General features: G+C 40.8%; 3 protein-coding genes and 1 non-coding gene across 9 annotated transcripts; all 4 read left to right on the top strand.

Moving 5' to 3' along the window:
• Positions 1–12,094: 12,094 nt before the first annotated feature.
• SRGN (serglycin) lies at positions 12,095–25,595 on the top strand. The gene is made up of 3 exons (XM_037029218.1): positions 12,095–12,237; positions 22,111–22,258; positions 25,001–25,595. The coding sequence occupies exons 1-3, from the start codon at positions 12,162–12,164 to the stop codon at positions 25,218–25,220; spliced, it is 444 nt and encodes a 147-aa protein (XP_036885113.1). The 5' UTR covers positions 12,095–12,161; the 3' UTR covers positions 25,221–25,595.
• Positions 25,596–46,881: 21,286 nt separating this feature from the next.
• VPS26A (VPS26 retromer complex component A) lies at positions 46,882–79,992 on the top strand. Of its 3 annotated transcripts, none has more exons than XM_037029170.1 (9): positions 46,882–47,017; positions 52,175–52,324; positions 63,522–63,597; positions 64,571–64,727; positions 65,339–65,503; positions 68,430–68,536; positions 72,974–73,042; positions 74,643–74,785; positions 78,282–79,992. In XM_037029170.1, exons 1-9 carry the CDS (start codon positions 47,015–47,017, stop codon positions 78,393–78,395), a joined length of 984 nt encoding a protein of 327 aa, XP_036885065.1. In that variant the 5' UTR covers positions 46,882–47,014; the 3' UTR covers positions 78,396–79,992. The 3 variants fall into 3 exon arrangements, with proteins under 3 accessions (XP_036885065.1, XP_036885064.1, XP_036885066.1); XM_037029169.1 differs by lacking the exon at positions 46,882–47,017 and adding an exon at positions 47,219–47,361; XM_037029171.1 differs by lacking the exons at positions 46,882–47,017; positions 63,522–63,597 and having other exon boundaries at positions 52,235–52,324.
• LOC118975452 (U6 spliceosomal RNA) lies at positions 72,424–72,530 on the top strand. The gene has a single exon (XR_005064056.1). It is a non-coding gene; the product is annotated as a U6 spliceosomal RNA (small nuclear RNA).
• Positions 79,993–85,684: 5,692 nt separating the features above from the next.
• Positions 85,685–121,152, top strand: SUPV3L1 (Suv3 like RNA helicase). 4 transcript variants are annotated; one of them, XM_037029204.1, is made up of 15 exons: positions 85,685–86,027; positions 96,229–96,306; positions 96,664–96,771; positions 97,736–97,850; positions 99,018–99,186; positions 101,098–101,209; positions 107,316–107,393; positions 108,681–108,772; positions 109,953–110,133; positions 110,683–110,776; positions 111,911–112,130; positions 113,311–113,391; positions 117,140–117,316; positions 119,616–119,764; positions 120,599–121,152. In XM_037029204.1, exons 1-15 carry the CDS (start codon positions 85,754–85,756, stop codon positions 121,029–121,031), a joined length of 2,361 nt encoding a protein of 786 aa, XP_036885099.1. In that variant the 5' UTR covers positions 85,685–85,753; the 3' UTR covers positions 121,032–121,152. The 4 variants fall into 4 exon arrangements, with proteins under 4 accessions (XP_036885099.1, XP_036885100.1, XP_036885101.1 ...); XM_037029205.1 differs by having other exon boundaries at positions 85,942–86,027; positions 96,681–96,771; XM_037029206.1 differs by lacking the exon at positions 85,685–86,027 and adding an exon at positions 90,902–90,912 and having other exon boundaries at positions 96,681–96,771.
• The last annotated feature ends 11,504 nt before the right edge of the window (positions 121,153–132,656 follow it).

The raw sequence follows: 132,656 nt of genomic DNA, 5'->3' as shown, positions 1-132,656 counted from the left end.
CACAGAGAAATGTTGGTTTCCTACCCTTCGCTTCCCAAGATGTGCACTCAGTCCTCTCCACACAATGTTCTCTTTCAGCCTTCTTGATTACCCTGTGAGGCAGATATATCCTTACTTTACACGAACAAAAACCATGGCTCAGAGATGTGATTGGCCTAATATCATACAGCTAAATATAACAATGGTAATTAATACTGCTTACTACTAGGAGTGCTTTCTTAATACTCGTATCATCCGTGCGAAGGATGGTATTACCCCATTTTCACAAGTGCAGAAACTGGAGTGCTGGGAGGTTAAAGGCTCCCCAAATCATCAGCTAGCAGATGTCCGAGCAGAGATGAGAAGACAGAAAGCTACTGTCAATTGTGTTCTCACCCCCCCCACCATGCTGTATACGGTAAGTGTTGGGTCTGCAAAAAATGTGCTACAGCCTGCTGTGCGCCAGGCACACGCAGCCTGCCTGGAGATCCCACGATGGTGCCGTGGCACCAGGATGGTCTGGAGACAAGCCAGAGAGAAGAAAGTATTTGTCCAGGAGTAGGACATCCAGAGGACAATGGGCCCGGACAGGGAGCGGCCTTGTTTCCTGTCTCTGCTTGCATGCAAAGGGCAGTCAGGAGTGAGCCCAACCTCACCCTTTGTGGCTACCCTGAGGTAATGATTATCCTCCTTGGGTGACTAAAGCAACAGTCAGGCATCTCTAAAGCCTGTTATCTCCAGGACTTGGACCTCTGTGGGGTCTTGCCTCACACACCCATTGTGTGTTTCCCCCTATCTGTGCGTCACATGCACGCACTACAGATTAGGGGATGCTGCGGATGGATCTTATCAGAGATGGTCCTCTGAAGATTTTGAGGCCAGGAGTGGGGGTGTTAAATAGAAATTTCAGCAAGGGAGAAATTGTGTTGGGCTTCAGGGCTCAGCCTTTGCAGAGCCTGTGATGTGATCTGATTTGCGTTGTAACAAGCAGACTCTGGCAGCTGTCCGGTGGCGATGGGTTTGGCAGGGCATGAGTCTGGACTCTTTCCCTGATAGAAGCCCACCTCGGGCTGGGCAGGTCCCCTTGGTCCTGCACTCTGGGAGCTCAGCCTCAGCTGATTAAACTGCATCCTTAGCTCCCTTAGCAGTACATCCTCAGAGCGCGGTGAGGGATTAAATGTGTTAGTGCGTGGGAAGTGCCTAGAGTCCTGCCTGCTCCTATTTTACATGTGAACAGTCATTGTTATAACCTGGCCTTGTTAACAGAGATGAACCTGTGGATCGGCGTTGGTCAGACCCACCTGGTGGAGTTGTGTGAGGGTCGCATCTCCCACCCACACCCGGCCTGGAACATAGTAGGCCTCTCCTCCCCCAAGATCAAAGAAAACGGGTTTAAGCTTGCTCAGGAAGGTTTTGCTCCTGCTTATTTTCCTTCCTCACTTCCCAGTTGTCCACCCCTTGCAGCCACCTTCCCCCAAGCCACCCATCCTCCAGTCTCCAGATCTTTGCTGTGTCTCCTTGCAGTTTCTGCCTCAACTAGGACTACCCTTTGGTCCCTACTGTGGCAGTCTGCCTCCGGGAAATGACACATACCTTTAAGGACTGCTAACTTGACCACCCCTGAATGGTAAGGGTGCTTACTTCCTGGGTACCTGGCTTTGTTTTTTGTCCTTTGTTCTTTATTGCCACCTGCCAGGTCTTCACACAGATGTGTTTGTTTGATCCCAGGTGTTCCTAGGAGGTCAGTGTGATTATCACCCATTTAAAAGATAGAAAAACTGAGGCACAAGTGGTTAGATAATTTGCCTGACACCACAACTAGGAAGTGGCAGGTTTGAGCCCGGGCAGTCTCTGTCGAGGCCTCAGCTCCCAGCCACTTTATTTGTTTACCGCCCTATGACCCTACGTTTAGAATCCGTAAGAACTGGGAAAAGGAGTGTCGTCTTTGTCCTATTGAGTGTCAGAGCTTTATGTGACACTCAATGGGCTGTTGGAGAAACAGGACTAACAAATGCTTGCTTTTTTTATAGCAAAATGTATTTTACTCCAAAGCTGGACGTCTCTAATTTCCCCTGGTTATATTCATCTCCTTCTAAGGAGGAAGACATTCTTTCTAAATCTCACTAAACTCTGTTATACTCAGAAATAGGCATATTTTTGCTTGTTCTGTCACCTGTAGAGACGGAACACTGCCGATCAGCACATTCTTTCACATGCTGGAAAACAGTCTTATGATTTCTCAAAGTCTCTCTGAGCCTGTTCTTTTCTGAAGCAAGAGGGGCCTGGCTCGTTTCCTGTCTCTGGCCCAGAGTTTTCCAGGCTCTCTCCCCGTATTGACTATGCTCTGGACAATGTCACACAGAGTCCAAAGCAAGCCACACCGGGGTCCTCTGTCCCACACCAAATTTTATTTTACAATTGCTTAATTTATTTTCCTATTCCAGAACATTTACAAATGAAATAAAAGCATAAAGAAGTAGGGAAAACAAGTTATCACTAAGACCTCCTCCCCTGACATTTTATGCAGATTAGAGTGGACTTTGAACCTGAGGGCCTGCCAAAGTGCTGGACACTGCATCACAGACCTATGGCAGGGACACCATCCTTGCCCTGAGGTTCTCACAATCTGAGCTGGTGAGCATTGAGAACAGCATCGAACATCATCCACTGTGTTCCATTTCCACCGTCTGCTGTGACCAGGCATTCATCAGGAAACTAGCTTACATTCCAGTGCTAAAGGCAGACACTGGGTTGATAAGTGCTACAGCGAAAAGAAAAGGAAGGGTGCAGTGTGCCAGGGTAGACCGCAGTACTAACTGCAGTAATAAAAGGCCCCTTCGAGAAGGTCAGATTTGAGTCGAGACTTGAAACAGGTGAGGATTTAGCCTTGTGGGACTCAGGAAATAGTGAGTTGCAGGCAGCAGGAATAGTTAAAGCCTCAGAGGAACGAGATCCAACACAAACATCAGGAAGGGGCCACGGAAAGATAAGGAGTCTGAGAAAGGCCGAGGGGAGGGAAGAAGGAGGGCTTGCGTGCCTGTGCTAATGACATTGTGTGGCTGCCCTGTTGTGTGGGGTTATTTGCCCAACCCTGGAGACCCGGCTCTGCCCAAACCTCTGGGCTAACTGAAATCAGCTCCGATCCAGGCTCTTTCACAACTAAGGTTTGGCCTTGAGTAAGCTGCACACTCCCTGGGCCTCAGTGGTTGTATCTGTGAAAGAAGATAACCCACATCTGGCGATGCTCTAAACTCATGCCTGCCAGTCCTGAGTGCACTTTGTAGTAATAATAGTAGCAATAATAGTAATACTAATAACATGACAGATAAGATGGCAATTGCAGCATCTTTCCAAGGTGAATGACTTGTTTTTTCTTATTATTGAGACTTAATACACTCAAAAGTAAAACCATGTAATTTCTGTGGTTTCTGAGGAAGAGAAAGGTGAGAGTGTGGCCTTTGGTCAGGAAGAAGAATTACTGGTAGGTGAAGGAGGCCAAAGGCTTCCTCTCACCAGACTTTAACCGTCTTCCCCTTGTGGGAACTTGCTCCGAGGGCCCCTCTTGGCTCCTTGAGGGTATTTCCTTAGCTGAGCTTCAGAACATCCGCCAGCAGCCAACGGTCAGTTCAGGAACGTTTGGGAGTGTTATTATGCAAAAGATGAAAAACGGTCTTTGACAAACAAAAAAATTAAAACCTGGCAACGTTTCCTAGCCTTTGGGATGTTGGGGCCAGAAATTCAAAATTGCGTCCTCACAGTGTGCTGAGTTGCTGAAAGGAGGGATTGAAAGCACCATATTGTCAGGTGTGGTTTTGCCCCAACTCCAGGATTCAGGGTCCTGTGATTCCAGGGAAGGGCTTTCCCTGCGGACAGAAGTGCCTTGGTTTTTTGATGCCGGGGGAGAGGTAGGATGGGCTGTTGGAGAAACAGGACTAACAAATACCCCACCCCCCGGAAAGTTCATCCAGAAAGGAAAGCTCCTGTGTGGGGTCACAGAACTGGTAAGGGTCAGGGTTGGAAGTCAGGTTACCAAAAATCAAATCCCACTCGCTTGTACACTGCTCTGTGCCTCAGTTCCCGCATCTGTATGACAGGCGTGACTTCATAGGGCAGTTGTGAAGATGAAGTGAATCGATCCACAGGACGTCCTTCGAGTGGTGCCAATGTCCTAGAGAAACAGCCGACAGTGGGTGCTCTTGCCTTTGGTGAATGGGCTTTTCCTAACCAACGTCTGAGTGTTTTTCACCGAGGGCTGCCTATTTAGAGAACGTTTTCAGTGCAAGCGCACCTTCAAGTCACGCACCTTTCTTCCCCCTAACCAAGGGTTTCCTCAGTCGTAAAGGAGCCGTCATTTTCCAAGCCAGCACTGTCCAGCAGAAACATCATGCAGGCCACGAGTATATACTGCCACATGTGACTTCAAATTTTCTAGTAGTTGCATTTATCATTTCAACATAAAAATTGTTAATGACATTTTACGTTCTTTGCTTCCTTACTACAGCTTTGAAGTCCAATGTACGTATTCCACATACAGCGCATTTTAATTCAGACTAACGGCGTTTCGAGTGCAGTAGCCATGTGTGGTTGCCATGCTGGGTGGGGAAATTATAAATGACAGGAGGATGGTTCTTAGCCTGGGTGAGCTAGTCAGGCTGGGCTCTGACTCTCTCCCAATCACTGTTATGATGACCAGAAAGGTCTGTGAGATGGTGAAGGGGGTCCTCTGACCATACAAAACCAGGAGGATCTTGATGTAAGCCCTCCCAAGTCCAAGAGTGTGGTTTTGAACTGAGAGACCTATTGAGTAAATGCTTGCGTGCCTTCAACGGTCTTTTCCTCCCTCCTCACTAACCCCAACCTCCATCTCCACTTGTCTTAAGGATTAAATTCTGAAATCAGTTTATTCATAATTGTCATCCTCTATTAAGATTGCAAATGTTGGGGTAATACCATCCTTAAGTCTCCACTGCGACTAAGGTAGTTGAAACAGAGATTAAGATGGGAAGCAGAACGCCTTTTTGGGTTCTTTTTGAAACCTCTGAGAAGTGACACTGCGGAGCTGATGCTGCAGGGTCCAGACATTTAATGTGCCCTTTGAACACAAGTCACTTAGTTCTACTGGGCACTTCATTAACTAAAGGCAGAAGCTATGAGGGGAGGGGCTGATACCAACATTCTGGGCACCATGGGTACATAGTTTTCTAGGTAAATAAATTTGAACCTGAAAACTACATGAGGAGTTTCTTAAAATAGGAATTTTCAGACTTGTCTGCTAGTCCATTCCCAGCAGCCCAGAAGGAGAGGCTACCCCTTTCCTTTCCTTCCATTTGTTATCCTACTATCTAGAAAACACCACTCCTAACTTTTGGGCAATCAGCAGTAATGGTCCTGGCTGGGTGGCTCGGCTGGTTAGAGCATCGTCCCCATACACCAGGGTTGGGGATTCGATCCCCGGTCAGGGCACAAACAAGAATCATCAATGAATGCATAAATAAGTGCAACAACAAACTGTTGTCTGTCTCTCTCTCAAATCAATAAATTTAAAATTTTTGAGTTTATCATATTTTATACTAATCAAAAATATACCTCTAGAATAATCTCGGTCTGAAGACGTGTGGCAGGCTCTCTCTTTGGAGCACGCCCACACTTTCTTCCCTCTCAGGCACACATCTTTAGTTTTCTCATCTAAACGCTAAGGGTCTCCCAACCAAGGAGCAATGGGCAGTGGCAGCTGTCCTGGGCTTACCCCTGGAGCCTGTTTCCAACACCCCTTCCCTCTGTCTTTTCAGGGAGCTAAAAGTAGCCCCACCTTGGTTCACTTTTTCCTAGAATGTTTCTAGAGAGCCAAAGCAGAGCACCGCCTAGGCTCTCTCCTGTTGCTTATTCTACCCTAAATCAGGGGTCCCCAACCTCTGGGTCATGGACCAGTCCGTGCCTTTAAGGAACTGGGCCGCACATAAGGAGGTGAGTTTGAATGTAATGTACTTGAATCATCCTGAAACCATCCCCTACTCCTGTCCATGGAAAAATTGTCTTCCACGAAACTGGTCTCTGGTGCCAAAAAGGTTGAGGACCGCTGCCCTAAGTCCTTCTGTTCCCAGCTTTAGTGAACATACTCTCAAAAAATAAAAATAAAAAGACTAGTACATGCAACAAAATAGAAGTATTTGAGACAGCATTCTTTCATTCCTTTGGGAAAATACACAGAAACATACTAAACTAATCTAGAAGTTTAGTCCATTTGGGGATATCATCAACTAAAGGTCATTAAATGTAGACCATATTATCTAAGTCAGAAGAGCAACCCATTCCAGCAGTAGATACTATCTTTTTGGATGGAGGATGGGCACTTCCTTTTATTCTTTGGGGTAGGAGGGTTGGGTTAAAAGTTAGGTTTCCCATGAGAAAAATTATTACTATTTCAATGTAGTAACTGTGACCAAATGGTTAGGCTTCTAAATGACATTTCACTAAGGGATTCCATTCATTTTTCATGTTTGTGACCAACACCATAAAAAAAAAAGAGCCTAGAGTCTGACAAAGAATAAGAACCAACTGAAGTGTAGTAACTTAACCGGTCAATGTGGTCAGCCTTGGAGGCTTGAAACCAGTGAGCCACTGCAGACATGGCTGATGCCCTGTGGTTATAAATTAAGGGGCAAGAACTTTTCTCTTCCTTAGTGACCAATCACCTTAAGTATAATTGCGGATGTATGAGTGGAATTTCAGTGCGTGTTTTTGGAAGTAGAAGTGAGGTTGGTCTGTGAAGCTTAGGGAATATTCTCACTGAGTTTGGGAACTTGGATAGTTTGCTTATCTGCAGGGGTGATGAATTGATGGATGGGTTAGAGATTGGCTGGTTAGTTCTGGGGACATTTGTGGGGCCAGGTAGTGCCAGGGGAAAGGTATAGAGTAAAAGCAATAAGAGGAGATAAGAAGGAACCCAGTGTGCTAGCAAGTAGTATGTGCCACGCTGAATCACCACAGGCAGGGTAGGGCGGCAGCCTCTGGATGGAAGGTGGTGAAGGATTTGTCTTTTAAGTCTTCCCTTGCCGCTCTCCCACTGCCCACTTCTCCACAGTAAGCATTATTAATTGTTTAGATTTGAAAATATGTAGAGCATAGGAGATGTAGCCAATAGTATTATAACTATGTATGGTGCCTGTCAGTTACTGGAAATATCAGGGAGAACCCTTCGTAAAGTATATGACTATCTAACCATTATGCTGTGCATCTGAAATGAATACAAAATAACACTGAGTGTAAATTATTATTATTGAAATATTATTGAAACTATAATTGAAAAAAATTTTAATGTAATTTACTAAAGATGCAAAGAATAATAATAAGATGATAGATAGTATGTCTTGGGAAAAAGAGAAGACTTAAGAAGTCAAATACAGACTTCCGTTCGTGGTTTATTTTGAAAGGGTCTGATTCCCCCCAACTACATGTCCACTCCTGTTCTCTCATGTCTCACATGTTCCTTAAGAGACTTGTTTCCAATACTTCTGATCCCTGTTCCCAAGAGAAGCGGCACATCCCCATCTCCAGGTATTTACATCAACAACACTGAGCATGTGGGTCTTCCATGGCAACTTTTGGTTTTTCTAAGGCCTATAATTTTGGAATTGGAATGTCACATTCTACTAGACTGAAGGTAGCCTTTGAGAAGACTTTATATATTTTTTAAAAAATAATTTATTTTTATGACGGTTTTAGGTTTATAAGAAAATTGAGCAGAAGATACAGAGATTTCCTACACATCCTCTGCCCCTAGTTTTTTGTCTTGTAAAATTGTAGACCCAAACTATGGTGGAGGAGCTCTTTTCCACCCCCAGTCCCAATCCGAGATTAAAACAGTGAAATTCCCAAACTTTTATGTTCTTGGCCTCACCTGGGGAGGCTCCTGGACTAGGGCCGTGGACACCTTCAAGATGGAGATCCTGCTCTTGGGGAACTGGACGCGCGGCTGCAGCTACGAGAAGGGCTCAGCTGCGGGTGCTCGGCAGCCTGTCCTCTTCCGAGGCTCCCGCCCTGTGGGCGCGCATCCACTGATAACTCAGTGACGGGGCTAAGGGGGTAGCTGCTTCCTTGAGCCAGAAATGTCAAGATGCGTTTCTGCCTTGGTCGCAGTCTCCCCATCCACCGAAGGGGAGGAGGGAAGAATGAGAATAGAAGTGAAAGAATGGGAGACTCGAAGGCGGTGAGACCCATGAATATAGGAGTCACTTCTTTGGAGAAAGAATTTTTTTTTCTTTGCAAGGTCCTTTTTAGAGTTAGATGTTCTGTTATTTATATGGACTTCAAATAAGATAAAGTTACCCTTTTAAAAGGCTGATTTTAAAAGTGTGTTACTATGGAAACTCTCAAACATATATTAAAGTAGGGAGACTAATATCATGAACCTCCATCTACCCATCGCTCAGCTTCCGCAATTAAACGTCCACTTGTAGACGACTCTTACCCCCCCTCCTCAAAGTGAATTATTCCAGAGCAAATCCTGGCCATTTTATCATTCCAAATAGAAATACTTTGGTATGAATCCCTAAAAAGTCAAAAAGCTAAAAGGAATAACTCTGATGATTTATAAATCTTAGTCTTCTTTTCTCGCCATTCCTCACGTGTCACTGGACTTTGAATTCAGGTACTCGAGTCATCGACCTGGTCCTGCCTCTCACTGGCTGTGTGATCAGTGGCAGATTGTGCACCTTTCTGGACTTGAGTTTGTCCAACCGAGTGGGTGAACTAGATGATTTCTAAGGTCTCTTCCCACTCCAGAAATAAAAAAAATGTGCAAGCATCATTCTTTAAGCCTGAAAAGACATATACCGTATTTTCAGACTATAAGACACCTCCCCATCCCAATTTGGGAGGAATAATGGTTAATGCTGCTGTTGAGTTCTCTTTACATTTACATTGGTGAAATATCATGTTATTTATGTTATTAAATCTTTTACAACATTTTTTGCTTCAAAAATTTTCCCCCTATTTTCCTCTTCTAACACCTAGGTGCATCTTATGGTTTGAAAAGTATATAGATTTGGTACAGGATCTGTTTGCTTTCTTGGTGAAGTGTCCCATTCACAGGCTTCACATCCCAGCGACTGCTGAGTGGCAGAATCTTTGACATGGAGCTTTAAAAAACAAATTAGCCTTGGAGGCATTCCTCAGGGCGGTTTTGGGTGTGTGTCATTATCTCATGGCCTCAACTCATCCTGACAGGTGTTCTGCTGAGGTGTAATGCTGGGAAGGTTCAAGTGTTCCACACAGATCCTTGTTTTAAAAAGACCACCCTGTCTCAGCTGGTATAGCTCAGTGGATTGAGTGCCAGCTTGTGAATTGAAAAATCACCAGTTCAATTCCCAGTCAGGGCACATGCCTGAGTTGTGGGCCAGGTCCCCAGCTGGGGCGTGTGAGAGGCAACTGGCCAGTGTATCTCTTGCACATCATCGATGTTTGCTCCGTCTCTTTCTCCCTCCCTTCCTCTCTCTCTAAAAATAAATAAATAAAATATTTTTAAAAAGACCATTCTAGGCCCTGGCTGGTGTAGTTCAGTGGATTGAGCGCGGGCCTGCAAACCAGAGGATCGTGGTTCGATTCCCAGTCAGGGCACATGCCTGGGTTGCAGGCCGGTTCCCTGCAGGCCAACTCCCAGCAGGGGACGCACAAAAGGCAACCATACATTGATGTTTCTCTCCCTCTCTCCTTCCCCTCTAAAGATAAATAAATAAATAAAATATTTAAAAAAAAGACCATTCTAAAGTCTATAGCTAGTAAAAAGAGATGTTTACATGGTTTGGGGGTGCAGGGGGTAAATTACTCTCTTATATAAGGAACTGATAGGCATCCTGTTACAGGGTAACTATGGAGAAATAAAAATAGCCATTCTACAGGCAAATAAATAGAGTGTAAAGTAGGGTACGCTTAAATTGCCTGGTAAATAAAGGATTAAGTCTGGAATAGAATATATCTTAAAATTATGGAAAACAGCCCTGGCTGGTGTAGTTCAGTGGATTGAGTGCGGGCCTGCGAACCACACGATCGTGGTTCGATTCCCAGTCAGGGCACATGCCTGGGCTGCAGCCCAGTTCCCAGCAGGGGACTCACAAGAGGCAACTGCACATTGATGTTTCTCTCCCTCGCTCTTTACCTTCCCCTCTAAAGATAAATAAATAAATAATCTTTAAAATTCTTTTGAAAAATTATGGAAAACATGCTCATTGTAGGGGCTAAGGTTTAGAGAAAGATGGGAGTTCTCTTTGGCTAACGGAAGAAACTTTGGGTGAGGAGATGGTACCCAGCCCAGAAGAGCACTGCCAATGTGCTCCTCACAGTATGTGTCACGAGCTTTCGTGGGCACCCTCCGTGGGTTCCCACAGCATCCTTAGGGCCAGGACAACAGGATGTGAGTTGCAGGCGGCCCAGCATGTCTCAGCTGGGCAGTGAGGGAGACAAGCTCTGAACCGGGTTTCTGGCCACCGCTGGCATCTGTCCCCTTCCTCCACAGCCTGAAGAGAACCAGAGAAAGGAAACTGGAGGGCTGCTGTTTGAGAAAAAGAAACTTGGTTGTCAGAGTACTTGGTTGCAGAAGAGCAAATGCTTTTAAAAGCTGCAAAAAAATATATATATATATATTTTAAATCACACCCCTAAGAAGGAAAAAAATGAAGTACCCAAATGGAAAAAGCCTCCAAGATCACCATTTCAAACACAAGTTTTAATCAGCTCTGACATTTTGCAGGGAATTAATTGAAGTTATTGACACAGATTATTGTTTTGGTGCCAGGGTTTTAAACCAGGGGATAAGATTAAAAGGGACCAAACTTGAGGGCCGTTCTTTGCAGCTTAAACCAATATTCCATAGTGGGCAGTTCACTGCACCTGGGAGCTGGGGTTGGTCACTGCACACTCAAAGGGGCGCCTGGACACACTTCCAGCTGGAGGAGGGTCGAATGTTCGTTCTCAGTGACCCTGTGGACTTGCACCACAGCCCTTCAGAGACTAGATGCCAAGGCCTGTCCTTGGAAGGAAACGGTAAAGGAATCAGCAGGAAGCCGAAGCCAGGGGAAGGGAAACTCCTCCCTCCTGTCAAAGAACTGGCCGGAGTGCGGAGTGGAGTGCGGATGAGGTGGCCAGCGGGAGCTGTAGGCTTGGGAAGGGAGCTTGAACGGAAGTGAGGAAAATGCATGTGCCCCAAGGGCAAGAACTGGTGAGAGACGGTTGTGTCTGTCTCTCCCTGCTGCTCCTCCGTCCTGCTGAAGTCACACCATCCCAGGGACCAGGAAAATGCTTGTGCCTCATTTACAGGGGCAGTGGATTGTGTTTTCTGAGATCTGGTAGCTCACTGCAGACAGCCTCCTCTTAGTTCTGATTTTCGGCTTATTCAAGGCCAGAGGACCCACACCTCAAGTTGAAAATTTTTACCGGGAGGAAAGAGGAAAGTATAAATGGCATCAAATCATAAGTACTCAGTGTGAAGGAGCAGAGGAATGCAGTTATTTTTGTTTTACCTGGTTCTTTGTAACAGGAAATACTCTATTCTCGAGCTACAGGGAGAGTCTGTGTTTCAATGGGAGAAACTGAGTCCAAGAAGAAGAAACTGATGATCTGGAATCTGACAACACTCCTTGTAGATTAGAACTCAGCTTTGAAGACTCACTTCTTGAGCTCGGCTCAGGGAGTTATGCCACTCTTGAAGAAAAAGAAAATTGAGACTATGTTACGTGGAGAGGATTCAGTGGTGAAGAAGCAGCACCTAGCTCCCTTATCTCATCAACAGGGCACTGGACGCCAATGCTAGCAATTTCCTGTTTAGACTGTTACCTGAAGAAAGAAAAAACAAACGGCACTGAATGCTGATTCTACTGTGTCAGTGGGAAAAAATTTCCTGACAGGCAAATGGCAAACAACAAAGCTTTTGAAAAGCCAGGCCTGGGGAGAGTAATGCAGTTTCATAATGGGTATGAATAGTTATTTTGCTGCTTTACTTTTTTTAATCTTTCTGGCATTTTTTTTTGTTGTTGTGGATCTCTTTCTATTCGTTTAGGAAATTGTGACGTGTGTTCTGGGCAGGGTCTGAGGTTTTAGAACCCTTTCTAAAAGGGGCAGAGAACGCCCTGCTACATTTCCCAATCGTGGGGTTGGCGTGCAGGCGGTGGAGCTAAAGTGAGCTGGTCACGATGCGTGTGCTTCTCCCGTGCAGTCGGCTGGCCCTGGCTCTCGCCCTTATCCTGGTTTTGGACTCCTCAGTTCAAGGTAAGCCCCTGGACTCTGGTTCTCCTATAATTTTCTTTGTAAAGCTGGGGCCACACCAATGATTCTACTCACTGGAAGGTACAGAACGTGTTATACTTGGGAAAGCAGGCAAAGGAGGAGGATTGTGGTGACTGAACTTCTTCGTGAGTTTGGTTAAGTTTGATTCCAGGAAATATTAAACTCTCAGGCAGATGCAGCCGTGTAAAGTCTTACAATGATTGAATTCAACCACTTAATTTCTGGATGAAAATGTGTGGTTTATAAATTTTTAAAAGCTCAGAGAGGAATAACAACCTGTCGCTTGGAGGAGACGCCACCTCTGAGGCTTTGGAGCATCTGCCTACCCCGGGGTGTCTGCATCTATCCCAAGTGCTAAGGCATCACAGTGGTGTCATGATTATTGTAACACCGGGAAGTGCTAGTTTTAATCAGAGTACTTTTTTTTTCAGTTTTTAAATGTAAAAGTGTGTTTGTTTATTCACAATTCTTGAGAAGTTATCATTCCTTCAAAAAATTCTTTATGAGCAAAATGCCCAAAAATTACAATAGTAGCTTATGCCAAATGAAAAATATACATCTGAAGTGTATAAACTTTAAAAAGCATAGTACATCCTTGAACAACAATTAAATAAAAATTTTTAAAAAAGAAAAAGAAAAAGAAATTTAATTCTAATCTTAGCTAGCTGAATATGATATCATAAACTAATCATATGTCAAAGCATACTTTTCAAAATGTTAAGACATAATTCTTTTATAAATACATAGTGATCATTTGTCATATTTTAATTTAATTCCTTAATGATGAAACCCATAATTTGAAAAAAACTGATTAAAATGCATAAATAGTTTTTTAAAAATATATTTTATTTATTTATTTTTAGAGAGAGGGAAAGGGAAAGAGAAAGAGTGGGAGAGAAACATCAAATCGTGGTTGCCTCTCATGTGTCCCCTACTGGGGAACTGGCCTGCAACCCAGGCACGTCCCCTGACTGGGAATTGAACCAGCGACCCTTTGCTTCACAGGCCTGTGCTCAATCCACTGAGCTACACCAGCCAGGGCGAGAAATAGGGTTTTATATAATCAATGACATAAGTATTGCTAATCTTATGTTTGATTTAAAATAAACTGATTTGTTATCTTAAAAAAATAAAAAGCATAGTATAGGTATTGTGAATGTAGATTACCTTTAAAATATTTCCCATGACATAGCTACAACTTAAATTATGTCAAGGCAGACATTAATAATAACATTATCTAAAATGTGTACATATTCAAAGTGTCATATTTGTATTTCTTTGAGCTAAAAAGATGAAACTATAGATGTCATTCCCTAGCACTTCAAATATTGAAAGGACCACAAGATTATTTTTTTAAGTACAACAAGAACTTTAAGTTACTGTTTCTATCCGGACCTTCCTGTGTTACTGAGAATGCATACTATCACTGTTACACGATAAATAAATAAATAAATAAACCTAAGGAAAAAATCAAAAGAGTTTTCTTACTGAAGTCATTCCAATCCTCAGCAAAATCAAGACAAGAAATTAGGGAGTATCTTTCAATTGATCCCTAAACTTTAGAGAAAAGACGCAGACACTATACATCATAAAAACTAGTCACATATATTGATATACTTAGTTGCGCTCGTTAATGCACCTGGCATTAAGAGGCAAAGGAAAGCTTGGTAAAAATCAAAAGATCCTCTCACACCAGAAAGGATTTTACTTGCTTTGAAATACCCATGTTACCTCTTTAGGTTTTCTTTTCTTGTTAAACCGTGCACAGGGGATATAGTGCATGTAAAGTCTTTCTGAGACCAGTCATTAGAAATGTAAAGTTAAAAAAAAGTCATCTAGAAATGTAATGTATCAGTGTACTTAAAGTCAATATTCACTTACAGTACGTGTAAAAGGAAGTGAAAAACCGGAGTCTATTTATTTTCTTCAATGTTATAATCAGAGTAAATTTGACTGTATTTTTTCTTCTTTTTTTAACTTGGTTCTTAGTGAAAATTCAGTTATAGTTAGGCATAGTTTATGAAAATCCTCTCATATTTTAAAGAGAGACCAAAGAATTTTAGTATTTGTGCTGTTGTTGCTCAGAGAAACATCACATTTGAAAATTTCTTGTGAAGTTTCTCTGCCATTTAAAGTTGTTTAGTCAGACAGACACACAACTTTGAATAACTAGAAAAACAAAAATGATCAGTTTCTAAGGAATATACAATGTCTTCTCTTTTGGTAAATAAGAGACCCTGTGTAAGTAAGGCAGGAGGTCACAGCTTGATAAATAGATGGGAGAATTTATATTAGAAAAACATAAAGTTTCCCTAAATCGTAAAGGAAATACTGAGTCACAGTGACACATACGTCCCAGATTTCTTCCTCTGAAGTAACTTCTAGTTGTTTGGCTTTTACTTCCTGCGGAAGTGAAATCGTATAGATGATCTCAGATACATTAATTATGTATTGGCACTTTATAATAAAATCATTTTTTTCTTGTCATGCAATTATTGAAGAACAAACAGCAAGTAATGTGGCTGAAACTTTTCCACTAATCTATTTATTTTTTAAAGTATGAAACATTTTTAACTGTAGGGAACAGGCTTCACTTGGATCTTTTAGGGAATGTCTTCAGCTTGGTGAAGTGACCCCATGTTCTCACAAGGTCGGGAGCAGAGAGGTGTGTGTTGCCGCACAGACTAGAGCAGCCGGTGGTGCTGGGTCTGCCTTCCCAGAGCTGTGTGAATCTTTCCATCGTCCAGGTTTCCCAGAAATGGCACATTTCCCACTGAGATTCAACGGGTAAATCCAGAATTAAAACAACTATTCCTGTGTAGCAGGTGTTCTTCAAAACAAAGTTAAAAGAGAAAGAAACCCTTATGAAATTGTATAATGTACTAGCATTTATGTCCTCACCTGGTAGGTTTAGCTATTGGTTGGAAAAGAAACCGAAAAAGAGAACATGAGCGGAGTAAAAAACTAGGGTGTTTCCAAAGAAGTGCACTTGGTGTTGGAATTAAGTTTGTGTCCACTTCCGAGTAAGAGGGGAACTAGATACCCACCCACACAGTGTGAGTGGGTGACAGCCACTCCAGGCTGCGATGCCAAGGGTCGCAGCACTGTGCCACTGTACCGCCGCAAGGTGCCAGCTACGACTCAATAGCATTCTTTCTCCACCTTGAAAGATTTTTACTTAACCCGTTAGTTTAACTGAACTGATCAAACTGACTAGGCTTTTGGCTTGCTTTTACTGAAGAAATTAAAAACATCTTAGGTTACCATGTTAGTTTGTTAGGGCTGCCATAACAAAGTACCACAGACTAATGACGTATGCAAAAGAAATTTGTTTCCTCCTATTTCTGGAGGCTAAGAGTCCAAGATTAAGTTAATTTCATTCCGAAACCTCTCTCCTTGGCGGATAGCTGGCTATCTTATCTCTCTGTATCTTTACTTGGTCCTTTCTCTGTCTATGTCTGTGTCCGGCCACTCTTCTCATAAGTACACCAACCACGTGGGAGCAGGGCTCATCCATATGACCTCATTTTACTTTAATCACCTCTCTTAAGGCCCTGTCTCCAAATACAGTTCCATTCTGAGATACTGGGAGTTAGGACTTCAACATACCAATCGGGGGACACAACCCAGCCCATAGCTGTTACTGTAAATCAAAGCCAAGTAAAGACATGGTATGAAACTTCCTGCCAAGCCAAAGCCATGGAAGCTTGGCAATGCGCGGGAGACCCTGGAGAGCGCGGGTGGCGGATCCGTTTAAGGTGAGAGCTCCAGGGGACTGATTACCGACAAGGCCTGTGAATCCTAAACTCTTTCGTTGCCTCTTTTCTTAAGATGCCCCAAAAGGGAGAAGCTATAAAATCCACGAGCAGGCGTGGTGCAGGGGGTCAGGGCGGGAGCACGTGTCCACCCCGCACTGTCTCCCAGATCGCAGTAACGATGGCGATCCCGCCCCGGGTGCTGCCGTTTGGTCTGGTCGCAGCGGGCTTTCACATCCATTCCTTGGTAAATGGTCGCCACGTTCTCTGTGAGGAGGAATCCACACGGATGCAGAGAGCAGAAAACTGGATCATACACTCATCGTCTCATTTGCTCTTCACATCGAGCGTTTGCAAATAATTTCTGAAACTTGCCCAAGGCCCATTACAACTAATTAATGGCAGAACTCATCTAATTTCAAGGTCAGTCAACTTTCTACTGCAATTTGGCCATCTTCTTAGTGAATTAGAGGTTCCCTTTATTTGAAACAAAAAACCTTGCTTTGACTAGAAATTGAAAGTAAACGTGATACGTTGTATAGCTTGAAAACCACTGGGGGTGGGGACCCCTCTTCGCGTGGTAGCGCTGACTGGTCAGCGGGAAGCAGCTTCGGCTGAGATGGTGAGTCTGTGTGAGTGCGGACCAACAACCGGCCAATCCGAGGGGTCCCTCCTCCCCCGCTCCCATGGCAGTTGCTGCTTAGGCCGCTCTACCACACCTGCGGCAAGTCCCCATCAGAACAGGAAATCAGTAAATCTTGATGATGTTGGGGGAAAATTGGCACTGCAATATGAAAAGATACAGAAAGCTTAGCAGGGTAAGTTATTTGCTCTGGTAATGTTTATTTATAGAAAATATTTTGGTAAAGCAGGGCTAGTGACAGAGAGGGAGAAGAGGGGCAGTGGGCAATGAGAGAAAAGGATTCCAAGGAAAAACCCCTCTTCGCCCCAGAGTCCACAGCAAAATGAACCAGCAGATCCAGTAAGTGAGGCCTCTTAGGAAGATAATTTTTTGGTTCAGGAGCACGCTCCCTTTTAGTTTTTACAGTATGGCAATCGTAAAATACTTCTCTTAAGCAAGATAGAGTCGAGAAAATCCTGCAGCATCAGAGGCTGGAGCTGTGGATATTTCCCGTCCTGCCAACACCCTTGGAGAGTTAGGTACGAAGCTGTGCGTCTATGACCAAGTTCTTTATTTCAAAGTAGATTTCCAAGCATCGGTCCCAAGTCAGATAAACTTTTAGAGTGTGTGTGGGGGGTCACTTCTACCTTTAATTTATTTATAAATCTTTAAACAGGTTTATTGAGATAGAGTTCCCATACCATACAATCCAGCCATTTAAAGAGAAAGCCTCCATTCAGTGGTTTTCAGTGGATTCACTGGTACATGCGACCATCCCCATAGTTGACTTCAGAACATTTTGTCACCCCCCCAAAAGAACCCCCTTTATAAATTTTAAAAGCTGAGATTCTGAACTCTGGGGAAATTTTGTATTTTAGATTTTTAAAAATTAATTTATCAAAGTTTTATTTGTTATACCAGAGAAAAGATGTGGCCAATCACCTGGTTCTTCCTCATAAACTATGAGATTTCCTTTCCGTTGTACTTTCTGTCTCTGTGAATAGTTCTTTGGCTTGGCACCCAGCGCGTCTGCCACACATGGGGAAGGCTGCCTAGACCTGCTCTGTCCGAAATGACAGTCACCAGCCGCTCGTGATTACTGAGCTCTCCCAATGTGTATAATGTGGCCAGTCCAAACTGAGACATGCTTTCAGTGCAAAATATTACACCAGATCTGGTCTTAGCATGAAAAAAAGAATGTCAAAAACCCACTAATTACTTTTACATCGATTATATTAAATAACAATATTTGAATATGTTGGTTTAAATAAAATGCATTAAAATGAGTTTCACTTGTTTCTTTTTACTTTTTGAAATATGGCTGCTGTAATATTGAAAATTTCACATGTGGTTTCGTCTGCTGTTTCTTTTGGACAGCACTGGTCTAGACCAGTGACTTTCAGCCTTTTTCGTCTCATGGCACACACAAATTTAATTGCTAAAATTCTGTGGCATTTTTTGTCCATCTACAAAAAAATAGGTATAATTTTGATTTATTACACCAGATGGCTGTTGTTGTGTTGTCTGTTGTCACTTTTTTTAAATTAAATAATCTAAGGGAAAAGCGGTCAGTACCCCTGATTAAATAGGTACTGCATGTTTTGAAGTTCTTGCCCCACACGGGTGAAGAACAGCTGGTCTAGACACTATGGGGTGTGAATATAGCGCCCTCTGCTGGAGGCAATGTTGCTGCTCTGTCACCTACAAGATTAGGCTTCTAAGTAGTAAGTAATTAGGTTCCAAATTTAAGCTGCTCCGGGAAAGAATCAAAGGAGAAAGAAAGAGCTAAAATGTAGTAAATACCTACCATATGCAAAAGCTAGTGCTAGATGTTTCACCAATGTTTATCTTGTTTAAGTAAGAACCCTTTGGGATACTATTTTTCACACTTGAAAGATGAAAAATTGAGAGTCAGAGAGAGGCCTGAAATGGTAGAATAATAATTTAAATTCTGGTCTCTCTACAAGCTGTTCTCTATCAGAGATAGGTCTTTGTTCTAACCAGAGAAACTAGCTCTTAAAGAGTTCTGCCCATGGTGCTATCCTAAGACGTGGTATTTGTAGCTCGTCATTAGGTCTATTATTGCCCCCATTTTATGGATGAGGCAACAGAGGTACAGGGAGGTTAAGTAGGTTGGTCAAGGTCACACAGCTGGGAAGGGGCAGACATTGTGATGCCATCTTGCTACCTTACCCCACCTCCAGGTGTAGACGGAGCTGACCCATTCTCAGTGACCGGCTGCTCTGGACCAGACATCATTTTCAGGACCCGTGAGGAAGACTGTGATAGGACAGTGATTTCAAAGGAAGGAAGGAAGGAAGGAAGGAAGGACAGTGAAGAATATTTACCTTTTTTCTACATTAGAGTCTTGCTTCTGTTTATATTTTTAAAGAAATATTGCTTATTATAGCAACTTAGAAAATAAATGAGAAAAAAACCCACTCTACCACTAGTTATTTTTGTGTATTTTCTCCCATTTCCTTTCATATCTGTTTATGTAGTTACATGAACTATTATGCATGCAGAGTGGTATTCTGTTTTTTTCCACTCATTTTAAAATATAGATCTTCCTATGATGTTATATAGTCTTTTTCCATAACCAACTACTTTTTTACCATTTGGTTAACAAGCTCTCATATAAGTGCTCCATAATCTATTTGAGTATTTTCTTTTGATTACTTGGTTATTTCCCTGTTTTGAACAATACTAGGGTGAAGAGTTTCATATATCTTTTATATTTTATCAATGGATACATTTTTCTATAGATACATGTATATCTTAATTATATAATAACTTGTATTTGTGAAATTAGTCAGAAATACTAGCTAGACAAAAATTGAGGGTAGAGATAATAGACAGTCAGGAGGAAAAGGACATAATAAGTAAAGAGGACGTTTTGAAGAAGTTAGGCGGTTCTGCAGTCTCTTAAAAACAAGTCTGTGGCCATTCCATTGAGATGTGATATTAACTTGACCTCAGAAGAGGCTCCACTTTTCAACCTCTGATACCTGCTGTCAGAAGAGAATGTAACACAACTCACGTACACTCTCCTAGAAACACAGACGCTGAGGGGAAAGAAAAGCAAAACTCCTAAATCCATGAACTCTGGAAAGTTGGATAATGAGATTAGTGGTAATTTTCCCTCTCGTTTGCTATATTTTTCAAAGTTTTACCTTAGAGTGTGCTGGATATGTCCATACCCCTGATTATAGTTATGGCTCCATGGGAGTGTGCAAGGAGGAAGTCTGTCCAGGGAAAGTCCACCATTGTTAATAAGGAGAATGGTTTGAGTGACATAAGTGTAACCTGGCAGCTGAGGAGAGCGGACTGGAATTCAAATGTGTGAACAATGACAACTTCACTGTACTAGTCGGTGAGGGCAGTAGACACCAAGTTGAGTGAGCCTGTGTACTGTGTGGCTGTCACATTCAAAAGGAGTGAGAAGAGCAACAAATCTGCATCAGATTTTGTGTTAAGCTTGAACATTGCTCTGTGGAAACTATGCAGATGATTCAGGTCACAGCTATGGGCAGCTGGGGACTGGCAGCTCCATCACAACAATGCGCCCGCTCATGTACCACATCTTATGTAGGGTTTTTTGGTGAAGCATCAAATCACCCAGGTGACTCAGCACCTCTACAGCCCAGATTTGGTGCTCTGCGACTTCTGGTTTTTCCCAAAACTAAAATCACCTTTGAAAGAAAAGAGATTTCAGGTTGTCAGTAAGATTCAGGAAAATACAACGGGACGGCTGATGGTGATAAGAGCTGTGTGAGGTCCCAAGGTACCTACTTTGAAGGGGACTGAGGCATCATTGTCCTATGTACAATGTTTCTTGTGTCTTGTATCTTCTTCAATAAATGTCTCTATTTTTCATATCACATGGCTGGATTATTCTGAACAGACTTTGTATGTCAAAACATTATATTGTACACTTTAAATATATTCAGCTAATTGAATGTCAGTTCCACCTTAATGAAGCTGTTATAAAATTAAAAAAATTTTTTCGACTAGACAATGCATACATAAGGCTCAAAAATTAAAAGGTTCACAAGGAGATGCAGTGAAAAGCCTGTGTCTTTCCAGCCACCAATTCCCTCCACAAAGGCAATCCATTTGCACTGCATCTTTTCAGCAGTGTTCCATGCATGTAAACATTTATGTGAATGTGTTCTTAAAAACACACACATAAGTGGCAATAGAAAATGCATAGTGTTTCTTATTTTTTTTCTTAATAATATACCTTAGAGATCATTGCATAGCAGTACCCAGAGAGCCGCCTCATTCTTTTTATGACTGTGTGGTATTGTCAGCTGCTCCTTAATTTATTTAATTTTTCAAGCTTTTGCTATTGTAAAAAAATGCTTCAGTGATAGTCCACAGCACTGTCTTTTTTTCCCCTTAGTTGTTATCATTTACATTTCAATCTGCACAGGACAACAGTGTGCTGGCCTTTAAAACCACCTTTTCTGCTTTTTAAGAATTTTATGTTGACTATAATTAGAAAAAAATTTGACATGCCCCTTCTCGTTAGGCCATTATTAGCTGCACTTACATGAATAAAGTGTGTGCTTGGGGTGGGGAGGAGATGAACCTTTGAAGGGTGAAGTATTTCTTACCACTATCCTTGTTAAATTGAGGAATGAAGAATTTAATGAATTAATTAGGGATCTCCTATATAATCTCAAAACACCAGTTTGGGGTCTTTTGCACAGAAATGAGACTCACATGAAGCTGTGATGGACGAGGGTCTGTCCGCCCAAGAGGAGCCTTGTTCTTCTGAAATCTCTGACTACATAGGAGGGCAAAAGAAAAAAAGAGGCCAAGTTTTTGTCTACTTTTCATGTCTACACTATGTTGCCCTAAAGAACTGGGTCTCTGTAGTATGTTGGGTACATTCACTGTATTCCTTAGCCTTTTTGAACATGACGGGACTCGTCTCTATGAGAACAGACATGGTTGGGGGTCAGATACAGGTTTGAATCCCAGGCCCTGTACTTAGCACCTGTGCAGCCTCAGTTCTCCTTTGTGTAAATGGAGATAATGGTATGAACATAATAATAGTATTATCAAGTGTTTACTGTGTGCCTGGCACTATGTTAAGGTCTTTACCCGCATTTCTCATTTAATTTTTGTGACCAGCTGATGAAAAAGAGACACTATTGGCCTCTTTGCTTTACGGGGAGGGCTCAGGGAAATGAGAGTTTCCCAGGTCATCAGTGGCAGAGCTGGTGCTGATGGCCAAAGCCTCTTCCAACCTTCAGCTCTGGGCTGCTTTGTAAGGTGTTGTGAGAAGGACACACTCTGTACATAAAAGGTGGGTACACTGGGTGCTCCTGATGTATTAGTGGTCATAACCTGTCCACACCTTACCTTCTACCAAGTTTAGAATCTGTTTCATTAAACATTTCTTAGGGACGGAGGGACTAGAAGCTGTAAGAGATGCTTATTAACCGCACGCGCTGCTTGTTTGGGCAGGTTCACCTTTGCGGAGAGCCAGGTACCAGTGGGTCCGCTGCACTCCTGACAGTACTTCTGCAAACTGCATCGATGAAACGGGCCCAGTGTTCGACTTACCTCTGGGTGAATCCAACAGAATCCCCCCTCCGAGGACTGACCCTTTTTCGTAAGTGGACTGCCTCTCTTTTGCTTTCACAGTCTCTGCTGGGGCCTGGGCATGGAGGTGGGAGGGGTGTCTAGAGGGTGTCTTCAGGCTCTTGCTTGGCGGGTTTGGTTTCCACTGCACAGCACTCGTTGGAACTGAGCTGGCGGGTGAGGCGTGTGGGAATGCACCTTTCGGGTGTTCTTCTGCAAAGTCTCTTTAGCGTGGCAGAGACAGAATTGGGGGAAAGATTCGTGAAAATATTTTTCATCAGTAGGTATTGAAAATGATTGAACACTATCTTATTTGTGTAAATTGAGCACAGTAAATACTAATAAAAGTCCAATCTAATAAAAATCTAATAAAAGTCCATCAATCTAATGGACACACAGAACGCGGTATATCCCTAAGGTGTAATATTATTTAATATCAAGAAGGGATGAAGTACTGGTACCTGCTACTGTACCATCTGGGTGAATCCTGAAAACATTATGCAAAGTGAAAGAAACCAGACACAAAAAGACGCATACGTGATTCCGTTTATAGGAAATGTCCAGAATAGAAAAATCCATAGAGGCAGAAAATAGATTAGTGGTTGCCGGGCGGGGGCGGGGGCGGGGGAGTGGGGATAAAGAGCAATTCAAAAATTGCTAATAGGTATTGAATTCTTGGAGGGGGGTGATAAAAATGTTCTGGAATTAGGCTGAGGTGATTTTTTTTAAAAAGAGGATTAGGGAAAGAAAGAATAAATGGCTATGACCTACAAAAAGGAAACCAAACCTCTCTTCTTGATGAAATAAAACCTGCTTTACATTTGCAAGAAAAGTTCAGTAGGAGCTCATAAGTAACACAAAGTGAATTGCATTAGAATCGTTATTTCAATGAATATCAAAATTACATAACACACAGCAAATATGAATTATTAAAAGGACTATCATAAAAGTTTTAACCCTTAGATTTAAACCTAGAAAATTACTCTCCTCAAAGCCAGGTGAGTCATCTTGCCCAAACCTGGTGAGTCCATCCGGGCCTGGAGAGCCTGGGGGCCCTCCTCATCACTGTGCTCGCTGGAGAAGAGCCTGTCATGGCCACCCCAGAAACGAAGCTCTGCAGTCCCGCCCCTATATTTTCACTCTAGGTCCCTGGTTGGACTCTGACTGTGGCAGTTTCTGAGGCCACTCCTGCTGTGCTGGTCCCCACACATCTGCTCCAGGACCTCAGTTCTGCAATTACCCCTCTGAACCTGGCATCTGCCTTCCATCAGTGTGCAGGCTTCGCTCGTATCTCCTACATTCAGATAAAATCCCTTCCTTGACTCTGCATCCTCTCTCACTCTTGCCCTGTTCTCCGCTCCTCTTCCCAGTAACTCTTTCTGAGAGTAGCCTGTGCTTGCTGTCTCCCCGCCCTCTCCTTAACCCCTCCTGCTTGGACTTCCTACCTTCCACCCAGTGGACTTGTTAAGATCACAGTGATTCCTGACAGTGCCACTGGTTAGGTCTCTGTTTAACTTACTTTACTTCTTAAATGCCTTCAAAAACAAGTGGATCACCTGTCCTTTGAAATGCTTTCTTCTCTGAGCTTGTGTGGCCCCACCTTATCTTGGTTTTCCTTCTATGTCCTTGGCCGTTCTTTTCTCCTCTGCTCAATATTTAATCTGTTGGGGTGGCCCTGGCCCTGTCCTGGGCCTGCTCTCTGTCTGCATGCTTTCTTTGGTGACCTCATCCCGTTCCATGGCTCTTCATGTTGTGTGTGTGTTGTGTGAATAACCGCTGAAGCTGTGTTTCCAGCTCTGACCCCTTTTCCCTGACCCCACGGTCTAAACTAGCCCCCTGCTCACCCTCTATTGCATTACTATACTTCATTTTCCTGCAAAGCATTTAGCACAACCTAATGTTTTTCTGATTTATTCACCTTTAATTGTCTGTCTTCCCCGCTGAGTTATAAACTTCTTGCATAGGGATCTCATCTGTTGGTCTCCATTCTATTCTAGGTACTCAGAACAGAGATCAGATAGTCAGAAAATATTTACTGAATGCATGCATGAATCAAATGCTAATCTGTTGCATGGCCTGTGGTTTACTATTTTCATGGAGAAAAAGGTCCACAGGCTCTGACATTCGACATTTGTCTCTGAACTTTGTTGCCTTCTGTTGCCACTGAGGGGTGGCACCATTACTCCAAACTTCTGATCCGAGTGAATTTCTAACCACCCCACAAAACCCAGCTGAATGAATGCACGTATTTTTTGAGAGGAAATTGAATGTGAATATACTGGCAAATATAATGCTTAACTTGTCCCAATGAATTTCTTACAGTGGGCTTTGTTGAAGCACTGCGAATTATTAGAAGTTTTGTGGAAATTTTAAAATAGAAAAGAATGACATCAATCTAGATTGACTTGTTTGTTCTTTCTTTATTGGGAGAAAATGGAAAAAGGAGTCTTTTTTTTAAGTGGGTCCCTTAAGTAAATTCCAAATATAGGATTGCTATGCTAGTGATAAGAAAATTAGCATTGTGTATATGAATTTGCAGTGGGTAGATGTGTAATTGATCAATGCAATGGGTTGCATAAATATGCATAGGCAACCGTGAGAAGGTCTGACTTATTTTTTTGTCTCAAAGCATTGAGTAACTGGAAAATTTTAAATTTTAATTTGATTAGCTGGATGACTGCACTTATTTTCTTACCTTAAAACATGTATTCAAGTCTCTTTTTTATATCTCCAATTTCATGGTGGTTTTTTTCATTTTTCTGTCTGACTTCAGAATGACAGGCACTTCGAACTTGAATGATGTCTTCCCGCTTTCTGAGGACTATTCTGGCTCTGGCTCTGGCTCAGGATCTGGAAGCGACTTCCTGATGGGAATGGAACATGAATACCAACCAGTGGATAAAAATGATGCTTTTTATTACGACTTTAAGCATGCGTCCTCAGACAACCCGGACTTGGGTCAGAATGGACTAGAAGAGAATTTTATTATGTAAGAGAGAGGGTTCCCGCCTTGACACCAGGCAATGCATTGGGCGTATTTTGTGTACCATTGCAAAATGATTGATTTGGGGACAGAAAGTTTTATTTTAAAACATCTGATTTATTTACTTCTATTGTCTGTCTGTGAAAGCAGTCTAAGTTTTATCCCCTTTTTTTCTCACGGATCATTAAAGCCTCCTTTATCTGTACTATTTTCCTTATACTTGCGTTTCCTTATATTGTATCCAGCCACCATCACTGTGAAATTAACTAGATTCCAAAGGTCTATAAATTTTATATTGCTTTAAAGACTAAATTATACTGTTTTTCTTTTTAGAGAAATCAGTTTGAGAAGCAAATTGACAGGCAGTATTTCATACCTGAGTCTTCAGGAACCTGACTCTGATTTTGAATTATAGCTATACCCTGTTTTTAATTAAAAAAAAAAACACCAGATGAAACACACAATGAATTTACAGAGTGGGTATTTGACATTCTTACAGTGGAAAGTGCGCAGCTCTAACATTACCACTGGGTGTGTTTGCAGAGCGACTGGACATAGTTTGTTCAGCCAGACGCTTGCTGTTATGATGACAAACTTCGGCCCAATTCACAGCACAGTTGTGCTCTCAATACCTCGCACTGCTTTCCTGGATATCTGTGTATTTTCAAATGTTGTCCTATTAAAGCATAAGTATAATCAAAGGATTAAGCTGTCTGGAATTTTTGGTTCTAAATGCAGGAAAATACTTATTTTGTGCAAACATTTTATTAACAAAATGAAAGTCATTAACAAAATATTTAAATTTTGCTATAGTGAGATCAAACTTTGTAAGTAGAATCAAATCCTATTAACTAATAGATGAAAAAACAATCATACTATATAGCAAGAGGCTTATTCTTGCCCAAGCACTTCCTCTTCCTGAGGGCTATTCCCATTTCCATTCCCACTAGTTCAGCGGAGCCTGTTCCTTTGATTGTCATGGACCCTGTTCTGCACTGTCCAGATCTATTCAGAACTGAGGACTCACGTTAATCTTTGCTACAGAGAGCCACCCGTCCAAGGTCACACCTTCTTCTTAGGGCAGCCTGTCTCAATGACTGGTTGCTGTAGGCATATGAATGTGAGGCTCCTCCCCTGAATTTGGGGGCAATTTAGAAGGGCTCTCACAGATTCAGAGCTCCCTGAGGGGTCTGCTGAGGCTTTGTTGGCACTGATTTGCAGCTCAATTTCTTCCTTAGTCTTGCTTCCTTCCATTCCCCTCACAGCTATGCCCCCTTAGAAACTTTCTGCACTCTAGTTTTCATCAAGAATTTACTGCATGGAGAATCCAACCTGTGATGATTGGTGCCAGGACAGGTAGAAAGCAGGTGGTAAGATGGGATTTTGGAGCTAAATCACCTGCTGCCTGGCTGTCAATAAGAACCCCACTCTGGCCATTGATGCAGCACAGGCATAAAACAGCATTGCAATTGTTAAAACTTTCACTAAGGATGAACTGGGATGTGTACCAGTGGAAGGAAGTATACCAGGATGTGATGTATCAGGCATTTGAGAAATATGGGGATGGAGGAAGACAATGGTATTAGATAGCTATTGCTGGAGGCGATTAATGCTTTTAAAAGAGACGATGAGCTCTGGCTGGGGTGGCTCAGTGGATTGAGTACCGACCTGTGAACCAAAGGGTCACTGGCTCAATACCCATAAGGGCACATAACCTGGGTTGTGGGCCAGGTCCCCAGTGCAGGGCACACAAGAGGCAGCCACACATGGGTGTTTCTCTCCCTTTCTTTTTCCCTCCTTGCCCCTCTCTGTAAAAATAAATAATAAAATCTTAAAATATATAAAATAAAAAGACAATGAAAGGCCAAGAATGATTAATTAAAGGCTAAATGGGAAAACCAGTGGGTTTCCTTGACAGCATATTAAGAAACTCTTCTTCAGTAGAAGGGCGGAGAAAGCTGAGGACCAGGTCCAGGATGTAATCCTAAGAATATCAGAATTTAAAAATGTTTAATTGTCAACCTAGTCAAGCTGATTATGCAAGGTCAGGTACCAGATTGGAAAAATAAATAGGGCCTGAAAGAGAAGGACATCTGGATTGATACATTCAGATTTTAAATTCCCAGATTTCCTCAAACCCTCTGACACTATAGAGGACCACTCTTTAAAAACTAGTGCCCCCTGGCTGGTGTAGCTTAGTGGAATGAGCACGGGCTGCTAACCAGAGGGTAGCCGGTTCGATTCCCAATCAGGGCACATGCCTGGGTTGCGGACCAGGTCCCCAGTATGGGGTGTGGGAGAGGCAACTGAGGCAACTGCACATTGGTATTTCTTTCCTTCTCTTCTCCTCTCTCTAAAAATGAATCTTAAAGGAAAAAGAACTAATGATTTCCTCTAGCTTGAAGGTGATTAAGAGACTTCTGCCCTTCAAGACCATGTGCATAATCCCTTAAGGTCTGTCCACACCTCCCTCCTACCCACTAGATCAATAACTAAAGTAAAAAAAAAAAACAACAGGAAAGTGTTGGACCTGCTAAAGAGGAAAGGCACCATACTCGGAAGGTTCTGCAGGACCTGTCATGCACCTCAGAAGCAAGGAGAGTGTCTATGCGACTTAAATCTAAGAGTGCTAGGTCATGGGAAGGAGATAAAACATAAAGTTGGATGAGAGAGTATTTATCAGTGTTACTGAACTAAAGGTGTTTGCCAGCCTGCATCACAGCTCAGTAAGACACACACAAGAGCTTGCAGCAAAGAAAGTGACGGTTTATTAGTTGAGGAGGTGGCCCATATCTGGAGTCACAGGTGAGCTAATGCTCCAAGACCTGGCTTCCTGATGGCTCCTAGGGGATGGTTTATGCAGGAGAGAATCATTAATTATGGTGACCAACGGAGTTAGTGTTTTGGTCAGGGTTGGCGTGTCTACTGATTGGTCAGCGCTGGGGTGTGAGGCACTTGATCATTGCATCTGGTCCTGGTATCAGCCATGACATCGCTTCATCTGGTTTCACTGCTTTTCTGAGTCTGGAGTTGGAATACAACTGGAACCTAAACGTTATCTTTACTTTGATTGAAATGCTGTCTCTGGTCAATAGACCTGAGGCTTTGTTCCTAAGATTATTTGATGCCACCAGGGGCTCGCTGTTCTGAGGGCTTAATGATTAAGAGAGTGGACATGCAAGGAAGAAGGAAGCAGGTGGGTCGGGGTGCTGAGTGAGGCACTCATTCAAAAGGGAAGAAAGGAGAAAAAGTAATACTAGAGAAATAAAGTTTCTGCATGGCTACACCAATGTGGAAGAATTCTTGGCATACAGGTTTTAACACCCTGGCAAGAACCCCAGGAGAAGGTGTTGACATCCTGCTCTTAGAAGCTCGGAGAGAGTAACAGTCCCTCTTAAGTAGAGTAGAAATGCTAGAATTGCCATCAAGGGAAGTGGAAGAAAGGAGTCAAAGGTTTAAGGAAATGAGCATACTGGAATGTACAGACTGTATGAGCCTTGAAAACCCTCAAGGTGACTTTGTTCTGTAGGAAGTTCAAACAATAAAGAATATGCTGGTGAGAGACAGCATCTCTGAGCTATCAGTGGTAAGCCTCCTCTGAAGGGTAGGGTTGGTGGTATAGATGTCCCAGAACTGGATTTACTATTAGCAATGGAAACAATAAGTCCCCAAAATAATAGAGGCCAGTAGTATCCTCAGCTCTCAGAAGCCAGGTGGTACAATGATCATAATGAGCACCAAGGCTAGAATGAAATCCAAGAGAACCTGACGGGCAAAAAGTTATGGAGAGGGCCTCTGGAGGTGAAATAGTTGGTAAGAGTTCTGCATTAAGTTAAAGTGTGTGTTGGAGAACATGGGGCACCTCACCCCCGACCAGCCAGTCTCCAACAACAGCTGGGTGTCTTGTAATTTACCTCAGTTCTGAACTGCCTATCTACAGATAGCATCAGATTCCACAAGTTAAGGGCTCAGTCCCACAGACTGCTTTCCACTTCAGAGGCCAATTACAATGGTCATTTTTCCAGTCCCCACATTATAATTAGGGTGGACATACTCGGCAGTTAGCATAACTTTCACATTGCTGTCTTGACCTGTGAGAGAAGAGCTACTGTGATGAGGAAGACCAAGCAAAAACTTCTGCCACTACTCCCCCCACATCCACCAATAAATAAAAAAACATTTAATCTGGGCAGGAATGTCAGAGATGAGCAATGCCTTTAAAAACCTAACAAATGCAGGGATGCTGGTCCCCATTGTATCTCCATTTAATTCACTAGTCCAGGTCTTGCAAAAACCAGGTGAACCCTGGAGGATGACGGTGGACTATCATAAATCCAACCAAGCAGTACTTCTAATTGCAGCAGCTATGCCAGATGTGGAACGCTGGCTAGGGCAGACTTGCACAGCTTCAGGTATGTGGTAGGCAAGCCCGGAGCTGGCAAATGCTGTCTTTTCCACCCCTGTCAAAAGGAGGATCAGAAACAGTTTATGTTCTCTTGGTAGGACAACAGAATATATTTACAGTCAACTCCCAGTGCCAGGCTAACTCTTCTACCCTCTGTCGTGATATGATACAAAGAGACCTGGACTGGCTGAACATTTCAGAGAATATCACGTAAGTCCACTGTATCACAGGGTCATGAGTGTGTGACCAGGTACTCCACCTGATGTAGCACTGATGCCCTGATAGTTCTCCTTCAGCCTGCATCTGTGACTATACGGTGGAGGGGTATGTGTGTTCCTCACAACCAAATGACAGAGTAGGAATAAGATCAAGCTTGGTTCACAGATGCACTGCCCTGGTGTATGGGTGCAAGTCCAAAGTGGATGGCAGTGCCAATTGGGAGTGGCCTTGGACATAGCTATGTGAGGAAACCCTCCCAATGTAAAGTGCTTCAGAAGGTGTACTTGGTCACTTACTCTGCGTGGAAAGAGAGAACTAGCCCAACATTAGAAAACAGAGTTTTATGGGTAGTGGTGAATGTTTTGGACAGTTGGTCAGGAGCCTGAAATAGAAAGATTGGAAGTTTGGGGACTAAGAAGTCTGGGGTAAAAGCATGTGAATAGACCAATTAGAGAAGATAACAAAGTGGGAAAATCTTTTTTCTTTAAAGATTTTATTTATTTTTAGAGAAGATGGGAAGGGAAAAAGACAGACAGGGAGAGAAATGTCAGTGTGTGGTTGCTTCTCCCATGCCCCCCACTAAGGACCCAGCCTGCAACCCAGGCATGCGCCCTGACTGGGAATTGAATGGGTGACCCTTTAGTTCACAGGCTGGCATTCAATCCACTGAGCCACACCAGCCAGGGCCTAGAAAATCTTTATCAAATAATAATATCCATCAAAGAGCATCCATCACTGAAGAGGCACTAAACAACCAGGTAGACAAAATGATTGGGGCAGATATCAGCCAGCCTCTGTCATGGACCACCCTAATGCTAGCCCGGTGAACTCATGGGGGTTGTAGGGAGCCATAATGGCAGGAGAGAGGCTACAAATGAGCTCCCACTAACCAAGGCTGATCTAGTTACTGCTGTTGCCACGTGTCCCATATGTCAGCAACAAAGTTCATTGCTGAACTACTGATGTGACACCATTCTTCAAGGCCTTGGTGGTAAGTTGCCTACTAGTCTCCTTCATCCTTGGGGGTGCCAGGGGTAGGGGAGCGTGGGTGGGGGATAGACATTTCTTCCAATAGAAACAGACATATATTTTAGGTATGGATTTGCCTTTCCTACCAACTAGGTGCCCTTAGGTGAGTTACTTAACCTCTCTGTGCTTCAGTTTTCTCCTTTTTAGAATGAAGGTAATGATAATGCCTACCTTATAAGTTTGTTGAGAAGATCAAATAAATTGACGTATGTAAAGTTCTTGGAGGAATCATTGAGCAAGTGATCAATAAACATGGGTTATGATCATTACCTATACTATAGTTTAACAATATTTGCCCATAGGGTCATGGTGAAGATTAAATGAAGCAATGTAAGATGTGATTAGCTCAGTGCCTGGTACACAGGACACCTCTATAAATTCTAATTATTATAATGTGTGTCATAAGATTATTTTAAAGATTCCATGTACCAGATACTTTGCCAGGTACATGCAATACAGAGAAGAACAATGACGAGTCTGACAGCCTTTGTCCTTGAGCTCCGAGTCTAACAAGGACTGAGTGAGAGTGAATGTAATATGTTAGTCTTGCTTGATGCAAAGGAAGGTAGATAGATGAATATAAATTTTCAAGCACACAGGGGAAATAATGCATTCAGATGGGTCCTTTCTAATTCTTACTCTTTTACCTCTTGGGTCCTATTTGTTTATTATTTACCATAATTATAGGGTATTAAATTTCTTTTGTTTTAAAAGCCTAATATTTGGCATTTGCAGGACTGAATCAGTTTTAGAGAAATGTAAATTTTCAGGTGATGTTTTGTGGGTCTGTAGCACTTATACTTCTACAAGTGCCAAAGCTTAAAACTGCACCAAGACTTCAGGGGGATACCTTATATCTTCATAAAAATGCCCTCCTTTTCTAAAAATAGTACTTTGCAGGGGCTGTGCTGTATATCTACTTTGATAACCAAAGTTGTTATTCTAGATTTGGTAATGGAAGATTATGAGGAGCAATGTTGATTCACATGTAATAAATTGAAAGGAATTGAACTCTATTAATAATGGTATGCAATGTAAGATGTGATTCATATCACAAGTATGTGATATGAAACACCTTTTCTATCCTACATGTTTTTTAACTTTATTTTTATTATTGACACTATTACAGGTGTCTACATTTTTCCTCCTTTCCCCACCTTCACCCAATCTCCAGCCCCCTTCCCTCTGGCCATCGCCACACTGTTGTCTGTGTCTATGGGTTATGCATATATGTTCTTTGGCTAATCTCATTCTCTCCTTTCATCCAGGCCCCCACTCCCCTCTAACAGCTGTCAGTCTGATTCATGTGTCCATGTCTCTGTTTCTTTTTTGTCAGTTTATTTTGTTCATTAGATTCCACATATAAGTGAGATCATACGGTATTTTTCTTTCTCTGCCTGACCTTATTTCACTTAGCATAATAATCTCCAAGTCCATCCATACTGTCACAAAAGGTAAGAGTTTCCTCCTTTTTTTTTTTTTAAATAGCTGTATAGGCTTCCATTGTGTAAATGTACCACAGCTTTTTTATCCACTCATCTACTGATATGCTCGAGAGCTGTTTCCAGATCTTGGCTATTGTACATAATGCTGCTATAAACAAAGAATGATTCAGACCCCAGCTCGTGGGGTCCACCACATTGTGGATGAGATAGGAGAAATATACATGGACTATTGAGTCCTGTGGAGGGAAAGGGGTGGCATGGCTTCTCTCTCAAGAGGAGAAAAAGCCTCAGCCCTTGCCTTGACAAGCCTATATTGCTTTTCTCAGCACATTACATGATGGTTCTCATTTACTGTGCACAGGTTTGCTTTAGGTGGTTACCTTTTACAGAAAACAAAGGAGCCAATGCCACTAATCACATCACAGAAGGATATTTGCAAATGAAAAGGCAAAAGTGGCTGAACCGGACTTCTGCCAAGATGGAGGCATAGGTGGAAACACTGTGCCTTCTCCCACAACCAAGTTTGAATATAACAAAGGTTTGGAGAAACAAAGACACAACCAAAGGACAGAAAATTGAATTATACGGAAGTCCGACTACATCTAACCGTTCAACGGGGACGGTAAGAGGGGCGGAGCCAGCAGGGAGCAGGGTCAGGCAGGACAGGTCCCCCGACCTAGGTGCGCAGGTAGCTCGGAATCAGTCGGGGTGTGGTGCAGACTGACCTCGGTCGCACATTGGCGCACAGTGAGACGGACCATGCAGGCCCCAGGGGGCAAGGGCTGATGGCGATGGCACACTCGAATACAGTGGGACGAAACGAGTGGGCCCGGTGACGGCAGCAGCTGCGGCACTGGTGGGAGCCTCGGCGGCAGGCGCAGGCGGGACGCCATAGTCCCTCTTTGACCCCGCCCCCACATACAGCATCACAACCCAGCGACTTAGTTGCCCTGCGCTAGTGAACACCTTAGGGCTCCAATCCTGCTATGGAACAGGCACAAATAGCCTGAAAGATGGCGCAAGAAGAACTCAAAGTCCCAGAGCCAATAACTCTCAGTGACCGAGAAATTGCCTGCCTCTCAGAAGCACAATTCAAGACACTATTTATCAGGATGCTCACAGAACTGGTTGATTATAGTCACAAATTAGAGGAACATATGAAGGCTAAACTAATTGAAATGAAGGGAGATGCACAGGAAACCAATAGTGATGGAAAGGAAACTGGGACTCAAATCAATGGAATGGACCAGAAGGAAGAACAAAACATGACATTTCTTCATTCCACCAGAAAGGAATGAAGAAATGAGAATTCAAAAAACTGAGGAGAGGCTTAGGAACCTCCAGGACATCTTTAAACGTTCCAACATCCAGATTATAGGGGTACCAGAAGGGGGAAAGAAACAGCCACAAGTGGAAAACGTATTTGAACAAATAATAAAGGAGAACTTCCCCAGTCTGGCAAAGGAAATAGACTTTCAAGAAATCCAGGAAGCTCAGAGAGTCCCAAAGAAGTTGGACCCAAGAAGGAACACACCAGGGCACATCATAATTACATTAGCCAAGACCAAAATGAAGGAGAGAATCCTAGAAGCATCAAGGGATAAGGGGACAGTCACCTACAAAGGAGTACCCATCAGACTGTCAGCGGATTTCTCAAAAGAGACCTTACAGGCAAGAAGGGGCTGGAAAGAAGTATTCCAAGTCATGAAATCCAAAGACCTACAGCCAAGATTGCTTTATCCAGCAAAACTTTCATTTAGAATGGAAGGACAGATAAAGTGCTTCTCAGATAAGGTCAAGTTCAAGGAGTTCATCATCACCAAGCCCTTATTATATGAAATGCTAAAGGGACTTATATAAGAAAAAGAAGATGAAAAATATGAACAGTGAAAGGACAGCAAACACACAGTTATTAACAACCACACCTAAAACAAAAGCAAACCAAGAGGACAGCTAGATCAGGAGTGGAACCATAGAAATGAAGAACACATGGAGGGTTAGAAACGGGGGTGGGAGGGGGAGAAGGGGGGAGAAGGCACAGAAAATAGCATAGATGGTAGGTAGAAAATAGATAGGGGGGAGGGCGAGAATAGTGGGGGAAATATAGAATCTAAAGAACATGAGACACGTGGTTATAAACTAAGGGGGGGGAGAATGGTCGGGGAGGGAGTGTGTGGGTGGAGGGGAATGAAGGGGGGAATAGAACAACTGTAATGGTATAATCAATAAAATATATAAAAAAAGGCAAAAAAAAGTGGTTGAACCGGTTACACTCCATATTGGGGAGGTTTAGGCACAGACTTTAGGAAGTTACAGTAAGCACTTTCTACCTCAATTCAGGGTGAGGGAGTTTTAGCAAAAGCAAGTCTCAAGGTGGCCTAGGCACAATGCAGGCCTGATTCGCCATGGGAGAACCTATCTGTAGGTGTGGGTCCTGTGCATCTCCGAGTGGGAGCTTGGCCCATGCCACGCAGAACAGTCTCCTATAATAGGGGTGCATGTATTCTTTTGAGCCCTGGCTGGTGTAGCTCAGTGGATTGAGCACGGGCCTGTGAACCAGAGGATCACGGTTCGATTCCCAGTCAGGGCAGATGCCTGGGTTGCAGGCCGGTTCCTTGCAGGCCAACTACCAGCAGGGGATGCATGAAAAGCAACCATACATTGATGTTTCTCTCCCTCTCTCCTTCCCCTCTAAATATAAATAAATAAATAAAGTCTTTAAAAAAATAAATAAAATTTTAAATTCCACTTAATACAATAGTGTCAAAAGCATGAATGCTTGGGATAAATTTAACAAAAGATGCAAAAAGCCCTCTACATTGAAAACTATATAACACTGAGGAGAGAAACCAAAGACCTAAATATACAGAGAAATCTACCATGTTCATGGATCAGAAAGCTCCATACTGTTAAGATGTTAATGTCCCTAAACTGAGCTATAAATTCAACTCAATCCTGATAAAAACCACAGCAGCTTCTTTTTGGTAGAAGTAAATTAATGATTCAAAAATTTATGTGTAAATACAAAGAACTTAGAACAACCAAAATATCCTTGAATAAGAACTAAGTTGGTGTAATTGTACTTCCTTACTTCAAAGCTTGCTATTATAAAGATATAGTAATCATGATAATGTAGAATTGCATTGAGATAGACAAAGAGAACAATGAAGCAGAATGAAAAGTCCAGAAATAGATCCATTATTATATAGTCAATAGATTTTTTTACAAAGGCACCAAAGCAATTTAATAGGAGTAGGAAATTATTTCCAACAAATGGTGCTAAAGCCACAGGACACATATAAGCCCTCAAATCCTACCTCACATTATTTTCTTTCTCTTCTTACATTATATTTTATTGCTTATGCTATTACAGTTGTCCAAAATTTCCCCTCCTGTCTCCTTTCATCCAGCCCTCCCCCCACTCCCTCAGGCAATCCCCACACCATTGGTTAAATCCATGGGCCATGCATATATGTTCTTTGGCTACTCTACTCCCTATACTGTACTTTACATCCCTGTGGCTATTCCGAAAGTACCAGTTTGTACTTCTTCGTCCCTCACCTTTTTACCCATCTCTCCCGACCCTCCTCCCATCTGTCACCCATTAAAATGTTCTTTGTATCTATAATCTGTTTCTGTTCTGCTTATTTATTTTGTTTTTAGATTCAATTGTTGAATAGATATGTGTTCATTGCTATTTTATTGTACATATTGTTCAAATTCTACCTCACATTATTTTCAAAATTTAATTTGAGATGGATCACATACCTAAATGTAAAAGCCAAAATCTTGGGTCACCCAAAGATGTTATTAAGAAAACAAATAGGCAGGCCAGAGACAGGGAGAAAATATTTGCAATTGATATATCTGATACAGATATTTAATAGTAAAAATGATCAATATGTTTAATAAACTATAACTCAATAATAAGAAGGCAAATCTCCTAATCAAACATTGGCAAAAGTCTTACACCTCAAAAGGGAAGTATACTGATGGCCCATACACACATGAAAAACTGCTTGACATCATCCATTATCAAGGAAATGCAAATTAAAAACACAATGAAATAACCACAAACCCATAAAAATGGCTAATATTGAAAAGGTTGACAACACCAAATGTTGGCAAACATATAGAGATACTAAACTTTCATATACTGCCAACAGGAGGGTAAAATGGCACAAGCATTTGGGAAAATGGAGTGCAGTAGTTTCTTATAAAGTTAGATATACACCTGCCTTACCCTGCAATTCCACTTCAGTTGTGTTCACAAAATGGACTTGTACATAAAAGTTAATAGCACTCTATTCACAAAACAGATGTTCACTAACAGGAAAAAGGGACAAATACTCTGTGATCTATTCATACAATAGAATACTACTTAGCAATAAAAAGGAGAAATGTTGATACATGGAATAACAAGAATAAATTTCAAAATTGTTGTGCTTAGTCAATGAAGTGGGACAGAAAAGAGCACTGTGCCATTATGAAACACTCAACGCTAACTAAAATGGAAAGAATCAGAATGGTGGTTGCTTCTAGGAGATGGGATTGAATGAGGGGATATAGAAAGTTTTGGGGGTTGATGGCTGCATTCTACAATTTGACAGAGGTGTGGATTAAACAAATGTATGCATTTGTCAAAACTGATCAAATTGGACACTTAAGATTTGCACATTTATAAGATGTAAGTTATACCTTTACACATGTAAAGTATATATCAATAAAAAAGGAAAGGGGAACAATGAGATAAAATATTAAGTATGAATACATTTAAGAAAAGAACTGTATGAGGTCTGTCTGAAAAAAGTCCAGCCACTTTTTAATATAATGAGAATGGTTTGCATGACATCCATGTAACCTGGCAGCCAAGGAGAGTGAACTGGAATGTACATGTATGAACAATAACAATCTCACTGTACTAGTCCATGGGGGCAGTAGACACTGTTGAGTGAGCATGTGTACCATCTGACCGACCATTCAAAAATGACTGAGCAAGTTCAGCAACAAGTCTGCATCAAATTTTGTGTTAAACTTAAACATTCCTTAATGGAAACTATTTGGATGATTCAGAAGGTTGCAGCTATGGGCAACTGGTGATTGGCAGCTTCATCACAACAACATGCATGCTCATGTATCATGTCTGCTGCAAAGTTTTTTGCAAAACATCAAATCACCCAGGTGACTCAGCACCTCTACAGCCCAGATTTGGTGTCCTGTGACCTCTGGCTTTTCCCAAAACTAAAATAACCTTTGAAAGGGAAGAGATTTCAGACCATTGATGACATTCAGGAAAATACAACAGGGCAGCTGATGGCGACTGGGAGAACTGTGTAAGGTCCCAAGTGCCTACTTTGAAGGAGACTGAGGCATGATTGTTCTATGTGTGATGTTTTTTGTCTTGGGTCTTCTTTGATAAGTGTCTTTGTCTTTCATATTACATATCTGGATACCTTCTGGACAGACCTTGTACAATGTGAAAGAAATATTTGGCATTTACAGTAGTAACTCAAAAAAGGAAACACAAATATTTATCATGATTACAACAGTACTGGCTGAAGATGTTAAGCAGACTATATTCTATCTGTACTGAAAGGTTAACAGAAAAAAGTGGGTTTTTTTACATAATGACACGCTTTAAGTTAGATTTTCATTTTTTTAATTTTTTTGGCATATTTTTATTTGGTTCTTCTTCTTCTTTTTTTTTTTTTTAGCTTTAGCTGTCAGGCCTTCAGATACTTGTGCCTTGACATTCTCATAATTATTCATCTGACTTTTTAGTCCTCATGAATTTGAATAAGTGGCTATTTTTCTCCTAATTGGTTCCTGGTAAATAGGGGCTCAAATTATATTCTGAAGTAATATTTTTTTAACCTAAACCTGGTACTTTTGCTTGTGAAAGTAAACACTCATAATTTAGTTGCATTCCCCCACCTTTTTTTTCTTGCAAAGGGAAAACTTAGAAATGCCATAGTCCTTGGCTGTTGGGAACCACCCTGCCTAGTTTCAGAAGCTGTAACCCTCAATGGCTAAAGCTGAGTGAGAGACCTTGGGACCATAAGCCACTAAGGAGACAAAGCTTATTTCCCGGGCAGGGGCACTGCCTCTGCCCCCTTTACTTCCCCTTGTTTGGCCCCAAGTGGATGACTGGTTAGCCAATGACAGGTAAGATTCCTCAAGGGAGGGATGACCTAAGACAGGCATGATCACGAAGGGGCCCTCAGGGAAGGACTTGGGGAGCTATAGAAAAAGGAGGTGATGGACCCTCACCCCTTGGCTTTGACATAGCCTGAGTCCTCCTTCTGTCTGCAAGAAGACTCCTGATCTCTTGGCTGCCTTACTTCCTCTGTCTGACTTAGGCCTGAAACAATGCCAGAGGGCGGTGCAGCTCTGGGCATGAATGGGCAGTTCTCTGGGGCAATCAGGCCTAAGAAAGAATGCATAAAATCCTGTGTAACGTGCTTTGCTAATACCCTCAATTTTCTGATAAGGGTCCAAGCATGAAATGAGTTTGTTGACCAAAGTTTAATGGCCCTTTAGCTAACTGACCTGGACTCAGAATAAACCCTCATAGTTCTTTGTATATTATCTACTGCTGGACAATGATTAATAAGCTTTACCTATATTCCTGTGCAAATTGAACCCAATAAAAGCCCATTGAGGAACAGGCTCCTGGCCCTTCTTCTCCTTTGAGAGATCAGCCACCTTTCCTCCCCATGCAGATGATGTTTTGATAAACTTATTCTCATCCGTGGTGGACAGGGGGGCTCTGAAGGTGGAGCCCTCCCACACTTGGCCAGCAAAACACTGTACATCTCACATTCAGCCAGGGTTTAACTTTCTGGCTTGCCAAATAAAAAGATGAGTAGATAGATAGATAATTAACTCAATAATTCAGTTGTTCCTTGTATCTATTACAATAGCACAATTTTTGGGTTTTGATCAGTAGAATAAATAATTAGTACAAATTGCCCTCTGGTGTAACCTTTGCCAGCTCTTTATGCCATGCATAAACATGGCTTTATCAGTGTTTCTTTGCTGCTGCTGCTTCTATATATTCTCTTTGATGTGTTGAAATTTAAGTCTCCAGACTAGAGCAGGAACCAGAATAGCCATCAAGGTAATCAGCAAATCTTCTAAGTGGAAAAAAAATCATCTTCTTCTTTAGTTCATAATGTCTTATTTCACGAAGACTTGCATTGTTTTTATCTTTTTCTTCTCACAGTTTGAATGACAATACCAGTGTCACTACAGTTGTAAACAATATACTAATACCTAATACAACTTTTAGATAGTTTTCAGAAATTACTGGACTCCATCCAAATTTATCTGGCTTATTAAATGTGCTTTTACTATAGTCTGATGCAGTGATTTTTAACCAGTGTGCTACAGCAGGCACACTGGTGTGCCACAAGAATTTTTAAAACAATGTCTGACTATTAGGTCAGGGACACTGACCTCTTTTCTCTTAGATGGTCAAATTTAAAAAATGACAAAAGCCAACACAATGGTAGCCATCTGGTATGATTGTCCTGTCTTGAACCATAAGTATATAGGTCATATGATAGAGTTGCATCTCATTGGTCATGTTGCATAATAAGATTATGTCTGATTGGGTAATTCTTGGAACCAGAAATCCTTATATACAGCTGTAGGCACCTGATTTTTTAAAAAAGTCACTTTGGAGCAAAAAAGTAGTTTATTGGGTTTTTTTGGTAAATTGATAAAATTATACCTATCTTTTTGTCAGACAGGCAAAAGTGTATTTTTGTGCTGCAGAAGTTTAGTAATTTAGTTCATGGATGCTATGAAACGAAAAAGGTTGGAAATTCTTGGTGTTATTTACTAATGTCAAGTGGTCAGTATGAAAGAGTTAAGGAGGATTCTGTGCTGGGAGTCAACACATCAGTATTCTACACTAATCAGTCGTTTGGCCCTAACCCTAATAAAATATAGAAGTTAAATTAGTTGATTTCCAATTACATCTACAGCTTTAATTAAAAATCAAAACAAAATATTTATTGTAGGTTTACTGACTTTTAGGTGTTATGGTTGGTAGGTGTGGGTTGAGGCTGTAGCTTTTTGCTCCTTCCCTAAGTCTGGTAGGGAAGACAGCATATAGTCTAAGGGAGTAAGCGGAGTGCTCCATTGGAATGAGGATGGAAGACAGGCAAAATCAGAATGTGTTGCTGTGAAATTCTGACTCAATAATCCTTCTGGTTCTGGAGGTAAGAGAGCAATATATATGGATTTCCTCACACTCAACTGTTTTCTAACTGCTCCTCATCCTGTATTACTTAACTGTCCCTGTTATTCGACAGGCTTCAGTTACACTGTCTTTCCATTCCTGGAAAGAATCAGGCCTTTTCCTGGTGCAGGACCTTTGCATTAGCTGCTCTTTCTGCCTGGGATGGACTTTCTTCCTTCAGTACCTCTGATAGATGACTCATCCTTTCAGATATCAGTTTAAATGTCACTTTCCTATCACCTATCTAAAAATAGCTCTTTTTAAGCCATCATGTCACTATGTTTATTTCTTTTCAGTGCTTTAATTGAAAATATTTGATTTAATGACTGTCTCTTGACCACTTCCTACAGTAAAATTTAAGCTTCCTAGGGGCAAGAATCTCATTATTCTTATTTTTGCTAAGTGGCTCTATATGCACAGCCTACAACACCTGGCATTTAGTGAGTACTCAATAAATGAATGTCAGGATCCCTGAATGCAAATGTCTGGCTCCAGCAAATACTCTCAGTTACTCAACAGAGACTGCTATAATAAATACAACCTAAGAAGGGGAAAACATTAAACATTCTTTCTCCTTTGGCTTATCCTTTTATCCTTCACAGTCTTAGATAAAAAGGCTTATATATGTTTCATTTCACACTTCATCTGTATATTATAATGCTGACTTGACCATCAGCAATAATAGAAATAAATTTTAAGACTTGTATTAAGATATTGCCTCACTCTACTAAATAGAAATTGTATAGGTACACAAAGGATCACATTTAATTACAATGTAGGGCCAATCCACAGATCACTATTTTCACAGAAATGTCGGTGAAATAGACTTTGCTTAGATTTTTCGCAGCTAAGTTTATGAAGGATATTGAGATGCAATTTTCTTTCGTGTAATGTTCTTGTCAAATTTTGGTATCAGGGTTATGCTGGTCTCATAAAGGAGTTGTGTTTTCTTCCCATATTCTCTGCAAAAGTTTTGTGTAAAAAACTTGGTATTACTTCTGGTTAAGATGAAGGCGTAGGTAAACTCACCTCACTTCCTTGCACAACTACAGCAAAAATTACAACTAGATTAGAGAACAAATATCACCCAGAATTGTCAGAAAATCAAGCTGTATAGAAGCCAAATAACCAAGGATTTAAAGAAACCACATTCATCTAGATGTGTAGGACAGGCAGAGAGAAACACAGAGATGCATGGAGAGGTGCGGAGGGGTGGAGAGGTGTGGAGAGCCACTGAGACAAAAACGAGTGGTCCCACATCCTTGTGTGGTGGATAAAAATCAGGAGGGATAGCTAGGGAGCGAGGGGTCCCAGCCCCAGACCAGACCACCCAGTTCACCGTTCCAGTGCCAGGAAAATAACTCTCCATAACTTCTTGCTGTAAAACCAGTGGGGGGTGGGAGTGGCAAAAAAAACCACTACAGGATTCTCAAGAGGCTCCTCTTAAAGGGCTTACAATGGATTTAGGGCACACGCAGACCACCCCCTCTGGGATTCAGGACCAGGACAACAGCTGGAAGAGCACCCATGGCATATGGGGAGAAACTGAAGAGACTGGAAACAGGGTGAGTGCCTGGAGACAGCTTCCTCCTGGGCCAAACTCCAGAGACCAGACATCAGCACTGCCCCCTCTCCAAGCCCTCCCCCCACACAGAGCCACAGAGTGGTGACGGGTTGCCCCACTCTGGCGATTACCAGAAGCTCAGCGCCATACAACGTACAGCTGCGTTTTTTCTACAATAGGCCATGCTACTAAGACAGGGAGTGAAAGCAGCTCTATCTAATGCCGAGAAACAAACACAGGGAGGCTGCCAAAATGGGAAGACAAACAAATATGGCTCAAATAAAAGAACAGAACAAAATTCCAGAAAAACAACTAAACAGAATGGAGATAAGCATCCTATTAGATGCAAGTTCAAGACACTGTTGTTAGCATGCTCAAAGAACTCATGGGGTACTGCAACAGCATAAAAAAGACCCAGGCAGAAATGAAGGTAACATTAAGTGAAATAAAGAAAATCTATAGGGAACCAACAGTGGAGAGGATGAAGCCAAGAATCAAATCAACAACTGGAACATAAGGAAGAAAAAAGTATTCAATCAGAACAGCAAGAAGTAAAAAAAGAATTATTTAAAAAAGTGAGGGTAGGCTAAGGAGACTCTGAGACATCTTTAAACATACCTTCATCTGAATCATAGGGGTCCCAAAAAGAGGAGAAAGATCAAGATATTGAAGACTTATTTGAAAAAAAATAATGAAAGAAAACTTCCCTAATTTAGTGAGGGAATAGACAGGCAAGTCCAGGAAGCACAGAGAGTACCAAAAAATGGACCCTAAGAGGACCACACTAAGACACATAATTAAAATGCCAAAAGTTAAAGATAAAGAGAGAATCTTAAAAGCAGCAAGAGAAAAGCAGAGAGTTACTTACAAAGGAGTTCCCATAGGGCTGTCAGCTGATTTCTCATAAACTTTGCAGGATAGAAAGGACTGGCAAGAAATACTCAAAGTCATGAAAAGCAGGAACCTACAAGCTAGATTACTCTATCCCGCAAAGCTATCATTTTAAATTGAAGGGCAGGTAAAGTGCTTCCCAGTGAAGATAAAACTAAAGGAGTTCAACAACATCAAACCATTACTATATGAAATGCTAAAGTACTTATTTAAGAAAAAGAAGATCAAAACTATGAACAATTAAATGGCAATAAATTACAACTGTCAACAATTGAACCTAAAAACCAAAGCAAGCCAAAAAGCAGAACAGAAGCAGAATTATAGATACGGAGATCATTTGGAGGGTTATCAGTTGGGAGAGGGCAGGGGGGGAATGGAGAAAAGGTGCAGGGATTAAGAAGTACAACTTGCTAGGTACAAAATAGCCAAGGGGATGTTAAGAACAGTATAGGAAAAGGAGTAGCCAAAGAACTTATATACATGACCCATGGACAAGAACTATGAGGATTGCAGGAGGGAGGGAATGAAGGTACTGGGTGGAGGGGAATGAAGGGGGAAAATTTGGGGACAGCTGTAATAGCATAATCAATATAATATATTTAACATATTTTTTAAAATTAAAAAGATTTGGTACTATTTCTTCCTTATATTTTGAGACAATTCACCAGTGCACTCTATGGCCTAGAAATGTTTGTGGGTGGTAAGGTTCAGTTTAACTGATGTAGGGTGGTTCAGATGTTCTATTTCCTCTTAATGTTCATTTCAGGAAGTTGTGTTATGGAACTCGTCCATTTCCCCTAAGTTGTCAAACATAGGAGGAATAAAAGTTGTTCATATATTCCTTATTATTCTTTTGATGTCTGTAGGATCTTAACTGATGTCCTCTTTTTTATTCCTAATATTGTTAATTTGTGTTTTTTTCCTTATTTTCTTAATCAATTGCTAGGGGCTTATTAATTATATTAACCTTTTCAAAGAACAAACTTGGATTTCTTCATTTCCTGTGTTTGTCTATTTTCTATTCTATTGACTTTTGTTCTTCATTTTTCCTATCTTCTACTCTTCTTATTAATTTGCTTTTTAAAATTGTGGTTAAAAATACACTACATAATATATACCATCTTAACCATGTTTTAAAAGATTTTACTTATTTTTAGAGAGAGAGGAAGGGAGGGAAAAAGTGAAGAGGAGAAATATCAACGTGGGAGAGAAGCATTGATTAGCTGCCTTTTGCGTGTGCCCTGAATGGGAACCAAACCCGAATCCCAGGTATGTGCCCTGACCAAGAATCAACCTGCAACCCAGACTTGTCCCTGACTGGGAATCTAATCAGCAACATTTTGCTTTGCAGGACAATGCCCAATGCACTGAACTACACTGGTCAAGGCCCATCTTAGCCATTTTTAAGTGCACAGTTCAGAAGCATTAAGTATATTCGCACTGTTGTGAAACAGATCTCCAGAACTTTTTCATCTTGTAAATCTGAAACTATACCCATTGAACAGTAATTCCCCTTTCCTCCTACCCCCAATCTTTGGTAACCACCATTCTACTTTCTATTTCTATGAATTTGACTACTTTAGCTACCTCATACAAATGGAATCATATAGTATTTGTCTTTTCGTGACTGCTTATTTCACTCAGCATAATGTCCTCAAGGTTTGTCTATGTGATAGCATGTGACAGAATTTTCTTCCTTTTTAGATAGAATAATATTTCATTAATCTTTCCATGAACATTTGGTTTGTTTCTACTCCTTGGTGCTATGATAAATGAATGTGAGTGTTCATATGTGCTATAAATATTGAGATCCTCCTGTCAGTTCTTTTGGATATATACACAGAAGTGAGATTGGTGGATCATATGGTAATTATAGTCTCAAATTTTTGAAGAACCTCCATACAGTTTTCCCTACTGGCTGCACCATTTTGCAATCTCACCAGCCATGCATAAGTGTTCCAATTTCTCCACATCCTCACTTTTGCCTATTTTTTTAATAGTAAACATCCTAGTGGATATGATGTGATGTCTCGTGGTTTTTATGTGCATTTTTCTGATGATTAGTAATGTTGAGAATCTTTTCAAGTGTTTGTTAGATATTTGTATATCATTTTTGGAGAAATGTCTGCACAAGTCCTTTGTTTTATCAGGTTATTTGATATTTTGCTACTGAGTTGTATGAGTTCTTTATATATTCTGGATACCTTATCATATGTATGATTTACAAATATTATCTCCCATTCCATAGGTTACTTTTTCACTCTGTTAATCCTTTGAAGCACAAAAGTTTGATGTGTTCCTATTGGTCCCATCTTTGGTTCTCTTGCTTGTGTTTTTGGTCTCATAATAAAGAAATCACTGCCAAGTCCAATGTCATGAAGATTTTCCCCATGTTTTCTTCCAGGAGATTTATAGTGTTAGGTCTTATGTTTAGGACTTTAATCCATTTTTAATTACTTTTGTATAAGACGTAAGAGAAGGGTCCAAATTCATTCTTTCACATGTGAATATCCAGTATTCTCAACACTGTTGAAGAGACTGTTCTTTCCCTATTGAGTCATCATGGCACCTTTACTGAAGATCATTTGGTGAGGGTTTTAAATTTTTTTAATAGACTTCATTTTTTAGAGCAGTTCACAGCAAAACTGAGTAGAAAGAGCAGAGCTCCCATATAACTTCTGCTTTCTCTACATGCTAATATGCTTTTTAAAAGCTTCCTCGCGTGAATTTAGATTACTGATTTTAAATCTTTGTTCTTTACAAATACATGCGTGTAAAGCTATGGGTCTCCCTCTAAACGCTGCTTCGGCTGCATCCCATAAATTGTTGTTGTATTTTCACTATCATTTAAACTATTTTTTGGATATTAAAAATTCCACTGATGTCTCTTTTGACACAGAGGTTTACTTTTGTTGCTTAGTATCTACATGTGAATTCCCTGGCTATCTTTTTACTCCTAATTTAAGTCTATTGAGGTTAGTGACTCTAATTTCAAGACTCTTAAATTTGAGACTTGCTTTATGACCCTGCTTCACAAACTTCATTTTGTTATGATGTATCATTACGGTACACTCAGGCTCTCGCCCCCCCCCCCCCCGCTCTTTTGTTGTGGAGAGTGCACTGTGGTGGTTAAACACTGTTTTGAAATCCTAAAACAGAATTCCATCATCTGGAGGTTCTCCAGCCTGACACTAGAGTGATTAGGATGAGGTTAAAGCCAGAGTACCCTTTGGCAGAATCATTGGAGTTTTGGGGAAGGCTTTCCCCCCTCACGGAATGGCAAGGCGGTACGATTTATCTAAGCGCCTTCTACCTCGGCGTGGATCGTTCACGGTCCATGCACTTTTGGAAGGGACGTATGTGGTACCCCAGATTTTTTCAATTGGTCGCTTCCTTAGAGGCAACAAAGCGAACAAGTTCTCAAAACCCAGAAATTCTCAGAGGTAGCTGGATGGAGTTGGAGAAAGGTGGAGGAATGCCTCATCTCTGGATTAAAGACACCACGAAGCCTAAGGCAGCAGGGCCTTGAGTAACAGCTTCATTTCCCCTCGGGGGCCAGTAACCCACCCGCGGAGAGCACCTCCCGAACAAGCCCTCCCCACTTTCGTCCTTCCCTAGCTACTCAGCAGGGAGGAGGTACCAACCCAAAAGAGCAAAGAAGCCAGTCAGCCAGCAACGGCTCATCACGTGACGGAAAAGAGCGAGAGACCGACCTGGGCCACACAGCCAAGGCCCCTCCCACTTTACGACATCTCAGTGCTCCGCCCCCTACGCCGTAGGGTGGAGCACGAGGCCCCGCCTCCAAGCAACCTCTTTCGCACTATCAGGCTGGCTAGTAGGGCGTGGCAAGAGGCCTGGAAGAGGCCGGTGTGGAGGAAGGGAGGGAAGGAAGGCAGAGGTCACGTGCGGTCGGCGGCCCGAGGTCACGTGATAGTGCGCGGGGGCTGGGAGTTCTCCTGAGAGAGGAGTGAAACCTGGGGGACGCGGTGGCGCGGCTCTGACAATGGTAAGTTCGCGGATACTCGCTAGTTTGCCTCCAGCCCTAGCCCGGGAGCGCGCGGCTGGACGGCCAACGGCGGTCCCGGCGTCACGGAAGGGGTGGCGGAGCGCGGCAGGAGGGCGCAGGCTAGCGGGGCCGGTTAGGCCTGTCAGGCGGGCCCGGCCGGGTCGGGGAAGTGCGGGCGGCACCGTCTCTTCCCTGTCTCCGCCAGGCCGTAGCACTGCGGGCGGCGACGCGCTTTTCGGGCGATGTCGGAGACTCTGCCCGCGTTCCTCAATCGGCTGTGGGGGCCCTGGTTGGTTACTCGGACCTCGCCTCTGCGGGGGCTCGCCGCCGCCTCCCCTTCCAAGGTAGACGGCCCTTCCGCTCTTCCCAGGCAACTTCGGTTTCTTTAACGTGGGACGACTCTTACCCTAGTTCCGGACTCGGAGGAAGAGGACGTGGTCACTGTCTTCCAGAATGTCACTAGCTTGATAAATTCTGTGATTTATTTATTTTTAACCTGGATACGGTGACGTTCTGAGAGTTCCTGGCCCCAGTTGCGCCTGATGTTGACACTTGTAGAATGGAAGAGAAAAAAGAAAAAGACGTTGGAATAGGGGACGTTTTTAACTCGAAGGACCAAGTTCCGTGCCCGCTGGTTTTCGTTTACTTCCCCAAGCTATTTCTAGAAACTTAGCGCTTTGGGTTGTTAAAATGGCCTAGGGAGTAGAGGAACGAAAATCAGAGTATTCTAAACACAGTGGGAATCATAAGCGTGGGCACGATGGCGTTTAACTTTGTGTATGTTGGCAATCTCTGGATTTGATCTCTTTTGGCACATTTTATGGTAGTTTTCGTTTATTCGTTTCAATTAGTAAGCATATCTTGAATGTCTGCTGTGTGCTTTCCATATGCTACCTGCTTTACCAAAGCTCACCGGTTCAGTAAGCTGCATGACACTTTTGGCTTGAGACCAAGCTAGATTTATTTTTAAAAGTTATGTAAAGAGAGACATGTTCATTCTTAAACTTGGAGACTTTTTCCCTTTTATTCAACAAATAATTACTTAGGTATATCCAGGTGCCCTGAGCAAGACTGAAACAGCTATTGCTCTTGTGGTTTACAATCTAGAGGGAGATACACACTTGCGTAATTATTTGTTTAACGTGGAAATTACAGTTATGATAAATATTAAGAAGTGTTGAGGGACCTTGCCTAGTCAGGAGGTAGGGAAGTCTTTAATTGAATGTAATTTGCAAAGAAAACTTTAAAAGGCCCTCCTATTTTTTGCTTGCATTTAAAATAGTTACTTCTGATAAGTTTTTGAATTATGTTCATGAGCAGTTTTATTTTCAAGTTAGTCAAACTAAATTCTAAGGCTTTGTAACCTTGAAATGGGCACACATGTAATGTATGTATGAAAATTTGCTGTTTCATTGCTGGGCATGGGCTAAGTGAGTAAGTTTTGAGAGCCTCCCTTCACTCACCTTGAGGTGCATTTCTTTATATCCATTGGACCTACTGAAATTTCTTCACTGAGAGCTAAAAAGCTTGTCTTTTAATGTAGCTCCATGTAGTTTTGCTAGATGATAATATTCACTTTTGGGTTTAAAAAATAATATGAACAATCTTAAGTTAACCTAAAGTCAGTGATGGGAGGTTTAGGCCATGATTAGGTAAGTAAAAACAACTGCTGTAATGTTTTAATGGTCATATATTTCAGGCTAGTTATTTAAAGTATTGTTCCTGAGAATCTCTTGTTCTAAATGCTTACTTGAAGATATCTTTTCCAGAAAAACTGAGTAGCCTATCACTTTAAAGATCTTAAAACTGCCTTCTGTAATTTGAGCAAAAGTCTATGTTAATGCATCCTAATCTTATTTACAATTTTTATTCTTGTTTTTTTCTCAAGTCTCCACCATCCTAACAGTTCTGTATTTTGTTTTCCTTTACATATGAGATGTATTTAATTTGATGGTGAATAATTAAAAGTTTTAATTTTATGACTTTATATTTGAAATGACAAAATACACATTTTTTACAAGATACACATCTTGAAATAAAAACTTTAAAAGTAGAACTTTACATAGAGGATTTTTCCGTGTTCAACTCCTTTTAGAAGGAAAACAAAAAAGAATTTTTTTTCTCAGTTATTTTTTCTTGTTAAATATAAGACATCCACAATTTTTGGAGGCTTTTAGTAAGACTAATTCATTTTTGATACATTGTAGTGATAAAAACTAGATGTCACCCTGGCTGGTGTAGCTCAGTGGATTGAGCGCTGGCCTGCGAACCAAAGGATCGCGGTTTGATTTCCAGTCAGGGCACATGCCTGGGTTGCAGGCTAGTTCCCAGCAGAGACTGCATGAGAGGCAACCATACATTGATATTTCTCTCCCTCTCTCCTCCCCATCTAAAAATAAATAAATAAAATCTTTAAAAAAAACCCTAGATGTTAATGGAGTGTTAAATTCTCATGGTGTCATTAACTAAACCTTGTAAAAGTGTTATAGTTTACTTCTCAACATGCTATTTTGCATATGTAATACTAGGTTGTTAAAATATCTTCCGATCTCTTCCAATCTTACTACTGGGTTGGCCAAAAAGTCCGTATGTTTTTTTCTGTAAAAATAAAAGACACATTTTTCATTTTCACCAATAACTTGATTGATTTGGATATTTCAAATATGTCGACTATCTCCTGCAAGGTATAACATTGATTGTTCTTAATTAATGTCTTGATTTGGTCGTTACCATCTTCAACTGGCTACCTGACTGGAGCATCATCAAGTGGGAAATCTCCAGCACAAACCTTTGTGTATTAGTTTTGACACTTTCCATCAATCACAGCATCTTCCCCATTCATTGCACAGATCTTTTTTTTTGCATTTCAGTTGTGTTTTTACCTTCCTTGAAATAATAAAGCATAATATCCTGAAAATGTCACTTATTTTCTTCTATCTTCAATATATTTTTTAAATGGCTACACAAAAATTTACCAGTTTTGGTAAGTTTTTTTTAAATGCAGGCTGATAATGACAGCTGCACAATACAATCTAACAAAACTGTTTCAAATGACCTTAAAGGTAACTAAGCACTACTAGAGCCATCTTATGGAAAAAACCAAACAAACATTTTGACCAACCAAATATTTTCATTGTGTTGAAAATTAAGTTTACTTTTAGTTTTTAGGTATGAAATATTTAATGGATACAGAAAATAATAAAATAATAATAAAATAGATAAAAGTAATAAAAGATGCCAGTTTTTACATATTATAAATGTTGTAGAATTTTTAATTCTTATGTATTATGTCAAAATAAGACTTATTGTTTAATTATAATCATGTTATTAGTTAATTGTGAAGTTTTATAAGAAGTCTATTTTACATTTTAATTTGTGTCAATTTTAGAGATTTTACTCATTTATTTTTTAGAGAGGGGAAAGGAGGGAGGAAGAGAGGGAGAGAAACATCAGTGTGTGATTGTCTCTCCCCTACCAGGGACACTGCAGGGACCTGGCCGCAACCCAGGCATATGCCCTAGACCAGGTATTGAACTGGAGACCCTTTGATTCACAGGCCAGCACACAAGCACTGAGCCACACCAGCCAGGGTGGCAATTTTAATATTTATTTTTGATTACTTGAACCTTTTGAATCAGTCTTCAAATTCAAAGTTCAGCTTTATGTGTTTGGGTAGATACCTAGGGTGTAATCGCTGGGTCATAGTATATGTTTATCTTTAATTTTACCAGATAATGCCAACTGTTTTCTAAGCAGGTGTTTCAATTTATACTGTCACCAGCACATTGAAGGATTTTAAACAGAATGATCAGATTTATGTTTTTAAGAGATCACTCTGGTTGTTAGGGCAGAGTAAGAAGGGATGTAGGATAATAGAATAGGAGACTGTTCTCTGTAGATACTTATTTTATTTTATTTATTATTAGAGAGAGGGGAAGGGAGGGAGAAAAAGAGGGAGAGAAACATTGATCAGTTGCCTCATGCACACAACCCAACCTGGTTACCCAGGTATGTGACCTGACCAGGAATTCAACCAGTGACCTTTCTCTTTGCTGGATGACACCCAACTACACTGGTCAGGACTGTACATTTTTTTTTAATACTAGAAAATAAGCTTTTGTTCATGGCAATAATTCACAACTGTATCTGATATTGGAATTACTAATAGATTTTGTATTACTAATATGCTTTGGCATTCATAGGCAGTTTGTCTCTTACAGTTCGGTCATTTTTAGGATTTACAGAACAAGGCTTATACATTTTCTTTGTAAAAATTCACAGAAATTTAATTATTCTCTCCCATTAGAGTGAGTTTTATTCCAAGGGCTTACACGTCCTATTCAGACCTATATAGCAGTAGATTTTATAGGAAATAGTACATTGTAATAATTCATTTGGATTTGTACAAGCAGTTTGGATTTATGAGTTCTGATATATTGAAAGGAACTTACAGAAGTATAACTAAAGGTAACTTTTCAAATCCAGATGTTAAGAATTAGTTTTTTATGCCCAGACTGGTTGTAGCTCAGTGGATTGAACAAGGGCTTGTGAAGCAAGGGGTTGCTGGTTCGATTTCCAGTTGGGGCACATACCTGGGTTGTGTGCCAGGCCCCCAGTTGGGGGGCATGCGAGAGGCAACCACACACTGATGTTTCTCTCCCTCTCTAAAAAAAAAGAAGAAGAAGAAAAAAGAAAATTATTTTTTATTTCAGGTATAAATAAAAAATTTGTTGTATTTGCTTACAGTATATTGCTCTGTATAATGCACACTTTCTTGCTCAAATTTTTGAGGGAAAATAAGGATGTGCATTATACACAGGTATAATGAATACATACTGTGGGTATAATAATCTGGTGTGTGATGCGCACAAAAACATAGATGAACATTATACATGGCAAAAATGGTATTTATAGTAGTTACCTATAGAAATGATTGAAATTATAGCATGTTTAACATTGTGTGGTTTTGGTTTTTTTAATAAAAATCAACATGAATTTATCCTCTTAAGTGTACAGTATTAACTGTAAATTTAAGTTATTTCCTGTGAATTCACAGATTTGCAGACTCTTTAACTGTAGGTCATAGGTAATTAAACTTGAATTACCAAACAGTGATTGACAAAACATGACCATTATGAGCATTTTTCTTTATTTCAGAGTTTTCTTGGTGGCTTTTTTGGTCCCATTTGTGAGATCGACGTTGTCCTTAATGATGGGGAAACCAGGAAAATGGCAGAAATGAAAACCGAAGATGGCAAAGTAGAAAAACACTATCTTTTCTATGATGGAGAATCTGTTTCAGGAAAGGTAAATTTTTGTTTATAGGATACTAGAATTAGTCATCAAAGTGGTCTGTGCTGTTTCTGAACTTGAATGATTTTATTGGAGATGGAATTCTTTTAGCTAAAATTCTTGATTCATTAGAACATTTGCAGGAAAGATTCTTTTTTAAAAAATTTTATTTATATTTTTAGAGAAGGGGGAAGGGAGCAAGAAAGAGAGAGGAAGAAACATTGGTGTGATAAACATTGCAGCAACCCAGGCATTGTGCTCTGACTGGGAATTGAACTGGCAGCCTTTTGCTTTGCAGGATGATGCTCAGCCAACTGAGCCACACCAGTCAGGGCTATAGGAAAGATTCTTAAACTGAAAGGGTTACAGGGGCAGAGTCCAAATTAAATTGTATGCAAAATTTTGTGTGTTTGTGACTATCTGCTTCAGACAGTTTCTCCAGTGGGGCTGCAATCCATGCAAAGTTTATTTCTTCTGTAACATAAAGTTGAGTTACAGAGATTAAGGATAATTCTCTAGTATACCTTTCTGAAAGTTTCTTTCTTATTCTTTGTAGCTTATCTTTCTGTACTACTGCCATTGCATCTCTCATTTCTTTGTACCCTGTAGAGGACTCAAGTACATTTAGAATGTGTCTCTACATGGTCAGATACATTTATGATACCTTCTATGTTTCACTTTCTCTCCTTTTCCTTATCAAATTATATATGAGAGAGATTCTTATACTTCAGGCAATATGATCACTATTCATTAGTCTGTGATACTGAGGAATGGTCATACCATAGACAAAATCAAGCTGTAAAGCATTTGAAATAGTTTTTTTAAGGTAACATATGAGAGGTTTTTTTCCCTGCTTGTTAAAGTAATAACAAACACATGTTGGTATGGAAAATAGCTATAATCCCATCATATGGAAAGACTTCACTGTTAAAATTTGGGTGCATTTCTGCATCAATTAATGTTTATGTGAAGATAGTATATTAAGCATACTTTCCCCTATTATTGGATATTTAAGTAGTTTTTATTTTTCAGATGACTTGTATAATCTGTCACAATTGTAATACATCTATATATGTAAATTTTCCTCTAAATTTCTGTAGAATAAGTTAATAGAATGAATCCCTGGAAGTGAGTTTTTGGACCAGAAGATGTGAACATTTGAAGGGTGTTGACATATATTAATCTAGAAAATTTGCATCAAATCACATATCCATTATAATGTCTTTTTTCACCCAGAGGAACATTGAATATGATCACTTTTTAATCTTTGCTATTGTGATAGGTAAATGATATTATTCTTATAATTCTCATTTGTTTGGTTAGTATTAGGGATAGGTTTAACTTAGGTGTATTAGCCATCTTACTGCATTGGCTATTCTGGCCCTTTGCCAAATTACTTCTATTGCCAATTAGCATTATATCTGAAATAAATATTTAGGTTTTCAACTTTAGTTTTCTGGTACTCTTCCTTTAAAAAGAGAGAGGCAGAGAAGAGGCTTAAAAAGAGCAGAAAAAATTATCAAAAGGATGGAACATGTCAAATAAAAGAAGAGTAAATGAAATGGTGTTTGGTCTATAGAAAAGAAGACATTCATGTGGTGGGGTTGGAAGGGTAGGGATACCAGTATAGTACCAGTCTGGTCTTTCTAAGGAAATCTTGAACCTGCTAATACCTCAAATATTTAATTTATAGACATGACAAGTAAATATCTCTACTGCTAGGTTAAAAGCTTTTGAAGATCCAGGAAGTCAGTGTGTGCTTGTGTATTCTCTGTAAAGTATAGTTTATTTATATAATAGACTCTCACTGAATATTTGACTTGTTTATTTACAGTTTTTTAAGTCTAGTAGGGAACATTCTGTCTGTTTTAAAGTAATCTTATGTCATCTATGCCAATTAGGCTGATGTTTATGGAATAAATGAAGGAAGAAGAGAATACTTAAGGAAATACAGCTACCTCAGTATGGTTTTTAAAAGAACAGCTGGCATTCAAATTACATTTTGGGGATTGTATGTAAGCCTAATCAATAACTACTGAGTACATTAAAAAAAATGACAAACCTCTTACAGGTAAATATTTTGCTCAAAGGATATTATATCTGGAATTTGATTATTTATTCACCTGAGATTTTTTTCATTTTTAACTTTTTTATTATTAAATAAAACATATAAAAAACCACAGGAAAAAACATTATGTAAAGCATACAAGTATTTTCTTATAATGACCATTCAAGTCAAGAAGAACTTTGCCAGCTACCTCATACGTTTCATCCCAAGCACAGCTTCTTCCCCTCAAAAGCAACCACTTTGCCGACTTTTAAAATAATAAACTATGTTTCTTAATTGTTTAGTCTTGCTCCTTTAAAACAAATTTATGTGGCATTTAAATCTCTTTTAATCTCAGGTTCCTTCTTCATGCCTTTCTTTATAATTCATTGTTGAAGAACCTGGGCCATTTGAACTGTAGAGTTCTCTATAGTTGCATACTCATGGTGTAGTTATTGCCTGTTAATTGGTAGCTGGATCCAGAGGCTTGATCATATTCAAGTTTGATTCTTTTGGCAAGAATACAGGTGATGGTGTGTTTTTTTCATCAGGGGGTATGGGATGTCTAGTTTTCTGTTTTTCTATTTTCTTCTTTTTTGCAACTCCTGTGCCTTGTCCTGCATACCTCTAGAACAAGTCATTAAGTATGATTTATGAGCACTTTGAAAGTTTTACAGAAAAAGACGAAAACAAGCATTGGTTATCACTGAACCAGCATGGGTCATTAGGAACATGTCTTACCACACCAGCCTGGAGTTGCTGAAATGTCTGGGTATAGAATTGGGAGATTTAGCCTTGACTTAACCACTGTCTTAGTAGATAACTCTGGGTAGTCATTTAACTTTCTGGATCTCATTTGTAGATTGAGAAGGCTGGACTGAATCATTATTGGTTTCCAAACCAATTCTCTGCTTGAAAATCCTTCATATATTAGATAAAATCTTGGAGACCTGGGAGGTCTGACATCCCACCCAAAGCAAGAAAAAATTCCACTGAACCACACCAGCCAGAGCAGAAATTTTCTTTTTAAAAAAATAGCCTTATTGAGTTATAATTCATGTCACAAAATCCACTGTATTGAAGTGTACAATTCAATGATTTTTACTACATTTGCAGAGTTGTGCAACCATCACCACTATCTAATTCTATAACATTTTCATCACTCCCCCAAAAAACCATACCATTTGCAATCACTTCCTTAGTGCCATAGGCTGATTATGTGTGTTCTCCAAAGATTCATGTATTTAAACCTAATAACCAATATGATGGTATTTGGAAATGGGGACTTTGGGAGATAATTAGGTCATGATGGCAGAGTCCTCATGAATGGGATTTGTGCCCTTATAAAGACTCCCAAGAAACCCCATGCACTTTCTGCCACATGAGGACATGGTGAGAAGACAGCCATCTATGAACCACAAGGCAAGCTCTCACCAGAAACGAAATCTGTGGGTGCCTTGATCTTGTACTTCCCAGCCTTCAAACTGTGAGCAAGAATTTTCTGTTGTTTATAAGCCACCTGGTCTATGGTATTTTGTTACAGCAGTCCAAATGGACTGAGACACCTATTAACCAACCACTAAGGTACAAATCTGTTTTCTTTTACTATAAATTTGCCTATCTGGGACATTTCATGTAAATAAAATCATTATGTGTATCTAGCTCCTTTTATGATGTTTTCAATCTTCATATCTTTAAAATTTTTTCGTAAAATATATGTATAAAATAAAATTTGCCATTTTTATCATTTTTAAGTATACGATTTGGTGGTGTTAATTAAATTCACAATTTTGTACAACCATCACCACTGTTCCCAGCATTAGTTTCTCAATTCGAACAAAACTTTGTACTTATTAAGGAATAACTACCCATTTCTCTTTTCTCTCAGTCTCAGGATATCTCTGATCTACTTTATTTTTCTGTAAGTTTGCCTGTTCTAAACATTTCATATAAGTGGTCATACAAGATTTGTCCATTTGTGCCTGCCTTATTTTATTTACCATAATGTTTTCAAGGTTCATTCATGTTGTAGCATGTATCAAAACATTTTCACTGAATGAAAATTCTAATATATAATCATGTGATATGTGGCTATGCCACATTCCTTGTTTCATTGATCAGTAAGAACATTTGGGTTTTTACTTCTTGGCTCTTATGAATAATGTACTTTTGTGAACAAGTTTTGTGTGAATATGTGTTTTCATTTCTCTTGAATGTACACCTTGGAGTCTAACTGCTGGGCCATATGTTAACTCTAACTTTTAGAGGACCTGCCACGCTTTTCCAAAGCAGTTGCACTTTGCACTCTCCCCAGCAATTTTTTAAGGTTTCAGTTTCTCCCATTTTTGACAATGTTTATGATTGCCTATTTTTTGTTATGGCCATCTTGGTCGGTATGCAGTAGGGTCTCTATGGTTTTGATTCGCATTTCCCTAGTGACTAATTATATTGAGCAGCTTATTGTTTGCTTATTGCTGTTTGTATATCATCTTTGGAGAAGAGTCTATTCTTATTCTTCGACCTTTTTTTCATTGAATTATTTGTCTTCTTGTTTTGTGTTATATATGTATGTATGTATGTATTCAAACTGTTATTGGGATGTTTCCCCACTTGGCTTGATTCAGGTGCCTTTAGTGCTCCTTCCTTCTCTAAGCCTTGCTTTTCCTTCTGGAGGACAGGTGAGCAGTCAACACACAAAACTGTTTGCGCATGGCCAAAGATAGTGGTGATTTTATAGCATCCTGGGCATCTCACATCCATGAAGTAGGAATTGGGGCTCTGCACCAGGTGCTTCTTGTGTGCTTCTTTTTCTCTTCTGGAGAGAGGTGAAGGAGATCCTTAGTGAGAGGTTCTTCTTGTGGGGAGGTCATCATCGCTGGAAAGGTGTCTTTGTTGACTTGTCAAGTTCTTCATATAATTTGAATACTAGTCCTTTATCAGTTATGTTTTACAAATATTTTCATTCTATGAGTTGCCTCTTTCATTTGAAGCACTAAAGTTTTACATTTTGATGAAATACAGTTTTTTTTTGCCTTTGCTGTTTGTGCTTTTGGTGTCATCTAAGAAAACACTGCCTACCCAAGGAAATGAAGATTTACACCTATCTTTCCTTCTAAGACTTTTGTAATTGTAGCTTGTACATTTAGGTTTTTGATCCATTTTGTGTAATATTTGTATATGGTATAAGGTAGGGATCCAGACTTCTGGCCAAGACAGAGGCATAGGTGGAAACACTGTACCTCCTTGCACAACCAAATTTAAGGACAACAAAGATTTAGAAACAAAACCACATCCAGAACAGACAGAAAATTGAACTGTACTGAAGTCCAACAATGAACCATTCATCCAGACCAGTAAGAGGGGCAGGGTCCACGGCCGGTGGAGAGGGGTCTGGGCAGGAAGAGGCGGTCGTTAGCAGAACCGGGTGCGGGGACGATTCGAGCAAACCCAGTGAGGCATGCAAGATGGTTGGCTGACCATGGACACACATTGGAGCACAGATAAACCAGGCAAAAAAAGGGCAGTGAGACAGACTGCAACCCAGGGCCCCAGCAAGGAGAAATAAAACCTAAAAGCACTGATTGGAAAAACTTTGGGGGGTTGAGGTGCTGGGAGAGGCTCCCAGCCTCACAGGAGAGTTTGTTGGAGAGACCCACAGGGTCCTAGAGTGTACAGAAGCCCACCCACCCAGGAACGAGCAACAGAGGGCCCAATTTACTTGTGGGAAGCAGTAGAGGGGACTGAAATCCAAAAGAGAGTGGAACAAGTGCCATTGCTCCCTCTCTGACCCTGCCACCCCATACAGTGTCACAATCCAGCAACTGGGTTGCCCTGCCCTGGTGAGCACCTGAGGCTCTGCCTCTCATACATAACGGGTGCAACCTGACCAAAAAATTATGGCTCAATTGGAACAGATAAGCCCCAGAGCCAATACTTTTAAGCAACCAAGAGGCAGCCAACCTATCAGATGCACAGTCCAAAACACTGATGATCAGGATGCTCACAGAACTGGTTGATTTCGGCCGCAAATTACATGAAAAAATGAAGGCTACACTAAGTGAAATGAAGCAAAATGCAAAGGGAACCAATAGTGATGGAAAGAAAACTGGGACTCAAATCAATGGAGTGAACCAGAAGGAAGAAAGAAACAACCAAACAGAAAAGAACGAAGAAACAAGAATTCAAAAACATGAGGAGAAGCTTAGGAACCTCCAGGACATGTTTAAATGTTCCAACATCCAAATTATAGGGGTATCAGAAGGGGAAGAGGAAGAGCAACAAGTGGAAAATTTATTTGAACAAATAATGAAGGAGAACTTTCCCAATCTGGCAAAGGAAATAGACTTCCAGGAAGTCCAGGAAGCTCAGAGAGTCCCAAAGAAGTTGGATCCAAGGAGGAACACACCAAGGCACATCATAATTACATTAGCCAAGATTAAAATGAAGGAGAGAATCCTAGAAGCAGCAAGAGATACGGGACAGTCACCTACAAAGGAGTTCCCATTAGACTGTCAGCTGATTTCTCAAAAGAGACCTTCCAGGCAAGAAGGGGCTGGAAAGAAGTATTCCAAGTCCTGAAATCCAAAGACCTACATCCAAGATTGCTCTATCCAGCAAAGCTTTCATTTAGAATGGAGGGGCAGGTAAAGTGCTTCTCAGATAAGGTCAAGTTCAAGGAGTTCCTCATCACCAAGCCCTTATTATATGAAATAAGGGACTTACTTAAGTTAAGGGGACTTACCTAAGAAAAAGATAAAAAGTATGAACAGTAAAATGACAGCAAACTCACAGCAAACAACCACACCTAAAACAAAAGCAAACTAAGCAGACAGAGCAGGAGCAGAGCCACAGAAATGGAGATCACATGGAGGGTTTGCAACAGGGGAGTGGGAGGAGGAGGTTGGGGAAAAGGTACAGAGAATAAGTAGCATAGACAGTGGGGAGAAAATAGGGGGAGGGCAAGAGTGGTGTGGGAAATGTGGAAGCTAAAGAACTTATACATGGACATGAATGAAAGGGAGGGGTGTGCAGGGTGGAGGGGAATGAAGCGGGGGAAATGGGACAAGTGTAATGGCATAATCAATAAAATATATTTTTTAAAAAAGGTAGGGATCCAGCTTCATTCTTTTGTGTGTTGTTATTTATTGTTCCAGCACTATTTGTTGAATATTCTTTCCATATTGATTTGTCTTGGGACTATTGTAGCACACACATTTTAGAGTTAAATTTAATTGCTCTTTGTCATAAATGTTTCGGAGAGTTTTTGAGGCATTCCTTAAGACAATTGGAAATATTTAGATTATCACAAGATAAATAGGGAATTTTAAAAAGCTACTCAGATTCTTTTTATCCTTAGAATATTTACTGCTTTTGCTCATGTGACAAGTCCTCCTTGAGTCTACAACAGTTGGACTGTATTATTGTACCATCTGGGTAATTTGAGAGAGTTTTGGTGACTATGTGATTAATTATTGAGGTACATTTTTTTTGAATTGTGAAAACATCTTTTGGGTCCAGCCATGCCCTTTCAAGAAAGAGAATAAGGAAGGTTTCTCTTTTCCTCTTTGACAAACTGTTCATTGAATTTTGTGTCAGTGTGGGATGTCTCCTAGTGTATCCCGGAACCCTCGGGAAGTCCGAGGTGGTGAAGTGGCAGTGGTGATGAGTAAATTGTCTTGAAGTGATGGTACCAGGACCTAGCCACTTACAGTGAACTCTGCATCTATTCCTTATGGGAAAAGTGAACAAAGCCTGAGATTTTAGTTTAGATCTTCAAGCAAGGAATAATTACTGTAGTATCTCATGTCAACATGATATGGACCATATTCTTCCAGCAGCATTTGGAAGCTAATCTTGGATAACCACAATCTCCAGCAACAGTAATGTACAGACATCTTGGTGTCCACTGTAAATGGCCCTATAATTGGCATGTAATATACTGAAATGTATTTGACTTAATATAATATAGATGAATTTTACCCCTTAAAAGCTTTGAGATTGGTTTGTTAGAGCTGTTTTCATGGCCTTTTAAATATATGTACATAGCCTCAAGTTTCTATACTGTAATTAGTTATTAATAGCAAAAGGAAAAATAGTAACTTTAAATTGGAGAAACCTGAAGGGTCACCTTGACCAAGTTATCAAAGTGAACATCACCAATATTAGAACAAAGTGTTGTCATGTGCTTCCTAACAGGATACACTGAGAAGGACATGACTTCTCTTCTCTGGCGTTCTTGCCCAAAATGCGTAAGCTGAGTCTGATTGTGATAAAACATCAAACAAACCTAAATTGAGAGACATTCTACAAAGTAACTGACTTGTATTCTTAGAAAAAGAAGGTCAAGAGAGGAAACAACTGAGGAATGTCCTAGATTAAAGGAGACCAAAGAAAAATAACTATATGTAATGTATGATCCTGGATTGGAGCCTTGACAGGAGGAAAAAAGAATATAAAATACATTATTGGGACAGTTGATGGAACTGAATATAGACTATGGAATGTTAACTCTCCTAATTTTGATAATTACAGTATGACTATAAGAGAAAGTCCCATTTCCTTAGCAGGTACATGAAGTGTTTAGGGGTAGCGGGGCATGATGTCTCCAGTTATTCTTAGTTGTGAAAATAAGTCATGTATGTATGCATGCATATGTGTATATATAGAGAAGATGATAAAGCATATGGGACAAAATATAAACACCTGATGGGTCTGAGTGTGGGATTTCTTATGCAGTTTTTGCAACTTTTCTCTCAGCTTGAAATTACATAATTAAAAGTTACAAAAGTGTGACTGAGTTGGTGTTAAAATTCTGTACCAGTTCATGTCATAATTTCATTTATCCTTTGCAGAATAGCTTTTAAGCCAGTATACCTAATTATTCCTTCTTATTCCTTCCTGGAATCTTAAGATTCCAGAATAGTTTGAATTAGGCTTAAAAGCAATTATCTTTTAACATGAGTGGGAATCAAGGACAATTTCAGCATGCAAGCAGTTTGGTGGGAAAACAGAACAACTTTACATTTCTATCTTTTGTGGTTTCAAAGTTTTTTTTTTAAACTGTGAATTTTAAAAATGTCAGATACAGCCACGTTCAAAGATATTATAAACTTGCCAAATAGGCTTTTTTTTAAAGATTTTATTTATTTATCTTTAGAGGGGAAGGGAAGGAGAGAGGGAGAGAAACATCAATGTATGGTTGCCTTTCGTGCGTCCCCTGCTGGGAGTTGGCCTGCAGGGAACTGGCCTGCAACCCAGGCATGTGCCCTGACTGGGAATTGAACCGCGATCGTCTGAGTCGCAGGCCCGCGCTCAATCCACTGAGCTACACCAGCCAGGGCAGACATTTTTTTTAAAGGTTGTATTTATTATTTATCTTTAGAGGGGAAGTGAAGGAGAGAGGGAGAGAAATATCAATGTATGGTTGCCTCTCATGAGTCCCCTGCTGGGAACTGGCCTGCAACCCAGGCATGTGCCCTAACTGGGAATTGAACCCTGATCGTGTGGTTCGCAGGCCTGCGCTCAATCCACTGAGCTACACCAGCCAGGGCCCAAATAGACATTTCTTAAAGTATGCTTTTTTCTATGTGCTTTATTAGTACAAATTAAAAAATAGTTCTAATTACTGCTTGGTATATGAAATAGCTGGGAGTTATGCTTGTTTTATTTGTGGTTCAAACCTGAAATTTAACTTGTTTACTGTGTGTGAAACATATTTAAGTATTACCTTTTTTCCTTATTTTTATGACTTTGAAAATACTATTTGCCTAATACTTAAAAAAATGAAAAAAACCCTTGAGAACTACAAAGAAGAAAACAAAATTACTCATAACCGTACTTTCCAGAATACTCTTAACTGCTGCAAAGAGTATTTCTTTTCTGTAGTTGAAAAAATTATGTAATTGGCATGAGTTGTATATAGTTTGACCATGCTTCTTTCATGTAACATATCATGCACATCTTCCCACATCATTAAAAATTCTTTGACCATATTTTTTAAACTTTAATAATATTTCATTATAATGATGTACCACAATTTAATTATTTACTTATTTCTCTGAGATATTAATTTCAAAGGCAAGTAACTAACACATCCTGGTTACAAATATGGAAGATATAGAAGAGAGATTATTTTAATTTAAATAGTTTGTAACAGAAGTAATTGGGCCTCTTTTTTATTGGTCTTTAATTTCCATTATCTTTTGAGAAGCATTGTTGGAAGGAAAAGCTTTCAACAGTCAAATTACTATTATTTTTTATAGTAAAGCATATGCTTTTTTTGTTTGTTAGCTAAGCCTTAAACATTTGGAATTTTTAAAAAATATTTATTTTTAGAGAGAGGGGAAGGAGGAGGAAAGAATGGAGGGAGACAAACATCAAGCAACTGCCTCGCACTCACCCAACTGGAAACCTGGCCCACACCCAGGCATGTGCCCTGACTGGGAGTTGAACCAGTGACCTTTTGGGTGGCAGGCCGACGTTCAATCCACTGAGTCATACCAGCCAGGGCAAGAATTTTATTTTTAATATGTATGTACTTCACAGATATTTTGTCAAGTTAAAAATTTATAAATTTACAGTTTTCATTTGGCAAATATGAATTCAGGGATTTTGAGATTATGTATTTTGCTTCATAAGTATGTAAGATAAATCACATTCAAAATTTAAATCTTTAAACATTCTGTCTTTAGGATGAGTAGCAGACTCAGGACAAAAATTGCTCTTAAGGTTAGAAATCATAACAATTCAGCCTTGGGTACCAAAATCTGAAAGTGATCTTTTAGGTCAGTTCTTGGAATCAGTGATTTACCTTACGTTAAAATGCTATTGTAGGATTGTTAAACTATTTGACCAGAAAACACATTTGAATAGTTGAAAGTTTTCCCTTTTTTTTTTTGATTGAGTCTTTATAGCTCTCCAGCTATAAGAAGGGTTCCTTCCTAGCAAAGCTTTAAGTATACATGTAATAGGTTCATTAGTAATTGTATATGAGTAAGTTATACATTCTCTGGTGCTATAAAGGTCATCGTGATCTAGGTATGTGGTGGTGTCTCCATTTTCAAAAATAAATACCTGAAATATTTACACATTGCATTCATCTGGAAGGAATCAATTGGTAGGCCCACTCAAAAGATTAACATCTCTTACAATTTCATGTTTTGGCAGGTAAACCTAGCCTTTAAGCAACCTGGAAAGAGGCTAGAGCACCAAGGAATTAGAATTGAATTTGTAGGTCAAATTGGTGAGTTGTAAAATAGTATTACTTTTTTTCTTTGATAATTAGAGGGTTGGATTTGGCACTTAAATAATTGAATTAGAGCTTAGCTTTGTGGAAGGGCTTGATTTTGCATAATAAAAGAGGATTTATTTTATAAACATTAAATTGTGTTTTAATTGTATTAAATGATGTCTGATTCATCCTGCTTTTTATTATTAAAATTAATAATTAAAAATGAAAGTTAACCGGCCTTGAAAAATAATTCAGGTAAATTAGTTGACTCACTGAAATTTCTTCCATCTGCCTACATTTTTTTCACCAGCTTTACTCACAAGTATGTGTCACCTTCATCTGTCACTTTCTAATTACCTATGCCATTTGTCTTTCTAACCTAGCATGTACTTGTAGCCACTCACCTGTCAACAGAAACTTCCATGTGAAAAGGAAAGGCATAATTTCTTCTTGACTTAGATCAACCTCTGTACATTCCATACATATATTCAAAGACATTTTTGATTTCACAGGAGTTTATAAATCTTTTGGTACTGCAGATTCAAAAAATAAAAAATTAGTCTTTATAATGCTGTATACATAGCTAGTTTTAAATCTAGCTTTCTAACTTTTATTGTGCATTCTTAAAGCATCAAACGTGGTATAGGTACATGTTTATTTACATGTCTGCTCTAGATGAGATTTTGCTTGAGGGCCAGATTTTAGTAATTAACTGATAGTTGATTTTAGTTCTTTTGTGTTATTTATATATATATAATTTTATCAAGATAATATATTTGCCTAACTAAAGCAAAAAACACTTTTTGCCTTGAGGGGAGAGGGTTCGAATAATTGCTGGAAATGTGTCTTTTAAAAACAGCTTCCTACTGGGCAAACCCTAATTACATTAAGGAAATTAATTCATTTTTATTTGCTTTGGAGGTAGAAATTTGGGTTTTAATGAAATGATATTAAATATATATTTTTTTTCCTTTTTAAAATCTAGAACTTTTCAATGACAAGAGTAATACTCACGAATTTGTAAACCTAGTGAAAGAACTAGCCTTACCTGGAGAACTGACCCAGAGCAGAAGTTACGATTTTGAATTTATGCAAGTTGAAAAGCCATATGAATCTTACATTGGTGCCAATGTCCGCTTGAGGTATGAATAAGGTGTAATAGAAACTATACAGAGTCAAAACTATAAAATAATAATTATCAGAACTTCTATTATAATTCTGGACTAGAAGACTTAAAGAGTTTTAAAAATTCTGTCAAACGTTTTGTTTTGTCTGGCTAATGGTGATCTGAGGTAATAAGAGCCTTCTATCATTATAGATTTAGGGAACCTTGTTATGAGAAGTTTTAGTCTTACATTTCCTTTGTATGAATTGTCCCTTATATTTTATTTGTTGTGTAAATGGAATTACTCTCTGAATTCATTAGTTTCCCAACAGCTCTCATTTATCATTTACTATGTGGTTAGAATGGTCTAGAGGGATTTGCTCCAGTAGGCCTGATGATAGCACTCCAAATTCATCTGAAAAGTGTCTACACTAGTATTGAAATTGAACTGTGGGGTTTTTTTGTTTTTTGTTTTTGTTTTCTCCTTGTAGGGGCATTTATTTAAAATTAGAACTCCTTCTTGAAGTAAGTTAATTGCAAAAGAGTTCTAGCAACGGGAAAGCTGAGTTAAACAGTTAATGTTTGGTTTTTTAAAACACTGAACTTTATCATAAGAGATTTAACTTGATCTTTCCATTAACTTTGTAGGTATTTTCTTAAAGTGACAATAGTAAGAAGACTGACAGACTTGGTAAAAGAGTATGATCTTATTGTTCACCAACTTGCTACCTACCCTGATGTTAACAACTCTATTAAGATGGAAGTGGGCATTGAAGATTGTCTACACATAGAATTTGAATATAATAAATCAAAGTAAGTACCTTTCACAAACACGTAACTTAAATGTTTGGGGAAAATTAAGAAGTAAGCTTTTTAGGTTTTTGTAAATTGGTCAAAATGAGGGTAGAATTGACATTAACCTGATTTAACAGACCAACAGAATCGCTGAGCTGAAAGAAACTTTAGAAGTTTGTTCTGGTTTCTGACACAGTGCAAGTGCCTTTCATATTCTATCCCAAAGAAGTCTCTGCCTGGTCGTTTTTTGTAGAGCATCTTACCATCTCAGAAGGTAGTTAATCCCTTTTGTCCGTAAAAATTTACTTGACTGGCCTGACATCACTTTAGCTTGGTCATCTTTTTAACACTAAATAAAAACACTTTTTTTTCCTGACAATCAATTAATACATTTTCATTATTAAAAATTTTAATAATGTGGGAGAGTGAAAAGAAGTAAAAATATCACATATTTCCACCTTTATCTATATATAGATAGATAAAGGTGGAATATATATATATATTTAATTAAATGTATATTTATTTAAAGATTTTATTTATTTATCTTTAGAGGGGAAAGGAAAGAGAGGGAGAGAAATATCAGTGTATGGTTGCTTCTCGTGCATCCCCTGCTGGGAACTGGCCTGCAACCCAGGCATGTGCCCTAACTGGGAATCGAACTGCAATCCTCTGGTTTGCAGGCCCACGCTCAATTCACTGAGCTACACCAGCCAGGGCTATATATTTTCTTATTAAAAAAATATTTTTTTTATTTATTTTTAGACAGAGGGGAAGGGAGGGAGAAAAAGAGGGAAAGAAACATCAGTGTGTGGTTGCCTCTTGAGCACCCCCCCACTGGGGACTTGGCCTGCAACCTAGGCATGTGTCCTAACTAGGAATCGAACCAGCAACACTTGGGTTTGCAGGCCGGCGCCCAATCCACTGAGCCACACCATCCAGGGAATATATTTTCTTACATGTCTTTCCATATGGGAGAGGGAGGTATGTATTTTTATATATGTTGTACTTTTACAGAAATGATCTCACTTTTGTTTAGTTTAATGCCTTTATAACTTTATTATGGAAAATTTCAAACATGTTCTAAGGTATGTGAATATTATAATGAATCCTCATATACCCATTGCCTAGCTCCAGATTTGTTTTGTCTGTATTCAGCCTTACACTACCCATAGACAATATAGTAGCAAATTCCAGATGTAAAATATCATTTATAAAAATTATGTATCATTTTAATATAATGACTGTACTGTTATATCTAAAAATATTAATAGTTCCCTAATGTCTTCACATATCCCGTTAATGTTCACATTTCCCTACATTGTTTCATACAGTTTGTTCAGATCAGTATTCAGACAAGATTTGTTCAGATTCAGTGCGTCTAAACACATTGCATTTGGTTGTTTGACTCTTAAATCTCATTTATATGTTTTTCCTGTTATTTTTTTATTAAAGTTTATTTGTTGAAGAAGTGGATGTATACATGCTATTATCCCCTTCCTGTGCACTATTCTGTTATATGACTTCTATTCGTTGTCTCTCCCCAGTTTCTATCACCAAAAAAGTGAAATGCCCGTTTCACTTTTTCACTAGTTTTTTCAATAAAATAAGACATTTTTCATTTTCACCATAATTTCATTGATTCGGATATTTTGAATATGTCAGCTATCTCCCACTATTGGCTTCTGGTGGTTAGAGGCCAGGGTGCTGCTAAACATCCTCCAATGCATAAGACAGCCCCACAGCAAAGAATTATTTGGCCAAAATGTCAATAGTACAAAGAAACTTGCAAACCACTTTTGACATGATCAGTCACAGCACCTTCTGCATACACTGCACGAGTCTTTTGTGTGTGTGTGTTTCAGTTGCATTTTCACCTTTCTTGAAGTAATAAAGCATAATATGCCAAAAATGTTGCTTATCTTCTATCTTCAGTATTAAAATGGCTGCACAAAAATTCATCAGTTTTGATGTGCTTTTTAAAATGCATGCTGATATGACAGCAGTCACAATACAGTCTTAACAAAATTGTTTTGAATTAAGTTAAAGACAACTAAGCACTGCTAGAGCCATCATATGGAAAAAATGAAATGGACTTTTTGACCAACCCTATATATTGTTGGTAAAATTATCAGATAGTTTAGGAGTTTAAAAACTTGAAACTGGGAACCTCCCTTCACAGATCCAAACCTGGGAAGAAGGCTTAAAAAACCTTCTGGGTATTGTGGGAATTCCCAGTTTTATTACCACTTCAAGTTACTGTCTTTGATTATTAGATACTACAGCAACAAACTCAACTAGGAAGTCTCTCTTTGAGTCCAGGTGATTTGTTAGCTACACTATTCTAGCACTTGGAGTTATAATGATATTAAACTCTTGTGTAGAGTTTTTATTGTTCAGAAACAATTCCATACACCAAATGAATATTTCAAGCATAAGAATCTTAACTTTCCATGCTTAAGTTCTTTGGAAACTAAGTTAACTTCTGAGTAAGGACTAACAATCAGGCTGTTTTCCTTCTTAGGTATACTGATAGTCAGGTAAAAGTTTGATTCCTTATTTTTATAGTACAGTCGTTCACTGTATAACGACATTTCATTCAACAACACACCACATAGACCAAAAAAAGTGGTATAACATAAGCCTCAGTGAATAGTGGGCTATACTATCTAGGTTTGTGTAAGTGCACCCTATGATGTTCACATGACAACAAGATTGCCTAATGATGCCTTTCTTAGAACATATTCCCATCATTAAGTGGTGCATACTGTAAATTGATTAATATGTTTTGAAAAAGAGGAACATAAACAATAGAAATAATTATTTTGACTATTCTTAAATAGTTACTAATCTAAAAATGTTCAATAAAGCCTTCAGGGCATATTTCACTCTTTTTCTTTTTTTTTTTTTAACGATGTAGTAAATGAGATATATTCTTTCCCCAAAGGTATCATTTAAAGGATGTGATTGTTGGAAAGATTTACTTCTTATTAGTAAGGATAAAAATCCAACATATGGAGTTACAACTGATCAAAAAAGAGATCACAGGCATTGGTAAGTTGAAACAATATTTGAACGAAAATTCCTGTTTTAGTTGAGATTTTAAAATATTTAAACATAAAATAAATATTCACACTGGGTACTAACTTTGGTACTTAATATTGCTGGCAGTAAGTTACTCGTTTATGTGTTTTAAAAAAGTGACTTTTCAATACAGCAGTTCCTGTGTATCTGTGGAGGATGCATTTTAAGACCCAGAGTGGTTACCTGAAACTGTGCATAATATTGGACTCAGTATATACTTTGTTTTTTTCTGTATATACAAACCTATGGTAAAGTTTAATTTATAAATTAGGCACAACAAGAGAAACAGTAATAATAGTAAAATAAAAGAGCATATTGTAAAATATGCTTTTAATAGTAAAATAAAAGCAGCATGACAAACTCTGTAAGGAAGTTCCTAACTATAAGGGCATTTCCAGTTCCTTATAACCCTGGCTGTTGTCTCTGAGACATGAAATCTGTGGATCCTTGGCCAGGGCAGCCCTTCAGGAGCTCCTTACTAAAGGACTAAGTAAAAGTTAAAGAGCATATTATAATAAAAGCTATGTGAATGGGGTCTCATTCTCTTTCCAAATATCTTTTTTTAAAAGGTATTTAGTTATTTTTAGAGAGAGGGGAAAGGAGAAAGAGAGGGAGAGAAACATCAGTGTGTGATTGCCTCTTGTTCGCCCCCTACTGGAGACCTGGCCTGCAACCCAGGCATGTGCCCTGACTGGGAATTGAACTGGTGATCCTTTGGTTTGCAAGTTGGCACTCTAATGAGACACACCAGCCAGGGCTTCTTTCAAAATATCTTACTGTACTGTACTCACCCTTCTTTTGATCATATGAGAGAATACAATGTCTATATGATGAGATGAAGTGAAGGTGAATGACGTAGGGTTACTTGAACACAAGCCCTGTGACACTGTGACAGTTGATATGATAAATGAGATGGCTGCTATGTGAGGAATAGGCAGCTTATACATCATGGATACACTGGACAAAAGGATGATTCATGCCCAGGCAGAATGGAGCAGGTTGGCAGGATACTCAGAACAGCAAGCAATTTAAAACTTATGAATTGTTTATTTCTGGAATTTTCTAGTTAATATTTTTGGATCATGGTTGACAGCAGGTAATTGAAACCACAAATAAGGGGAGAGAACTACTATAGGTAATGAATTCACATGATTCAGAAATAAAGTATAAGAGACTATACAGTAAAAAGTGTCCTGTTTCTGTATTCCAGCTCACAGGTAATATGTTTATAAGTTTTAAAATCCTTCTAGACTTCCTTTTTATCTGATATCTTATTGAGGCAGCAGTGGTAGCAACTGCTCTTTGAGTTTCCCTGTGGATGACAAGAAGAAAGATGTCAGAAAGTCAGCCAAGAAAGACAAAGACCCAGCGAATAAATCTGAGGGCACAGCCAAACAGAAGAAATGGTCGTCCAAAGGCACATTTGGGGAGAAGCTCAATAACCTAGTCTTTGACAAAGCAGCATGACAAACTCTGTAAGGAAGTTCGTAACTATAAGGGCACTTCCAGTTCCTTATAACCCTGGCTGTTGTCTCTGAGACATGGAAATCTGTGGATCCTTGGCCAGGGCAGCCCTTCAGGAGCTCCTTACTAAAGGACTTACTCAACTAGTTTCAAAGCACAGAGCTCAAGGAATTTACACCAGAAACACCAAAGGTGGGGATGTCCCAGCTGCTGGTGAAGGTGTGTGAACAAAAGGTCCCACAAGCTGTACATTTTGAAAAAGGGACCTTTGTTAAATAAAAAACCTCCTAGAGATTTATGCACATAGGCCCAAGTATCTCAAGTTAAATGGTTACCTACAATACAAACTTGCTTTTTCACTTATATCTTATGGATCTTTTCATATCAACATGTAAGAATGGACACGTCATCTTTTTTTATAGTACTACATTTGGTGTATGTAGTAGAATTTAATCACTCTTATATTGGTGTACATATAGGTTGTTTCCAGTCTTTTGTTATTAAAAAAAATGTTTTAGTTAATCATGTCATTTTGGCCCTGGCTGGTGTGGCTCAGTGGACTGAGTGCCTGCCTGTGAACCAGAGGGTCATTTGGTTCGATTCCCAGTCAGGGCACATGCCTGGGTTGACGAGGGCCAGGTCCCCAGTGGAGGGCACACGAGGGGCAGCCACACATTGATGTTGCTCTTCCTCTCTTCCCCTCTTTCTAAAAATAAATAAACAGATAAATAAATGAGTAAATCTTTTAAAAATGACATTTTGGATGTGTTTGTGTGTATGAAGAATAAGTGGAATTGCTGTTGCAAAGGGTATCTTCATTTTTAATTTTGATACATAATACCAGTTTGTCCTCTTTAGGGTTTGTAACAATTTGCACCTACCAGCAGTGAATGTGGAGGAGTGCCTCTTTTTCCTCTGTTCTCACCAGCACAAGGTCATAAAACTTTTAGCTGATCTGTTGAGTAGAAGGAAGAAATTCCCCATTTACTTTGAATTTAGTTTTTCATTCTGAGTGAGAGTAAGCATCTTTTCATGTGTATAAAAGCTATTTACATTTCTATAAATTGCCTATCCATACCCTTTGCCCCACTCTATTGGATTATTAGACTTATTTATAGAAACTATATGTCAGGGAAATCAATCCCTTTTTCTGTTAACAGCAAAAAATAATGTTCTTCTCCAAGATTGTCTTGCTATGGTGGTTTACGCCACATAGAGGATCTTGATATTTATGTAATCGTTTATTAGTTTTTCCTTTCTGGAGTGTGAGTTTTATGCCAGAGTTTTGGACTCTGGTTTTTATGGCAGAATTAGAAAGTCCTTTTCACACCAAGATTCTAAGAATAATTTTCTTTACTTGATTCTACTAAAATAATTCATTTGAGTTTGGGAATTTTGTTTAAATCATTTTGAATTTGTCCTGATGTAAGATCAGAGGTATGGATTCAACTGTACTCCTTCCAGATAGCTAACCAGTTGCCTCCAAAAAAAAAAAAATCTGAGCCCTGGCTGGTGTAGCTCAGTGGATTGAGCACGGGCCTGCGAACCACACGATCAGGGTTCAATTCCCAGTCAGGGCACGTACCTGGGTTGCAGGCCAGTTCCCAGCAGGGGACTCATGAGGGGCAACCATACATTGATATTTCTCTCCTTCTCTCCTTCCCTTACCCTCTAAAGATAAGTAAATAAAATAAAATAAAAATCCTTCCCAAGGATGTGTTTATTGATTCTAGGGAGGGAGTAGGGGGTGGGGAGAGAGAGAAACCAACAGAAACATTGATCAGTTGCCCTTGTACCCGTCCTGAGCAGGGATTGAACCTGCAACCTAGATATGTGCCCTGACTGGGAGTCGAACCCACAACCTTATGGTACATGGGATGATGCTCTAACCAATTGAGTGACCCCACCAGGGCCATAAACTGCTTTTTAAGTTTAATTAGTATGCAGAATTAGTTTGTCCTTTAACTTTGTTGAGGTGTTTTTTTTTTGCTGAAAATAATTTTGGGCAACACTTTTTAAGAACTTATACTGGTAGAAATTATTTAAGAACTTATATTGGTAGAAGTTATTACTACCAATTGGTAGTAATAATTACAAACATCTATGACTTCTTAATCTCCATATTTCACCTACTAATAAATGTTTAAATGATACAAAGACATTAAAACCAAACTCAAGTTTCCATTTATTGTTTTTTTAAATTGTCTATTGAAATAGTTTTTCTGGGTATAAAAATTGATTATAGAAATTTTTAAATAAATAATAACCTGTACTTATAATCCAGAATAGACTTTAATCTTTGCATGTTGTATATTTTACAACATTGGGGTCATTACTGTATGTTTTGGTATACTTTTTTACTTACCATGTCATCGACTTTTTAAAAATGTCTGGTGCTTACTTCGGCAGCACATATACTAAAATTAGAATGATACAGAGAAGATTAGCATGGCCCTCGTGCAAAGACAACACACAAATTTGTGAAGCATTCCATATTTTTTTACCCAGTTAAAAAATAAATAAAATACCTGATTCCACTACTTTTTTAGAAGGCGAATCCACAAATTTAAAAGAACTTTATCTCAATCAAATATATAGTTTATGTTGAAGTTAACTTTAACTCCAGGAGAAGACAGTTTGGGTGTTGCAGAAAAACTAAGAAGTCAGTTGTTGGTCCTGATGTGTATTGCTAGTTCTCAATTTGGAAACTATAGAAGGAACTCTGTGAAGATTACCTCATATATAATTTTGGGGAGGAAGGGAGTGAAACATTCAGTGAGTGTTATGTCTAGATTGCGAAATAGAAAAGAATGATCAACATTTTCACAAAATGGAAAGATAAATTAGTACTAAAATAATGTAGAAAAACAGGGGAAAAGTGTTAAGACTGGGTATTATATTCTGGGAATATTTAAATTAATATCATTTACATTATTTCACTAGGACCCAGTACCACAACAGAAACAGAAACAATCGCTAAATATGAAATAATGGATGGTGCACCGGTCAAAGGTAACACACTTTTCATTTCTTTTGTATAATAGTGCGAACAGCAGCGCTTGTCTGAAAGTATTTATGCAGTGTGAGAATATTTGTGAATCCTTAAACGATTCCTATGATAGATGGTTTTCAACATCATCTTTGTATGTATACTGAGAAGACTGTAATAGTATTTCCCAGTCTGAAATAAAGTTTGATTTTTTTACTCAGTTTAAATTTAGAATTTAGAAGATATGTATATCTTTTCTCTTGTTTTGAATTTATAATATTTTGATTGTCTTCTGTTACAGTATTTCAACTGTATAAATCGTTTTTATTCTTGCTGAACATAAGATGCAGTATAGGTTTGCATTGACGCTTGTGAGATTGTAGAGTCCTTATAGCCCCCAAGAAAACAAGCAGTTCCATTACTAGATAATCTTCAATGTGTAAAGTAGTGAAGCCAGTATTTATTATTTTTAAATCTTGTCCTTGTCTTTTTGTTACTGTTAGTAATTACTTCAAAAAGTAGCTATCATTTTGAGTGCCAGTTACTCTCAGGTGCTCTAAAGTTCCCTACCACCCTTTAAGTTAGGTGGTGGTATCCCTTATTTTACAAATGAAACCAAGATGCAAACTGGTTAAAAAACCTGTTAAAGGAGATAGTGTAGGAGAGGCAGAATTTTACTTATACCCACCTTAGGTTTTCACCTGGTACTGTTTAAGAAAAAGATTAATAAGAGGAGAGCAGAGTTTCTTTAATGCATGAAGTGCACACTGTACAGGAGTAAACCTCAACAAAAACAATGTAAGTCAAAACCATGGCTTAGAATTTCAGCTTATATAGCATCTTCGAAAGAACAGTAAATTTAGAGAGAAATGACTAGACAAGCAAATAATTACCCTTAGGAAAACAGAAGGTATGAGAATCTGATTAACAATTTTTTGGTAATAAAAGCATGTCATCATTCTGAACATGTTTGTTGTTTTGGATGAATTAGTAATAAGTATTCAAGAACTTACACACATGATTAGAAATTATGGTCAACTTCATAAAAGTAGAAAATAATAAAACTATTACAAAGCAGCACTTATCAGTGTTCTAAGCTTTTTACATCTAGTGTTAACCCATGTAGTGCTTACAAATTCTCTACAAGAAAGGTGTTACTGGCATTCTCCATTTCACAGGTGAGGAACTTGAAAAATTGTCAAGTGATGTCGTCAAGATCACACAGCCAGTAATGATAGAGTTGGATTAGAACCCAGGCACTCTGGCTCTAGAATAGTGGTTCTCATCTAGGGGCAGCCTTGGGTCCCCCACTTACTCTCCCCCCTGACATTTGGCAATGTCTGGAGACATTTTTGGTTGTCACACTTGAGGAATGCTACTGGCATATAGTGGGTAGAGGCCAGAGGTGATGCTAAACCTCTTACAGTATGTAGTACCTTACCCACAACAAATAATTAACACTCAAAATGTTAATAGTGCCAAGGCTGAGAAACCCTGGTTTAAGGTTTTAGTTATGCTGCCCTCTCATGAGGAACTGAAGCACTAGTATCTCCTCTATAATGATTAGTGACTATCTATATTTAATCATCTTTTAGAATTCAATGGAAATTGCTTTTCTTTCAGGTGAATCAATTCCAATAAGACTATTTTTAGCGGGATATGACCCAACTCCAACAATGAGAGATGTGAACAAAAAATTTTCAGTAAGGTACTTTTTGAATCTAGTCCTTGTTGATGAGGAAGACAGAAGGTACTTCAAGCAGCAGGTATGGTGCCACCCGGCTGGTCTTTTGTTTAATGAAAGTTCTGAAAATACATGAACAAACTCATTTTTCTAAGCTCTATTGTATTGAACAAGGGGGTTACTAATAAGCAAAAACACTGAGATATTATGATAAGGAAGTAGGTGTGAATAGAGTTGTATAGTGATAAATCTCTTTCCAGTCGTTCTGCAAGACTCCAGAATGGGTTACAATTTAGCATGGTTTTCATTTATCTCTTGAATGTTTTTTTTTAAATAAAAATAATACCCGCTGTTTAAAAAAAAAGGAAAGAAAGAAAAATAAATGAGGCAACGAACGGACTGAAGTAAAGGTCATCGAAAATCCCACCTTTGGACTTCCGACCAAGATGGAGACATAGGAGGAAACACTGTGCTGCCTCCCTCACACAACCAAAAGTAAGGGCAACAAAGATTTAGAAATAAAAACACAACCAGAAAAGACAGAAATTTGAACTGTATGGAAGCCTGACAACCATTCATCCAGATTGGTAAGAGGTGTCATGGTAGGAAAAGGTGGTGGCTGGCACACCTGGATGCGCAGGCAGCGTGGGGCTTGCAGACCCCAGGTGCAGGGAGGAAATGAGCAGACCCAGAGGCACACAAGGTGGTTGGCTGACCAAGGTCACACATTCCCATGCAAGTAAACCATGCAAAAATGGGCAGCCAGACAGACTGCACAACCCAGGGCCCCAGTGCCAGGAAACAAAGCCTAAAAGCACTGTTTTCAATCAGTACACACATGGAGGTGCCAGGAGAGACTCCCAGCCTCACAGGAGAGTTTGTTGGAGAGACCCACAGGGTCCTAGAGTGTACAAAAGCCTGCCCATCTGGGAACCAGCACCAGAAGGGCCCAATTTGCTTGTGGGAAGCAGCAGAGGGGACCAAAATACAAGAGAGCAGAACAAGGGCCATTGTTCCCTCTCTGACCCCGCCCCCACATGCAGGGTCACAACCCAGCAACTGGGTTGCCCCGCCCTGGTGAACACCTAAGGCTTCACCCCTCATATATAACGGGCGTGACCTGACCAAAAAATTATGGCTCAATTGGAACAGATAAGCCCCAGAGCCAATACTTTTAAGCAATCAAGAGACAGCCAACCTATCAGATGCACAGTTCAAAATACTGATGATCAGGATGCTCACAGAACTGGTTGATTTTGGTTGCAAATTAGATGAAAAAATGAAGGCTACACTAAGTGAAATGAAGCACAGGGAACCAATAGTGATGGAAAGGAAACTGGGACTCATCAATGGAGTGAACCAGAAGGAAGAAAGAAACAACCAAACAGAAAAGAACGAAGAAACAAGAATTCAAAAACATGAGAGGCTTAGGAACCTCTAGGACATCTTTAAACGTTCCAACATCAGAATTATAGGGGTACCCAAAAGGGGAACAGGAAGAGCGACAAGTGGAAAACTTACTTGAACAAATAATAAAGGAGAACTTTCCCAATCTGGCAAAGGAAATAGACTTCCAGGAAGTCCAGGAAGCTCAGAGAGTCCCAAAGAAGTTGGACCCAAGGAAGAACACACCAAGGCACATCATAATTACATTAGCCAAGATTAAAATGAAGGAGAGAATTCTAGAAGCAGCAAGAGATAAGAGGACAGTCACCTACAAAGGAGTTCCCATCAGACTGTCAGCTAATTTCTCAGAAAAGACCTTCTAGGCAAGAAGGGGCTGGAAAGTATTCCAAGTCCTGAAATCCAAAGACCTACATCCAAGATTGCTCTATCCAGCAAAGCTTTCATTTAGAATGGAAGGGCAGGTAAAGTGCTTCTCAGATAAGGTCAAATTCAAGGAGTTCCTCATCACCAAGCCCTTATTATATGAAATGTTAAAGGGACTTATCTAAGAAAAAGAAGATAAAAAATGTGAACAGTGAAAGGACAGCAAACTCACAGTTATTAACAAGCATACCTAAAACAAACGCAAACTAAGCAGACAGCTAGATCAGGAGCAGAGCCACAGAAATGGAGATCACATGGAGGGTTAGCAACAGGGGAGTGGGAGGAGGAGGTTGGGGAAAAGGTACAGAGAATAATAAGTAGCATAGACGGTGGGGAGAGAATAGACGGAGAGGGCAAGAGTAGTGTGGGAAATGTAGAAGCTAAAGAATTTATGACACATGGACATGTACTAAAGGGGGGGAATGTGGTGGGAAGGGGTGTGCAGGGTGGAGGAGAATGAAGGGTGGAAAATGGGACAACTAATGGCATAATCAATAAAATATATTATTAAGAAAATTGCACCCTTGTGACTGGTTTTTCAGACAACATTGTGTGTTTCTTGGTCACACAATGCATGTTCTTTACTTTTTCACTCAATAGTGTCTTGAATATATTTTATCAACAAATATAAATTTCTATTAACACTTTAATGATTGAATTAACTTGATGGATTTGGGGGTTTCTTTTTTTTCCTTATTGATTCTATTATAAATGTCCATGAGATGACCCAAATTTCATACTTTCTTATGTAAAATGTTTATTTTGAAATGTGTTCTCATTTTGAAAACAGAGCCTTTGGTGAATTTTGAGTGAAGATTGTGATTAGAATGGTGGGTTGGAGGGTTTTTTTTTTCTCATATTCTGAACCAGATTTATAGGTATTTGAATGTCATTTGAGTGTTCAAATCAGTTATGTATTTTGGCCTTATTGGATAAGTATATTGCTTCCCATGGACATTCATTTGGATGTTTAAATTCTGATATGTTGGTTACAAAAAAAAGCCTGTCATGACTTTATGAAGCAAATAATTTTAGGAATTCAGAAGGGATCTCAGGATAGATTAGGGTCAAATCTAGAGAGGCTGAGGAATAGAGTGATGAAGAACGCATATATAGGGGACTATGTATGTAGGGCAAGCTTATTTGGAGTGTGTTGGAGGCAGAGTATCTCAGTTTGGCTGGTGGAGAGGTGGAGGTTCTAGGGAGGGAAGGCAGTGATACTGGCACATTGGATAATGGTTTTGGAGCTCCCTGAATGCCTGCTTGGAGGTTATCCTGTAGGCATTGAAGGCATTGAGAACTGTTGAAGAGTGGTCAGGCAGTGTTTTTGATTGATCTGGTAGTGATAGGAAGGACGGATTAGAAGGGGCCTCAGGCAAGCAAGGCAGTCATCTACCAGGAAGATATATTAATATCTAAGATTGAAATGACAAGGACGTGAACTTAGATAAGAGTAGTGGAACAGTAAACCAAAGGACACATTTAGTGTTTAAATCAGTAATAGCTAGAATGTTTGTGTCCATTGGGTTGGTGGTGGTTGTGTGCATGGGAGCTGGTGCCGGGGAGCAGAGTGGGCAGAAAGGGCATTCCAGGATCAGACTGAAGAAAGTGGGTAGGTCAGGGCGTTAGTAGGAAAGAATTTCATTTTGGTTAAAATTGAAGTGGCAGTATTTTCAGTGTGAAAATTTAAGGTGTAAATAATATAAGAACATTAATTTTTGATATCTTGCTGCTTTGTTTTTAACTAGGAGATCATTTTATGGAGAAAAGCTCCTGAAAAACTGAGGAAACAGAGAACAAACTTTCACCAGCGATTTGAATCACCAGAATCACAGGCATCTGCTGAACAGCCTGAAATGTGAACTGTATAGGAGACAGAAAGAAAAACAAAAAACTCTTAACAACCATTGAGATAAGTTCGGCAGTTTAAAGATGGTTGCCGCATGTAGGGGGGAAGTACCAGAAGTCCATGTATAATAGTCTTCCTTTATCTTATAGTACTGCATTTATTTTATGATATAACTAAATATTCTTCATGTACATACATTTAAAAACGTGCTTTCTTTGAAACACTGGAACTTTCTTAAGTGGCTGGTTTCTTTTTTTTACAGCACACTTTGATTTGATGATAAGCACTCATGCATCAGTATAAACATTTTCATGACTAGGCTGGTACCTGTAATTTTGCTTTCTTTCTGCATAACATTGATTATAAATGCATTTCTCATGCTTGTGATTACCTCTTATTGTCTATATGCAAAATTATTTTGTGTTCAAATAAAATTAGAAAACCTGAGTGGCCCTTATATCCCACAGAGATTTAAAGTATGGCATCTCAGTATTTTTGTATTTTACATTTTATGTTTTTACAAATGTATTTGAGAAATGCATATGGAATGTTTCACTGTAGGTTCTTCTGGTCTGCTGTTCCTTAGCTTCCTGAATTTATTCTCTTTGTAAATTTTTTCCCCAAGGGGTTATGTGGCATGTCATTGCGGCCTTTTTAAAAATTTTTTATTGGCCATGTTAAGTGACTATTTGGCCACTACTATCCAGCAGGTCCATTGTACTTTCTGCAGTGTGGAGTTGACTCTATGTTGGCATTTTAGAATTTGTCAAAACTACATTAATTTTTCCATTAATACTTTGAAATTATTTTTAATTTAAGGAATCTTTTTACTACATACAAGCAAATACAATTTTTTCACAAAGACTCTCTTCCCTTTTCAGGGGAGAATTTGAGGATGATGGGGGCGGTTGAGGTGGACCTGTTAATAAGCATGTAGTTATCCAGATCTGGACAATATCATGTTTGTTAAATTGGAACTTTGGCTTGTTCAAACTCAAATTTAAATTTAATACTAATTTTAAATTAGTATCCAATCTAATACTAAATTTAATACCATTCTGCTTAAATTTTAATACTACATTCAAGTCATTTGTTCACAGTCTGAAAAAAGGCCACAGTCATGAGCGGAAGGTCCGATCTCAAATACACTAAGTGTGGGGTGTAGGAACTAAAACCTGAAGCCTGTTGTGTGAAACTACTTTCACTTATGGTCAATTGGTTTTTGTACCAATACTTTTTATACACTTCCATGCAAGTCTCGTCAGTTAACCTTACTTTATGAGTAAGCTAAGTAACCCAAATTACATTTCTTTAAACTTACCTTACTACTACGGCACTTTCATAAAGTGGTCAGTAACAAACTTCTTTACTGACAAAAGGTTCCATGTACCATGTGCTGGAGCATCTGTTTTACATGTAGTTACCCGTGAATGGTAATGTTTTCCTTTCATGTAAGTGCCTGTTCACAGTTTCGAAACTTAAAAATGCCAAATATTTTCATGGTCACCTGCATGTAGTAATCTAGAAAATTTTCACAGGAAATTTGAAAACAAACTGTATTCATCCAGCCTCAAATTGTGAGACCATGATGTATAATAAAGAATTTGAGAGATAAACACGTCTCTACAGTCAATATTTGACAAAGGGGGTATGAACATTCAATGGAGTAAAAATAGTCTCTTCCATAGTGATGTTGGGAGAACTGGACTGGTCCATGCAAAAAGATGAAACTAGACCACCAACTTATACCATACACCAGAATAAACTCAAAATGCATAAAAGACTTAATTATAAGTCATGATACCGTAAGAGTCCTAGAGGAGAACTTAGGTGACTAAAAACTTAGGAAAACATAGGCAGTAAAAATTCACACATCCCATGTAGAAATATTTTTGCTGATATATCTCTTAGGGCAAGGGAAATGGAAAAATAAATAAGTGGGACTACATCAAATTAAAAAACTGCACAGCTAAAGAAACTATTAAAAGGAAACTGGCCATATGGGAAAGCACATTTGCCAGTGATATGTTGGACAAGGGTTTGATCTCCAAAATATATAACAACTCATACAACTCAACACCAGGAAGACAGTCCAATTTGAAAATAGGCAAAGGACTTGAACAGACACTTCTCCAAGGACATATGACCCACAGACATATGAAAAGATGTTCAACATCATCACTAGGTGTGATGATGTGATAAAACCACAATGAAATATCACACCAGTCAGAATGGGGATCATTAATAAACATGGTGAGGATATGGAGAAAAGGGAACCCTAGTGCACTGCTGGCGGGCACGCAGACTGGTGCAACCACTGGAAAATGGGAATTTCCTGAATAAAGTGGAACTGCCTTTTGATCCTGCAATTCCACTGCTGGGAATACACCCTAAGAATCCTGAAGCACTAATTCAAAAGAATTTAGGCATCCCTATGTTCATAGCAGTGAATTTACAATAGCCAAGTACTACAAACAGCCTAAGTGCCCAATAGTGACCGAGTGGGTCAAAAAACTGGTACATTGACACAAAGGAATACTACCCAGCAGAGGGAAAGAAGGAGCCTCCTACTTTTGCAACAGCATAGATGGAACTAGAGAATGTTACGCTAAATGAAATTAGCCAGTCAGTGAAAGACAAACACCATATGCTCTCACAAGAGGAATCTGATGGACAAAATAACAGGCAAAATATAACCAGAGACATGGAAACACAGAACAGACTGACAGTAACCAGAGGGGAGAGGGAAGGAGGAGGAGGATGGAAAGAAGGGGAAAGGACTAGTCAAAGAACCATGGATATGGACAACAGTGTGGGGACTGACTGTGGGAGTGGGGGTGGGCGATGGAAGAGAGTAAAGGGGGAAAAATTTGGACAACTGTAATACAATAACAAACAGCCTGACACACACTGAGCTTGCTATTTTAATGATTAAAGTGGCACCAGGTGTTGGACTGCTGGGGTCAGACTGGACCTTGGTTCACCAACCTCAGTACTTGATTTCTGGCTAAGATTTTAGAGCTAAGACTTGAACTATAAAAGAAAGTTTACTGGAAAGCCACAGTGTTAGAGGTGAGTTGTAAAAGAAATGCTCAGGAAACAAGTTACAGAGGCAAAAGAAGGGCCCTTGGAGCTTAGGAGAAAAATGCACCTTAGGGAAGGTAGGAAAAGGCCCAAGAGAGCCCCCACTAGATCCTTGATCTTGAAAGTGTTTATTTGGAGGTCTCAGGGGAAGACCCCAATGGAATATTCACCAGTTTTCCAGGTGTGTCCATTCAGGGTCATGGTCTCCACTGATTGGTGCCAGGGGGACAGTCATCAATGCATCTTGTCCTGATGTTAATCATGGCCTGGCTTGTCTGGTGTTGCTGCTTTTCTAGGCCTGTAGCTGAAACAAATGAAGCCTCGATGTCATCCTTAGGGGTTAATGCTTAAGGGAGTGGTCCTGCAAGGGCCTGCATGGGAGTCCCACGAGGCCATTCTTCAGCCCGTTCCTCCTCCAACGGGGTCTACTGCAGGACTAGCAACATACCGGGGGAGGGAAAGGACAGGGGAGGGTCCAAACCACATAATCAGAAATATGAAAGGTCAGGGTGCGGGCAGGAATCTAAACTGCATGGTCAGCAATATGCTAGGGGAGGAAAGATTACCTTGGGAGTGAGCTCCTTGCTGTCCCAGTTTTGCCAGATGCTAAGCACCTGGGGCTTTCTGCCCTGGTGACCTGCACCTGGACTGTCCTTGCTTTGCTCATGTCTGACTGCCAACACAAAAATAATTCTACTCTCCAATCTCTTCTCATTGTCAGATTTATCAGGGTGGTCAAGATTGCTCAACAGTTCAGAGAGGTATAATTGTGACAATTTTTATAAATATTGTCAGTTTCAATTTTCAATAGCTATACAATGCTTTTAATTAGGTGGCTTAAAACACTGTCAAAAATAGGATGCTTATTCACCTTGCTTGAGGCTTTGTTGCGTAACCAGTTTGAAAAATAAAAATTTAAATTTAGTATTTGGTGAAGTGAGCAAAACTCGGCCAGTTTATTTTAAGTGAACTGGAAAAGAAATATCTTTACAGGGTATAATATCTAATGTCCTAGCGGTTCTCAATCCTGGCTGCATATTTAAATCACTTTGGCAGTTTTTGAAAATAACCAGGCCAGTTCCTACCCAGACCAATAAAATTAGAATTTCAGGGGCTGGGACATAAGCACTGAACAAAGTTACCTAGGGTTGAGAACCATTCAGGGGTGTCCGACCTGCGGCCCAGGATGGCTATGAATGTGGCCCACAAAATCGTAAGTTTACTTAAAACCTGGTTTTTGCTCATCAGTTTCCATTAGTGTTTGTGTATTTAATGTGTGGCCCAAGACGACTCTTCTTCCAGTGTGGCTCAGAGATACCAAAAGGTTGGATACCATTTAAATATTTTTTCTCACTAGTGAAGAATTTTCATTGTTTTGAATTGTTGGGGAAGAAAACCTTTTTCTCTACCTCTTCTACATTTGGGAGCCTGCTTATTAAACTAACGAAAGACAGATCAGCAAGAGAAAAAACATTTAGTTGAGCGTAAGGAATTCACAACATGTGATTTAAATGGGTGGTTAGAATTGGGGGCTTAAATATCATTTCATTGATAGGGGAAGGGAGTGAAGGACACTTACAAATGACTTAATAGGGGAATTAGGGAGGAGAAAGGACACATAGGGAACAGCAAATGACTTTTAGGAAAAATATATGGGTTCTTAGGAGAACAGATGGTAGATGTAACAGTTTTGTGACAAAGCCTATTTAAGTATGATGTGGACTTCTGTGTGGCACGGGAGTTTCCTGGTTGCTCCCTGAGATTTGTAACAATTGAGTTCTTTTTGGAGGCTCTGCTTTTAGGAAGATAAGGGATTTCAGTAGCTCAAATGCTTTCTCAAAACTTTTAAGCCACGATGGCATATTCTGGAACCATTCGGTATGACTCAAGAAGTTGGAATACTCAATTTTAATAACCATGTGAGTCAGTGGTCTTATATTTAATTATGTTCCTCTTATGTTCAGCTGAATCTGCAGCATAGTATGTAAAGGAAATCTCCAAAGGTTTATACCAGCCTGGATTACAATGCAACATATTTTAAGTTTCAAACCAGATAAAGGCACAGTGAGGAAAATGCATCATTAAATATGTATAATTCATCCTTTTTTAGGCTTGCTGTCCAGTTATGAATGTAATTCTTATGTCACTTCCCTAACTAAAGTCTCACAGTGCCCACTCCAGGATAGTTTAAATTCCCTATTACAAAACACCTTCAGCACCTCCTCCTTCCTGCACCCCAGCTAACTTCTCGTAAGGCTCTCCTGGCCACTCTGGCTTGACACCGTCTCCAAGTCACAGGGATGCCTGTTTGCTGTGTAAACACCAAGGCACGCTGTGCACACCTCCAGGAATGTGTTTAATACACTTTTAAAAGAGGTAAATTCAATGAATTTTAAGTCTCTTTTAAAAAAGGGGGTGGGGAGAGAGGGGAAGGGAGAACAAAAATCATTGCAGTGAGAAACATTGACCAGCTACCTCCCATCCGGAGACTGAACCCGTATCACGGGCATGTGCCCTGAGAATCGAACCCATCTTTCAGTTTACCCAACTGAGCCAGAGGGTCCATGGTGGATTTTAAGCCTCTTGAGGGCTCAGCCTGTTTCATTTGGTATACTCTGTGCTTATCATACATACTCAATATCTGAATAAATGGATGAACCTAATTTTCCTAGTGATTATAAAATTAAAGGTGTACCTTAGCAAAATTTTGGTTTACCAAAAAGTTGTGTTTTTTTTCCCGTACAATGGCTCTAGTAATGCTTAGTTGTCTTTAACATCATCTGAAACAATTGTTAGATTGTATTGTGACAGCTGTCATATTAGTGTGTTTTTTAAAAACTTAACCATAATTGGTGAATTTTTGTGCAACCATTTTAATATTGAAGATGGAAGAAGATACATATTCTCAATGTATCATGCTTTACTATTTTAAGGAAGATAAAAATGCAACTGAAACGCAAAAAATGGTTTGTGCAGCATATGGAGAAGGGGCTGTGACTTACCGAGCGTGTGGAAAGAGGTTGGCGAAGCTTCTTAGTATTATTAACATTTTGGGCAAATACTTTGCTGTGGGGCTGTCTTATGCATTGGAAGATTTTCACCGGCAACCTGACCTCTACCCACTAGAAGCCAAGAGCAGGAGATAACTGACATACTCAAAATATCCAAAGCAATTAAGTCGTTGGTGAAAAGGCGAAGTATATCTTTATTTTATGGAAAAAACTAAACGGACTTTTTAGCCAACCCAATATACAGGCTCAAATGTAATAAAATTACTCTTTATCTTTGATTTTTAAAAACTATGCTGTGGAGAGGAGTATAAGGGGACTAAATAGTAATGAAAATTTAAAAAAATTAAAAAGTATTGTCAATCAAAGGCACATAGCAAATTACTGAATATTATTGGAATCCCATTTGACACAATTACTTACTACATGACACATTCCTTCAAGCTGCAAGAACTTGATGTTTTAAGTATAAAGAGAGGTGGAAAATCTAACAACATAATTTTGAGTTTAATACGTTGCAACCTCATATGACAGTATCCAAACAGTGCAAATGAAACTAAACTTTGGCTGTGTGCAGAGGGCATATTTTGCCATGAGGTTGTGACATACCGGCTGCTTGAATGAAGTACACAAACTGATCACATGAAGTACTTACACACGTACCCTAGAAGCGGGTTACCTTAGAAACTGGAGACCAATGAAATACCTTGGCAATGCTGCGGTAGAGCAGATCAAGTTATGTTCTTTAATGCTACGCTATTAGAAAACGAAAGTTAACACTCCAAGAAACCTTTGGGGAAATATTTTCAGCGTTCCAGCGAGCAACCCATGTTCACAAACGGCACTGCTACTACGGTAACTTCCCCCAGCGGTACCCACGTGCCGCTGACCACGTGCTTCTGAACAGGCGCCCACTGACCAAGCCAGCTTGCTTCACGTGACCCACTTCGCAGGCCCCCTTTCACATCTGTGACACTCCCAAAGGTGCCTGATTATTTTCTGGGATTTTGTTTGTTATCTTAGAGACAGCTGGCCCCAATATCTAAATTAAAAGAGATAACAAGAACCTATCTTTTTCTGATTTTCATCGCCAATCTTTTCTTCCCCCTTTTGAGCAACCTTATGGCAGGCACTTTTTCTTTTTGACAGGGCATTTTCCTGGGCGCCTCCTCGGCTGGGTCCGGGCCTTTCCGGAGAGTAGGCGCTGCTGGTGCGCGTCATGCCCCCCGCTGTGTCCCCGTGCTGCTCCAGCCAGTCTTTTGGGGGGCCTGCGGTCTAAATGTCATTCTCCCGGTGTGCCCTGCTGTGGGCTCGGCTCCCGGTGGGGCGCCACGCTGGCCACCGGGCAGCTGTCTGCTCTGCTTTTCGTGCCCACGTGGGGCTCTTTCCTGGAGCTCTGGGGCGCGTTCCCGCCGTTGCCTCCGCCTCCTCTTCTTCATCTGGAGGTTCCAAAGCCCCGGACACGTCCTTGTTTGTGCCCCTGACTGTGAAACCTCAAGGCCCCAGCGCAGATGGCGACGTCGGGGCCGAGCTCACCCGTCCCCTGGACAAGAGTGAGTGCTGGAGCTAGCGGGGGCTGTGGGGTGGTGCCCGCTGCGCGGCCGCGAGGGAGCTGCACGCCCTTCCCCTGGAGACCCGAGGTCCCCTCCAACAAATTTGCCTCCCTAGTAGTTTGTGAGCCCCTAAAGGCTTGGGACTGTGTCCGATTGATCCTTTCATATGCCGGCCCAGAAGTGGTCTTTTCCGTTTCACTCTTCTCTCAATGGTTTAAATCCTCTAGTGATGGGGCGATTCACTTTTTTTGAGTCGTTAGTTGGACGACTGAATTTTCTCGCATCTTTTGTTCCTCTCTCGCTGCCCAGAATTACTGCCTCTGAAAAGGGACAGGGAAGTGGGGTAGTGAAAGCCAGAGGACTTCTTTCAGTATTCTTTGTCATTGACTGGGCACTGACGCAAACCAGACCCTGCGCTGGGCTGTGTGGTGGTTGTCAAGAGGAACCAGATTCAGATCCAGATCTCTCTCGTCCCAAAACGTTGCGAGTGTCATGGGGAGGAAGGACCTATGTGGATAACCAACTGAAGATGATATGGGTGTCCTTGCCGGAGGTGGTCGTCTTCGTGATCATCTGGGGCTCGAGAGAGAAAGGAGCCGCTTAGCATCAGCAAGAGATAGTGGGCCTTGTCCCGCAAAGTAACTGGGTGGATTTGACAGGCAGGCGTGTACTTGTTTACGAGGGGAGTTTTAGATTATAGAGCTGGGTGATTGGGAAGGTGCGGCAGTTTGCTCCACCCAGATGAGGCTCTGGGAGAATGGGGGGATGCTCTAGCTTCACAGAGCATCTGCTCTCCAGGAACTCTCTGGCATTTTGCTTCAACAAGCAACATTCTGCCTCCTATTGTAGCTTTTCCCCCCCAAAGTTATTTTTTTAGACAGAGGAGAAGGGAGGGAGAAAGAGAAAGGGAAAGGTCGATATGTGCTTGCCTCTCACATGCCCTCCACTGGGGACCTGGCCGGCAACCCAGGCACGTCAAGCCAGGCCTGATCTGGCATTCGAACCTGCAACCCCCTGGTTCGCAGACTGGCGCTCAATACCAGCTAGGGCTGTAGCTTTATTTGTTTACATATAAACGATTTTATTTATTTTATTTTAGAGGGGAAAGGAGGGAGAAAGAGAGGGAGAGAAACATCAACGTGTGGTTGCCTCTCTCGGGCCCCCAACTGGGGACCTGGCCCTCAACCCAGGCGAGTGCTCTGATGGGAATTGAAACAGCGACCCTTTGCTTCTCATTCCATTATTGTTCAGTCCACTGAGCCACCGCCAGCCTGGGTTGTAGCTTTAAAATACAGAGTACAGCACGCTATGGGTCAGACCTTATTTTTCAGGACAGGAGTACAATATTTTCACTAAAAATGTAACGGGTGTCTTGCGGTATGTGTTACTCTTTAACTAGTCCCTCCAAAGCTACACTGTTAAGCCCTTTCATTTAGCTTGGAATTGGGGGCTACATTACTTTGGTACTTTTAATAATGTAAATATTTATTGTGTTACTATTTATTATTTATTTTTAAATTGTGACAAAAAATCAAAATTTACCACCATAACCATTTTTTAGGGTACAGTTAAGCGGTGGTGTGAGTATATTTGCATTGCCGTGAAACACATCTCCAGAACTTTTTCATCTTGTAAAACTGAAACTCTAAACTTATTTTTTTAATTTTCCCATTTTTAGTATTTTTTAAGAAATAAATGATTTGCGTGAGGTAAATTTATTAGATTTAAATGTAGAAAAATACTTATTTTGCGTAACTATTCCAGTTTACCTGAAAGTGTAAATGTCTTTGACCCTTGCAGTGAGAAGACAGAATGGAGACAGATTGTTAGCACCAGGCTTTCTTCTGGTGGAGAATCCTTACGTACCTCCTTGAGACAGTGTGCGCTGGGTGATTTTTCATTTCCTTTGGCTAGGGTTAATTCAGATGTTGACCTTACTAGAACGATTTTTTAACATTGCAAGAGGGGCTGCAAAGAACAATGAGATACTACAATTCTATGTAGCCACGGGAGTAAGCTATCAGAGTTTCACGTAGAGATTGAGACAAGAAGCTGTCACTTCTCAATCAGTTGCCTGCCCTTGATCCCAGACATTGGTGTCTCCAAGACTGTCCTTCAGTACCTTGCCATCATATTCTGCGCTCTCCCTAGGGAGGCTCATTCTTTCTCCTTTCTCCTCAAGTTGGTGTTCCTTTTAGACCTTCCTTTTTAGCCTGGACCCTTCTCATTCTCTCTGGACCTGTATATCCAGTTTCCTACCAGGTGCTTCCACTTGGATTTCTTACATGCACTTGACCTTCACATGTCCAAGACAACTTACCTTCTCCTCCACTTGCTTCTGCTCCAGGCACTCCGGTAAAGAACCTGGTAGTCTTGGTTCTTCCCATACCTTACCGCCTGTATCTAACAATCAGAAAGTACAGTGGACAAGTCTTGTTAATTTTACATCATACGTATGTGTTGAATTAATTCACTTTCCTCCTTCTCCACTGCAACCAAGCTACCCTAAATAACCCGGTTCTGTCTTTTGGTGGGACTGTTGAAACAGCCTTTACATGTCTCTGCGAACACCTTTGATCTCCAATCCATTTTTTACCTGTAGTCAACAAATTCTTTTAAAAAATATCTAATCATGTTGTTCCCCTGCAAAAAATTGTTTAGTGCATTTCCATTGTCTCCAGTGTAGAGTGGTTCTCAATCGCTGATACGGATGTAAGGCCCTGCCTGATCTGGCCTGAGTACCTCCCCAGCTTCATTGTGCGTCCCTCTCCATGTTTTAGCCATGTCGATAAACTGTGTAGTTTGGTTCCAGGGCCTTTTACTTTCTCTGCCTAGGATATCCCTGTGATTCTTTCATTTTTTTTTTCTTTTTTTTAAAGATTTTATTTATTTATCTTTAGAGGGGAAGGGAAGGAGAGAAGGAGAGAAACATCAATGCATGGTTGCCTCTTGTGAGTCCCCTGCCGGGAACTGGCCTGCAACCCAGGCATGCGCCCTGACTGGGAATTGAACCGCGATTGTGTGGTTCGCAGGCCCACGCTCAATCCACTGAGCTACACCAGCCAGGGCCATTTTTTTCTTTTTTTAAGAAAGCAGTGGCTTGTATCGAGTGTTTGCTAGGCAGATACCATTCTAAAGTTGTGACTCATTTAATCTTCCTAACAACCCTTATGAGGGAGACACTGCCTTTATCCCCAGCAAATACTTATTACATGTCTACTGTGTGCCAAATGCTGTTCTAGTCACACAGTAGGTGATATGTGTACACATACACACATATTTCCTGGTTGGTTGTGACACACATAGCCATGCAGATTTAGATTGACTGACTTTAAATAGACAGATTGTGCATATTTATGTAATCCAGCAAGTGAATGGCCTGATTTACAATGTACTTACCTTTTCTGCATTTCCTAATTTGTAAAACAAGAATAGTTTGCCTTGGTTGGTGTGGCTCATGGATTGAGCACTGGCCTGTGAACCAAGGGGTTGCCAGTTCGATTCCCAGTCAGAGCACATGTCTGGGTTTTGGGCCAGGTCCCCAGTGAGCGGTTAGGGTTAGCGAGAGGCAATCACACATTGATGTTTCTCTCCTCTTTCTCCCTCCCTTCCTTCTCTCTAAAAAATAAAATAAATAAAATCTTAAAATATTTCTCTGCTTACATCTCTAGATTGTAAAAATTACCATGAAATGTTTGGCAAAGCATTTTGGAAAGTATAAAGGGATGTATAAATGTACAGTAGTATTATTTGTACTAAACATTTACTATGTTAAAAATGGAATTAAAAGTTTTTGGGCTGCCAGCCTGCAGTAGAATCTAATGTATGGGAACCAGGAAAACTATTCCCCTAGGGCCCCAAATAACCTCCCCAACCTACATAATATAAGTTGATGTGAAGATTTAACAAAATTATGTATTTTCAGGTTATTTTATAAATAGAGTCTCGCCCTGGCTTGTGTAGCTCAGTGGATTGAGTGTGGGCCTGCGAACCACACAATCGCGGTTCGATTCCCAGTCAGGGCACATGCCTGGGTTGCGGGCCAGTTCCCATCAGGGGACTCACAAGAGACAACCATACATTGATATTTCTCTCCTTCTCTCCTTCCCTTCCCCTCTAAAGATAAATAAATAAATAAAAATCTTAAAAAATATTTTAAAAAAATAAATAGAGTCTCCCCCCATGCCCCCACCAAGTCTCTCTCTTTTTAGGCTGTTAATAGCTGGTATAAAATCTCTCAAATATACTTCCACTTATAATCGGCTATCTGTGCCAGAGCAAGGTTTTTAAGGTTTTTGGACAGTCTTACGAATTTTTAAGTGTTTAGAAGTTCCAGCAGTGAGTTGCAGGTAACTGCTTCCATGGCAGGGCAGCCCTCAAGTGGGGCATTGAAGGAGGAAGGTAGCACTCAGGCATCCCGGTCGCCTGGTGGGCCCTGGCTGACTGCAGGTGACAGATGTGCTACCGGAGCATGATCTGATTTTTGATTGATCGCTGGTGTGTTTACAGGTGGCAGCAACAAATAACATTCATGGTGGATGTGATTAGCAATTGTGACTCCTGCGGAAGGGATCGGATTAATTGAGGCAGGTTGTAGTCGCTTCCTCATAGATTCTAGTACTGCTAGGAGGGCAGATGCAGATTGGACCTTGTTCCTGGGCAAGAGGGTTGAAGCCTCTCACACAATCATGAGGGGGCTAACTGGAAGTTTTGGGGAAGCTTCCTTGTCAAAACACCTGGACTGATATGTTCTGACATTGCACTTGTGAAGCACAGAATCAGGGTGTAATGCTAAGGGAGGGGGTCAAGGTTATGGAGGCAGGCCCTGTATAGGCTGTTAGATGACACTTTTCTGACTTGAGTCCATGTAGCTTCCTGGATGAGAGTCATGCTGTTAGCTGCAAGGGGAACCTTAGAAAAGAGCCTACTGAAGTTACTGCCATTTGATGGGAGTTTACCAGGAACAGACACTGGGGGGTGTAGGGAATAGCTAGGGGTTCTCAGTCTTCATGCTGCTGTGATCCCATCCCCTGAGCAAGATGCAGAAAGGTCATCGATTCCCAGTCAGGGCACATGCCTGGGTTGCAGGCCAGTTTCCGGCAAGGGCCAGTTCTCTGCAGGGGATGCACGAGAAGCAACCATACATTGATGTTTCCTTCCTCTCTCCTTCCCTTCCCCTCTAAAGATAAATAAATAAAATAATTTTAAAAAAAAGATGCAGAAAGGTCAGAGGCATTTGGCCTAGTGCAGCTGTCTGCTGCAAAAGTGGCAGTTTCAGCAAATCTGCTACAATTTATAACTCCCTTTGTGATAATATGAAAGGTTCAGCATGAATTCCTACCACTATTAGAAACCTTGGGCACACATACTCTGTGTGCCCTAATATTCAATGACACAAGTATTTTTTTGTAGTTTAAAATATTTTTTCTTCGTTTTTGCTTCAACAACACCAGTATTATGATGCGCTGCTGAGTTGGCTCTTGATTCCTGGTGACTCTGAATGAGTGATGTTGCCCGGTCTTGTCCACAGCGGCCCTGCTTAGCTCCCATCGATTCGTGCCTGTGGCTGCTTTGGCGAAGTCAGCCCATCTCATGTTAGGTCTTCCTCCTTTTCCGCTGCTGTTTATTTTCCCAGCACTATTGTCATTTCCAAAGAACCTGCCTTTTCATGGTGCACCTGAAATAAGACAGCTTACTTCATTTTTGTCGTTTTTGTCACCACTGATGTTTCAGGCTTAATTTGCTTGTCTTTCTAGTGGTCCAAGGTGTTCATAGAGCTCACTTTCAACACCAAATTTCAAATGAATTACTTTTTTTTCCCGTCAGCCTTCTTCACCGTCCAACTTTCACATCCGTACATAGTAGGTGGGAATGCGAGGGTGTGGATGATCTTAGCCTTGGTCTGTAGTGAAACATTTTTGTTCTCCGTGATCTTCCTGAATTCTTTTATGACTGCCCTTCTGAGTGTCTGTCTGCCTTCTCTTGATTTCTTGGCTGTAGTCTCCATTTGAATTGATGACTGAACCAGGGAAAGCAAACATTTTTAACAATTTCAATGTCTTTTTTTTTAGTGGAAGAGTTTACCAGTGAAGCAGTGAGACCGAGAGAAGGCTGCTCGCCAGGCAGAGCAGCCACAGTTTCGGTGCCTTGTCTGTGTTAAAGTGGTGGACTTCCCAGGCCTGGCTGGTGTAGCTCAGTGGATTGAGCGCAGGCCTGCAAACCACACGATCGCGGTTCGATTCCCAGTCAGGGCACATGCCTGGGTTTCAGGCCAGTTCCCAGCAGGGGACTCACAAGAAGCAACGATACATTGATATTAAAAAAAAACAACACCAACAACAAAAACCCCAGTGCAGCTGGTTTAGAGTTCATAGTGGGTCTTTTAATTTTAGCAAGTGCAGTTTTGAATCCCGACGTAGCCGTGTTGAGCCTCAGGCTGTCACTGCAGGCGGCTGGAAGAAACTCGGTTACCTCGTTAAAAGTTGTGACTGGCATTTCTGCTGTGGCTGAAATCCAGGGAATGTCTAATTTAATCACTGTTAATTTTAATGAGAAGAAAAAAATCAGGTCATTCTGTTAAGAACAATGAAACCATTAAAGCTTAATTTTTATGAAAAACAAACTGTTTTCATATGCTTCTGTAGTAGATTCACATTTTTCAGCGCTATTTCCATTGTTAATGTTTTGTAATTATCTTTTAAAAACTAATAGCAGATTTTAGAAAATCCTTCAAAATAAAGTATTGATACAGAGAGCCCTTACATTTTTGTGTGGGTACTATTCATTTTTAAAAACAGCTTTAAGATATTTACATACCATAAAGCTTATCCATAAAGTGTACAATTAAATGGTATGTTTGCAGGGTTTTACAGCTCTCACCGTATTTTAATTTTAGAACATCTTTACCTCCAGGAGAAATCTCCTGCCCAGCAGCAGTCACTTCCCACCCCCTCACCCCACTGCCCTCNATTATCTTTTAAAAACTAATAGCAGATTTTAGAAAATCCTTCAAAATAAAGTATTGATACAGAGAGCCCTTACATTTTTGTGTGGGTACTATTCATTTTTAAAAACAGCTTTAAGATATTTACATACCATAAAGCTTATCCATAAAGTGTACAATTAAATGGTATGTTTGCAGGGTTGTACAGCTCTCACCATATTTTAATTTTAGAACATCTTTACCTCCAGGAGAAATCTCCTGCCCAGCAGCAGTCACTTCCCACCCCCTCACCCCACTGCCCTCGGCCCAGGCACACAGACCCACAGTTTCTGTTGTCCAGCTCATGTAATATAACGTGTGGGCTTTCCTGACTAGTTTCTTCCACTTAGCAAGAGAAACCTCGTGTTTTTTAAGCATTTTACATTGAGTAAAGTAGTGTTCTTGCATAACACCGGAGTGTTAGTCACAGGAAATGGATTAATTCTAAATAAATTTGATGTTTAGATTGAGTTTATAGGTCAGCAGAATTTCCTCAAGAAATTGCCTGTGCTTTATTCCAGTCTTTTATTTGTCACTGTTTTCCACTATTGCTGCCAAGAAACTGTTGCCCCTGTTATGGACGCTTTGGTGCTGGGGGCTGGCTCTGTCCCATAGGGTCCAGGACCTTCAGCGTGTCAGGCAACCTCCAGGTTGTGCCCAGGAAAGAGGCCAGGGCATGGGCTCTACCATGGAACAAGCAAAACATACGCGTTCAGCTGGAGAGTGAGTTGAGTGCGTAGTCATAGAGTTCTGGGGATTTTAGGTGTTTCCAAGGGTGGAGGGGTTGTGGTGGGGAACGTGGCACCAAGCTTTGTGGTGCTACGTTCTGACTCTGCCTCCCATTGGGAGGAGGCCTTTCCATGCCACAGGGATCCTGTGGTTCATTATTTCCCTTTGACCCTGCCCAGCGGAGGGGGCTCTGGTGAGACGGTGTTGGCCTCTCCTTCCTCACGCTGCTTGTCTGGATCTTCCCCCAAATGTCTGCCCTGCCTTACCCCCTCTGGGTACAAAGTAAAAGAAATCCAGAAATGTCAGGATGACAGCCTGTGATAAAGAATATGTATGTATCACATTTAGTGGGCAAATATAGTGGCTAAATTCCCTCATTTTGCAAATTTTTGTTAGTGGATGGTATATTCAGGGTTAATTTCTTCAGCCAGTGTTGGATGTATTGTGGCTAAATTTCTTCAGCGAGTGTTGGGTGTTTTGTGGCTGTGTGAAAACACAGCTGGGGGGCAGGACTGTGGGCTGCCTGCCCTTTCTGTGTATCATGGGCAGAGACTAGACCTTCGGTTCTGGCCCCGCCTTTCTGTTGGCAGTGGAAGGGCACCAGGTGCGAGACTGGCGGGGACACCCCGGAACTTGGTTCCGCAGCCTCTTTACTTGAGTTCTGGCTAAGAAAGAATTCAGAACCAAGACTCAGACTGTAAGAGAAAGTTTACTTAGAAAGTCACAGAGGTAGAAGTGAGCTGTAGAAGAAATGGGTTCAGGAAACAAGCTGCAGAGGCAAAAGAAGGGCCCTTGGAGTTTAGAAGAGAAAAGGGCAAGGAAAATGCGCTTGGGTTAAGGGGTGGGGAGAGGTGAGGTAGTGAGAACCTTATTGGGTCCTCTGTCCTAAGGGCTTTAAGGGTGGGGATTTTAGGGGTGGTTCCAGGGGAGGATCAATAGAATATTCATGAGCTTTCCAGGTGTGTTCTTTCAGGGTCATGGTCTCCACTGATTGGTCAGTGCCAGGGCAGGAGGTCATTAATCAGTGCAGATGGTCCTGAGGTCAGCCCTGAGTTGGCTTGCCTGGTTTTGCTGCTTTTCTGGGCCTGGAGCTGAAACACAGCTGAGGCCTAGATGCTCCCTAGGGGTTAGTGCTGAAGGGAGTGGTCCTGCAAGGGCCCCGAATGGGAGTCCCCTGAGGCCACCCTTCAGCCCCTTGTTACTCTTCCAAGGGGGCCTACGGAAAGACTAGCGACATGCTGGAGAGGGGAGGTCAGGAGAGGTCAGGAAAGGGTTTGAGCCACATGACCAGCGATACGCTGGAGGAAGGGTCACCCTGGGGCCAGGGTCCTTCTTTTCCCAGGTTTTGTGTTTTTATTTTAAATCCCCATTTGTGGATATGTTTATTGATTATAGAGAGAAGGGGAGAGGAGAGAGAAACACTGATTAGTTGCCTCCCTTACACACCCCCACCAGGGGTTGAACCCGCAGTTTATTTGGCATATGGGACAGTGCCCCAACCAACTGAGCCCCTGGGACTGGCTGTTTTCTCAGGTTTGCCCATTGGTAGTCACCGGTGCTTTCCACTCTGGTGATCTTCCCTGCCTGGCCCGTGCTCCTTGCGGTGCTTATGTCTGTCTGACTGCTTCCCACATTCCCAGGAATGCCGCGTGTGTGTCTGGATCAGTGACATGTTTATCTGCACAGAATAGTGGCAACAGTATTTTAACATGTTTCATGGCAGCACAATCTCAGCTTGATTAATGTAAAATATTTTGTAAAATACTGATTCATAGTGGCATGCTCCCTCAGCAGGCATCTAATTCACCTTCTCCTGCAGTACAGTCATTTCTCTGCCCTTGTCTTTGAAACGGTCATCTAAGCCTTGTTTGAGTGCTCGCAGTGCCAATGAGCTGGCATTGTTGTGAGGCCGCCCCTTTTCATTGTTCTAATTGTTCAGGAAGCTCTTGTATAAATTCCACTGAGATCTGCTTCCCTCCCTTCCCGTTGACTTTAGTTGTTCCATCCAGAACAAAATAAGTGTAATCTGTTCTCCCTAAAATCATGTTCTTCAAACTAAGATCATCCCTGGCTTCATTAGTTATTGGCATAAAAGTGTAATGGTCTGGTCCTTGCAGTTTTAGTCATCTTTCTAGAAACCGTTCAGCTGCTCACTGTTAGCTGTTGATAATGGTTGTAAGTAGACACAATGGACCATGGTTATCTGAAAGCCATGGATGAGGCTGGAGGCAGCGTCTAATCTGGAAGCTTCTTGCTGGTTCCTGTGCATTGCAACAGGAGCAGTGTGTTGCCCATGGTGATTGTTTTCCTAGGCACTCCATCTCACTGCTGAATCACAAAGAGCTTGTGACCAGGTACAACTGAGTTTTCCCAGCTCTCAGTAGTGCTGCCTTGAGTGCTGTGACTTTGAGTCTCATTCGCTTTTTTGGCATTTCTCTATTTGGAGAACAAGGGCTAAACAAATGATAAATTTTGTTATCTTTCTTTCAGATGAAGTAAAGAAGATCTTAGACAAGTTTTACAAGAGGAAAGAAATTCAGAAACTGGGTGCCGATTATGGACTCGATGGTAATGCTGATTACATTCCATTAGAGATATTCTATTACTGTCTAGGTTACAGATTTGTCAGTGTACACCTTGCATGGCCTGGATACAAGGACACATTGTGACCTGGAGGGTGTCCCTGACCTTCGCTTCTGTCTGAGCAGGAGATTGACAAGATGTACCTGGTGAGGCAGACGTACAGCATAGGAGCTGTGTGTTAGCTTTCCTTCGTGTTGTGCTGGGATTTCAGTCTAGCCCAGATCTGATAAATGTTTTAAAAAATGCTTCAATTAATTAGGTGTGTTGTGTGTATATACTTCTAAAAATGAGAAGTGAAGTGAGAACTCAGCCCCACCTGTTCTGACTCTGCGTCCCCCACAGCCCGCCTCTTCCACCAGGCCTTCGTGAGCTTCCGGAACTACATCATGCAGTCGCACTCACTGGACGTGGATGTGCACATCGTTCTGAATGACATCTGCTTCGGCGCAGGCAAGTGTGGGGGGGTTGTGCAAGTCCCGCTGAATATACTGTTTCCTCCCTTGCTTCGAGCTTATTTCCCTAGTCGGGGCTTCTTTGTTTAGAAGAGGCCTTGTTAACATTCTCCGTAAATAATTCTCCATAAATGCTGGCCTAGGAGGCTGTCTAGGTCCTTTTGCTTTTATACGGTCCCTGAGCTAACTATTCAGTCACCCATATGTCTTAGACTGGAGGTAGATTGGCTCTGGCAGCCTCTGCTCTTCACTGTGTGTTAATGGTCACAGTGAAACAAACTCTCACACGAGGTGGAATTAATACACAGCAGATTCCAGCTGTTTCTGCCAGTGCCTTCTTCCTCATGTCAGGACAGAGTTCTTGACATAAAAGAAAAAAAAAGTAACATCATTGTTTTGTCCCCATAGGCAACTTGGCTTTGGTTATGTATTTAAATCTGTTTGATAATTAGATGTTGACCTGTACCAGGCACTGAGGTGGAACCTGTGTACAGAGAGGAATGGGACGAGGCCTCACCCTCCTCAGAGCCTCGAAGGGCTGGAGGCTTCTTGCTGGGGAATCAGTGCACTTCCGTGTTTCGTCCCTCAGTGGTCTGTGGTTTACAAAAGGTTTGCACCTGCGTTTCTCTTCCATTACCACAGGCCTTTTCTCTAGTATATATCTCTAGGTTATTTTTTTAAATTTAACTTTCTCCAATACTCATCTTTTCCTGCTTATTTTGGAAGAGTAGAGCATAGTGGTTGGCAGCCATTTTCCCTTTTTCTAGAAAATACAAGTGAAAATAGAGGAACATGTAACAGAATGCAGGATCTCAGAAGAGGGTAGAGTTTCTTGCTCCAGAGTTTTTCTTTTTATCCTGACATTGTCCCCCAAACTTAGCTCATTAAGAAAAAAGTTTTTACCAAGTGTAGTTATGGATAATGTGTAGATTGTGCCTGTTAATTAGTGTTTTATTTTCCAGCTCATGTGGATGATTTATTTCCATTTTTCTTGAGACACGCAAAGCAGATATTTCCTGTGTTGGAGTGCAAGGATGATCTGCGTAAAATCAGTGACTTAAGAATACCACCTAATTGGTCAGTTCCTTCATTTCTGGATTTGAACTTTTTGGTTTTTAATCTTGTGAGAGTAGTGATGATGACGATTTTTTATTGTATGCTGGATGATAAATCATAAGGAGTCTGGATTGTTTTGTTTTCCCTAGAAAGAGGCAGTTAATTCTGGCAGGCAATTAACCCATGTCTTCTCTTTATCCTAATCCAGCTTGGTTTTAGGTTTTACTATTACAGAGCTACAGTAGCTTACTTTAAGGTGTCCTTACAATTCACGTGTGCCTGTCTGTGTGTCAGCGCATGCCTGGGTGTTAACACACTCCGTCACAACCACCAGGACTAAACTCCAGTATCTCCCAGTACTTTGTCACCTCATGGAGACTTTCTGCTCAGACCCTTAGCAAGCTGTTCTCTGCTAGGCTGTGCATGTGTTCAGCGCAGCCCTTGGCCAGGTGACCCACAGGAAACTCCCACACAGAATTCAAGGCTCCCCTTGCACTGCACCCTTTCTTTTCTTCCACACACTGTCTTTTAAATTTCAGTTGCTTCAGCAACTCTGGACTTGATCTCTGCTGCTCAGCTCAGTGGGACTATTGTACTTGGCTTGGGTTCTACCTCCCCGTGCCCTGCTGGGGTGCATTATGGCTTAGCTCAAGTGTTCCCTTCTCCCAGGGCCTGTAGTCCTGCATGGCCCATTGTTTGTGTCCCCAAGCAGCTGCTGCGTATATTTTGTCCAGTTTTGTACTTGTCTGTGGTGGGAGGGCAAGTCCAGTACCACACACCATGGCCAGAGGCAGAAGACTCAGTCATTACATTGTACATGTTGAAATCCAGAAGCCTGGGAATATTTGCTTACAAGGTCATGTGTTTAGAGCTGTGGAAGTGATGTGAACATATTTATGCAGCTAATAGTAGTTTAAACTTACTTGAAGTAACTACTGAGGAAAAAGGATTTATACAATGGCAAAAATATCGAGGAAATTAATTTGCATTTGGATTTTTCTGTCCTCTAGTTAGTAAATGTCGTTCTTGGAAAGTCATCATTTTAGTGTGGATATAAAACTTGTCATTTAAGTTTTTTAAAGATGTCATTTTGCAAATGTTAAAAATTGGAACATTTTTTATTGCAAACTTTGCCAAGGTGGATTTTGAAATTAGTAAGATTAATCTGCCTACCTACTCATCTTTTAGGTACCCTGAAGCCAGAGCCATTCAGCGGAAGATAATATTCCATTCAGGCCCCACAAACAGTGGAAAGACGTATCACGCAATCCAGAAGTACTTGTCAGCAAAATCTGGAGTGTACTGTGGCCCTCTGAAATTACTGGCACACGAGATCTTCGAAAAGAGTAATGCCGATGTCAGTGTGTTGCCAAATATTTGCTCCTTGTTAATTTTGTGTGTGGGGGAGAGGGTAAGAATGGAGACAGGAGGGTGGTGTGCCTGTGCAGTATACCCTCCGGTGACCAGAATTGCCATATTTCTATGCATCTGACCAGCCGTCAGCTGTAAGATGTGCCACCTGAAAAAGTGCTGCCAACTAAACTCTGACATGCCATCATTTGTTAAGATGTATCCTGATTTCAGAGATACTGAAATGTGAAAAAAATGTGTGTGTTAGAATGGATGCAGTACAGGGTTACGGAACAGTTCACGTATACGGAGATAGGTGGAGAGTAACACAAATAACCTGACCCCACCATCCAGTTTCTAACATTTTGCCATACTGTTTTTTTTTTAAGAAATAGAATATTGATATATTCTATATATATATAGAATTAAAAGTTCAGTTGAAAGTCTCTGAACTTCCTCCTTTGACTCCTCAGAGTTTGACTCCTCAGACACAATGTGACCACTATTCTGTTAGGATGTTTAATTTACCTTTAGGTGAGAACTCTGATGTGATCAATTAGAACTAATGACAAAGACTGAAGCCACCATTTCAAACCTGAAAAGGACTGAACGCCCCATGGTCCAAGGCATTGATTTTGTTTTGTTTTTTCTTTAAAGATTGTATTTAATTATTTTTAGAGAAAGAGGAAGGGAGACAATGGGAGGGAGAGAAACAACAGTGTGCGGTTGCTTCTCGTGAGTCCCCAACCAGGGACTTGGCCTGCAGCCCAGGCATGTGCTCTGACTGGGAATCAAACCAGCGACCCTTTGGTTCGCAGGCTGGCACTCAATCCACTGAACCACACCGGCCAGGGCCCATTGGTTTTTATAACGGGGCTAATATTGTGTTCATGTTTTATGATATGATGTCTATAATGTGAGATTAACCAGTTTTGGTAGGTAATTTACCTTCTCTATTTTTTGTTTTGAATAATGTATGTAATTTTCGTACACAATTGCCTCTTTATCTGTAAATACTTAAAAAGTACTTTCTCTTAGTACTGCTCTTTAGAATCTCTTAGAACAAAAATTTTCTTTTGCATAGCCACAGGATATCTAAAGCAGGACATTTAATATTGATAGACTGTTATTATTTGATCCATAGTCTGTATTCCAGTTTTGCCAGTTGCCCAGTAACAATAATAACACTCCCCTTTTACCCCTGCCTCAGCCTCCCCAACCCCTGGATTCTGTCCAGGCTCTCACACTTCTTTCGTTGTCTTGTCTCTGGTTCCCGTTAGTCTGAGACAATTTCCTCGTCTTCCTTTGTCTCATAGCCTTTACATTTTGGAAGACCACTGCAGGTCCGTTGTGTTGCAACCTGTCTTTAAGTTTGGACGTGTCTGATGCTCACTCATGGTTGGTTTCAGGTCCCTGGAGGCCGGCTGCCCCAGTTGCCTGGAGTTCCCCAGGTCTAGCACCGGGTTTCCATCCTCGGGAACTCTCATCCTGGGCGACCAAGGGGGTTGATCACTGTGATACACCATGGCATGGAGGAGTGGTATTAGGAAGACTTCACATGCTTGTATTTTCTTTGTAATATTCTTGAATATAGAGACATTGTATGTTTCATAGATAAACTGAAACAGTACAGAAACATACAAAGTGAAAAAGTGAAACCGCTGTGATTTCTCATGCTTTTGTTACCTGAGAATTTAGCTGTCTTGAGATGTTTCCGAGTTTACATAAGTTTTGTAAGAGAATAGCTTTTATTTTTTATGAAAAAATTTTTTAAAGGATTGTGAATATTTTGTTTTAGCTATTAGACAAATGAACTTGATTGTAATGGAGAATATTCTGTTAAACATCCAAAACTACTTTTTGCTGTTGTTTTCAAGGTGAAAATAATTCCAGGTTTGTTTGTGTTTTGTCGTCCTAGGGTGTGCCCTGTGACCTGGTGACAGGCGAAGAGCGAGTGACTGTGGGTCCGGAGGGGAAGCAGGCTGCCCACGTCGCCTGCACTGTTGAGATGTGCAGTGTCACCACTCCTTGTACGTGCTCGCCATTTTTAAAGACTTAGTGTTTTTTATTTTAAAATATTGGTCAACATATAAAATGCTTTTTGTGAAAAAAATTTTAATTTGAGACAAAGAAGGGAAGTGTACAAGAAATACTCATTATCTGCTACTACTAATAAGCGCCCAGAACTTTCTGTCATGTTTGCTTTTGAACATTCTCTCCCTTTTTCTCTTAAAAGATATGTTAACAGGTATGAAGTTACCTTTGTACCAATCCTCAGTTCAATTCTTTCCCCCTCTCTTTTTTTCGGTATTATTTTATATTACTTTCGGGGGTACGGCATAGTGGTTAGACAATCATATGCCTTACAAAGCCTTCCCCCTGATATGTCCAGTACCCAAATGGCACCATACACAGTTATTACACTATTATTGACTATATTTCCTTTACATTCCCGTGACTGTTTTGTAACTGCTGATCTGTACTTCTCAGTCCCTTCACCTTTTTCACCCAGTCTCCTAACCTCCCTCCCTCTGCCAGTCATAAGTCTGTTCCTTGTATCTGTGAGTTTGTTTCTGTTTTCTTTATTTATATCATTCTTTAGATTCCACATATAAATGAAATCATATGGTATTCCTTCTCTGACTGATTTATTTCGCTTATAATGCCCTCTAGGTCCATCCATGTTGTTGCTAATTGTAAGATTTCATTCTTTTTTATGGTTGTTTATTATTATTGTTGTTATTTTTTTAAAATATATTTTATTGATTATGCCATTACAGTTGTCCCATTTCTCCCCCTCCATGTCCCTTCACTCTGCACACTCCTCCCCCCTTTAGTTTATGTCCATGTGTCACAAGTTCTTTAGATTCAGTGTTTCCCACATTGTTCCCGCCCTCCCCTCTATTTTCTACCCACCGTCTATGCTGCTTATTCTCTGCACCTTCTCCCCCCTTCTCCTCCTCCCTCTCCCCTGTTGCTAACCCTCCATGTGATCTCCATTTCTATGGTTCCACTCCTGATCTAGCTGTCCTCTTGGTTTGCTTTGGTTTTAGGTGTGGTTGTTGATAGTTGTTGATAGTTGAGTTTGCTGTCCTTTCACTGTTCATATTTTTTGTTTTATTTTTCTTAGATAAGTCCCTTTAACATTTCATATAATAAGGGCTTGGTGATGATGAACTCCTTCAGTTTTACCTTGACTGGGAAGCACTTTATCTGCCCTTCCATTCTAAATGAAAGCTTTGCTGGAGAGAGCAATCTTGGCTGTAGGTCTTTGGATTTCATGACTTGGAATACTTCTTTCCAGCTCCTTCTTGCCTGTAAGGTCTCTTTTGAGAAATCAGCTGACAGTCTGATGGGAACTCCTTTATAGGTGACTGTCTTCTTATCTCTTAACTGCTTCTTATCTCTTCCCTCCTTCATTTTTATCTTGGGTAATGTAATTATGATGTGCCTTGGTGTGTTCCTTCTTGGGTCCAACTTCTTTGGAATTCTCTGAGCTTCTTGGATTTCCTGGAAGTCTATTTTCTTTGCCATTGGGGAAGTTCTTTATTATTTGTTCAAATAACTTTTCCACTTGTTGCTCTTCCTCTTCCCCCCTGGTACCCCTATAATTCGGATGTTGGAATGTTTAAAGACGTCCTGAAGGTTCCTAAGCCACTCCTCATTTTTTTGAATTCTTGTTTCTTTATTCTTTTCTGTTCGGTTCTTTCTTTCTTCCTTCTGGTCCACTCCCTTGATTTGAGTCCCAGTTTCTTTTCCATCACTATTGGTTTCCTGTGCATTTCTCTTCATTTCAATTAGTTTAGCCTTCATTTGTTCCTCTAATTTGTGACTAAAATCAACCAGTTCTGTGAGCATCCTGATCACCAGTATTTTGAACTGTGCATCTGATAGGTTGGCTGTCTCTTGGTCACTTAGAAGTATTGGCTCTGGGGCTTTGAGCTGTGCTTGAGCCATAATGTTTTGGTTTGTTGGCACCTGTTACGTATGAGGGGTCGAGCCTTAGGTGTTCACCAGGGCAGGCAACCCAGGTCTCTGGGTTGTGACGCTGTATGTGGGGGCGGGGTCAGAGAGGGGCAACGGCCCTTGTTCTGCTCTCTCTTGGATTTCAGTCCCCTCTGCTGCTTCCTGCAAGCAAACCTGGCCCCCCTGTTGCTGGCTCCTGGGTGTGTGGGCCTGTGCGCCCTCCAGGACCCTGTGGGTCTCTCCAATAAACTCTCTGTGAACCTGAGAGCTTCTCCTGGCACCTTGACCCTGAAAGTTTTTCCAATTGGTGCTTTTAGGTTTTAATTCCCGTCGCTGGGGCCCTGTGTTGTACGGTCTGTCTCACTGCTCCCCTCTGCGCCTGGTTTATCTGCAAATGTGTGACCACGGTCAGCCAGCTGCCTTGCGCCCTCACTGGGTCTGCCCGTTGCCACCCCGCACCTGGGATCTGCCAACTGCTGCCTGCGAGACTGGGTTGGTCCGGCTGATATTTCCTGCCCGATCCCACTCTGCCAGCCGCTGACTCCGCCCCTCTTACTGGTCTGGCCGAATGATTCGTTGTTGGACTTCCGTACAGTTCAATTTTCTGTGTCTTGGTTGTGTTTTTGTTTACTAAAACTTTGTTGTCTTTAAACTTGGTTGTGTAAGGAGGCACAGTGTTTCCACCTATGCCTCCATCTTGGCTGGAAGTCTCTATGATCGTTTATTATTTATATTTTTGATATATTTTTTCTTCCTCCTGCTCCTAAGGAAGACCCTTTAACATTTCATATACTACTAGTTTGGTGATGATGAACTCCTTTGGCTTTTTCTTATCTGGGAAGCTCTTTATCCATCCTTCAATTCTAAATGATAGCTTTGCTGGGTAGGGTAATTTTGGTTGTAGGCTCTTGTTTTTTATCACTTTGAATATTTCTTGCCAGTCCCTTCTTGTCTGCAGTTTCTTTTGAGAAATCAGCTAACAGTCTTACAGGAATTTCCTTTTAGGTAACTGCTTTTCTCTTGCTGCTTTTAAGAGTCTGTCTTTAATTAACCTTTGGCATTTTAATTATAATGTGTCTTAGTGTGGGCCTTTTTGGGTTCATCTTGTTTAGGACTGTCTGTGCTTCCTGAACTTGTGTGTCTATTTCCTTTACCAGATTAGAGTGGTTTTTCTGTTATTATTTTTTCAAATAGGTTTTCCATTTCTTGCCTTTTCTTTTTCTACTGGCATCCTCATGATGTGAATGTTGATACACTTGAAGTTGCCTTAGAGGCTCCTTACACTAGCCTCATTTTGGGGGGATTTTTTTTGTTTGCTGTTCTGATTGGGTATTTTCTGTTTTCTTATATTCCAGATTGCTGATTTTATTCTCTGCTTCATCTACTCTACTGTTGATTCCCTCTAATTCTTTGCTTCAGTTACTGTATCCTTCATTTCTGACTGGTTGTTTCTTACGGTTTCATTGTCCTTTTTTGTGCTGTGAAAGTTCTCACTAAGTTTCCTGAGCATCCTTATAACCAATGTTTTGAACCCTATATCTGGTTTGCTTGCCTCTCTGTCAGTTAGCTCTTTTTCTGGAGATTTCTCCTGTGTTTTGCATTTGGGACCTCTTTCTTTGTCTCTGCATTTCAGCTACTTCCTTATGTTTGTTTCTATGTATTAGGTAGAGCTCCTATGTCATCTGGATTTGGTAGAGTAGCCTTGTGTAGTAGATGTCCTGTAGGGCCCAGTGGCGCAGCCTCCACAGTCACCCCAGCTGGGCCCTCTCGGTTCACCCTGTGTGGGCCAACTGCACTGCCCTGTTGTCGTTGAGCCTTGATTGCTGTTGGCATCACTGGGAGGTACTGACCCCCAAGCTTGTCGACTGCAAGGACTGGCTCCAACTGCAGCAGAAGACCTGCTGTGCAGGAACCAATCCCATGGTGCAGGACTTGCTTCAGTGGGCTTTGGTGCTCACTGCGTTTGCCCCTTGAGTGTGTCACTCATGGAGGTGGTAGGGTTGTAATTGGTGTGGTCTGAAGCTGTCCACCTGGTGTGGAGACTCCCAGGAGGTACAAGGTTAGCCACTGCCTGTGCCCTGCCTGGGGCTGCCCAGCATGAGCTACAGAGCTGTATGCAACTAGCTGCTACTAGTGCTGGGCTTGGAGGTACCCAGGAGAGGCCAAGCTGCAAGTGAAGCCCAGTTGCCCCTACTGACAGGCTGGGGCCACTTAGTGAGAGATTCAGGGCAAGCAGAGGCCAGATGCTGCTTGTATGAGAGATTTTAGGGAAGTCTGAAACATGAGCAGAGAGAGGCCATTTGTATGGAAAACCACTGGAAAGGGCTTGGGTGGGCCTGCAAGTTGAGTTGGGCAGGGTGTCGGGGAATTACCAGGTTGGGGTTACCAGGTTGATGGGGTCTCAGTTACGGTGCCCACCTGCCAGCTTTGTGTTGGGGAGGCTCAGAAAAAGAACAGTGGCCTCTGCCAGTCCTTCTGTTCCTGCAAAGGTGCTCCGCCCAGCTCTCACTCTGGTGCCAGACTCTTCAGTTCCTTTTCTGTGCTATATAATGTTCCACTTTATGACTGAAATTGTACATTCCTCCATTAAAGGATATTCAAGTTGTCTAAAGTCTTTCACTATTATATATAGTACTACAGTAAACCATTTAAGAAATTTTGAAAATATTTTAAATGAAAATTAACTTTTTCTTATTATATAAGCAATCATATCTTCTTATAAAAAACATAAAAAAATACAAAGAGAAGAAAAGTACATAATTTCCCAATCCCATCCATTTGGAATCAACAAGTATAACTTTGTATATATTTTTCAGATATTTTTCTGTCTGTGTTTGTATTATATGTCCATTGTGGGTGTGTATATTATAAAATAGGGGTTATATATTATGTGCTATTATGTATTAGAGCACATTATGTACTATTTAGTAGTGTGCTTTTTTATTTTAATATTAACTTTCTGAGTAAATGGATAGTTTTTAAAAAATTACTTCGTTCTAAAAGTAGTACATGGTAAAAATTCAGGCAGCACAGAGGTTTGTAAATCAAAATTCCGTCTCCTCATCCCGCTTTTCTAATCTTGTTTGTATGTCCCAGATGCAGTAAGCAGTTTTTAATCTAGCGGTTTTTCAGTGTAAAATTAACTTTGTTTTCTAAGTGTCATTGTGGGCATATTACATTTTAAAACATTTTAATGTGCTCTTTATTCCTTGGTGTTTTGGGAAGAAAATTGTAATTTATATGACTTAAAGAAAATATAGTTTGGGAGCATTTTGGCATTGGGAGATAAAATGCGGCACTTACTTTTACCGTAGTGATGTACTTAAAGCTCTCGGAGTGAGCGTGGCTGGAGCTCAGCGAGTCACACTCCCCCTGGACTCTGCTCCTCGCAGTCTGGGTCCCTCCGGTGGAGGTGCTTCCTGTACTGCGAGGTGGTCTGCTCCTGGTTCCTGGGAGCAAGGATATGGCTTTCTTTTACTGCTGCGTAGGTGTGTTACTGCATTTTGCTGTGTATAATGCACACCCATGGTTTTGGCACAAAGTTGGGGAAAAAAATGTTTTAATTAATTAATTATTTATTTATTTATATTTAGAAATAAAACCCATTTTCGTTTTCTAGGGTATTTTTCACATGGATACCATTTCTGCTTTCTACAGTTACACTTTTAACACATAAGCATAAAAGAATTAAAAAAACTTACATAGATACAGAATTAGTACTACCCATATATAGTGTTCATCCTTACTTTTCCCTCACAATTTTGGGCAACAGAGTGCGTGTTATACACACCAAAATACAGTAGTTCTCGTTAGACAGATTCTCCAGGCTGCCTCTGAGATGGCAGCAAATAGAACAAATGACCCTGCCTCGTTATGGGTCTGGGCTATGGAGCTAGATGGCCCCGGCTTGAATTCCATTCCTCGGATCTCACACTAAATTGTACCTATTGTGCTTTTGGGCCAGTGACTTGACTTCTCTGGGCCTCAGTTTATTCTGTAAAATGCCGATGATACTGATTTTGCTCTTATATTTGTTGGGAGGATTAAAGGAAATATCATTGTAAAGCACTTAGTGATCAGTGATGATGAAAGCTTGAATTTTGGTGTTGTGGTCTGTTTATCATGCTATTTAAGTAGCTCATAGTGCTCACGATAACTTTTTACTTTAAGATGAAGTGGCCGTGATTGATGAAATTCAAATGATTAAAGACCCCGCCAGAGGATGGGCCTGGACCAGAGCACTTCTAGGTGGGTGGTCCTGTTGCTGTGAAACCTGTGTTCTGTGACTGAGAGGCGTTTACCTGCTCGCCCTGGCCATGTAGGGCCAGGTGGGTTCTTTCTTTTTGACGCAAATCAACAGTTGAGTCAGCTCAGTGTTAGTTTTATTTTTCAAATATTACTTAAATAATGGGAAGTTCATTTTTCTACTATAAAATTAGCATAACCATTTAATTAAAGTTAAAATGTTCAAATCTCATCATATTTACAACAACCACTATTAAGATTTTGGTGTTTCATGCTAGTTTTGTGACTATGTAATTTTGTATTTTGGTTTTTCAGTTATGTTGTTTCAAGCATTTTTAAAAGAATTTGTTTGTTTACTTTTTAGAGGAAGAGGCAGAATGAGAGGGAAGAAACATTGGTGTGCAATAAATACATCAATAGGTTGCCTCTCACACACCCCGCAACTGGGGACCTGGCCTGAAACCCAGGCATGTGCCCTGACTGGGAATCGAACCTGTACCTTTTGGTTCTCAGGCCAGCACTAAGTCCACTGAGCCACACCAGCCAGGGCTGTGTCAGACATTTTTTTGGTACCACATCATAACATTGTATATTCTCCATTAAAGAGTTGTAGTGTAATTTTTTCCAGAGTTAACATTTTCCCCTATTATTAATAATGCTGCAGGAAAAATCTCTCTGGTCATAGCTTTTTAAAATTTTATTTTATTATTTCTTTAGGATAGCCCCCTAGAGATGGAATTCTCGAAGTCCATGGACATGAATAAATGTTTCTACTATTTGATAATTGGAGTGAATGTTTTGTCAGCATGTTGTAGCGCAGGTGTTTTTAAATTTAAAAACAAACAGCTGTGCTCTTTCTTCAAAGAGTATTAATTGAAGCTTTAATGTAAAATAGATGAAAATAGATTTGCTAAGGGGTAAGGAGCATGGTGTTCCTTCTACCCTCCAGCCCCCAGCCTCTGAGGCACCTCAGTGATTCCATGGAAGCTAATTTGAAAAACACAAGTATGGGGCTAATGTCCGGCGCCAGTGATGAACTGCTGGGCTCTCGTCCTGGCTGGCATCACCTTCTAATAGACTCAAAACCTTGGCTAAATCGATTTAAAAGCTTTGAGATCTGTAAAAATGGAGTTTGTTGAGGTTTGAATCAGAGCTAATATTTATGAAAACACTTGGTGAAGTTGTAAGGCAGTAGTAGGTAACAAACTTAAATATTTTTGTTATATAAAGTGTTGGTTATTTAATTTTATATCTTTAAAGTTTTAAAAATTGTGATTTTACATTCAACAGGACTCTGTGCTGAGGAGGTCCATTTGTGTGGAGAAGCTGCTGCTATTGACCTGGTTACTGAGCTTTTGTACATGACTGGGGAGGAAGTGGAGGTACTAGACTCCGTGTTTTGTCCTCAGCGTGGCGTTCAGGTCACCCAGAGTACCCAGACAGTGGCTCTAGAGGCCCCAGGTAGTGGCAAAATCTGGTCTTAACTACAAGGAAAGCTTCATTTCCTCATAGTCAACAAGATCGTATGTATTTGGTTGAACCTCATGATTTGAAGTTCTGACCAAGTAGCCATCACACCGTAAGTCTTCCAGAGTACAGGAGGTTCTTTGTATTCTCTTGACAAAACCTTCTGGAGTTTCAGGAGGTCTCTTTAGAATTAAATACATCAGCAATGTTGGAAGTTTGAGGCTCAGCAGAAGTTTGTGGTTTATGAAGTCTCACTGGGGCTTTTGATATATATATATAATTGCTAGAGATAGTTTATATCTCTTTCCAAAATTCCTAGAGTAGGAAGTAACTGGTTTTCTTTCTTTTTTTTTAAAAATATTTTATTTATTTATCTTTAGAGGGGAAGGGAAGGGGAGAGGGAGAGAAATATCAATATACGGTTGCCTCTGGTGTGTCCCCTGCTGGGAACTGCCCTGCAACCCAGGCACATGCCCTGACTGGGAATCGAACCGCGATACTCTGGTTCGCAGGCCCGCGCTCAATCCACTGAGCTACACCAGCCAGGGTGTAACTGGTTTTCTTTTTATCTTACTCTTTATTTTCTTTACCTGAGTTCTGTAGTAAGATAAAGAAATATTTAAAAATTGATCCATCACTTCAGTTTTGTGCTCAGCTTTCAGGGAGAGGTAGTGGAATGTAACAAGATATTTTCAGTTTTAGTCTTGGTTTTGCTATTGTTAGCTTTGTGTTCTTAGGGAAACCACATAAGACTAGAACTGGAAAAAAATCTCTTCACGTTTGATCTTTTATTGAGCTCTATTTTACTCTTCTATAAAACGGAAGTAATAGTTAATAACCCTTCTTACTAAGTTGCTATGAAAATCAAATGTATATGAAAGTGTGTTGAAAATTTATGGAACATTCTCTAACACTTTATTAATTTAGAGTTAGCATTGTGAACTGATGGTAATTTTATTACAATATTAAATGTGTTTCTGTATTTCCCCTTGAAAAACATTGGAGGTTGTCAGGTTTTAACTGCTCTCGAATGTCTGTAAGTTGAAGTCGAGTTAGGTGTGTTATTTCACAGCATCATGTCTTTTAATATTAAAGGTTCGAGACTACAAGAGGCTTACCCCCATCTGTGTGCTGGATCAGGCACTGGAATCTTTAGACAACCTTCGGCCTGGGGACTGCATTGTCTGTTTCAGCAAGAATGATATTTATTCTGTGAGTCGCCAGATTGAAATTCGGGGATTGGAATCAGCTGTTATATATGGCAGTCTCCCACCTGGTAATTACTGGCTTTCATCATGACAGAATATGAAATCTTATTTTTGCCATTCATGTTGAGATATGTACCGAAAACACAGTAAAAGACATTGAATTAAGATGTTTGATATATCAGTAATTTGTTATAGGTCATATAAAAATGTTTCTCTAGTTCATCTTGGTAGGGATAGAAGTATTTCAGTTATTTCTAGCACTTACTATTTTATTTTATTAGATGATATTTTAAATGTTGAGCTGATGATTTTCTTACAGAAATGTCATTAGAATATGAGCTTGATAATACTCTTCAGACTGGAGTCCTGAAATCCATTACACGTCCTCAGCAGTGATAGAGCCAGTGTGGGGTGGGCTCGCGTTGCTGTGCGTGGGGTAGTTAACACAGCGGGAATAAAGGACAGGTGGCTCTTGGAGGATATTAAGAAATAAGTTTGAAACAGTAAGAGTTTTATCCATAAAAATGGAAAGTAGAAGGTGAGGAGTTCCAAGATATACTTAGTGTGATCCAGTAAGAGATTGAGAACACTGATTTAACATAAACTTCTTGTTTTAGGGACGAAGCTTGCTCAAGCAAAAAAGTTTAATGATCCTGAGGATCCATGCAAAATCCTGGTTGCTACAGATGCCATTGGCATGGGACTTAATTTGTAAGTGATTTTGTTTATAATAATTACGTACATTCAGTAGGTTACATGGCAAATAAAAAATTTCTAATTGGTGTTAGAGTGACCGGAGACTTTGATTTAGGAGATGGGGATTAGTATATGGATCTATGACCTGTCTTGCTTACACCTAGGTATTGAGGAAGGAAAAAGAAAATACCACATAGCACTAGGACTTTGGGTGCTGCTCCCTCTTCGACTGCTGCCCTGTTACATTACCTTACTTGTAGTTTTTCAGTCAGTCAGTTGTGTGAGGGCCTACTGTGCATGTAGGGCTAGTCGTTATCTGTAGGGGTAACAGTATTAAGCCTAACCATTTCTCTCTGGGAATGAATCAGACAAGCTATCTAGCCCCAGCTGGTGTGGCTCAGTGGCTTGAACACGGGCCTGTGAACCAAAAGGTTGCCACTTCAGTTTCTAGTCAGGGCACATGCCTGGGTTGGAGGCCAGGTCCCCAGTAGGAGGTGTACAACAGGCAACCACCCATTGATATTTCTCTCCTACTCTTTCTCCCTTCCTTCCCCACTCAAAATAAATAAATAAAATCTTAAAAATAAATCCAAAGCTTTTGACAGCAGCTAACTTTTTCTTTTAATCCTCACCTGAGGACATTTAGAGAGAGGGGAAAGGAGGGAGAAAGAGGGAGAGAATCACTGATACCGAGAGAGAAACATTGATTGGTTGCCTCTCGTATGTGCCCCGACCTGCAGCCTAGGCATGTGAACCCGCAACCTTTCGGTTTATGGGATGGTACTCCAACCAGGTGAGCCACACTGGCCAGGGCAATTGCAGTCAGCTTTGAAAAGCAGCCTGAGGACACTTTATGTGATGTATTTGTTAAAAAGTTATTTTCTATAGCCTCATTGAAGTATAATTTACATACTATTTACAGTTCACCTATTGTAAAATATAAGTTGATGAATTTTAGTAAATTTACATGGTCGTTGAAAAATACTGTTTGAAGGGAAGACAAAGAATTACCAACCAGCTTTTTCCTTATTTTGAAAACAGCAGGAAGAATTGCAAATAGGCCTAAACTAGAATTGAGTGAGCGCTTCTGTAGTGACCCAAATGATGGAGAGTTTGTCATCTATGAGATCACCTTTATTTCTGTTTCAGGAGCATAAGAAGAATTATTTTTTATTCCCTTATAAAGCCCAGTATCAATGAAAAGGGAGAAAGAGAACTGGAGCCAATCACCACGTCTCAAGCCTTGCAGATTTCTGGCAGAGCTGGTCGGTTCAGTTCGAAATATAAAGAAGGAGAGGTTACCACGATGTATCGAGAAGACCTCCGTTTGTTGAAGGAAATTTTGAACAGGCCTGTGGACCCTATAAAGGTAAAGTGTAACGAATGTGTTAATGACTTCTCTTTGGAGGACAGTGACTCCTTTCTTCACCCTTCTTCCAGACTCTTGCCTCAGACACTTGCAAACAAACAAAATAAAAATTTTATGCCATGAAAATTATGTCAAGAAAGCCCTCCTTTATTGCTTTGGAGAGGAATAGAGATCCCCTGGTCGAGAGTGGTGTGGAAGTGAAAGATCCACAGTGAGCAAGTTTAGTGAACCTGACTTGCCGTTAGTTCTTCCTAGTCTAGTGGCAGGTGGGGTTAGGGGCTCAGTTGCTTCAGGTGGGCACACAGCCACGTAAGCGACTGAAAGGTTGTCGGAAACTTGTGTGTGGGACACCAACAGCGCTAAACACTGCAACTCGGAGCCGGTAAGGACAAGGTTAAATTTTGGTTAGTGTAGTTAATGAGGCAGAAGTTTCAAATTTCAGACAGACTAACTTAAATTTAGAGTTGCCTGGAAAATGTACTAAATGTGGCTCTTCACCTTTTTCAGTGACCCTAGGCAAAGGGGATTATAAATCAGATAGTGCAAGGAAAACTTCCTGGAGGAAAGCTGAGGGTGAAATCATCTCTGTAGCTTCTGTTAGGAGTGCACTTGGTAATGGTGCACCATTTCCCTCCTGTGTCCCTCGTTTCTGGTGCTCCTGTTCTTCCGACCGTGACTCAGACCTCTCCTTTCCTCTTTCCTGTTCCCTTTCTTTCGTTTTCTGGCTTATACTTACCTGTAGGCATTTCTTAACAGTGCAGTGTACACTTACAGAGATAGCCAACCTCCAGTTTAGACGTTTTTTCATGTACTTACGTATGTATGTATGTAGGTTTTAATATCCTGGTTAAAGCAGTTGGTTTTTCCTCGTTCGGTTTTGTTCAGTAAAGAGAACTGAAAGCTTGGAAAGCATTTTGGTACTTTTATCAGATTGTCATAGATTTTAGAAATATAACCAAAATGTGAGTAAAAGATTGACTAATTACTCAGTGGGTGTAATTGGTTGCTTTTACTAAATCATCTCATTATCCTTCCTAATTGGTAATAAGTGGGAAAATGATGATGCTTTTCAGTATTTTACTTGAATTCTTATATAGGACTTTATCTTGAAATAACTTAGCAAAACTTATTCTTTTTTTAAAAATGAGCTTATGATTGTTGTTTTTTTCTTTTACTAAAGGCAGCTGGTCTTCATCCAACTGCTGAACAGATTGAAATGTTTGCCTACCATCTTCCTGATACAACACTTTCTAATCTCATTGTAAGTAGAAAACCGCTCTTAAATCTCTTTTCTAAAACTGTTGACATGTTGCCTGTGGTAAACAATGCTGTAGTGAATATATGGATGCACTTGTTTTTTAAAGATTTTACTTATTTATTTAAGATTTTATTTATTTATCTTTAGAGGGGAAGAGAAGGAGAGAGGAAGAGAAATATCAATGTATGGTCGCCTCTTGTTCATCCCCTGCTGGGAACTGGCCTGCATCTCAGGCATGTGCCCTGACTGGGAATTGAACTGCGATCCTTTGATTCTCAGGCCCATGCTCAATCCACTGAGCTACACCAGCCAGGGCTGTTTATTTATTTTTAGAGAGGGGAAGGGAAAGAAACACGGTGTGTGTCTTTCCTAGAAGGAAAGACTCATCAGTGTGTGGTTGCTTCTTGTAGACTCCCAACTGGGGACCAGGCCTGCAACCCAGGCATGTGCCCTGACTGGGAATCGAACTGGCAACCCTTTGTTTTGCAGTCCAGTGCTCAGTCCACTGAGCCACGCCAGCGAGGGCCCCAGCTTTTTGTTTGTTTCCATTTGTATGAAATATCTTTTTCCATCCCTTTACTTTCAGTCTGTGTGTCTTTTGATCTGAAGTGAGTCTCTTGGAGACAGCATATGTATAAGGGTCTTGTTTTCTTACCCATCCAGCCACCGTGTGTCTTTTGATTGGAACGTTTAATCCATTGGCATTTAAAGTAATTGTTGATAGATATGTATGTATTTATTGCCATTTTATTATTTGTACATTTTCCTTTCCCCCTCCTCCTCTACTTCTTCCTGTTTTTCCTCCTCTTCTTTTCTTTCTTCTTCTTGACCCTTCAACATTTCTTGTGGTCCTGGTTTGGAGGTAATGACCTCTTTTAGCTTTTTCTTGTCTGGGAAGATCTTTATCTGTCCTTTGATTCTAAGTGTCCATCGATAGGTGACTGGTGCGTATATGCAGTGAAATGTGACTCAGCCATAAAAAAGCAATGAACGCTTGCCATCTGCAACAACATGGATGGACCTAGAGGGTGTTGTGCTGAGTGAATTAAGTCAGACAGAGAGAGACAAATGCCATATGATTTCACTTGTATGTGGAGTCTAATGAACAAAATAAATGAACAAGCAGGACAGAAACAGACTTACACAGAGAACGTTTTGACGGTTGCCAGATGGGAGGGGGTTTGGGGGCATGGAGGATAAAGCTGAAGGGATTAGGAAGTAGGAATTGGTGGCTACAGTCACAGGGATGTACAGTGCAGCATAGCGCACAGTCGGTAGTGTCACAGTAACTGAGTGCTGTCAGATGGGAACTAGATTTATCAGGGTGATCGCTTCACAAGTTACATAAATTCTAATCACTGGGTCGAACACCTGAAACTAATACAACATTGGTTGTCAACTGTAATTGAAAAATAAAAAATTGGAGAACTTGAGCTTTTGCTGTCTTGCAACTGCCATCAGTTTTGCTGAAATTCATAAAAATTATCAAATAAATAAAAATAAGAATTAAAAAATTAAAAAATAAAAACATAAATAAAATGTTGGTATGTCAGGTAATTACTCGTTAACCTCATGGCCATGAATGGATAGTCTGTTTCTGTGAAGTTGCTATTTATGAAGTTTACATTGAAAGTGAAAACTTTTGAAATCTAGGACTTTTGTCTGAGTATTTTAGGTTGAGGAGGCAACAAATAAAAGCAGACCTTTCTAGAAGTCTGTTATGAGTGGAAAAAATGGCTTTTTATATTTCCAGCCAAGGTGGAGGCATAGGTAGACACACTGTGCCTCCTCACACAACCAGAAGAAGGACAACAAATTTAAAAACAAAAAACAGCCAGAACTGACAGAAAATCGAACTGTATGGAAGCCTGACAACCAAGGAGTTAAAGAAGAAACATCCATCCAGACTGGTAGGAGGGGCGGAGTCAGGCAGCCGGTGTGGAGAGGACTCACAGCAAGGCGGCGGCTGGTTGGAAAGCAGTAGCTGGCAGACCACAAGAGGTAGCAGGTTGCAGACCTGGCAGTTCCACATTTGTGTGCAGATAAATCGGGAGGAACAACTAGGGAACGAGACAGTCTGCACAACCCGGAGTTTCAGTGCAAGGAAATAAAGCCTCAAACCTCTGATTGAAAACACCAGTGGGGGTTGAGGCAGCAGTGGGAGAGACTCCCAGCCTCACAGGAGAGTTCACTGGAGAGACCCATGGGTCCTAGAATGTATACAAAACCCACCCACCTGCGAATCAGCACCAGAAGGGCCGGATTTGCTTGTGGGTAGCAGGGGAAGTGACTGAAACCCGGCAGAGAGCTGAGCAAGCGCCACTGTTCCCTTTCAGACCCCTGCCCACATACATCGTCACAACCCAGCAACGTGGGTTGCCCCGCCTGGTGAACACCTAAGGCTCCACTCCTCATCATGTAACAGGTGTGTTGAAACAAAAAAAAAAATGGCCCAAACAAAAGAACAGATTAAAGCTCCAGAAAAAATACAATTAAGTGACGAAGAGTAAACCAACCCATCAGATGCACACTTCAAAACACTGATAATCAGAATGCTCACAGAATTGGTTGACTATGGTTGCAAATTAGATGCAAAAATGAAGGCTACACTAAGTGAAATAAAGGAAAATGTACAGGGAAAGAACAGTGATTGGAAGGAAACTGGGACTCAAATCAATGGTGTGGACCAGAGGGAAGAAAGAAACATTCAACCACAATGGAATGAAGAAACAAGAATTCAAAACAATGAGGAGAGGCTTAGGAACCTCCAGGGCATCTTTACATACTCCAACGTCTGAATAATAGGGGTGTCAGAATAAGGGGAAGAGCAAGAAATTGAAAACTTATTTGAACAAATAATGAAGGAAAACTCCCCCAATCTGGCAAAGGAAGTAGACTTCCAGGAAGTCCAGGAAGCTCAGAGTCCCAAAGAAGGTGTACCCAAGGAGAAACACACCAAGGCACATCATAATTAAATTACCCAAGATTAAAGGTAAGGAGAGAATTTTAAAAGCATTAAGAGAAAAGGAGTTCCCTACAAAGGAGTTCCCATCAGACTATCAGCTGATTTCCGAAAAGAAACCTTGCAGGCAAGAAGGGGCTGGAAAGAAGTATTCCAAGTCATGAAAGGGGACCTACATCTGAGATTACTCTATCCAGCAAAGCTATCCTTTAAAATGGAAGGGCACATAAAGTGCTTCCCAGATAAGATCAAGTTCAAGGAGTTCATCATCACCAAACCCTTATATGAAATGTTAAAGGGACTTATCTAAGAAAAAGAAGATAAAAAGTATGAACAGTAAAATGACAACAAGCTCACAGTTATTAACAACGGAACCTAAACCAAAAACAGGAAGAAATTAAGCAAATAACTAGAACAGTAACAGAATCACAGAAATGAACACCACATGGAGGGTTATCAACAGGGGAGTGGGAGGGGGAGAGAGAGGGAAAAGGTACAGAGAATAAGTAGCATAAATTGTAAGAAGGTAGACAGAGGAGGTTAACAATAGTACAGAAAATGTAGAAGCCAGAGAACTTATATGTATGACCCATGGACATGAACTAAAGCGGGGGAATGTGGGTGGGAGGAGGTGTGCAGGGTGGAGGGGAATAAAGGGGGAAAATGGGACAGCTGTAATAGCATAATTAATAAAACATTTTTTTAAAAGATGGCCTTTTGTAGATTTGAGTACCTTCATGTCCAATTAGGCAGTCCAATAATTTAATCTATCTTCCCCCTCCCCCCCAGGATATTTTTGTAGACTTTTCACAAGTCGATGGGCATTATTTTGTCTGCAATATGGATGACTTTAAATTTTCTGCAGAGTTGATCCAGCATATCCCGTTAAGTCTCCGAGTGAGGTATGTTTTCTGCACAGCACCTATCAACAAGAAGCAGCCTTTTGTCTGCTCTTCACTGTTACAGGTAAGCCTGTATCTTTAGCATATTTTGAGTTATTTCAGGTTGAGGTATTTTTTCCCAAACAGTACTTTGTTACTCCAAATAAAACAATTGGGGAATATCCTTTAACATGAGACACTATGTAAGAACTTGAAGAGAAAGTGATTCCCTTTTTTTGTACGTGATTTTTTTGGGGAAGGACAACCCTTGCTTTGTATTTGGGCTTATATGGTAGCTTCTGTGAAGAAGCGAAAACAAAAGTAAATACAGTTTTTCAAGAGAAGTGGGGGGCCTTGACTAATGCTACACTTTTTCCTTAATGGTGTGTTGGTAGTGTTTTTGGAGGGGAGGGTGACTGGGGGTTTAGTAGTGGCAATAATAATTTGTTTTCTTAACCATAAGGCACTGAGCCAGGGATTGCTGTCTTGTATGAGTTTGGTGTCAGTCAGGGTTACAGTACCTTTTCTTTTTTTAACACAGAGGTAGTTGATCTTTTTTTAAATCCTTATCTGAGAATACGTTTATTGATCTTGGAGAGCAAGAGAGAAACGTCAGTGTGAGAGAGGAACATCAATTGGTTGCCTCCCATACACACCCCGACCAGGGATTAAACCCACAAGTTTTGGGTGCACAGGACAATGCTCCAGCCAACTGGTCTACCTGGCCAGGGCCTGATCCCTTTTCTTTTAACTCATTTGAGTGAGGATACAAATAGCTGACTTTTGAGGAGCGCAGGATCCGCCAGAACAAGGGGCCCAGGGAACGCAGTGGGAGCTGTGTCCTCTGACCTCTCTGTACCCTTGCTGTCCCTGTTGCTCTGCTGGGAGCGCCCTCACCCCCACACCTGACCCACGGTCTCCTCTTTGAACCGTTTTCTGACTCTGGTTGTCTTTTTGCTGCCTTGTCTTGTATAGACCTTAATGTTCTGTATGTTAGCTCAGTTTTTATCCACTCTGTTTCTAAATTTATTTTAAAATTACATAAATAACATATAAATACTTTCTCTGCAGAAAATTAAAACATTACAGGTAGGATAAGTTAGGCTACCCAAGTTTAGCTCCTGTGACATAACTGTTATCAGCGTGTGTATATCCTTGCAGACTTTTTCAGTTGCATTTTCCTACCTAGATATACTGGTTCATGTGGAAATTCTAGTTTTGTTTTGTGGGTGTGTTTTTCCGTAAATGTTATGATAACTTTACTCTGCACCCTGCCACTTTCTTTTTCCCTTACTAAGTCTTAGAGGTCTTCCATGTCCAGGTATTTATCTAGAAAATACATTTCTTTCTTTCTTTCTTTTTCCAGATTTTACTTATTTATTTCTAGAGAGAGGGAGAGAGAGAAAGAGAGAGGGAGGAACATCAATGTGTGGTTGCCTCCTGCCCGCCCTCAACTGGGGGCCTGGCCCACAACCCAGGCACGTGCCGAGAATTGAACCAGCGACCCTCCAGTTCACAGGCCAACACTTAATCCACTGAACCACACCGGCCAGGGCCCAGAAAACACGTTTCTTACATGTGCTCCCCCTCCCAGAAGCACACCCATACCTTTTCCTTTCCCTTCTCCTCCCTTCTCGTCATGCATCCCTTAAACTCGAAGGCTCACCACGAGGTTTGCAACCAGGGAAGCAACGGGCAGCAAAGCCCCTGTTCAGGCTAAGCCCCTGGACCTGTCTCCAAGGTCCCCTTTGTTGCTTCTTCTATCCTAAGCCCTTCCTTGTTTCACTCTTCCCAGCTTTAATAAACATACTCTCAAAAATGTATATTTTTATGTGTGTGTGTGTGTGTGTGTGTGTGTGTGTGTGTTTCATAGAACTGGCATTTGTTAGTGAGCTAGCAAAGGATTGAAGTTACTGGAACAAAGTCTTAGGTGCTGCACACCGACCTGGATGGAGCTTGAGCCCTGACCCCCTTACACCGTTCTTTGAATTATTTTGATGAAGCAGAAGCATCTTCCTAAGGATTAAGGACAGTTTAACAGTTGCTTATGTGTTTTGCGTAAAGATTAGAATGTGAAATCTAGAGATTTTTCCCTGCTCTCTCTTACTGTGGGACTTTAAAAGAGCTCAATCCCATTGATGGCCTCTGAGGCCAGTGGTTTTGTAAAAAGAAGGAAGTCATTCCCCCGCCTTTAAAAAATTTACCTTTATAAAATATTTAATGTTCTTTAAAATACAGGAAAGTATAAAGAAGGAAAAAAACAAGCCTGCTTATCGAAACAGAATCACAGTTAACATTTTGTTGTGCTTTCTCCTTTTTTTTTTTATCACTGACTTGAGTGAATTCTGATTCTTTCACTCAGCTCTTTTTTCTGTTTCTCTCAGTTTGCCAGGCAGTATAGCAGGAACGAGCCTTTGACCTTTGCATGGTTACGCCGATACATTAAATGGCCATTACTCCCACCGAAGAATATCAAAGACCTCATGGATCTGGAAGCTGTGCATGATGTCTTGGATCTTTACCTGTGGCTAAGGTATTGAATTTTTCCTCTATATGCTCTCATTTTTCTAAGTAATAGGGCAAACCACAGGTTTTTATCAATGGTATTTTGCTCCTTTTAATTAGGCACATATTTGGAAGGTGCTCTATATTATGTTTATTGTCCATAAAGGCAGTTGAGCCTGGTTTATCCCCATCCAAAAATGACTTAAGGCGTCTGTATTGATTCCAGTGAAGACAGGTAGGTGAGAAGGTCCGTTAGACCCTTGATACTCAAAAGGCGGTCGGAGGACCAAAAGCATTGCCGTCACCTGGAAGCTTGTTAGAAATAGAGAATATCAGACTTACTCAAATTCTGCATTTTAACAAGATCCCCATGTGATTCATTTACACATTAACATTTGAGAGGTGCAATTCAAATCCTCAGTTAACATCATTGATGCAACTTTCAGTTTAAGAGAAAGAATATATAACAAAACCAGTTTTTTTACCATAGGCTAGTCAGTACAAACAAGAGTTAAGTTCCTAGGGCAGCTCATCAATGTTACAGGGGAACGTAACACTGGTGTCCGACAAAGTGGTTTTATCCGAGGACCTGCTGTACTGCTCTAGATCAGTGATTCTCAGTTGGCAGGCATGTCCCACTGAGGGGAGCGTAGTGGAGTCACTTAAGGGAGAGTGACAACCTGTCCTCACAATGATATATTTATTGCTTGATGTATTGGGGCAGAAATAAAAGTTGAGCCAAGACATTGGACACATTTTGCGAAAACAAAACATTTGGAATTAATCAGTGTCAAGATGTAGTTCTGTCATTGAGATTAACTGTGATAAGAGCTGTTGCTATAATGTCATGTCTTTTTCCCAGCTATCGGTTTATAGACATGTTTCCAGATGCCAGCCAAGTTCGAGACCTCCAGAAAGAGCTAGATGGCACTATCCAGGACGGGGTACACAACATCACCAAACTGATTAAAACTTCAGAGACACAAAAGCTGTTGAACTTGGAGAACTTGTCAGCAGAGAGCCATTCTCGTTTGCAAGGACCATTGAAGAGCCAAGCGAGAAGGACACGCACGGCCAAAACTTCAGGGAGTCAAGCTGCCGAGCCACCCGGCCTGGGCGCGGCCGAGAAGTCCCTGGCTTCCAGACTGGTGCGGCAAGGGCTCCTCACCGCGGACATGCTGAAGCAGCTGGAGAGAGAGTGGCTGACGCACCGCAGCGAGCGTGGCAAGGAAAGAGCAGAGTCTGGGGCTTACTCCAAAGGGTCCAGAAGAAAGAAGGGGCCTGATTCAGATTAGTGTTATTTTATTTTTATTTTTCAAATAAAAATCTATTTTAAAATCCTTTTCCCCCCCTCACCTGCATTTACTGCTTTCTAGTATTGTGGCTCTCTCTTATTGGTTTTTTTTTTTTTTTTTTGCACAGAAAAATGCACTCTTAAAAGATGAGCGAACTGGGTTTTTTTCTACTTTTTGAAAATACGGGTGTCTTACAGATTTTATTTAGAGGTTATATAATGGCCACTGTAGTACAGCCCTAAGACAATGCACTATAAGGAACTGTGTGTGGTAATAAAATCAGTTTGGTGAGCTGTGTGACCAGTTTTCTACACCGTTGCTGAGGATGTCGTGGATGAAGTTGTCTGACAAAACCATTGCTGTCTGTCGTACCCACGTACCAGAAGGCTGTTGCAGGTGCTGGAAAGATGCAGTAACCAGGCATAGTGTATGGAGCTTTTGGTGTGGAGGCGTGGAGGAATAAGTCAAATAAATGATGTAGAAGAGTGAGGGTAGGGATTGTTGTCCGTCTAGCTCACTGCTGTATGTTCACTGCCTAGATTATAGGACAGTCTGTTAAATGAATGGATGTGATTTCAGAGGTAACTACCAGGCTAAAGTAGAATAAGGGAAGAGAATGACAAGTGGTAGCTGTGGGCTATTTTAGGTAGAATGGGTGGTCCCATGTCCACAGGTCGGTCTGGTGCATGGTGGCCTCCATCTCTCCAACAAAGGTTTCAGCCCTGCTTAGAGATACAGCTACAAGGAGTGTAAGGGCATAGGCTTCGGAGCTGGACAGACCTGAGTTTGGCTTCTCATCACTACCAGCTCAGTGCCCTGTGCTCTCTGGGGATTGGTCTCTGCATCTGAAGATGAATGGTAGTGCCTACTTGGAGTTGGTCAGGGGTTTAGATGTGATGAGTTGCCATCTAGCACAGCACCTGATAGACAGGAAGTGTTTTGCAAATGAACCTGAAGGTTTGATTTGTTCTGGGCTGTGAATTGACCTCTGAAGTCATTCTAAGAACTGCACTAATTTCTTGAGCAACTGTTAAACAGGTTGACTTCAGACTAGGGATTAAACTGATTTAGTTGAAATTGGGTCAAGGAACAGTCAGTTTGCCAAGCTAGTCATCTCTTTTTGTATTTATCTTTGGTAGTTTTTAAATATTTATTTATTTTTAGGGAGAGGGGACAGGAAGGAGATAGGGAGAGAAACATCAATGTGTGGTTGCCTCTCCTACGTCCCCCACTGGGGACCTGGCCTGCAACCCAGGCATGTGCCCTGACTGGGAATCGAACCAGCGACCCTTTGCTTCACAGGCCCGCGCTCAGTCCACTGAGCTACACCAGCCAGGGCTCTTTGGTAGTTTTGAGTTCAGATGTTTCATTTAATTGAGATAACTGCCAGGCTAAAGTAGAATAAGGGCAGAGAATGACAAGTGGTAGCAGTGGGCTATTTTAGGTAGAATGGGTAGTCCCATGTCCACAGGTCGGTCTGGTGCCTGGTGGCCTCTTTATTCTTGGTAGTAATCTTTATTCTTCTAACCTTTGCCTTTGTGGCAATAAAGGCTGACCAGGTGGCACTGGCTACTTGTTTGTGGGTAAACAGTGGCGCAATGCCCACCAGGGCATATTTCATTAGATACTCTTCATTGGACTACTTTGGTTCTAGAATTAGCTTTTCCCCCTGACTTACACCATAGCAGACCTACTCCATTCTTGTCCAGATGGTCTCAAGAAATACCCATGAATGAACAGGATAATGGATTTGGTCTTACTGTATTTAAGTGATGAGGCACATTACTTACAGGGTTAATTCTCCCACTTTCTCCACTTTGGGGGCCAGAGTTGGCAAGTCACAGAAGACACTTAAGCAAGATGCTTGCAATCTTTGCCTAGTTAAATGTTAGTGAAGTCTCAGATAAGAGGAGTGGAGGTGGGCAATGCTGTAAAGCAAGGGCTGCTTGAACACTGGAACATAAAGAATATGAATAGTGATAGTTCACCTTTTACAGTTCCCTTTTTTCGGGGAGGGAGAGCTCTGGTGTGATGGACCACAGAAGAAGAGACCACAGAAAGATGAAATGGGATGAAACAAAAAAAGGAAAAGTCGATTGGAGTGGCTCTGCTGAGGGCTTACAAGGTCACTTGGAAAACAACTTGGTCTTAGCAGCAAACTGGTCCTGCTGTTAACTCTTTGAGGGCTGGGCTAGCTGAGTCCCAGACGTGTTTCACTAAGGTCCTGCTCTCAGCCTTTTTAAAACAGAACTCTTTCTCTTGGAGGTTTCTAACAGGGTTTGAAGCCCCCTTTGGATTGTGGATTCAGCTGAACCTCAACGTGGGGCATGGACTGAGACCTAGATGTTGACCTCAATTCCATAGGTACCGACGTGGCTAATTGAATAAGATGTGGTTAGTATGTAACTAGTTAGGAATAGTAACCAATGACTTACAGTGTTGTGCACATTGTATTTGTGGACAAGTGTAATTCTACAAAATGAAATTGGGTCTTTTGAAAAATGCCTTCTGTGAATCACAAACATGCAAAACCATCGTTGCAGATCACCAAAGTCTCTTGTGGCTCAGAACTGGGCGTCTGTAGTTGGATGCAGTCATTCTGTGTCCAACTCAAAACAAACCTGTTGGAATGTAATAAAAAGTTGTGGTTTGCTAAAAGACAAGCAAATGATAAATGAAACAGGTTATTTTACTGTTGTTTCAAAGCTATACAATATATAAGGTTGAACAGAGAGAGCAGTGTTTATAAACATGCTTCTGAGTTGTCACTATTACTTAAAGCCTGTCCCTTAACATAGTGCACACAGAGACAATAAACAATACTTGTCTTTATGGGGGAAAAACGCCAAAGGGGGGAAAAAAAAGTAGGGTGGAGCTTTGAAGACTGACTTTGTGAAGCCCCTTTTGGCATACTTTGGTAGAGGAGGTGATTGTGAACTTGGTCCTTTAAGTCTACACTCTAAGAATCTATCCACAGACTCAATATAATGTGTTCCTTACCCACTCCACACCCGTGCAAAGCCCCTGGTGCTTATGGAGGCTTGGGAAGGGCTTGTCACCCAGGACTGCTCTGAGCCACCTTTGACATGCCTGTGCAGTGCAGGGAACTAGATCGGCCCTCGCCGGAACACATCTTTTCCCAGGCACCTATAATCAAGTTGAAATAATTTTTTTACAAAGGTTCCTTAAATAATTCAAAATCTTCATAAATCACCTTTTCTTTTTTTGTTATGTTGTTCTTAAATGATTTTTTTAAAAAGATTACCCATTTTTAAAATCATGCCATGGTAATAAGTACCAATTAGCTAAGACACAGTGCATGGTAATCACGTGGTTTGCAGGGTATTCAAATTGTTTGGTAATGTCACAGAGTCACAATTTGTGTAATTATAGACTGGGTGGAACAGATATTACAGATAATTACAGAGATCTCCCAAGACTATTGTTGATAATGCACATGTGATTGTTTTTGTTCATTTATGTGTGTTGTAACAACTCTTTTAAAGTGTTGACATGCACTGCATATCGTACTTTCTATTCCTTAATCCATTTAATGGGAAATAAATCTCATAGAATGCATCCAGAAGATATTACAATTGTCATATGTTTAAACTTTTTTAAAATATGTTTTATTGATTGTGCCATTACAGTTGTTCTATTCCCCCCTTCATTCCCCTCCACCCTGCACACCCCCTCCCCCACCTTCCCCCCTTTAGTTTATGACCACGTGTCTCAAGTTCTTTACATTCTATATTTCCCCTACTATTCTAGCCCTCCCCCCTGTCTATTTTCTACCTACCATCTATGCTACTTATTTTCTGTACCTTCTCCCCCCTTCTCCTCTTCCCACTCCCCTGTTGCTAACCCTCCATGTGTTCTTCTTTTCTATGGTTCTGCTCCTGATCTATCTGTTCTCTTAGTTTGCTTTTGTTTTAGGTGTGGTTGTTAATAACTGTGAATTTGCTGTCCTTTCACTATTCATATTTTTTATCTTTTTCTTAGATAAGTCCCTTTAACATTTCATATAATAAGGGCTTGGTGATGATGAACTTTAATTTGATCTTATCTGAGAAGCACTTTATCTTTCCTTCCATTCTAAATGAAAGCTTTGCTGGATAGAGCAATCTTGGATGTAGGTCCTTGCCTTTCATGAATTGGAATACTTCTTTCCAGCCCCTTCTTGCCTGGAAGTTCTCTTTTGAGAAATCAGCTGACAGTCTGATGGGAACTTCTTTGTAGGTGACTGTTGCCTTATCTCTTGCTGCTTCTAGGATTCTCTCCTTCATTTTAATCTTGGGTAGTGTAATGATGATGTGCCTTGGTGTGTTCCTTCTTGGGTCCGATTTCTTTGGGACTCTCTGAGCTTCCTGAACTTCCTGGAAGTCTATTTCCTTTGCTAGATTGGGGAAGTTCTCCTTTATTATTTGTTCAACTAACTTTTCCACTTGTTGCTCTTCCTCTTCCCCTTCTAGTACCCCTATAATTCAGATGTTGGAATGTTTAAAGATGTCCTGAAGGTTCCTAAGCCTCTCCTCATTTTTTTTTTGAATCCTTGTTTCTTCCTTCTTTTCTCTTTGGTCATTTTTTTTCTTCCTTCTGGTCCACTCCCTTGATTTGAGTCCCAGTTTCTTTTCCATCACTATTGGTTTCCTGTGCATTTCCCTTCATTTCAATTAGTTTAGCCTTCATTTGTTCCTCTAATTTGTGACTAAAATCGACCAGTTCTGTGAGCATTCTGGTCACCAGTATTTTGAACTGTGCATCTGATGGGTTGGCTATTTCTTGGTCACTTAGAGTTACTGGCTCTGGGGCTTTGAGTTCTTGAGCCATAATGTTTTGGTTTGTTGGCACCTGTTATGTATGAGGAGCAGAGCCCTTGGTGTTCACCAGGGTGGGGCAACTCATCGCTGGGTTGTGATGCTTTATGTGGAGGCGGGGTCCAAGAGGGACAGTGGCAGTCCCCTCCGCTGCTTCCCGCAGCTGAGGCCTGCATGGTCTATCTCACTGCTCGCTCCTTTTCCTGGTTTGTCTGTGCGTGAATGTGTGATTGCGGTCAGCCTGCCACCTTATGCCCTCACTGGGTCAGCCTATTGCTACCCCACTCCTGGGATCCGCCCCACGGCTGCCTGGGCACCTGGGTCGGGGGATCCCTCCTGCCGGACCTGCTCCGCTGCTGGCTCCGCCCCTCTTACCTGTCTGGTAGAACGGTTCATTGTTGGACTTCCATATAGTTCAATTTTCTGTGTTTTGGCTGCGTTTTTGTTACTGAAACTTTGTTGCCTTTAAACTTGGTTGTGAGAGGAGGCACAGTGTTTCCACCTATGCCTCCATCTTGGCGGAAGTCCTTATTTTCTTATTAACAGCTACATTTTCATTTTCTTCACATGTTTATCACTCACTGTTACCCTTTCCAAATTTGTGAGTGGGTATTAGTCACATTCTATCTATAAAATTTCCTCTGCATGTAAGTATTCGAAGTAGCGCACAATATAAATTCAAAACAAAGCTCGCTTTTAAGTGAGAACTCTCCCATGACCCACACTTCTGCACATTAATTTGTCTGTATATACATAAGCCAAATACGCTTGTCATTTTTTAAAAATTGAGTTTTGTGAAAGGAATCTATGCACCTCTTTGAAAACCAGAGACAAGCACTTCCAACTCCTACTATCTAATTTTTCTAGCACCCACCTCATCGACTATGTAACACGCATCCCCTATTGCCTCCCAAGTCATCACTTGAAGGCCTTAGCTACCAATTTCCTATTGCACCAGGTGAGGATTTAGTTTTCTTAAGTCACCCCATTTCTGCACTTCCCTTTCGATATAGCTATTAATTCCTTTTTGTTGTTACATCAGTATTTAGACATTATTATGCTTGTGACTTTTATGCTACTTTCTAGGCAATTTCGGTAACTTTGTCCTCCAACCTGTGAAATTTTTGTTTATCATAGTTTTAGTTTCATAGACTTCATTATTGTTAACTGGTAGCTCCTTTCTTCATTTGAAAAATAAGAGGAGTAACAATAAACAGGGTAGTGTCTACATCGGAGAAGAGATCCAGAAACACCTTTGTAAAGAAAGAGTCATTGAATTTAGAAGAATAAAAGGGAGGGTGGCATTGAGGGAGAGAGAAGGTACGGCATTGGCTGCTGGCGTTCTCGCCGCTGCCCGCCGGCGGCTCTTGGTGGAGCAGGTGCTGTCGGCCATTGAAGAGTTCCCTTGAGGCGATGGAATAAAAACCTCTCATGACTTGGTCTCTGAGGTTCTGCACAGTAATTTAATTTTAGTGCCACCTGGTTCCTGTATTATGATTTTTTGCTTAGTTACAGTCTAAGTTGACATAAATGATTTCAGCTGAATTATCAATTCTGCCTCCTGTTATTTAATTTTTAGTAATATCAGAACTCATGTATTTTCACATATTCTTTGAACTCTAAATTTTGTCTTGATCTTTAAACTTTTTAGCTTACCTTGCTTGTTTTCCTGGGCTAATGCTCTTCTTCCCTTCCCAACTCAGCATGTAATATCTTGTATCGTTATAAAAGACAACCCCAGTGTAGTATTTCTTTTTAGCTGTTGAACTTAAACTGCTCAAAACCAATTAGTTTCTGTAAATTTTTTTTTATTTTTTATTTGTTTGTTTTAGCATTTCCTCACTTTCTGGTACTACAAGATACTTCAAAGTCATCTTGTATATGTGCCCTGTCTCAGCTCTAGAATCCACCGTTTCTCCAACAGCACCCCTCCCCCCTCTTTTTAAAGAGTCAAGTTAGAAATCAAGGTCTGGGCACTAGGTGTGCTTACTGCTACTGGGTGTCCTTGCCTCTAAGGTTTCTCAGCTGACAGCAAGGAAATATATGTATGTGAATGTATTAATCTATGTATATATACATATCTGCAAATATTTATAATACACACACACACACACACACACACACATCTCTATACTAAGCTAAACACGAGTTTGTACTGATGTTCTCAACTCTAATCCAGCAATGTAGGGCATTCTAGCCTTTCCCCTTGCTTGTATGTAACTTCCCACTCAAACAGGGAAAAACCTACCTGCCACCATCCACCCTCGGTCGCTGAATCATTCAGTTCCGGCATACACGTATAGTGCCATCTCCTGGGGAAAACAGCTTTACCAGCCAGGGTGCAGTGCTCCGTGTGGTTCCTTTTGCCTTCAGTCTGGCTGACTCCGCTCACGTCCGAGGTCAGGTCAGCCTCTTCCCATCCTCTTCAGCGAGGCCATTTCATACACTTAACAGCACAGTTAGGTTCTTTTGTCAGTCTGTATTACACCCCTGATCCCCTAAGTAGTATGTTTTAAATTCACATACTTTAAAGTTCATCGTCCGTGCTGTAAAGTTCTGTGGGTTTTGACAAATGTGCTGTGCCCTGTATTCATGGTTACAGCGTCACACAGAATGGTTTCCCTGCCCTACACTCCCCTGTGCTTCACATACTCAGCCTTCGCCCCTTCCCCAAACTCCTGGCAACCACCGATCTGTTCACAGTTTCTGTAATTTTGCCTTTTTTCATATCTGGTGTTTAAATTTTCGTCTGAGGCCATTTAGTTTCACCAGAGGGAAATGGATCCCCAGCTCTGCCGAGCAAGGGAGGGAGGAAAGGGATGTGTACAGATAGGTGTGTGCTGGTAGGAGCCAGACGGAGAAGATTGGTTTGGGGACACAGTGTTCAGCTTGAGGTTTTCACTTTCTGGCTCTATTTATAGTCTTGTGCTTGCTCCCACTTCCCATGGTGCCTAGTAGTCCCAAGTCCAGAGGCTGATGAGTTCAGTTTCTCCAGAGAATAAACACAGTCTCTTTCCTGTGTGGGGGTGGGGGGTGGGGGATGTTGGTGGTCACTCATTGCTCTAGGTGGAGGGGCACACACCTGGGGCCTGACTGCTCTTTTATTTAGACTTTTTAACCAATCTCCTGTTTTCAACTCTGTGTTGCCTTCCATTTTTTGGAGGCATCTGGGCCTCCAATTCCTGAGCCTTCTAGAGTTACAGACATCATTGCTCATGTCAGCGGAATCACTCTCTGCAGGCACTTGGGTTTCAGTGTTTCCTCTGCTTAGCCATTACTTCTCTGTTTTCTGTCTTCCAAAATTATGTTAAGATCTCAAATCCATCACTGTTTACTTTTTCTTTGTCTTGGTGGGTGTATGCCTCTTTTAATCAGAAGTCTCACTTGCTTTTAGAAGTTTGCTGTTTTGTACAACTGTTATTATAATCACTCTCGAAATTTTTAAAAGCCACATTTCCTTGTATGGCTTGCCTCTCCTTGATCTGTGTTTTGCCAGTACAGCTCTTAATGTGCAATACAGTCAAGATAAGGAAAATAATTATGTACAGTTGATTTCCACATGAGTAATGCTTGGAAGTGGACCTATAAAAAATGATCAGCAGTATTCTTTTGAAACTTGCTGAGGTCAGCATTCCTGCTCCCTTTGTGTTCTCCCAGTGGCGACACCCTGGGAACCGTCACTCCTGGCAGGGTTTGGGTGTTTCTACCCTGACTTCTTTGAGGGAAGTGTGTGTTCTGACGCTGTCTTCCTCAGCCTTTTGTAGCAAGTGGAATACCAGCAGGCCAGGCCAATTCATATTATGGACCACTTAACTTTGGACTTGTTATTACAAAGAATATGGGACAGAATCGAAGCTCTATTTTCTTTAGTACAGGAAGAGAATATTTATGAAAGTCTTAATTGTTTGTATAATTCCAGTAAGTGGAACCGGTAGCTTCTAATGGTTTATGGTTATGTTTTACTGAACACACTGAAAGGGCTGCATGCATTTTCTTACCTGAAGGGACCGAATGGAATGAGTTGAGAGCTTGTTTGGAGGTTCTATCAGGGGAGCGCAGCGACTCACATACCCTTGACCGAAGACCGGCCCTCTCCTCTAGTTGGGAAGGCCATCTTCTTCGACAGAGCGCGCAGCTTTGGGAGGGACGCACATGGATCGGTGAGGGAGAAAGGGGACACCCACCTAGCCAGCCAGGTCAGCCTAATCAACCCTGGCGATCAATGGGGTGACTGATGTCGCAGCCAAATCACCCTCACATCCTGGAATGAGTTGAAATAGCAGTTTTAATAAGGGGTCCCCAGCCAGGTGAAGGCTTAAAGAGATGCCTTTAGCATGCCCATGGTGGACCACACAGCTTCCTTTATGTGACCTCATTTATCACTCATTCTCAGTGACCACTGAGGTAGCTATGAACCCTTTGCAGATATGAACTTGGAGCCGTCTTCCTCGGTGAGGGCAGAGCCAAAGTGGGAGTCCAGGGCCCGTGCACTAGCCACTGTGCACCACCTTTGGGCTGGGTGTCCCAGCTTAGGCTGATGTTTCCCCTGTGCTTTGCTTCCAGGTCAGTGAGAGTCAGTGTAGCACGGTGATTGCACATGGACTCTGGAGCTACACCACCCACGTAGGAATACCGATTCCACCAGGTTCCAGTCGGGCTCTGTGCCTTAGTCTCTCCACCTGTAAGATGGAGAGAGTGATAGTGGGAATTAATATTGTAGAACACCTAGTGGACACTATACAAGTGCTTACTAAATAGGTAAATGGTATTGGACGTCTAGTCCTCTCCCCATGCTCACTACCTAAAGGAAAGCAAGGATTGTGTCCTCTTTAGGCCTTGCCGAAGGGAGAGCTGGGTGGACACAGGTGTGTGTAGAGGTGAGAGCGTTTCCCTTCCTACATGGAAGATTTGGGGCGGATGGGTAATACGCTTGAGCTGAAATGTCACTGGGCAATGCCGGCCATCAAGTACTTCCTGAGCAAAATCTAAGATATGCTCACCCCTTGATGTCCTTGAACAGCTCCATAGAGCTTTAAAATGGGTGAAAAATTCCAAGGGTTGGACTGAAATCATCAGACAAGAAATGGTAAAATAATGGAGTTATTTCTGTCTTTGTTCCACAAAGTGAGGCGGCTGAGCCAGGTGACTCCACATGTGTTCGGTCTTGGTGGTCATGAGCTTCCCGACTTAGCAGGCGGGCGCAGACCCATGTGAGGCAGATGCTGATCTGCTTAGAGAGAAAAAGCGGAATGATGGAGCAGATGGAAATTCTCCAGTGTTTTCTGCCTGGTGAAGATTCTCAAGGCTGCCTTTCTGTGCAATTGTGGAGATCTCTGGCTGCAGCTCTGTTTCCTTTTGTCTGCTGGCCACAGTGACCTGTATCCCTGCGCTGAATCAGTCAATGGCAGTTGGTGCCACACTGCTCCGCAGAGGCTACTGTCTAAATGGAATTAAGGCAAGTACCATTATCGGTATGTTTTGCTCAGCCTGCGTAGGCTCCAGCACAGAGCGCCTGTTTCAGAATACGGATAATTGCACGTATTTGGGAACCAGAGAGTTACAACCAACGAAGGTTGACCTTTGTCTGCTCTTGTAGTCACCAAGGAAAAGGAGCCAAAAGGGTTCAGAGTCTGAGGGTTAAGCAGACGGAAAAGGGTTGGGTTCCTCAGTCTGGGAGACGCTGACTGATATTTATTTCTCAGATATCAACCTAGAAAAGTATCAAGTAATTTTAATCATCACCACAGACTTAACACTGGACTTCAGTGGCTCATCCACCCAGTGGACTGGTTGGAGATTCAGTGGCATTTCGAGGACAGTGTTGAAGGTTCTCTTACCAGACAATTGGTTGTGATTATTCTGATTAATGAGATTATGCAGTAGAAAAGCAAACAAAGCCGAGGCTGCCCAGCTGACCAGGAAAACCTGTTTCTTCTCTTCCCTTCTATTTGAAGAGGAGCTGTGGTGTGGGAGCAAGTGGAGGCGCCGGCTGGTCTTCATTAACCTCTGGTCTGTTGCTAATTTTAGGAAGCATTTTATTAGTATTTGGGAAGTGTGGTCAAGAATTCCTTCACTGACCTTTCTTCCTCCACTGGGAAGACCCTGTTGAAGTGATGTCTGTATTTAGTTTTCCGAGTAGTTGGAATTCTTGATAATAACCCAGCAGAATGCTGCTGCCTCCTGGTTATTGATTGAGCATTTATTTTCAAGAGAAAGAACAGCGGCAACATTATGTACAGGATCCAGCGGAAGTAAGGCCTGCTTGTTGGTAGGGTAATAACACGGATGTGATGATTTATTTGAACATTTCACCTAAAATGTCATACAGTGTGCTTGAGTGTGATGTTGTTATGTTACAGAAAGAATTACATGCTTATGATTTTGTAAGAAAACAGGGGCGTTGTTTGTGCCAGATTCTACATTAGTTAAGAGCTGAGCCCTGGTATTGAACTCCTGGGTCTGAGTCCTTGCTGTACCATTGCCCAGCTTTGAGATTCTCAGTAAGTCACTTAACCTTTCTGGGCCTCAGTTTTCTCATCTAAAAAATGGGGCTAGTAAGTGCTCCATCCAAGTTAGCTGCTGTGAACCCCGTTGTTACTGTTACTGATTTTGTTACCTGACTGATGATGGGGGAAGAGCACGAGGTCTGTTGAGCGCACACGGCCGCCCCTTTCTGGGTCTTCCTCTCAGTGAGTGTGAGTGAGAGCACCCGGTGGGAACAGCAGACGACAGCGCCGTGGCATAAGGCGTCTCCCACCTGTAACTTCAGTTCTCTCCAGCAGCTGCTTCCCAGGGAACACTGGTGATT

This window comes from Sturnira hondurensis, unplaced genomic scaffold (genome assembly GCF_014824575.4).
Source record: "Sturnira hondurensis isolate 20B ecotype Veracruz unplaced genomic scaffold, ASM1482457v3 Scaffold0020237, whole genome shotgun sequence".
In the NCBI taxonomy this organism is placed as follows: domain Eukaryota; kingdom Metazoa; phylum Chordata; class Mammalia; order Chiroptera; family Phyllostomidae; genus Sturnira; species Sturnira hondurensis.
This window is presented reverse-complemented; position numbering and strand designations above follow the sequence as displayed.

Bases quoted from the DNA above. Each gene is read 5' to 3' on its own strand.
- SUPV3L1 (XM_037029204.1), top strand. From the start codon at position 85,754: ATGTCATTCTCCCGGTGTGCCCTGCTGTGGGCTCGGCTCCCGGTGGGG. The intron at 96,307-96,663 runs GTAATGCTGATT...CGTCCCCCACAG, and splicing joins TGCCGATTATGGACTCGATG to CCCGCCTCTTCCACCAGGCC. The intron at 108,773-109,952 runs GTACTAGACTCC...TTAATATTAAAG, and splicing joins TGACTGGGGAGGAAGTGGAG to GTTCGAGACTACAAGAGGCT.
- SRGN (XM_037029218.1), top strand. From the start codon at position 12,162: ATGCGTGTGCTTCTCCCGTGCAGTCGGCTGGCCCTGGCTCTCGCCCTT. The intron at 12,238-22,110 runs GTAAGCCCCTGG...TTGTTTGGGCAG, and splicing joins TTTGGACTCCTCAGTTCAAG to GTTCACCTTTGCGGAGAGCC. The intron at 22,259-25,000 runs GTAAGTGGACTG...GTCTGACTTCAG, and splicing joins CCGAGGACTGACCCTTTTTC to AATGACAGGCACTTCGAACT.
- VPS26A (XM_037029169.1), top strand. From the start codon at position 47,260: ATGTCGGAGACTCTGCCCGCGTTCCTCAATCGGCTGTGGGGGCCCTGG. The intron at 64,728-65,338 runs GTATGAATAAGG...TTAACTTTGTAG, and splicing joins GGTGCCAATGTCCGCTTGAG to GTATTTTCTTAAAGTGACAA. The intron at 73,043-74,642 runs GTAACACACTTT...CTTTTCTTTCAG, and splicing joins GGATGGTGCACCGGTCAAAG to GTGAATCAATTCCAATAAGA.